Raw genomic sequence first — 124,276 nt, forward strand, 5'->3', positions numbered from 1 at the left:
GAAATATAATAGACAAGAAGAGGAACAGGAAATGAATCTTAAACCCTCATAGACTGTGTGGCAACCTTTTTATGATGCGTTGCAGTATTAGACTCAATGTTTCTAAGAAATCAACAACATCATCAATCCCATCTGACATGGGAGAAGAGGCTGCTAGATTATATGCAATTCCTTGGTTATGGAGAAAATCAGTGGTGACACAGACTGATAATCTAACCCTGCAGACAAAAAATCACTGTGACCAGCTACTTCCCTTATTTGGGGTTGTTGAAATAGCTTCAATTTTGCTAAGAGTCAAAGTTAGCTTTTCTCATTAAAGAAAAAAAAAGCACACAGAGATAGAGAACCAACAGAATGAAGCACAATTGCCACAGCCAGGACTGGCACCCACGCACCAATGCAGTTCAGCTTATCAGACTTTCAAGGATTTCTTAGACTGGCAGTATTGTTCGTAGCACTGTTCTACTTCTACCCTGTTAACTGAATCCTGATTTTGTTCAGATACCAGGAATTTTTCTGGAAAAGGTAGGTCCTTCCCTGGGGCCCATAAAATGAACAACGGTCAGCCTGATTCATTTCCTCTTTGCAGATGATGGATTTAGCCCATGTAGTGGACATTTGACCCAGTTCTCCACAAGGAGACATAACTGGAAGTCTGCTAATGGCTTCTGGAAAGATTTTTCTCTTTAACAAACATAGAGGGCTACTAAGGAGAAAGCTCATTTCCCTTCCTACCTGTCTTTGATTTTTTTTTTCATTTAATGATGTGATACACCAAGCTGCTGTATCAACCATGCCACCATGGTGGGAGGCAATGCTCTCACACTGAAGACTACAAAATGAAGTACAGAAAAAGCCTGGGTTCTTGGTGACCTCACTGCACCACTGAGCAACCTGAAACCACATACCTGCAGAGTTCTTAGTGATGTAAAAACTGCCCTATGGTTTCTGCCACTTTAAGTTTCATCTCCATGATACACTGGATAAAGAGGAATAGCTTAAAGCCAACACATTATGCAAGAGCAAAAGAAAAATGTGTGGCTCAAGATGAGACTGCCAATTCCAGAACTTCTGTCTTTTGGGTGGCACAGCCTTCGAAAGAATTTAGAAACTAAGCAAACAGCACAGATCTGTTGAGCACCTACTATGTACCAGACACAGTGCTGGGTGTTGGGGTTCAAGAGTGGGCAAGACAGGCAAGGTCATTGAGGTCATGGAAATCACATTCTGGAAGATTAATGATAAACAAATAATAAGGGTAGTTGCAAACATTCTGAAGCAACTTTCTAAATATTGATGCAAATCAGCCCCAAGTGTAAACCCGGACACCATCATCATTATCGTCATTGTCACTGTCATAATAATTTGTGCCAGGCTCTATGGGTGTCAAAAGATGAACAAGAGATAAACACTGCATTCAAGAAATCTGGGAGGCAAGAATCCAGATTTGGCCATAGAACAGTCAAAAGTTAGGCAATGAATTAGGCAGGAAACAAAAGAATTCTTCCTGTAACCAGGGTTAGGATAGGCTAGGCCCCCTGTCTCCACTATTCTCCCACACATGTTTTATCACCATTACCCCCTTTTTCAAGAGAGAAAGAAATTTTCTTAATGATTGCTGTTCTTCTTTCACATTCGGCTGCTGTTCCCAAGAGAATCAAGTAGGCTTTTTCTTTCTCCAGTGAAGTGAAGAAGATAGGCTGTGTAAATCTGGATGGCACTTATAGTCTGTGCTACATACCAGCAAATACACACAGATACTCCCATAAATGATCTCACCAAACCCTGTCTCCTTTCCTTCATCCTCTCAAAATCATACCCACCTAATGTGTTTAGCATGCTGCAATTGACTATTAACTGCCATATCTAGCTATAAAAATACAGGTAAACATCGACTAACCAGGTCCCCACACCCACACACATACCCTCACCTTCAGAAACATTTCCACTGATGGTCACACGAACCACTGCACACTCTCTCCCATTTGGAGTGCATCTTCCCACAGGCTTGTTCACACACTGGCTTTTTATTTGAGCTCTCATGGGGAATCTTTCAACTCTTAGATAGGAATTTCATTAACAAAGGAAGGGGAGGGGAAGTCAGGAGGAAAGTACAGATGCAGAAGAAAGAAATCAAAATAGTTTCTGAAGGAGACCTAAAATCGTATCATCCCAGGCTGAACCTCCCCTATAACTGTTCTTTATTTGTGCATTCTGTGCCTGGAGACAAAACACAACAAAACAACTTTTCATCGATTGGGCAATTGTCCAAGCTCTTAGCTTGGCATCCAGCCCACAGAGCTGTGAAATCAACCTCACCAAGTCTATGGTTTAAAATGAGGCAACATCTAACTGGAAGCCCATTCAAAATAAGGAACTTGGTGCAGGGGTTCAGGGTCCTTTGTTGCTTCCTTCCTCTCTCAGCAGCATCTCCCATCTAATCTTGGTTGAAGAGTCTTACTTGGCTAAGAAAGAGATCAGGCACAAGAAGGTGGTGCTGAGAAAGTTCCATGAAAACTCAGAAGTCACCGCCTGCATATCAAACTTGAATAACCAGGAGAGATGTAACTTCGGCATACTTTCAGCTGCCTTCCTCCTGCCCACACCGCAGGTTTTTCAGGTCCTTGCTTGAGCGTGCACTCACAGGCGTAAATAAACGTGCTATCAACAGCCTGCGTCAGCCAACCCAGCTATTTAAGCGGGCTGGCATCAGCAAACTCAGCTTCCAAATCCAGGGCTTGTCTTTGCCACTGCCACGTAAGTAACTTTCAGAGGTTTGCCTTTATTGCAGAGGAATGAGATTGTGTAGAAACTGGACTGAAATGTTATAGCTCCCATAGTCACTATTCTGCTGGGGAAGCATAGAGGTGAAAGGGAGAATAAAAGTTAAGAGTTAGTCCCAAGCAGGGAGCCAGAGAACATTGCTGGGTGTAGTGTATCAGACCCTTGCAAACATGCAAGGGGTTGAGGTGGACTTGGAGCAAGGTAGAGTCCATTTTGGCCTTTTGGCCAGAAGGTAAGATGTTTTTCTTGCTCTCTCCTATCTCTGGAAGCCACTTGGAAACCACTGTTTGTGTGACTGTGCCAGATACATAGGGATTTATCATTTAGAAGCTGATGTTGCTATTATTCATCTCAGTCTAAAATCAGACACAGTATTATTAAAATTTTTTTGTGTGTTTTATATAGTGGGATAAGAGGGGCTATCTCTGGATTAAGTAGAGGTGGCTCAATTGTGAATTTGCAGTGCTATTTCTTGTTAGGTCCGGTTCTTATAATACTAATTTACAACAATGCAAACACTGATCTTGCTTAAGGTAAAAAGGAATCCCATGCTCTGGGTTTTGAGGAAATATAGGTTTGTGATATTTGAGCACAATGGGTATCCAGGTATTCGGGGAATGTGCTAAACAAAGGGGAATAAGAATCATTGACTAAAGAGGCACAACACTCCACATGACTTAGGTGAGAAGGTCTTAAAGAGAAGGGCCAGGCAAAAAGTTCCTGTGGAGCCACACTGCCACTCAACAGGCCTATAGGATCTTTAGCAAAGGAGGGAGAGTATAATCAGAGCAGGCAGAGAACAAAACAAAGGAGAGGGGCTAGGGAGGAGAGGGGACAGACAGTAGAGGAGTTACGATTAGACATCATATTTGTAAAATATATATAGGATTATAATAGAACTAAAGCATGACATAAATTCTATAGTTCCTCCTTTTGGGTCAAGAATCTGGCGGGGCACCTGGGTGGCACAGTCAGTTGGGTGTCCAATTTCAGGTGATCTTGGGATCATGATCTCGGGGTAGTGAGATCGAGCCCCAAGTCAAGCTCCACTCTCTTTCTGCCCCTCCCCACCCCCGTCTCTCTCTCTCTTTCTCTTCTCTCTCTGAAAAAAAAAAAAAAAAAAAAAATCTAGTGATTAAGAATCGGTGAAAGCCAAGGACCTTGCCCAGGTAGTTGCCCCTGCCTCAACACATACCTTGACACACATCACTCATTTTCTGGAGCCCTAGAACGCCACGCACCCCAAATGAATGCATTTAAGCTAATGCATTATTTTTACACTGAGCTGAAGCTGCTGAGTAGGAACCTACAGAGAAGCAGCAGGGGGTTGGACACCAAACTGAAGCTCACTTCTAAGGTCATAAAGGTCTGATTCCCATCAAGCAAATAATGGCTAAAGGGTTTCTTGGGACAAAGATAAGGTGGGGTCCTGGAGGAAGAGAAAAGAAATAAAAGGTGGATCCTGTTCTCAAAAAGCTTGATATCTGAAGTATAAGGACATAATAAGAAGCCAGGCGAGGGGCGCCTGGGTGGCTCTGTTGGTTGAGCGTCCTTCGTCTCAGGTCACGATCTCACAATTTGTGAGTTTGAGCCCGGTGTCAGGCTCTGTGCTGACAGTTCAGAGCCTGGAGCCTGCTTCGGATTCTGTGTCTCCTTCTCTCTCTGCCCCTCACCCACTTGTGCTCAGTCTCTCTCTATCTAAAATATAAAAAAAATATATTTTTAAAAAAGAAGCCAAGCGAAAAATAGTACATATTGTATGATTCCACTGGTATGAAATGATAGAAAATGCAAACTATAGTAACAGAAAGCAGATCAGTGGTTACCTGGGGAAGAGGATGGGAGAGAAAAGGGGTAAGAGGATCACCAAGGGGTATGGAAAACTTTGGGGGTGATGGGTATGTTCACTATTGTGATTGTGGTAACCATTACTTACATGTGAAAATATATCAGATCGTATATTTTAGACACATGCAGTATTATATGCCATTATACCCCAACAAACAATACTTTAATAATATATCATTTCTATATGATTAAATGTATTTCTAAAAATTAGCCCATGTAACATACTGAAAATTAAAAAAAAATATGTCTGGGAAAAAATTAATTCAATAAATACAATGGAGAACAAGACCATCAGGATTGTGGACTTTTATAGACCTGGAAGTTTCCAGAGATCATTTAACTCAGCAATTGCAGACCTGGAAAACTGTTTAAAAATACTCAGGACTGGCCACACCCCAACCAATTAAGTAAGGATTCCTGGGTGCGCAGTCCTGGCATTGTTTTTTAAAGTGATTCTAATATGCAGCCAGGAATGAGAAGTAGTCAAATCCAAACTCCTCCCTGACACAGGAGGACAGAGAAGCCCAGAGAGAGGGTGGGTTTGCCCCTGACCACACAGCCACTGGGTCCCAGAACCCAGGGAGGACAGCAACAGGATCTCAACGCTACTGGGTCCTCAAAACCACATTTTCAGCTCAAGCTAGGATAGGGCATCCCGTGCATTTCAAGCAAATTCTTGGCATCCAGACACGCTCAGGGCCGACAGCAGGAAGAATTACTCAGAACCTCAAAGGTGCATTATTTAAGGACTGTGCTAACACGTGAGAAGGGATGTTTCAAAACGAAAGCTTCCTTTTGTTCCCTCAAAAATATCTGGTATAAGCCAGATAATACTTACTGAAAGAATCTCAGCCGATGGCACCAGGCGCTCTGTGGGGGACAGGGGCAAGTTGTTACTTTAGGAACTGGCACAGTTCTCAGCGTTGGGACGAGTCTATCTGGCACTACAGGGGCTCTTCATTGTGGTTTCCAGGTTGGCCCCAGGCAGAAGCATGAGTGGGTGAAGTTTGTCTTTGTGGCTACTGCTGTTCTGTCTGTCTCTCACCTTGGCTCCTGTGTGGGTGCAGGGGTGCCCATGGGACCACACATCTCACCTGCTCTGCCTGGGCCAGCTAGCCAGGTTTTAGGTGGTTTCTCAGCTCCCTTCTCATCCAAACATGTCTGATTTCCAGGGTCTCATCCCCTCGGGGCTTTGCTTATCCATCTCTGGAAAACTAATTAAAGTTATGATGTTAATACACAATAATTGTTTTAATGAGTTATGTCCTCCCCACCCCCCAGTATATTAACTAGATTCTAGCAAGATAACATATCTGGGAATTCTTTGAAATGTTATATAAATATAATTATCATTTGGGGCAATCAGGAGAATCAAAGTTTTAGGCGAAATATATAATCCCTAAAAATTTCCAAGCAACCTGATGGGGGAAAATATACCAAGATTGGGGGTTTGCCATAGAATTACTCAAATCACATCCCTTAGGGAATTCCCTACAGACTGTGGGGCCTCACAGAATGCTTTTCCTGAATTTGTCTATTCTTTGTTCACTGCATTTTGTGCTCATTGGAGATGGCAGCATTTATCTTTCTGGGAAACAGAGAGCCACCTTAAAGACACTACAGTGGAGATAAAATGTCAAGAAATTCTGCTCACAGGGCTTTATAATTATTACGTAGTTCCTCTTCTGCATGGAAGGCTGGCACTGGCAGAGCAGCTTGCCTAGCCTTAGGGACAAGGGCCTCCTTCCTTGGGGACTCAGTACTGCAGCCTGAGGCAAGAGGCGCCCTCAGTTCCTGTAACTCTGGGTCCTCCATAGCCCTTTCTTCCATTAGGAAAGCTGAAATTAGAAAGCTCTTGCTGGCAAGTGGCAGCTGCATGTGGTAGGTCTTGTCCCTAAAGAGGGGTGTGGCCAGGTATGTAATTAACCTTCCTCTGGGGAAGCAGAGTCTGCAGGCAGCCAGGAGTCCAGAGCCCTCTGGCTTCATCTGTGAGTGAAGCAGCAAGGTGAGGAGGGAGAAGGTAAGCACCATCCTGACTCCTGGGAGACGGGGAGACACGGGGCACTCAAGCTCAGAGGAAAGGATTAGGCTATTGGCATCAGGGTGGCCACCAACACTGGTCCAATGTTGCTGTTTGGAAGCCTGATGTTTCCTCCTCTTGCCATTCAGAGTTTCACCAAAAATAATTTTTTTTTAAAATGAGTGGCATGATTGCACAACTGGTAAAATAGCTTTGTATAACAGTGACAGAATTTTTGGCTTCTTTGGATGGGTTTTCTTTGAACATTTCACCTTTGTTTTCACAAATCCTCTTAGTGTGGAATGGCTTAGTTCACTTGGACATTTTTTTTTAACCCTGTGTCATGACCTAACCCAGATTAATTTTTAGATGCTGTCGATGGCTTCCTCAAACTTTTAAAAAGCCAAGTGAATGGGGATGGCCAACAGAAGTATGCAAACATGAAGTTGTTGGCAGAAGGGTGGCATATGGCCCACAGTGATTTATAAAGTACTATCCTGTCTACTTAAAAACCAGCACCTGAGGATCCCGAGGCAGCCCCTGGACCACACCCATCCCCCATCCTGTCTGCTCGCCTTGGGCAGGCTGGTGGAGACCTGGCTTGAGGCTGCAAAAAGAGGGCTTCTCCTGATGCAGGGGGGGTGGTGCACCTGCTCTCTTCCTGGCCCTGGTTCCCTTGACCACCCTACCTTTCAATGCCCCTGATGTGGATTTGGCATCTCAGTACTGTTGTTTCTGAACATACATGGGGTTCGGGTGTGTGGATACATGACCAAACAGGTACAAGTCAGCCCATCCTTTCTATTTGCTGGGAAACTCCCTTCATCAATCTTCAAGCGATATGCTGAACACTCTTTCACAGAATCCCTGTGTAAACGAGTCCTGCGGAGGACAGCCTGGCCTGGGGAGCAGAAGACGGGTCTCATGTTCAGGAACCTGGGTCCTATTTTCAGCTCTAATTCAGCTGTAATGGAATTTTAAAGCCAGAGGGAGCCGGAAATATCAGTTGTCCCAGTGGATTATTAATAACACCCCTTTCACTTTAAAAAAGACTTGGCCTGAGCAATAAACTATATGGTCACCTGTGAATACAATACATGAAAGATCAAGAGTAAAGTGAGTTGTCCTGCATCTCAGGATTAGTTGGTGGCTGAGCTGGGTCTGGAACCCAGGCCTCCCCACACCTCATTCTGGCCTCTCTGCCAAGTCACTCACTCCCTCTGTGACTCAGGTTCCCTGTGGGAAGCACTGTATCTGTACAGCCCAGATGGAGAGCTGGTAGATTTATACTGGCTTGCCAAAGAGAAGTTCAACATGAATGCTAGGGGTTCAGGGGATTGTTCATCACAAGGTCAAGTTACTCTATTTGCTTCAGGGTCTAATGTTAGCTTATGGCCATGTTTGGATAATGATAGAAGCTCTTTTAAAAATAGAGAAGTTAATTTTTACCCATCCTCATATAACTTATTATAATTTGCTTCTGAAGTTTTGATACAATGTGACCAAACATGAAAACCCAGCCAGATCTTTCAGAACTACTCTGTACTTTGATGTTAAAACAAAACCAGAAACAATCTAAAGCAGACACTGATCTGTTCTAATCTCTTAGTATATACTGGGCACGAAACTAATAGCTGTCATTCTAGCCAGTAGATCTAGAGGATCACGATGGAAGTTTCCTGGAATTCTTAAGGAAATGACAGATCTGCTTAGATAGTCTAGTCTTCACTGATGTACTTTCATTTCCTTCCTGTGTGGTTTCTCCCTAAGAAAACGTATATAAACAATGTCCCTAGCTCTTATATCCCCTCACTTCTTTCCAAATTTCTAGTCTACTGGTTCCCAGGAGTGAAATATATTTTAGAAAAGAACTTTAATTTAATTTTACTTGTGCCTGTAAGTGTCTAACCCTTTATTATGTATTCTTCGTGCCCTTTCTGGGGGGTAGAACAGCATCCTTTGGAGATGGCTGGCACTGGGGTGTATGAAGCAGGACTGGAGAAAGTGGGAGGTCCTCTCCTCTTTCATTAACATTATATCCGGTTCAGGTTCCACAATTTAAAAAGGAGGAGAGTCCTTGGAACTAGCTCAGAAAAACTCCTAGATGACTAAATAATAATAAAACCAAATCCATAAGGAGGGGCAAAAGGGCCTGATGTTATTTAACTTGGACAAGACTAGAAAGCGATTTGATGATGGTGTTGAAAAGCATGGAGGGTGGTCATGGAGGTCAACCATCAGCCATTCACCTGGACAGCTGAGAGTAGACAAACCAAGCCCAGATATTGGTGGGGGCTGCAGCATGAAGGGTATTGAGTGAGTCAGGAAGTAGTCCCTCATTATGCAAAAAAATACCTTAGAAAGAATTATACAGGTAAGGTCTGAAAGATGAGGCAGTCAAATAACCTTTAATTTTTAAAGTCTTTGTTTTGTTTTGAGGCTCATGTTAACATATTCCTTAATTCGTAGTACACGCAAGACCCTTCTTAGGTTCTTAGGTTTTACATCTCATTCTATTTTTTCTCTCATTCACCCTCTTTCTTGCTCTTGACACCATATTCTTAAGATCTACCTATGTTGCCGATTATATTTCTAATATTTCTAATGCATTGTTTCTAACTGCTTTTTATTGGTTTCTTATTTATATGCACTCTTTGCTTATCGAATCCTCTGGACATTTCTGTTGTCTCCAGTTCTCACAAAGCATGCCATAATGAATATACTCATATGTATAGTTGAACACCCTTTAGATCTGGTTGATGGGGAGCAGGGGAAGGGAAAGGGGTAGGCTAGATGACCTATGTTTTCTTTAAGCAATGAGGAATACTGAATTGTCCATAAGATATGGAGACACATGATCTCACGAGGTCTAATCTAGTATTTCAAATATTTAGAAGCTTTTCTGAGTTCCTTAGTAATTTACTAAGACTTTAATAAGAGACTGAAATAATATTCTGGAACTTAAAAGAGTGTGATCTTCAGTGATCTCCCCTTCTCAATGTCATTTTCTTCAACTTGGGCTAGTCAATTCTGGAAGCATTTTATTTCTCTATATTGGTCATTGATTACCTGGACAAAGCAAATGCAATGTTCTAAGAAATCATATTAGTCATAGGTTGAGTAAAGTTTCTAAACTGTTTTGCTATTTTTTAAAGTTTATTTATTTATTTTGAGAGAGAGAGAGAGCCGGCACCATGTGTAAGTAGGGGAGGGGCAGGGTGGGGAAGAGACAGAATCCCACGTAGGCTCCATGCTGACAGCACAGATGTCGGGCTCAAACCCACAAACTTCGAGATCATGACCTGAGCCAAGATCAAGAATTGAATGCTCAACCGACTAAGCCACCCAGGCACCCCTAAAATGGTTTGATATTTTAAATGTTTATTTTTTTTGAGAGAGAGAGAGAAAGAGAGCATGAGCAGGGGAGGAACAGAGAAAGAGGGAGAGAGAGAATCCCGAGTAGACTCCACGCTGTCAGTAAGGAGCCCCTTGCAGGGCTCAATCTTGATATTTTAATGATTGCAAAACCTGATGGCACTCAGTTGCTGGACATTAGATCCAGCAAAACACAGTTGCCAGACATTAGATCCTGAATCACCAGGAAAGGGATTAGAACCTTAATAATGATACATTGTATTTATATAGTATTTATAATTTATAGTGCTATTCATAAACATAATCCATCTCATTGAATCCTACAAAAAAACCTGTGAGATAGGTAGGGGTAGGATTATTATAGCTAGGTAGGGAGAGCTTCAATTGTAGACGAAGAAATGGAGGTTCAAAGCAATCGAGTTATCCAAAGTCACTTGGTGATTTAAGTGACATTGCTGGAAGCAGAGTGTGGGTCTTCTGAAGTTCCATCCAGCCTTTCTGCAGCATCATGTCTAATGCTCAGAGAAACGATCTACTTTAGATTCAGAGTTATCCCCTGAGATGGACTTTCTGGAGTATCTGTTTTTTTCAATTATTTTGTGATGTTAATGAGAAGGCTGTAGCCGCACACCCTCTGTTTGTCCCATTAGTTGAACACCTGTTCATAAAAACAACTGGGTAAAAAAATAAGGGCTATATAATTGAGTTGCATGGCAACAAGCAGCATGAATGGTTGGACTTTGGCATACTTTGGAGCTCCAGAAAGTACCAAGTGCATGTCATTTTATTCATTACCTAATTACAGTCATAAAATAAGAATGGCGGTTGGACCATTAAAAAAATAATTGATTCCAGTAGGTTTGCACAAGGAGGTAATTCCATTCTTCAGAGTCTTTTCTAGACATTTCAAAATGTACAAATAACCTGAGGAAGTTATAGCTGCTTGCATTAGACAGGTTACAGAGGCCTACATGTGCAATACCATGAAACTCCCTAATTATTGTTCCTTGTTATGTAATTAGGGCTCAGGCAAAAATATCGTAGAACCTGGTACACATTTTCAAAAAATTAATCATGGTGAAATGTCCCCATAATTACAAATGGAGAGCCCCTTTTCAGAGTCAGGCACTAGAAATAAGAACCTCTTCAGAAAAAAAAAATCTAAAGTGACTAAATGGCTACAGAGCAATAGGACAATTCTACTTGATTCTCAGTTATCTGTGTGTGGCTTCACGGTATGAACCTTTGTGTGTGTGTGTGTGTGTGTGTGTGTGTGTGTGTGTGTGTGTGTGTTTTAAATAGGCTTAACACTCAGCACAGAGTCAAACACAGAGCTTGAACTCATGACCCTGAGATCAAGACCTGAGCTGAAATCAAGAGTCCAATGCTTAACCAACTGAGCCACCCAGGTGCCCTTCACTGTATTAGATATTTTAAATACCGGACTGATTTCAGGGTACCTACGTGGCTCAGTTGGTTAAGTGTCAGACTCTTGATTTTAGCTCAGGTCATGATCTCCTGGTTTGTGAAATTCTGCTTGGGATTCTCTCTCCCTGTCCCTCCCCCACTTGTACACACGCATGCTCTCTCACTCTCTCTCAAAATAAATAAACAAAATACCAGAATGATTTTTATCATCAGTGTTTAAATTTTTGAGCACCCCTCATCTTCTATGTAACAAACATACATCTCCCTACCCTGAAGCCTATTCATCTAATTAATTTAATTAATGTTCTAAATCAAACAGAATTAGGAAGCCAAATAAGTTACCACAAATGAATAAAATAACTTAACACATAAAAAGCATATTTATTATCTTCCATTTTGACTTACTTGTGCCATTTTTCCTGTCCACAAACTATTTAGAAAGTTAATCTTTTTGTTATTTGCTTCTAACCTTAGTAGTGTAACTTTCTCTTTATGTTTAATAGTTTTCTTTAGAAAACATTGAGATTCCCCCCGCCCACTGCCTTAGCAGAAATCTATTTATCTGATTTCTGGTGCATTAGGGCATCAGACATTTTCAAAGAGATTTGATAATTCAATTTACTTCACAAGTCTCTCCCCTCCTGGATTATCTGGTTTGAAAAGCTCTGAGCACATGGCTGTGCCTGGTGGAAATCTCTAGTGCAAGCCGTATTTGTTCCTTTGTTTATATTTGATCATAGGACCAAACTTTGTTTGAGATGTAATGAACATTCACACTTACTAAGCATTAGCACAACCATAGTAACAATACCCAAAGCAGGCAGAGGCCCCAGCATATTCACCCCATCAGACAAATTTGTATCCTACCCATTCAAACTGGAATAAAAAGGAAATGTCAGGAAATTTGAAACTGTAGTGTATCCTCTTATTTTTAACCACAAAGCTGCAACAATAGGTTTTCTTAAGAGCAAAACGCAGCCTTCTGTTCATTACCATGGTTAGATATGTATGTTTCTGTCTTCTAAGATTCTAACAGAACTGCATCTTGCTTATCTGTAACAGCAGTACAGATACCTAAATTCAACAGGAATGTTTTTACTATCCCTCACCTAAGTGAGAAGTTTAACATTTTACATATAAGGGGACCAGTATCCAGGTTTGCCTGGGACACTTGCGGTATGCTGTTGCCTTGATGTAATTACTCACAGCATTCCTTTTACACATATGTGTTCTAGGTTAGATGGCAAATTATGTGGTCATGTTAATTTAACAGATAGGCTGAATATTAAAAAAGCACCTTGGTTCAAAATGTTTCATGGGCTCTTCAGTTGTCCTTTGAAGTAGAATCCAGGCACAAACTGTTCAGCAAACCAGGGGCATAGCCTGTAATGGGCCACAGCATTCCTCTTTCTTGGGTCAGTGACATTAGTAAACTGTTGATGAGGAATAACATGATAATTTAAACCCAGGCCGTGCTGATCATCAGAATTTCAGAGGAGAAATGATCTCAGAGGTCATCTAGCCCAACATCTTCACTTTCCTGGGTGAATAAATCATTACACTTTTGGAAATATAAATGTCATTTTACAGTCTTCTAAGTTGTTTCTTGAGCAGAATCTCACTGAATCACAATTACAGTAAATAGAAAAGGAAGAAAGTTTTTCACCACATTTTGCAGAGAAGAGAAGTAAGTTTTAAAAAAATGAAACTCAGCCAAGGTGATGTGACTATTAAGTAGAGGAGCTAAAAGTTGAAATGCAGGTCTGACTCTTTGCCCAGTGCTCTTTCCAATATCCTATACCAGTTTAATATTTTCATTCATTAATGAAGATTTAAAATATATCCTTTACATATAACCCATTAAAGATATACAACACTCCCTCTCTAACTAAGGCTATACACTCAAAAGAATCTTATTTCGGCTTCTTTCTCCTCCCACCTGCAAAGAGCTCTGGCCAGCAACTCAACTGTTCTTGTCTGACAGCACCTCTTGGTGGCTGGCCCAGGAAATGCAAGGCACAAAACTTTTCCTATCCCCTTCTTTCTTTTGCCTTGGGTAAAAGGATGAGGAGAGGACCATGCAAAGTAATCTCTGGGTTTTTCTTTATTGATCATTAATTATGTCTCAGGTAACCTACATGTCACATCAGTGCTTCTCAACATTCCCCTTTGTCCTCTTTCCCCTTCTTTATTTCATCTATGACATGAATATAGCTCTAATGACTGTGCCTTTATAAGAGATGGGAAAGTCATAGTTCCTGAAGTGAAAATAAAGTTCAACCAGCATGCACTCAATATGTATTCACTGCACATCCAACAATGTGTCTGGGACTATTCTGGATACTTGAGATACATCAGGGTTGTGCTATAAACCTCTAGCTTCCTCAAAGTTTCCTGAAAACCCCTTCGGTATCTGCACAGAACCTCATTTCTGTAAGCCAAATCTTAATTAAAACTGCTTTTTCTTAAGTATTTGCTTTCAAAGTGAAATGATATCTTATGAAACTTCTTGAAGATATTTCAACAGGATTATTTTCTACTTTTCTTCTGTAACAAATATGTAGCATTTTAGTTACACTCCCTCTTGTGGGTTAGCCTGGAGTTCTACCTACAATTTATCATGTTCTGTCTAGAGAAAATTTCTTCTGAGTTTGTAACAATCATGGTAGAGATTGACTTTTGGAAAAGCAATCTGTTTACAATATGGAGATCTTCTATAAGGAGATTACAGAAATGGGGTTGCCTTCTTTCATTTGCCCATTTCTTTCTTTCTTTCTTTTTAAAGCTTATTTATTTATTAGGGTGGGGGGAGAGAGAGAGAGGACTCCAAGCAAGCTCCATGCTGTCAGCATAGAGCCCGTCACAGGGTTTGATCCCATGAACCATGAGATCATGACCTGAGCCAAAATCAAGAGTCAGATGCTCAACTGACTGAGCCACCCAGGCCCTCTGCCCATCTATTTAGAAGGAGGTAGACCAATATTCTGCTTATTTCATATCACAAAAAAGTCTGAGGTTTTATTATTATCTTGAACTATTTCCCCATGTTTCTACATACAAAGCTTTGACTTAGAGTATGAGTTGGGCTACCAATGAAAAGAAGTCAATGTGTACACAAAGAATTGTATGTGCAGGGTTAATGATTAATTCACTGCTGGAAGTCATTCACAGACATTCCCCACATCCGCCCCCACTACTGCCTCCAATATCTCTTTATAATATCTTGCTATTTTCTGTAAGTAGCTGTAGAAAGTCTAGACAACTGAGGAACTTGTTTCAACAACAACTTCAGGAGATTCCTTAATCAACTCAATGTGACTCTGTAAATCTAGCAATTAAGTAGCAGCAATAGTCACTAAGATCCAGCTGGCCTGGTTGAAGCCAGCCTTTATATTCCATCCTGTCAGATGCCAAAAACTATTCATTTGTACACTATATTATTCACATAATGTCATCTTTCAATTTATGTCTGTACCAATTAAAGAAGAGCATGTGTGGAAAAGAAAGCCAGCCTGGTTGGTGGTGCTGTTGGTATTAACTGAAATCACTAATCCATTTAACTGGGTCAGAGCCATGTTGGTCACCAAGGTTTCGAAACATGTCACAAGCAGGGAGACATTGCTGCCAGTCTGGCTCCACCCCACAGGGAAGCCAGGGTAGACACAGGGCACTGCCTTACTTTTGTCCCAGGAGGTACCACCTGGCTCTACTGCTCCTCTTTCCACAACCACTATCAAAGTTCTTTGGTCTACATGGCTACTTAATGCAGAGAGGAAATACAGTGTAGTGGCTAAGAACACAGATGCAGAAGCTAGACATTCTGGGTTTGAATCCCTGCTCTACCACTCACTACATTTGTATTTGGGGAAAGTTATATACATCTCCTTGGGAAAGGTATAGAAGTTTCCATTTACATCAGTTTCTACATGTATAAAATGGAGACAGTAAGAGTGCCTATCCCATAATGCTGCTTCCTCTGATGATTATATGAGTTAATGCATCTAAGATGTAGGACTATGCCAGGCACATAGTAATTGATCAATAAATATGTTGTTATTGTTGTAGCAGGGATGAGATTTCTGTATGCAATTCAAAGATAGGAATCTACTCCATGCTGTTTCAGGCAGTAAGGACCAAAAGATTAGAAGGCTGGAAAGTTATTTTTTCCAATGTAATGTTTTGGTTTTGAACATGGTCAGTCCTGGTTGTTGAAAATACAAAACAGTGTTTTTCCAACTTATGTCCTAAATCAAGTCATGCCAGATGCCAATTGGTTAAGTTCAGGTCAGCAAATAATGAGCCCTTTTAAGTGCCAGATACTCCTAATGAATGCTGGAGAGATATAAATGTTTAAGAGATGACACATCACCCCCCCACACACATACACACACAGAAGAGCATATAATTTAGTGGGGAAGACAGGCCCAGGAACAAATTATTTTTTTTTAAGTTTATTTATTTATTTCGAGAGAGACAGAGCATGTGCACATGAGGAAAGGGCAGAGAGAGAGAAAATCCCAAGCAGGCTCCATGATGTCAGCACACAGCACGATGCAGGACCAAACTCATGAACCGTGAGATCATGAGGTGAGCAGAAATCAAGAGTCAGACACTTAACTGACTGAGCCACCCAGGTGCCCTCAAATTATTTTAAAATGATTTCAATTTAGTCATTATTCTCTTACGCCAAGACAGCCTAGAAAAATCTACACACCAACTCATAGAGTATTTGTTCCTACTTATATTTAACTCCTCACTACTCATCTTCTGATCTATTAATGCTTCCTCATTAATAGATGAAAGGACAAATTGAGAAGTGGTGGTGAGAAATGAGCAAAAAAAAAAAAAATACCAACAACTAAATTCAAATCAACGCACAATGTAGAAGTGCTAATGAGAAAACATGCTTAAAATATGACATCCTCCACCCTTCTATCCCCACCTCGTTAGTTTTGAAAACTTCCATCCAGAGATACATCTTATGATGGAGCAATATAGACAGGTTTTGCTTTGTGTGTGTGTGTGTGGGTGTGTGTGTGTGTGTGTGTGTGTGTGTGTGTGTTTAAGGTTCTGATTTCAACCCTTGTGCTTTACCATTCCAGAAAAATTTTTAAAAGAAATTGGCTCAATAGGTTAAGTGTTCAACTTTGGCTCAGTTGTGAGTTCTCACAGTTTGTGAGTACTCTCTCTCTCAAAATAAACTTTAAAAAAATAAAAAGAAATGCAACTCAGAAAGAGTGAAACTTATAAACTGTTCTTACCAACTTGCCACCCAAGAGACACTCCACTGAACGCCTAGCTCACAGTTATTTAAAGAACAATATCTTCCATAATCAAGCACTTTATAGTTTAGGAATACTTCCCTACAATAATATCATACGAAATTTACAACAAAGCTGTGAGCTAGGTGAAGGTGTGTGTTACTATATCCCTTCTTTACATGAAAGAAATGGAGGCTCGGCAAAGTGATGTTTTGAATGATCAGTGATGTGGAAATGTTGGGGTTCAGAACCGATGGCCAAGAAAGAATATACGTTCAAGTTGGGAGGGGGATAGGGATAGCATTAGGTCTCTAAGAAATTTTGGAAGCAAGTTTTCCAGGACTTTGAGGGAGTTAGCTGTTGTTAAGAAAAGGTCATTTATTACTGTTTAATAAAACCTTAGTCATGAGGGGCGCCTGGGTGGCTCAGTTGGTTGGGTGTCTGACTTCGGCTCAGGTCATGATCTCACAGTGTGGGTTCGAGCCCTGTGTCGGGATCTGTGCTGATAGCTCAGAGCCTGGACCCTGCTTTGGAGTCTGTGTCTCCCTCTCTCTCTGCTCCTCCCCCACTCATGCTCTGTCTCTCTCAAAAATAAATAAAAATAAAAACCTTAGTCATGAGACCCTTCAGATATATATCAGGGGGCCATATGCTTGGAGGATGATTGCTAACATATATTTGGGGGGTAGAGATAAAGGAAGTTTCCAAAGGAATTTTTATATATTAAAGGAGACTTATAGGATCTTGGAGGTCGGGATAATGTTAAGCTAATATTGCCTTTGGCCCTGAGCAAAGTATTAACATCCAGGCAGCTGAGTTCCTAGAGGAAGGTCACTATGCCTGTTTCAAAGACTTGTCAGTGGGCTGTAAGTAGCAAGGAAATTTAATTTTTTCTTTTGCCTTTGTTTCCCACATCAGTCAGTATTTGGGATTTCTAACTGCTTGTCCTCAGGACTATATTAACTCAAATTTCATTCTGCCTTAATTCTGCTGGGTTTCCTGGAAGAGAGGGGCTTCTAAGGCAAGAAAAAAGCGAATTAAGAGGAACGCCTGGAAAGTTGTAAGCTGAATTAGCAACTACACAAAGCACACATAAAAGGACACATCAGAGACACCTGGGTGGCTCAGTCGGTTGAGCATCCGACTTCAGCTCAGGTAATGGTCTCACAGTTTGTGGGTTCGAGCCCCGCCTCCAGCTCTGTGCTGACAGCTTGAAGCCTGCTTTGGGTTCTGTGTCTCCCTCTCTCTCTGTCCCTCCCCTGCTTGTGCTCTGTCTCTCTCTGTCTCTCAAAAATAAATAAAAATGTTAAAAAAAAATTTTTAAAAAAGCACACATCAGATATGCAGAACTTAAAAGAAGGCAGCCCTTCATATTTTTAAGCCTTGGGTTTCCAGCTCCCAAGAGAGATGCAATCCCAGAGCAGGGCTGAAACATCGAAAACCAAACTGATGACCCCTTTGCCTGACAAACCTTGGTGGGGATAAGAGGTACTTGGGATGGTGTGGCCCCTGGCCACTAGCTGGAATGGCAGGAACTCAAGTACAAGTTGGCATCTCAGTCTTCCTGCCTCATTGAGTCAAGTGCAGCATGTTCTGGGAAAACAGCGTGCTTGTCATTGTGAGCTGGCAGATGGTTCTGCATGTGCCCGAAGCTGTTACCCTGAGTCAAAATTTAAGAGCTCCGACCTTATGGACAAACTTGAACAAATCTCCCCAATTTATCTGCACCTCAAACAATGGAGTCAGAACAAAAGTTGAGGGGGGTGAGTTACCTTGGTGTTAAGTAGACACTAAGGCTTTCCCAGGAGGCATGTGGAGGTCTGCATGAAGGCTGCAGTAGCAGCAAAGGGGATGACGCTGGAGAGACCACAACAGGTCAGCAGTGCCTGTCCCACGCTGGGAAAGACTGGCTGCTGCCAGCTCCAGTTCTTCAGTAAATAACAGACACTGACTCACATTAGAGCTCAATGATGCAAATAGTTGATTCAGTGATATCTTAGAATCTGTGACATCAGTAGAGCATAAGGAGAATATATTTTAAAGGCATAAATCAATCCTGTTACTCACAACCCCACAAACTGCCTTTACTGCTAGAGCCAGAGTTAAAAGTAGAATTCTGAGTCTTCCTCCAATGCTGCAGACAAGTTAGTTAACCTTTCTCAGCAGCAAAAGAGGACTAATTCCATTCTGATTACTAGGAGAGGATTGTGAGAGAAACCAAAAGAACAAATTGCTTTTGAACTGGAGCTCAGCATTCCATGCTCATGGTATGGCAGTCCAAACACTTGAGCACATTATTTGGTTTTACAGGTTTATACCTATTTTAAATCCACCACCTAGTAGTCTTTTTTAACACTTCCTGTCTATCCCTTCATCCTTTCTTCTTCTTCTACTCAGTCATTTAAAATCCATATCTGTTGTTTCCATTCAGAGACTTTGATATTCACTTTGGGTGGTGGTGGGGGAGTGGATCATTGATATGGTTAGCATGTTTTGTTTTGTTTTGGTTTGGTTTGTTTTGTTTCAAAGTTCAGAATCAAGTCCTGACTTCCAGGAGCTCTGTAGAAGGGAAAATAGGAACGTTTCTAGCATAAGACAGACAAAAGATCTACCATAATTGGTTTTCCATACATCTTCTGTATTGTTTTTTATGACCCATGGAAATAACAAACTAGCCTGGAGACAGAGTCTAAACTCTCAAAAAATACTTCAAATCTCCTGCTGGGCTGGAACAGGAAATGCTTTTAAACAGTAAATAGTAAACATATGGAACCTTTTAGCCCCAAGAACTTATGCAAGATGAAAACATAAATAGCTGTGAGAGGTTTAGATATTACTCATGGATAAAAAGAATACATAACAATTTTGGCAAAAAATAAGTTTGACAGCACGCGTATCGATGAGGATGTAGACCAAAGGAAATGCTAGACACTGTTTGTAGGAGTACAATCTTGTTCAACAACTTTGGAAAAGAAGTTGATATCCTGTTGAAAAGTTAAAAGCCACGTATCTTATGACCTGTTTCACTCATGTATACCCTAGAGAAACCTCTTGGATGTGCTTCAGAAGGCATATGAAAAAATGTTCCGAGAGGCAATGTTCATAATATTAAAAAAGTGAAAACAATCCAAATATCCACCAGCAGGAAAGGGCCTAAATATAGTATATTCACAAGATGGAAACACTACTGAATATGAATGAACTTCTCTACATGCAGAAATATGGATGCATCTTGAAAACATGTTGATGAAAAAAGCAATTCACAGAATAATTATGTATAGTATAGGGGTGCCTAGGTGGCTCAGTGGGTTGAGTGTCTGACTCTTGATTTCGGCTCAGGTCACTATCCAGCATCATGGTATTGAGCCCCACATCAGGCTCCATACTGAGCATGGAGCCTGCTTAAGACACACTCTCTCTCTCTCTCTCTCTCTCTCTCTCCCTCCTTCCCTCCTTCTCTCTCTCTCTTTGCCTCTCTCCCCCACTTGCTCTCTCTCTCTAAAAAAATTTAAAAAAATAATATATATAGTTATATAATATAAAATATACTATATTTTATAGTATATGTACTATAAAATATAGTATATTTTATAGTATATATATACTATATTACATACAGTATATAGTATATATATACACTATATACTATATTACATATAGTATATATACACTATATATAAAAATATATGGTATATATAAAATATAGTATATATAAAAATATATATATAGTATAGTTTATACTACTTTTGTACAACTCAAAAATATACAAAGCTAAAACAAATATGTTCTTTTAGGGATCCATACATAAGTGATAGAATCTAATTTAAAAGTCAAAGGAATGATTAATACAAAAATCAGAATTTTGATTTCCTCCAGGGGCAAATAAGCCAGAGGGTGGGATTGGGAAGGCAATGCAAGTAGCTTCCATAGTCTTGGTAATGATTTAATTCTTAAATTGAGCAGGATTCATTAGGGTTAATTTATGCTTCATAACTCACACGTATATTACAAATATCCTTTTGATACCTAATGATCTTTGAGTGGAAAATAAAAGTGTACACTTCCCTAATCTTCTGGGTAGACTTGATGGAAAACAACTTCCATGTTTTCCCCGAAAATGTAATTTGGTACCAATACAGATAAAACTCTGGGCAAGATGGATCATTAGTCTGATCAGGGATGTCTTTTTAAGGAAAAAAAGAGTTTCTAATTTCAACATACTAAATGCTTATTATAGAAAATGGGGAAAACCAGAGAAACATAAAGAAAAAAAGGTATACCATCTGTAGAACCACAATTTAGGCATAATCACTTCTAACGTTTTGTTATATTTTCCTCTAGTTTTTTTAAATATGTAAAACTAGAATTGATATAGCACTTAAAAAATATATTTTCCTATTTCTATTTGGAATCCTGTTTCCCTGAACACAGTAGTGATGCTTTGTGTATACAAATATACATTTGGTGTATTTGTAGTCTAATATTCGGTTTTAAGTTCTAGTACACAATTCATCCATATAAATGATAACTTAATTTTAGCATTTTTCTGATTGGAAACTTTAAGAAATTAGAGAAGGATAATCATTGTCAAGTTTTCCCAGTCCTTTCCACTATGATTTTTAACTTCTAAATCAATTACAGATATTTATATGAAAAGACGGAAGGAATCTTTCTTTCGATGATCTGTTGTCTTAGACTCTGATTTCAATGTAAAAATATGTTTTTCTGAAAGATTTTTAAAAGGGTTTTATATTATTTCTAAAGTTTTGAAAGCAGGGAAAAATTTCTCATTATAATTCACAATTTGAAAGGCATTTTCCCCTTTCCTGACCATACATACAAAAGATTAATAGCATGTTGTCTAAATGTTTTTTTCCCAAGGTATATATTTTTTATTTTTAAAACTTTATTCCTTTAAAACTACCTCAACCTACACTCAAGTGTTGAGATGATTGACAGCATCTGAGGTAGAAGATATTTTAATGCATTTTTACAGCTATAAAGTATAAGAAGTTCTAAACACTTATCATTGATTTTAATGATGAAATTGTGAAATCTTATAGGAGCTGAAATACTCTTTATATCTCTCCCACCCTGGATTCCTAAAATTGTTCTGATTCAGAAGGACTGTGGTGACACTGGACATTTAAAAAAATTTTTTTTTAATATTTATTATTTCTGAGACAGAGAGAGACAGAGCATGATTGGGGGAGGGGCAGGGAGAGAGGGAGACACAGAATCTGAAACAGGCTCCAGGTTCCGAGCTGTCAGCACAGAGCCCAGTGTGGGGCTCAAACTCACAAACCATGAGCTCATAACCTGAGCAGAAGTCAGTTGCTCAACCAACTGTGCCACCCAGGCGCCCCATGACCCTGGACATTTTTACAGGTGACTCTGAGTCCCCACCAGACATGAGCACTACTGCTCCATGCTTAAGGACATTAATCAAACAAAAAACAAAAACAAATACTCAAACTAAAATTCTCTTTTGAAAGCAGCCCTCATGTTAGCCTGGGAGGCAGATCAATATTCCACTCCTATCTGTCAACTTCTGGGAGACACTGACAGCTTGGATGATGTCCCTTGCACCCTGTCCAGAGTAGTTCTGTAACTGATGAATATGGGAGACTCTAACCCCATCCAAAGACCCTCCACTTCTCTTGTGGATAGAGCAGCACATTATTTTTCTCACTTACGAAAATAGTAAATGCTTCAAGAGCCCATTGCTTCCTGAAAGTCCACAGTGAATATAAAGGGGATTTGGGCTAATGAAATTTGGGAGATGGCCCTAAAAAATGATTCAACAGCTTTTTTTCTCTTTTGGCCAGCTCACCATGGGACTGTTTCTGAGGAGTATCTACCACTGATAACCATTTGGTTTGATATTAATGGCTTTACAAAGAGACCAGATGGCTGGGAGAGGGAGAAAATGGTAAATATGAGCCCACAGCAATGTTAGAAGGTTACCAGTTTGTAGCACTCTCTGTGAGCTAGTTCATATAATAAATACCTTTAAAATAAATAACTACAGGCTTAGGGGACAAGAGTAAAACTGTCTAACCAGGTGTTGGAATTCATTTAGGAAAGAGCCAGCAGTTTTCATTTAACCTCTTGAAAAGATTTATGCATGGCCTTTCCAACCACAAAAGAAAACATAACCACAGGACAAATTACTCTTGAATGTTTCAGAAGATAGAACTATAACCACAGCAACAATAGAACTTATGCAGAGATTAAAGTTTAAGAAGCTTTAAAATATTTTTAGTTCTTTTCATCTGCAAGTGTTTAGACTACCTTCAGAGAAGCTTTTCAACGGTTTCCTCACTGGAAAGAGTTGAGAAGTTTTACAAAGCCAAGGTTACTAGGGTGATTTGGTTTTTAAATTTCCTTTAAAAGAGAGGGAGAGAAGAAACCAAGTACCGGCTGCAAACACTTGTCCACCAAAGAGGACTGAGATAACAGAAACTGAGTTTTGTGGAGAAACAGTAGATAGATCTGACTATAGAGGTCAGATCTTTCGTCCCAATTTCTAGAAATCAAGCTTGTTTGTTTGGTGTACCTTGGAGAAATACATACTTTCAAAAGGACTGCCCACGAGTCTCCTTAGCAGCCGAGCAAGTCCAGTGGCCCTCAGCCAAGTAACCCAAGGAGTACTTCAAAGTCAACCGGAAGCTACCCATGAAACCTCATACAAAGTCCTGTAATAGGAAGTCACAAAAATATAAGAGAAAATGCACCTGCTTAAATGTAAGGACAGTAGCAGCCCTTGAGTTATTTAATAGCAAATATGTAACAGAGAGAAGGAAGTACATGCAGAACAGTCCTTGAACCTGAGTCCAGTTTAGAAATCCATACCTTTGGTTAATATTTCTGAAGGACTGAGGATCCTACAAAGAAGCAAAAATTTCACAGGGAAGAGGGAGTATCATTGTGTCAATGGAATTAGCTGGAAACTTTCTGGGGTAAGAAATCAGAGGCTGTCATTTCCCCTCTCCTGTGTTCTTTTAGGCAAAATGGACAGTGGTGAGTGGTTCCAGTGGGCAGCTTTGGCTGGAATTGGTATTCTAGAAGACAGCCAATGCTCATTCAAAAGCCCCTGCCTTTAAATTGTTGCCCTCCTGATTTTTTCTGCCAAACTAAAGATATAATGGGCTGCTGAGAAGGGTCTTGCAGAGCACAGGACTGACACTGAAGCTAAGGCTTTTCCCTCCAGGGTGCTGGTCACTCACTGGGCAACGCTGGGATAGTGAGTCTTCCTGTGCCTCAGCCTCCCTGTGCCAACATCCTGGGCTGTTCCAGGAGAGGACCAGAGAAGTTAGTCTCCAAGGTTCTCTCCAGTTCTGAACTTCTGGGTCAAAGAAAAGGGGAGATAGGTGTCAACGGGAGAGGAGGCATTTCTGACCTGGCTTAAGCCTGTGAGCACTGTGACGGGAGCCATTGGTACAGATTTTTCAATGGGAGGGCACATAACACCCTAAAAACAGGAAGATTTCACTGTAGTAGGACAAGTGCCTTGAGCCCAAGACTCTCTTACAGTAGAATGGCTTCTTGTCCTACCTGAAAGCCTCTTCAAGTGGCCCAGAGGAGAGGTAAAGACACTTATTAGGGAGCACAAGCTGCAGGTCACAGTAGAGAAGGTTGTAACAGCATCAGGTACACTATGCAGGTAGATCAGTGAAGTGTGGCTCCTCTCCAGGCACCAACCACATCAAAACCTACTCAGGATTATGCTGGATGATTTTGCAATTGTTTGTTTAAACAACAAACCAACGTGATTCCCACACTTGTGCATGTCTTTTACTGTCAGCAAAGGCAAGTCCTGACCTGTTTGTACCAAACCCTCAGCCAAGGTCTTCAAGACTGTAACTTCCTACACCTCCCTACATCTTAAATTGTGAGAAGGGGGAGGAGAGGTGCACATCTGCCTTGTTTGTTTGTTTGGTTTGGTTTCGTTTTGCCCCAGCTCAGAGGCTATTTAAGTATGGAAAGGGTGCAGCAGGAAGTCGTGGTACCCAGAATTTGCTAAAGCAATGTTTGGCTCTGAAGTAAGGAAAATACGAGAGACTTTGAAGTTGGTAATGAAGCGGGCTCTCGACCACGTACGCCCTGCTACAATGTCCAGACAGCGCTAGGCAGTGAACCGCGCGTTGAGGGGAGGCTGTGGATTCTCGGCTTTAGTTAGAAAAACGGGGGTGGAGGGGTGGGAGGGATGGCGAAGCAGGCTGCAGACTGCAGAGTGACTCACACAAGCCCTCAGGTGAGCATCTCTCCTGATGCTCTCAGCTACCGGCCTTGAGAACTCCAGGAGGGAACGACGTGAAAGGGGGAGATGAAAAGTGCTGCTCCCGGCGCGCCCCCCCCCCCCCTTCAAGAAGTAACTGCTGTCCGGGTCATTTCTTTGTAGTAGGGGTGGGGTGTACAGCCCTCCTAGGCTAAACCACGTTAGAGACAGAACGACGCGTTCCGGTGAGGTGTGTCCCCACCCCCGCGATCTGTCAGGGCTGTCCCTTTGAAGGCGATTTTCAAAACCGCCGCCGAGCCTCCTCCGCTCGTTCCTGGGAGCCTCCGGGCCAGGAGGGCGCGTCATCGTCCTCCGCCGCCCCGGCCCCGGGCCCCGCGGAAAGTTGCCGTGAGAACCGCCGGGCAGGCCCGGAGGCCGGAGGACGCGCGGCTCTGCGGTGGGACCCTTCGGCGCGCCCGGCCAGGAGCCCGGGGACCCGCGCGACCGTGCGCCCGCGGGAGGGGACAGCCCCGCGCGCAGAGGTGCCGGGCCGGCCGCGCCCGGGATCTCCGTCCCTCCGCACGACCCGTCCGCCCGCGGCCTCGCTCACCGCCGCCGCTCCTTCCCTCCCCGCAGGCGCGCCGAGACCATGTCGGCGGAGACCGCGAGCGGCCCCACCGAGGACCAGGTGGAGATCCTGGAATACAACTTCAACAAGGTCAACAAGCACCCGGACCCAACCACGCTGTGCCTCATCGCGGCCGAGGCCGGCCTTTCCGAGGAGGAGACCCAGGTGAGCCCCGCACGCGCCCCGACCCCTTGCCCGCCGCGGCCGTCTCGCGAATGCGGGGTCCCCCTCGCGCTCGACTCCCACCTCGCCGCCCTCCCCCTATCTTCCGTTGCTTCTGCCGGCACCCCGGGAGTTCAAACGCCGCTGCGCTCCACCGCCGCATCCCAGCTTCCCGGCTCCGGGGGCGCCCCGTCTGCCCCCAGTCCCAGCTCCCCCAGGCACCATTCAGAAACCTCACGATCACCCTTCCTTCTCCGTGCGTTTCCACTCTCCCCACAGCCCGGGAGAAACGCGCTCTTCTCTCTCCAGGTTAGGAGCTGCGTCCCTGGTCCACTCTCACCGTCCCCCCCCCCCCCCCCCGGCACCGCCACTCAACTTCTCCCCTGGGCTGTGGGCGCAACTTTCGGAAGAGGTGCCTGCTTGCGCTCTCTGAGCCCAGCGCCCTCAAAAGTATTCTCGGCCAGAGTCTCAAAGCTGGAAGGGACCTTAAACGATCAGCTGTAAACTCAGTCCTGGCTTTGGCAACCCAGGAAACTAAGGCCAAGAGGGAGAGAACCGCCAGGATGGCAAGGGTCTTTAAGCTTGCTCTTTCTACCCGGTCACATTGCAGCTTCTCCTTAGCTGCAGAGCTAACATTGCATATATTGAGGGAGATTTCACATTTTAAAAAATTCCAGTCTTTTTTCTGGAGTTTTCCAAGAAGGTAAGCATCTGACATCACGACTGAAGGGAGTGGAAGCAGATGTCCCCTTAAGTGCATTAGATTGATGTATCTATTTTTAAAAGCACCTGTGTTATTGGGAAATTTGTTTAGGGTAGATGGTGAATGCAACAATGCCCATGATTATTAACCTTCAGGTGCAATGTTGACCCCTTCAGCTGCCTGTTTTTTAAAACCCTGTCCAGAGTTTATCTGACTTCTATTTTCCCTTTGGTCGTGGAAAGACAATTAGTTATGCATGAAGATACTACTACTTGGAACCACTCTAGCATCTCTCCCACGGGAGCCCAAAGCACTTCCACACTCCTAGTCTCAACTCTAGAGACATTCTCATTCTTCCCATTTTATAGATTAGAGCATCAAGCACTTTGACCTCTCCTCATCTTGAACCATACTTAGGTGAGGCTTTAAAGCTTGTAAAGGGTGCTTCAGTGTATCGTCAAACCAAGACCCTGGACCCCAAGTCTAAAATGACTTTTACTAATTAAGCCAGATGCACTTTGGAGAAATTGCCCATAGAAAATCCTGCCGTTCCTAGGTCAGATAGAAAGTCAAGTGTATCTGTTTTTAGCAAAGGGAATAGCTGTCTGACTAACCAGAACTTAATGGAAGGTGACTTACTGTAACCCAAGTCTAACAGTTCATGTTTCTTGGAACCCCCTGAGGAGGCAGCCTGCTGAAGCTTTATCATTTAAAATCCCACACTATATGTAGAAAAGAAGAGTGATCACAGAGATAAGAACTCATCTATTAAAAAGAAGGCTGTGGATTTATTGTGGGCACTGTACCAACTAGGGGTCTGAGCTCTTCTCAGCCTCTGATTCCACCACAGATCACCCTTACCTGTAAGGCAGAATAATTATGTTGCCCTTTGTGATGACTGATACTTGCCAGGTATTGTTCCAGTCACCCTCCAAGTATTAAATCACTTGTCACAACAGTGCTATACGGTAGGTAGTATTAGCTCAGTTGGACAGATAAGAGAACCAAGGCACAGAAAGGTTAAGAAACTGGCCCAAGGCCACAACTAGGAAGTAACAGAGCTAGAATTTGAACCGTGGCAGTCTGAGTCACAATCCAGACTCCTGACTACCTTGTTGTCTTGACAGAGAGAGAGAGAGAGGAACCAACTTGGAGAGGGAGGGGAGGACTGAAAATTCAATTTACATTGTATTTCTTGCCAGGGGGTGGGGTGGGGTGTGGGAAACCATACATTACACCACAGTCATCCTGGCTATGTTCAATCTTTTCTTGAGAGTCACCTTATATGAAAGAACTGAAATGAAATCAGGTGAGGGGCAAGAAGAAAGAAAGGGCACCTGATTCTTTCTGTGACTGAGGTCAATTCAGACTTGTGATGGAAGGTTCACCTGCCCCCTTGGGCAGCTTTTCTCCATTGCCTCTCTTCTGCCCTCCTCAGATGAGCAAATGGTAGATGCAACCCTGAAATGAATGGGTGTGAGGTGAGTCACCTCAGAGCAGGGCCTCTGGCTTCCTTTTCCTGCCATGGGGCCACCACCTTCTTCCTCCCTGAGGCTGCCACAGCTCTGCTTGCCCCACCCCCCCACCCCCCCACAGCCTTCCTGTGTAGATGCACAAAGCATCTGAGACCCCAGAGCTCAGAGGGAGATAAAATTTAGCAGGTTCAGGGGAAGAGTCTTCCTCGGGGTGTCTGCCCTCTGTCACTCCTTCCTTGGTTGGGTCTCATTTTCCAACTTCCCATCCTTTCCACCCAAACTCTTTTCCAGCTCACCCCACCCCCATGTGCACTGGTTGGTAAGAATGGTTTCTTCTTTAATCTTCTCAAACAACACTTATATTTTGAAAAGTGTCTTCTGGAGATATAATGCCGAATGGTGAACTTCCAGGTGCATGTAAAATTATTTTTATTTCTGGAAGGTTTTGCAGGGACTCTTTAAATAACTCCATGAAGGCCAGGGTCTACTGGGCTTACATATAAGCTGTGTCTGGTATCAGCACATCCCCTATTTCTATTCTTTATCTGTATTGCCCCTTTCCACAGGGAAAGATCACCAAAGCCAAAATAATATTTATTTCTCATGCCTGATCCCTCACCCCTAACACCACCCACCTCCAGAATTGGAATCATATTCTTCAATTTCATAGAACAAGTACTACTTTAGTAGAAGACAAAGAAGCATGAGATGCTTCTGTGAGATAGTTAACTAAAGCTGATTCACATTGCTAATACTTTGGCAGGGGCAAGAGGGACTAGAAGTTTGAACCATTCTCTGGGGGCTCTGATGACTTCTGTATAACTGTCCCATCCTAGAACAATGTTCTCTGCTATGGGGAGATACCTGTAGGAATGGGGAGTGAGGTGAAGGGTGCTCTGATGTTTAACTTTTTAAGTTGCATTTGCTGGGATCCTAGGATCGGTTTTTCTCATGACAGTAAAAAGATATCTCCTACATTTAAATTAGATAAACCTTACAGAATCCCAACCCCTGTGCCTCTATTTTTTTTAAGTCAGTGTGAGAAGGGGCTGGGAAAGCTCTTCTATCAGTCCCGTGGGAGGTCGGGAAGATCTGCCATTTTCTATTATCACTGATTCAAGCTAGTGTAGTTGGCGTTGGTTCTTAGAGAGGTTTCCAGTATTTTTTATCTCCTCTTAATACCCTGGGACTATTCCCAGAACTCAGTGGTTTTAGTTGTTGGCCATTTTATCAGTGGAATAAAAACCTCTAGAGGTCTCCCCGTGAAATGAAGAAAATGTTAGTTACTAGAGAAAAGGACAGGAACAATATTATTTTGCCTCAACCCCTCCCAATCACAGTGTCTAATTATCATCTCTTCACTCAGAGTAAATAAATCTCCATCAATGGGGTGAGGTAATGAGGGCATTCATTTATAAGCCAGTGAGGGATGAATGTCTTTCCCAGGGGATGACTGAAACAAGGAAGAGAAGGATAAAGCCAGGTGGAAAATTAGTATTGATGCGAGTGAGATGTGATAAGGTTCAGCTCTTAAGGGGAAAAGAAGCAAGCAAGGTGTTTAGTGGTTTTTGTTGGAGAGCAGCTGGCTTGCTAAATTATAATAAACATACTTGATTTAAAATATAAAATCTTTAGAAAAGCGTTGAGCTTTTCTTGAACCTCGTCCCATCCCCCAACACTAGGGTTCACTTTGTTAGGCATTTGGATGCCAACTCTACAATTGACGAATGTGGTCCTTGCTGAAGTTATTTTTGGTAACTGTACATTAATATTCATTACTAGTAGAAAGGTATGGGTGGCTCTTCTGAATAAGGCCAGCTCAATCATTTTGTCTTAAATGAATCCTGATAGAAAATGAAACTTTCCTCCTCCAAGTTTTAATTAGTCAGTCTTGAAAACGTGGCCATTTATTCAGCCCTAGTAACTGGAAATCCTATTGAATCAGACCTTGTAGCCTCCAAACCCCCACAGAGCTACCTCATTAGTGAAACTAGAGCCATGCTGCTCCCACATCAGATTCCAGAGTTAACTAAACACATGCAGATTACAGAAGAAAATGCACCTACCATTAGCAATAGAACTTTGGTTAAAGCCACCAAAGTTACATGAGTTCTCTTCTCCCTAAGGTTAGTGATCTCCAGGAACAGAAAATGGCACCTGGAGAGCAACCTTCAAAGAGAAGTCTCCCCTAGAGGTAGTCTGCTGCCCCTGGTTTTAGATTACTTTTCCCTGCTGCCACCCCACAGTACAAAGTATAAGACAACTGGTCTTGACAGCCTTGCAAGGCATTTTAGTGTGTAAACTCTGTTGTACAGTTAGGGCAAGTTATAAGTATGGTCCCATGCTCTTCAGCCAGCTTAGCTTTAGTGCAGAGCCCCAAATGGTTCTGTGGCCCCACTCCCTCTAGCTCTACAGGCCTTGACACCTAGAAGCACTCCTTCCCCAGTGGTTCTCACCCTTTCTTCTGATCTTGGGCTTATGCTGAACTGCCTTTCAGTTCCCTAGATCTCTGCGGGGATGAGACCTTCCCCAGCATGACCCTAGAGCCCACCCTATTTGTCCTGAGGTTGAATCTGCATCTGGGCATACTAAGTCTGAGCCCTCTGGATATTTCTTACCATACCATCTCCATCAGCACATCACAGGTCTGGTGTCCATCCTATAGCTGTGTTCTTTCTGCTTCTTTTCTGTGCCTTCATGTGCTTACCTCTAGAATAGGTGAATTTAAAAAACCCCAGAAGGGACAGTAAAGACCCTCTAAGCTTACCTCTCGAGTTGAACTGACTGGCACTGTTTTTAAGGAGCTTCCTCAAGTTCTCATAGCCAGTTGATCACTATAGAGCTTCCTATTGGTAGGACTCGGGACTACAGAGCCCTCAGTGGTCACCTACCCAAGCAACTTGCCTGTTTATACCAGCGTGACATGAAAATATCATCATTCTCAATGTATGCCATGATGTGTGAAAGGCTGGGAAACAGAAGAACAAAGCCTGGTGGTCTGACTTCCCACAGGGCCCTCTGACTCATCCTCTCCCATGAGGATCAGTACATGCTGCTTGTTTCCTCGCTAGTTCCTCTTCAACATTGTTTTTTCAGAAATCCCAGTTTCATCCTGGACAACCTGATCCATACCCTAGCCTATTCCCAACCCTTATCTCCTCTTATCTCCTTTTCTTCTCTTTGCAGAACCTTCCACCCCTCAGTAGCATAATAAAAGGCAGCCCCCCAACATAAAAAAGTGTTTTAGGGGCACCTGGGTGGTTCAGTCGGTTAAACGTCCCACTTTGCCTTAGGTCATGATCTCACGGTTTGTGAGTTTGAGCCCTGCATCGGGCTCTGTGCTGATAGCTCAGAGCCTGGAGCTTGCTTCAGATTCTGTGTCTCCCTCTCTGTCTGTCTCTCCCCTACTCACACTCTGTCTCTGTCTCTCAAAAAATAAACATTAAAAAAACTTATTTAAGTGTTTTAGCCCTCACAGGGCATCATGTCTAGAAGCATCCCATCTGGGGCCTTCCCTAAATCCATGGTCTCTTGTGTGAGATGAGAATATCTGGGTCACACAGAGCTAGAAGATTCTGAGTAAGCTGGGAGGGCCCACTCTACTCTCACTGCTCAGCAGCCCTGCAGCAGGAAAGTTTGGGCTAATCTATTCCATGGATCCCCAAGGAGTGCCCTGAGGTTGCCTAGTACTCTGCTTTCCATTCATTTTATTTAACAAGTACTTACTAAGCACCTCTAATGACCAGGGTCCTTGATGAGATCACCACAAATGGCTGAGATATAGTGGCTATAGAGATTTATCTGGGGCATCAAGGAGATGCTTCAATTTCTTTCTTTCATTCAAGAAACACTAATTAATCTCTGTTAAGCCCTTGTGCTAAGGGCCTAAGTATGCAATCAATGATGATAAGATGAATACAGTCTCTGCTTTCATGGATCTTCTAGAAGGAAATGTAGACTGCAAACAAGTGAATAAACATAGTAATTCCAGATATTAAAAATTCTGTGAAGGTAACAAAGTATTAAAATAGAGAATAAGGAGATGAGTGGAGAACCCATTTTAGATCAGGTGGTTAGGGAAGCCTTTGTCGAGCAGGTTCTATTTAAATAGAGACCTGAGGATGAGAGGGAGATCATCAGGTAAAGCATGAAGATAGAACATGCTAAGCATAGGAAATAGCATGTGCAAAGGTCCCAAAGCAGGGAAGACAAGTGTCACAATGAGAAAAACCATTCCCATGGACACATTCCTTGCTCCTCCTTTCCAGCTAGACCACAGAGGCTACCTTGTAGAAAGGGAAGGGATGTTTCACTTGTTTAGTAAGTGACAAGTAATTTTATACATTTCCCTCCTCCAGAAATGGTTTAAGCAGCGCCTGGCTCAGTGGCGGCGGTCGGAAGGCCTACCCTCAGAGTGCAGATCCGTGACAGACTAAGGAGATGGTGGGCACCAGCAGCTTCCCTCCATGAAGACCATCCGCTGTTTCTCTCCTCAGCTTAACCAAGCTTTTTTGGTTTTTCAGTGTAGTGCTGTGTGTTCCATTGTTAGCTGTCCTGCTATTTAACACAATGTTGTATTTTTTAAATGTACATAACTAGAAAAGAAAATAACAATAGGAAGCTATATGTAGCTTCTGTGTAAAGAAGTGTCTTGGCTGGAAAGTGGTGGGGCTTGCATTTCCCTTTGGGTGTTGATGATGGATGGTGTGAAAATCATCTGGTTTGCTTCCGACCATCACCTCCCAGTACCAATTTATTTTTGCCATCCATTTCAGAGTAGGCAAGGCCTCTGTTGAAAAGATAACATGACCAAGGAGGGGGAGCATTTCCTTCCAATTCTACTTTCCTAAGTGGTTTTCCTTATGTTGCATTTAATACATTGAAATTAAGTGAGAATACAGAGGGAGATTTGAGTCATTTGGATTTCATAAAGCACTTCCTTGGATTATAGCTGCATTAACTTGGAAAGAACCCAGTTAGGCTGGAAGACAGAAACTCCACCTGGCAGAAGATCAAGTAAGAAAAAAATCCACAAAAGTCTTGAATTTACCTTATTTAAATGCATTTGTTAAATGTATTTTACGAAACAAAATGAACTGCTTTTTGTCTCTGAAATGATATTCTAAATAAAAGCCTTTTTGTTGAAAATGCATTGAGTCCTCTCCAGATTTTTAACCAAATAAGCATATCAAAGAGAAACAGAATAGCTCCAACACAGGAGCAGACTGACAAAAGAGCTGTCATTTTCTAAGTCCTTGCTACTCAAAGTGTGGTCCAGGCCTGGCATCATCAGCATTAGCTGCAAGCTTCTGAGAAATGCAGAATCTCAGACTTCAATCCAGACCTACTGAATTTGGACCCGCATTTTTAACAAGGTCCCCCAAGTGGTGTATATGCACACGTGAGGGTGAGCAGCACATTCTCTCACAGACTCTACAGGCAATTTGTGTCCATTTTCTATTACAGCACATTAAATACCTAAATAGTCTATCAGTTAAGAGTGTATTTGATTACATGGACCAGTAACTCAATTACGATGTATTAACCAAATAGGCTTTTTTATTTAATTGATTACATGATTGTTTTTATATGGGACAGCAGCAGGTAAGTGACTCCCTGATGTTGTCAAGGACCTATGGTCATTCTTTCTTCCTACTTTGTCATCTTTAACATGTAGCTTTTGTGTTCATGGATACCAGGTGGATGGTTGGCCATTGAGTCTGCATTTCAAACAAAAAAAAGAGGGGGAGGGGCAAATGCCAGCTAAGTCTCTGCCCTTTACAAAAGGTTTCTTGGAGGCCCCCACTTAGCAACTTTCACCTACATCTCATTGGCCAGAATTGAGTCACATGGCCATGCCTAACTGCAAGGGAGGCTAGGAAAGTGAACATTTTTAACTGGGCATATTGCTGCCTTGAACAAAACAGGGTTCTGTTGGTTAGAAAGAAGGAGAGGGTAGATATTGGAAAGACCACTAGCAGCGTCGGCCAACCCAACCTGGAGTGACAGTAGTCTATACTTCTGAACTCTTACCCACAATGCAGGCACAATTTTTTTCGATCTTTAAAATAAAGAGCCCAGAATAAGAAACACTAACAGTCATTCAATATACAAGTGTTTACAAGATCCCATTAAACGTCCTTGGCAAGCTTCCTCTCCCTTTACCTTAAGACATTTCTTCTGTAAACAACACACAGCAACCCAGGGTCTGAAAGAATAGCCTCATCTGGCATGCTCCCCTGCAACCTAATTAGTGGTGCCCTCAGCATCTCTCAGCACCAGGGCTGGATGCTGACATCACTTTCTGGAAAGAATAAAAGGAGAAGGTGGAGATGAGGCAAGAATGTGTGCACATAATAAATACCTGCATAGAGAGAACTTTCTTTACTTTCACAGACAGTGGCTAACAGAGAGAAAAAAAATGACTCTGGGCAAAGCAGATGCAGAGCATAGTGATTTACCCATGTCAGGTCCTGAAAGAGACACTAAACCATGTCTAAGACCCACGTCAGAAGTCTTTCTAGCACACCAGAGACATGATTCAAGAACAATGCACCCAAGACAAGAGGTGTTAACCAGTTGGGCAGAGAGTATACCTTGGCACCAAGAAGCACCATTTGTGACAGAAGGATCACTTCCTGTGTTCACCAGGCCCAAGAGTCAAGAGTCCTTGAATGGCACATGCTGGGATAAAATGAAATTCTATGTCCTTTTAACTAATTAACTAGTTTGTTTAAACAAGTGCCAAGTTTTTTATTTACTCATTTCTTGCATTTGAAGTACTCTTTAATGGTATCCTTGGCTTGAAAGTCTTTGCCGTAGTCCTGAGCTACCACACAACTGCAACCAACCGTTTTCTGGTTTTCCCTCTCCAACAGTTTTACAGAGGCCTACCCATTCCCTTAGTTTTGTGTTGTCATCAACCTTAATTAGGTGGATTTGGTGTTCAGCACAAAGGGCCTCCACCAACTTGACATACATTGGCTCATCAGTCGGATGCAAGCACACAAGATGGGCTTGGTGCTTGTCTAAGGCTTCGGCAGCTTGGGAATTCCCTGTGCTAGGCCATCATAGATGAGGCCAGTCTTCAGCATTTCTGGTAAAGCAGTATCAACCTCTATTATACCACCAGCTGCAATGCCTTCCTTGCCCCTGGTGGTGGGGAAGAGGTAGAGGTGAATCTTGAATGTACTAGAGCCTCTGCTTTGGAGGCTCAGCAGTGACAGGGAAAGTCAGTGCCCTTTTAAATACAGATTTGTTAATAATACTAACCTTCCTGAGTTTACTCTTTCAACTGTAATACAAGGATGGAAATACTCTGCTTCAAAAAAAGCATTTTGTAAATAGTAATAATAATTACTATTGCTATAAAGTGCTAACAAGAATGGGGCAAGGATCATTTTGATGCCTGAGAGAAGTCTTAATGAGAACCCAGACCTGTATGAGAACCCAGACCTGTATGTGTCCCCTGTATGGGGACACCCAGGGCCACACACCAAAGTGATAACACCCATCCCAGACTGAGAAAAACTGCACAACCCCTCTTTCTTCACCTGGTGTCCCAGTTCTGCTATTGCATATAGTGTTGGCTGCTTAGACCAGTAATACTCCAAACACCTTTCTCTTTTGCCACCTTTCTCTGGCAAGGCTGTAGAGGCTGGAAAATTGAAATACTCATTTTTCTAACCTCACTTGGAGCTGTGGTGGTCATGTGATACCCTCTGGCCAGTGAGGCTTAGGATGAAGATTTGGGTGGGGTTGGGAAGGTGGGAAGCTTGTGGGAAGAGTTTTGCATTTCTTGGTAAAGAGCACAGGGGCAGCAGGCTCTGTTTTTCCTTGTTTGCCTTGAACCAATTTTATTTGTTAATTGTGGAAGTAGAGATAAGTAAAAAACAGAAACATATAATAAAACCAACAAAATCCATAAAATTTACCCATGATTTCTCTACCCAGAGGTAACCTCTTATTAACTTCAATATTATGGTATATTGAGGGGAGACATGTTTTTAACGTGGTTTTTTAAAAATTGTTTGTTTGTTTTGAGACAGAGAGAGAGAGAGAGAAAAAGAGCACCAGTAGGGGAGGGGCAGAGAGACAGACAGACGGACAGACAGAGATGGAGAGAATCCCAAGCTGGCTCCTCATTCACAGCACAGAGCCTGACATGGGGTTCAGACTCACAAACCATGAGATCATGACCTGAGCCGAAACCAAGAGTTGTCTGTTAACTGACTGAGCCACCTCAGCGCCCTAAGTTTTTGATGTTTTATATCAGAAGTTCCCAGGGTCACCTCCTTGGATGTGATTAATTTCCTAGAATAGTCCACAGAACTCAGGAAAACAGTTTACTCACTAGATGTCCAGTCTGTTGTAAAGAATATATCTCAGGAACAGCCATATGGAGGATATAGAAGGTAGGGGTGCTGAGCTTCCATGACCATTCTGGGCACACTATACTTCCCAGCACCTCCACGTGCTCACCAATCCTGAAGCTTTGTGAATCCTGTACTTTTGGGATTTTATGGAGGCTTCACTATGTAGGCATGATTGATTAAATCATCAACCTTCAAGAAAGCTCCATTACACAAACGACCTTGAAATGGTGATCCTTTAGGGGATGAGGAAGGAGCTGCTTGAGCTGTTTTTGGCACATAGTGGACTGAAGAAACATTTGCTTCTATCTGCTCTCTTCTTCTTGAACCCCTTTACATTTGGGGAACTCCTCCTACTTCATATGGTCCTGGTAGACCAGTTACTCACAGCACCACAGAATCCCCACTCTACTCAGAATCAGACATGTGACCCAGGTTGGCCAATCACAATGCCATATCCCGGTGCACACCGGGGCCCAAACAAGGTATGGGCTCTTGACCTCATGAGGGCCAAAGTCCTTCACCAGAGTTTTCCCAATTGGATCTGGAGGGGTAGTTCTCTATTATGCTCTTGCATGGAGAGTTATGAGGATAGAGGCCTAGGGTTGCAAGCAGTCATCTACCCAACCATATGAGAAGGGCACTCTGTAGTGGAAGAGAATGAAACCAGGCAGAGATGGGAGTTTCAAAGAGAAGGCAAGAGGGAGATCAGGTCCTGAGGCCCTGGTTTCCCACTCTTCCCCTGGGCTACCCAGCCTTCCTGGCTCTGTGAACTAACAAATTCTCTTCTTGCAGTATATCTGTCATTTGCAGCAAAAAGAATCCTGACTAATGCCAGAGTGAAGAAAGGGAGAGAGGAGTGTATAGGAGAAGGAATATCAGCTACTAGAATAATCAAGAGTCCAGGAGAAACAGGAAATCAAAGTAAAAAAACTAACCAGGAATATATAGGCCAATAAACCTTGAAAATAATTGGGCAGAGTACCAGATTCTTCTCAATTGATGGGGACTTGAGAAAAAAAATAGTTTTGCACATTAAAGGACAAGATGACAAGCAGATAATTTATGGACATCAGAACATACCTTTTTGAACTAAGTGCAAATGTATATTAGATAGGAGTTTGTCACCTTCGTGGGGACAATTTGCTACTCTCTCTTAACCCTTGCCATCTCCACATAGAAATTTTGCTCCACATATTCCACTGTCCACTAAACGGTCATTTTAAAACCTGATACCAACTGTTCCAAATGTGTCCCTGTCCAAATTCAATGCCAAAGTAGCTAGTCATAACAATGGCAATAAGAAAAATAATTTGAAACTTCACATTCTTTTCCCATGATGGAAGTACTGAGAGGTAGTGAAGTGGACATAAGTCAGGCAAGGATCTGGGACATCAGCCACTGCTTATGTTGGCAAGGCAGCAGAATAAGATTTGGGGTTTTATGAAGCCTGGTGCTATGTTGTTGTGCTCTTCATAAACAATTATAGGCATGAAGAAGTATTGGTTTCTAGAGACCTTCTCCCTTCTCCTTCACCATCATTTGTATGCTTACAGATATTTAAGTGCTGCCACACTGGGGATGTGCTCCTATGAATATAATTTTCAGTGTGGGGGCACCTGGGTGGCTTAGTTGGTTAAGCATCCAACTCTTGATTTCAGCTCAGGTCATGGTCTCACAGTTCGTGGGTTCAAGCCCCATGTCGGGCTCTGTGCTGACAGCACAGAGCCTGCCTGCATGGGATTCTCTCTCTCTCTCCCTCTCTCTGTCCCCCACTCTCTCTCAAAATAAATAAATAAACTAAAAAAATTTTTTAAAAAGATTTCAGTGTAGCAGGGTACCTGGGTGGCTCAGTCGGTTGAGCATCTGACTTTGGCTCAGGGCTTAGGTCATAATCTCGCAGTTCATGGGTTTGAGCCCCGTGCCAGGCTCTGTGGTGACAGCTCAGAGCCTGGAGCAGCCTGCTTCAGATTCTGTGTCTCCCTCACTCTCTGCCCGTCTCTTGCTCATTCTCTGTCTCTGTCTCTCAACAATATACAAATGTTAAAAAAATTTTTTTAAATTTCACTGTGTCTTTTTATGAGTTTACCACCTAAACTTGGAAAAACATAAGAAACATTAGATTTGAATCTCAATTTATGTAACTCCTCCAACTACTTACATATAATGGCAAAATGACTCATAGTTCATATGACTCATTCTTAGAGTTCCAGATTAGCAATGCAGAAGGACTTTCTTATTCTTTCTTCCAGATGGAAGCTCCCTCTCCCCACTTGTTTCTTAAAAAGCTTTTTACATGGGAATTTGGCCTTGTCTGGGAGTGAAGAAGGCAAATTTCTGGGGCTAGTGACCCTAAGGATAAGAATCCTCTGGAGCATAGGAACTACAATCCAGAAGCCTAGAATTTTTTTAGGATACAGACTGTATATTCATGTATGAGAAGGCAAGTGCACATGTATACTTGTGTGGCTAGAAGAGAGTGTGGAGAATTCTGTGTGTCCCCTTTGCCCTTCTCTCCTTCCAGTTTCATCTGAGGAGATGGCCGCCCAGCTATAGATGAACTTTTCTCACCTCTCTTACTGTTAGGGTTTTTTAGCCATCCTCCAAGATGCCTCTAACAATTTCTGCCTCCTGGTATTCACTCCTTTGCATAGTCCCTTCCCACATTGTACCAGTGTTGGTCTGTGTGATGATGTGTCACTTCCGAGATTAGTTTAAAAGACACTGCAGCTTCTCTCTGTCTCTGTCTGTCTTTGGGATTATTTGCTCTGGGGGAAGCCAGCTGCCATGTGGAGCAGCCCTGTGGAGAGGCCCATATGGCAAGCAATTAAGGCCTCCTGACAACAGCAAGTGAGGACAGAGGTCTGCCAACAACTATGTGAGTGAGCTTGGAAGTGCATCCACCAGCCCCTTTTGAGCCTTCAGATAACACCAGCCCTTAAAATATAACCACCCAGCTAAGCTGCCCCTGAAAACTATTTGTTGTTCTAATATGCTAATATTTTGGATCATTGGTTTTGCAGCAACAGATAACTAAAGCACTAGGTATGCCAAAGGAAGTGATGTGTACTATTTCTGGTTAATGCCTCTAAAAATAATATGTGTGCCCTCTTGTTCTCTTCCCACTTCCCTGAACTAGAATGTCACTATGGTAATGAGCTGTCTCAGATTGTGTAGGTGGCAGCAGCACCTTAGAGTTTGGAAGGCAACAAAACAAAAGGAGCCTGAGTCTCCATATTATTCAAAAATACCTGGTACAGCTGCATTAACAACCAACTTCCAATCTCAGTGGCTTAAAAACAGTGTTTTATTTCTCACTCCCACAAATATGCTACAGCTCTGAGAAGTTTTTCAGGATGGCTGTCCTTCATATTAATAATGCTTCCATGCAAATTTCAGTGACAGGGAAAACATGGGCAAGTAAATGATTCTGGCACATCCCACACTTACATTTCACTGACCAAAGCAAGTTGCATGACACCATCTAACCCCAAGGGGGCAGAGAAGTACAATCCTCCCTTATTTCCAGAGAAAGGAGGCTGGGAATATTTTTTCAACAGAACTAATATCTACCAAAGCCCTCAACACCATCAATCACATCAGCCCTGGACTCCTATCCAGGAAGGAGCCTAATAGAGAAATAAACATTTGTTTGGTTAAGTTGCAGTGTTTGGGGATCTCTTATTGCAGAGCCTAGGCAATATCCTAAACATAAAAGCATATAGCTATTAAAGAATGGATCTAGGACCTGCCTACATATTAACTGGTTCTAAAGTTATTGACAAGGAAAATGAAGGCACACAAATGGGTAGCCCTATTTGCTCTTCCAGATCTACTGTCCATCCTTTTCTACCTTATTCTGTGGCCAAGGAGGGTGACATTCACCGACTGTCTCAGCCAAGCTCCTTTCCCTCTGACTATTGGTTGAGTTTAGTCAATGATAGTCACTAGTAGGAAGATCAGAGTATAAGAGTAGAGTAATGTCAGGGTATTTTTTCCCTATATATCCAGAGTCACAGTTTGACAGTGACTATGTTCTTCTAGCAAAGGCCACAGCTGCTGGCAGGAGGCTCTCTTCAAAGCTATCAATCTCTCCAGTTTCCAATAATGTCTCTCTCCCTTTGACCCATTCTCAGCCTAGAAATAGTGTTATTAGCCTTAATGTTTCACTGCCCCTTGTTGGTTTCTCTTGATACTCTCACATCTTTGTAGAACCCTTTCATTAATCATCTGCAATAACTTCTGCCATCTTTTTCCTGCCAGTACCCCCAACCAATACAATACACTTTTCCCTCAAATTATAGCTATTAGTCAAAACAGCCAATGACAGAAGAAAATGGACAGACATGAAAGTCTCAAAAGGATGATTATCTTTTGGATCAACAACATAATAGTCAAAGCAAAACAGGCATTAGCACCCAAATCTTACAGTGCATGGGAAAGATAGCCCCTTTATTGACATCATCAACATAGTGAAAGCCAAGTGGCATCTTAAATATTTGTGACTATCCCAAATCATTCTAGCAAAATAGCTATGTGACATAACTTATTCTAAAATTAAAGCTTATCCCCAAATATCTCCATTATTCATTTCAAATATCACTGACTTACCAACTTAATTCCTTAGCTGGAGTTCCATTGAGTTCAGCCAGGAAGCTCTGAATTAGAACATGGAATTTGCCAGGTTTCTGTTTCAACAAGATCCAGGGAGCCTCCAAAATCCCACAGGCCACAAAGAACACTGCTTGCAGCCCAACTTATTCCATGGTGAGAGAAGAAAATAAAGACAGAGAGAGAGAGAGAGAGAGAGAGAGAGAGAAAGGGAGGGAGGGAGGGAGGGAGGGAGGGAGGGAGAGAGGAAGAGAAAGAGGGAGGGGGAAAAAGGAAGGAAGGAAGAAAAGGAAGAAAGGAAGGGAAGGAAGGAAGGAAGGAAAGGAAGGAAGGAAGGAAGGAAAGGAAGGAAGGAAGGAAGGGGGAGAGAGAGAGAAAGGAAAGGCACAAAGAGGAAGAGAAGAAGGAAGGAAGAAATCTGCCTATCAATTTCATCATCAGCAAATAAGGAGCTTCCTCTTCCAAATTAAAAAACCAACCCCTCCCCCCAAAAAAAATCCTCTCATGTGCCCCATCTCAAGGACACAAAGGTAGGGACCTAGAAGAAAAAGTGGCTTTGCTTTCAAACACATCTACTTCCAATGGGGCATCTGCAGTGCCAAAGGAGGAGCCAATAAGATTATGGAAGATGGTTTTTATTCAGAAAGAGATCTGGGATAGAAACTCCTCTATGATTGAACAACACAGTTGAGAAGAAAATGAAAAATATCAGATTCTTCATCCATTCATTAAATATTTTCCGGGGCGCCTGGGTGGCTCGGTCGGTTAAGCGACCAACTCTTCTTGATTTCAGCTCAAGTCATGATCTCACAGTTCATGGGATGGAGCCCCATGTTGGGCTCTGTGCTGACAGCAAGGAGCCTACTTGGGATTCTCTTTCCCTCTCTCTCTCTGCCCCTCCCCCATTTGCATGTGCACATGTTCTCTCTCTCTCTAAAAATAAATAAATAAACTTAAAAAAACATTTTCCTATTCTAATCCAAACAATGCCAACAAAATCATGTGTATTTGTTTAAATGCTTCTGGCTATAGGTGACTGAATATCCAGTTGAAAGTGGTTTATTAATTAGAATTATTAATAGCAAATAATAATTAATAGAAATAGGCTTTCTATTGTCTCGTATTAAAAAGGCAGGTGATTCCAGTTTGCTTAATTCAATAGCTGAAGTAGGCTAGAGCTCTAGGTTATCCTCTCTTGGATCTTTTCCTCCATCACCTCATGGTCCCAAGACACTGATCTAGTTCCAGGCATCACGTCCCCACATAATATCATCCAAACGCAAGAAGGAAAAGGCCCTGGTTTTCTCCTTAGACAACTCTCATTTTACTTTATCAGAGAGGAAAGCCTTTTCCCAGAAGCCCCTTTCCCCTCATTATCTAGAATTGGGCCACATGCTCCATGAACCCCATGCCTATAATTGGTGAAAACAGCACTTAGAACAGAATGACACATAGCAGGAGCTTATTAAATATTTGTTGAATGAATGAAAGGTGAACTGGATTACCATGGTTGCCTTAGGACTAATTACAGTCCATCTCCTGGAATCCATTTTTTGCAGCATACATTGTCACTTGATGGCTCAAGAAAAGATGTCATTTTCTTATCAAGAAGAGGGAACGAATGACTCTTGGGCAGTAAGCCAATAGCGAATGCCACATTGGGCCATTTCTTCTTAAAGCAGAGAATAAGAGCAACCCAGGAAAGGGCTTATTATTTTCTAATGGTTTACTTTAAAACAACTGTTTTTGGATTTAAACAAATCATTCATGCAAGGAGGTACCTCATTAGCAGAAAAGTTACCATATTCTAAAGGGAAATTGATTTTCTATTTTTTGCCCCACCTTAGGCCTCAATTCCTTCAGCATATTCTCTCTTGGCCCACCCAAACCCAGGCTAGGTTAGGTGTACTTCCTGTGTATTAGCAAGTACTGCTTACCTCCTCATAGTACAGCACTTACCACACCGATTATACTTCCTGTTTATTTTTCACCCCTGCAGTAGCAGCTATGATGGGTACACCAAACTCTGTTTCCTTTCTTTTGCACCCAGCTACATTTCCCAACCTCCTTTGCAGTTGGGTGTGGTCCCTGACTCAGTCTGGTGCAGGCAATGTGCGTAATGTGGTGTGAGCCACTTGCAGGCTTGGCCATAAAAATTAGCCATCTGATCTCCTAGTTCTTTCCTTCCCACCTGCTGGCCGAAGGGAGAGGGCTCTGTGGGCACAGAGGAATGTGGGACAAGGAAAAGCTGCCTGGAGTGGAATACCTGTCCTCTTTCCAACCTGAATCAGACTGAGATGAAATGCTGAAGAGTATGGTTTATTACTGTGCTAAAGCCACTAAGAATTAGGTGCTCATGAGTGTGTGTGTGCTTTTGTTACAGCACTTACCCCCCACCCCCGACTAATACAATTCCTCATTAGAATGAAAGCTTCTTGAAAATAGAAGCCTTTGCCATCTTGATTTTTTTGTTTGGCTCAAGAGGTGGGATGAAGTGGAGGGGGATGGGGAGAGATGAGGGGAAAGAGGTGGGATGAAGTGGGCTGTGATCCACAGGGAGGAGTTAGTGGCAGCAAGTCAGGCGGCTGAAGAGGGCTGGAGAAGGGCCTCCAGGGGCCTTGGGGGCAGAAGGTCAACGTGAGGTGGGAAGAGGAAGATAGCTTTGTGCAGGTTTCAGCTAGCTGGAGTAGAGGGGTGTTTGTCTCCTACTTTTTGTATGGACTTTGTATGCATTTTATATGGGTATTCCTTGGCCTAGAATAGCGTCTGTCATGTAATTGGCACTTAGTACATTTTTAAATGAAATTAATATAATTCTTTTGACTTGTTATCAAGGGGCCACTATGTGCCAAAATTGCTTTAACTTTGTAATGTTATCTTGGTAATTTTTTGTATCTCCTCCTAGCTCAACATTGAAATTTAATGGTAAATCTCTTTAAAAGGGGATGGAGTTACCTGAGGTGATCGTCCTCCTTGGCAGCAACAGAGGGAGAGAAAAAGCTGCCTGTCAACTTTTGAAACTGCATTACTGGGAAGAAGACACCCCCTATCCCGACCCTGGGATAAAGTGAATGGTGGAAGCTTTTCCTCAATTTTTAAAAAATTTATGTATGTATGTATGTATGTATTTATTTATTTAAAGAGTGTGAGCAGGGGAGAGGCAGAGGAAAAGAGTGACACTCTTAAGCAGGCTCCATGCTCAGCATAGAGCCCAACTTGGGCTCCATCCCATGACTCCGGGATCATGACCTGAGCAGAAATGAAGAGTCAGATGCATAACCTTAACTGACTGAGCTACCCAGGTGCCCCTTATGTGTTGAAAAGGACACTCAAAACATTTAAAGATCAAATGGACAGTGTCGACAAGGTGCCCTAATGTAAAGTCAAGTGAGAAGGGAATATTCCTGCTGTTATTCCAGGCACACATATGTGCTGGCATTGCTGAACCTCTAAACAGTATTTCTTAGTGGCTTTTGAAATACCAATGATATCAACTAGAGTATCTCTTTAAAAGTGTAAATTCTGAAAATAAATAAATAAATAAAAAATAAAAGTGTAAATTCTGTATTTTTAAACCAGCTCTCCTGCTCAGAGAAGCAGGAGAAACATTGCTACCTAACCTGCTTTTTCTTTCTTATATTATTGTTTTTCACTATGTTAATTGGAAAAAAAAATTTAGCATCTCCCATTCCATCAAATCCCTTTAACTAGCTAATGTCCATGCTAGGAAAAGACCCAAAACCAGCTACTGGATTTCCTTCCTACTGGCAGTGGTTGGGGTGGGACAGTTACAGGCACCCTCTCTGGCCTCTGTTTTTATTCGTTTTCTTTCATCCCTCAGCTGCAAAGCATTGCTGGTCCCCTATCTTACAGATCTTCACAAATTTCATGCCGCAAAGAGTTTGGCTCAGGTTAGGTAGTTGCTGACTGCTTTTTCATCTCAAAAATGACCACTGGAATTCTCACTGTTGGTAAGAGTGAAAAATGATACAACCACTTCAGAAAAACCATCTGGCAGTGTCTGCTAAAGTTAAACATATAAGTGACCTATCTCCCAGCAATTCTACTCCTAGACACATCCCAAGAAAAGGGAATGTTTTGTCCACAAAAAGGCATGTATACCAATGTTCGTAGCAGCTTTATATATAATAGCCCCCAAACTAAAACAACTCAAATGTCCATTAACAGGACAATGGATAAACATTATGGCATATTTGTATGATGAACTGCTACACAGCAATATCATAAGAACAAACTACAGATACATATAACAATACACATAGCTCCCCAAAACATTACACTATGCAAAAGAAGCCATACACAAACCAATAAATGCTGTATAATCCCTTTTGTATAAAGTTCAAGAACAGACAAAACTAATCTACAGTAATATAAATAAGAACAGGGCTACTTCTGAGTGAGGGGAGAGGGCTATTGACTGGAAGGGTTATGAGAGAATTTCTCTGAGAAGAGGGAAACATTCTAAATATTGATTTTGCCCGTGGTTTCATAGATTTTTATATATGTAAATCACTCAGCTATTTTTTTTAAGATTTGTGCATTCTACTTTATTTAATTCCAGAAAGATAGATGGTTTCCATGGCTCTCAAGGAGCAGATCCACACATCTGCACTTTCCACTTCCCTACCCATTCTTGTCTACCCTTCCTGCACTCCACAAGCCTCTGCAATTTTTTGTGTTCTTACTTACTGGAAGCTTCCTGAAGTAGTCAGTCCCTGCTTAGTCTCCTTTCTAGAGTTGCCTGTCATTGCTATTGTCATGAATGGTGCCAAGGCTGATGGTCCTGTGTGTTTACTGGCATCACCCGCCCCCCCCCCCCCCCCCACCAAGAGTAGGTTACCAGCTAGAACAGCACAGACTTGGCCTTTATAGCCTAAAGTAGCTGTTGCTGATCTTTTTTTTTCAATAGTTCTTTTAAATCTTCTAATTTTTATTTCTTCAGCAATTTGTATCTTTTTCACAAATTGCCTATAGCTTTTGGGGGTGAATGAAAAAAAAATACTAATGCTTTGGTTGGTGAATTTAATCAGGACCACTGTGATTTGGGACACAAGCCCAGATAGGTTTGCCAAACAGAGTGATTGTGGTGCCAGAGGAACTTGGTGATCCACTAGCAGTGGAGGATTTATAATACCAAAGGCTGGGACTCCGGAAGGCCAAGATTAAAGCCGGTTAAATAAACCTGAGTGTTACAGTCAGAGAATAAACACAAAAAATAGAGCATAGGCCCAGTGTAAAAGGCCTCACATTTCTAGCTCCTTACACCCGAATTTTTTGCTCAGAACTTCACAAACTATAAAATCCAGGTTTTTCAGGGCAAAAGTGCCAACCCATTTGGACAGAATCCAACTTTTGTTCCAAAGTGGAAAAATGATTCTCTGCCCACAGTTGAATCACAGTAACCTAACCCAGAGAGAGAAAAAAATATGTTAAGCCTAAAGTATGCCCTCTTTAAAGTACTGAACATTCCGAGTCACCCACAGAAAGGAAAATAGCAGTGAATTAGAGGAGAGATTAAAGAACCATCTTGATTTGGAAGAAGACCTGTCCTTGAGGGCAGGCAGCTTTCTTTGCCGATTCCCGTTACTGGAAGGAAGATAGAGAGGGCAAACGGTCACTTTTTGAGTGAAGGCAACTTGCTAAGGAGTCATGATCCTCTAGGCTGCTGGTTCTCCACCCTGGCTGCACACTGGAATTATGTGTGGATTTTTGAAAAGCTCTGAGGCCTGGATCCTACCCCAGAGATTCTGGGGTGTGACCTGAACATCTGGATGTTTCAAATCTCCCACCTGGCTTTAATATGCTGCTGAAGTTGAAAACCAATGATATATAGACATATACAAACCAATGAGATATAATTTACCTATAAAATTCACCACTTAAAGGCATACAATTCAGTGGATCTTCGTATATAAAGAGTTGAGCAACCAGCACCACTATATAATTTCAGAACATTCCCATCACCTCAAAAAGAGCCTCAGTATCTATTCAGTGCCTATTCCCCCTTCCTTCAGTGTTTCTCCTGGAAAATATGAATCTATTTTCTGTTTTTATGGATTTACCTATACTAGATGTTTCATCTAAATGGAATCATATAATATGTAGCTTTTTTGTTAGACTTTTTTCACTCATCATAATGTTTTCAAAGTTCATGTTGTAGCACATACTGGGACTTCCCTCCTTTTTATGGCTGAATAATTTTCCATTGTACGGGTAAAATACATTTTGTTTTTGCATTCATCAGGTGAGGGACAGTTGCATTACTTCTACTTTTTGGCTATTATGAATAATATGGCTATGGACATTCACATACAAGTATTTTTGCAAGTGTATAGCTTCATTTTTCTTGGGTATATACCCAGGAGTAGCTTTGCTGTGCCATGTGGTAGTTCTATATTTAACTTTTTTGAGGAACCACCGCAGTGGCTACACCATTTTACACTAGCAGTATATAAGGATTCCAATTTTTCCAGAGCCTTGACAAAACTTGCTATTTTCCATTTTTTGTAAATATATGAATGGAGTGGTATTCATTGCGGTTTTGATTTGCGTTTTCCTAATGATTAATGCTGTCAAGCACCTTTTCATGGACTTATTGGCCAGGTGTACACCTTCTTTACAAATGTCTATTTAAAAAAAAGAAATGACTATTTAAATCCTTTGCGTATTTTTATATGAGGTTATTTGTCTTTCCATTGTTGAGTTGTAAGAACTCTACATATTCTGGATTCTACACCCTATCATATATATGGTTTGTAATTTTTTTCTCCCATTCTGTGAGTTGTCTTTTCACTTTCTTTTAAAAAAAATTTTTTTAAATGTTTATTTATCTTTGAGAGAGAGAGAAAGACAGAGCACGAGTGGGGGAGGGGCAGAGAGAGAGGGAGACACAGAATCTGAAGCAGGCTTCAGGCTCTGAGCTGTCAGCACAGAGCCCAATGCGGGGCTCTAACCCACAAACCATGAGATCATGACCTAAGCCAAAGTCAGACACTCAACCGACTGAGCCACCCAGGTGCCCCGTGTTTTCACTTTCTTAATGCATAAAAGTCTTCAGTTTTGATAAGTCAAATTCACCCACCTTTTCTTTCATTGCTTGTGTATTTTGTGTCATATCTAGGTCACATGAATTTTGATAACACGTAAAATGGTCACTTCTTTTTCTTTAGCTGTTTTAGGCAGCATCTAAGATGGCTCCAATGATCCCTGTCACCAGATGTTCATGCTGCTGTGGAAACCCCTTCCCTTGACTGTGGACAGGACCCTATCACAAAAGTGATGGGATGTCACTTTGAAGATCAGGTTACAAAAAGACTATGATTGTCTTGCTCTCTTTTGCTCACTCTCTTACTCTGAGGGAGGCTGCTGCTATGTTGTGAGCTGCCCTCTGGAGAGGCCCACCTACCAAAGGACTGAGGGAAGTCTCTGGCCAACAGCTAAATCACCAGGAGCTAAATCACCCACCTAAGCTGTACCCCGATTCCAGACTCCCAGAAGCTGAGATGATAAATACTTATTTTAAGCCACTGAGTTTTGGGGTAATTTGTTACATAGCAATAGAAACCTCAAACAATGACTTTTTGCAAAGGCAAAATGGGGGAAATTACTAAGCTAAAGACCTAGCAGCAAAGCACTCTTGCCTGTAGAGTTAAAGTGAATGGAATTCAGCTGATCAGCCAAATAGTATTCACTGAGCCATCACTACACAAGTGGTGTTATTTACTAATGGACTTCCAACCAAAAAGATATATAACATATATTTAATATAATGTATGATATGCATGATAGAATGATATAATAAACTACATGTAACTAATTTTAGTTCAGTAAACACCTACACCTGTATCTCTGAAACACTCATTCAGAACATCTGAACCATTTTCTCTCTTCCCTTCTTCCCCTTATTCACAGCTGTTTTCACTACTTCAAACTGTGAAGTTACTGAATACAAGTAATTATATCTACATAAGCAAGACCAGGTTAGAGAAATAACTTAGTTATCTAAATAATATACACAATAAATAAAGTGACCATATCACTCGCTCCCATGGCAGTCTTGATTTCAAATCTTTCTCATGGTCTGAATGTGTCCTGTTTGGGGTTCAGAAAACAAGGCTACCACATATATACCGTGAGGTCAAACAGTAACTATTTGGAATCTCTTACAGGTTTATATACTTCACTTCTATTTCAACTAAGTCATTTCATTTGCACCAACAATTGGGAGCTGTGAGGGTTACTGAGTGAAAACTTTACCAAGAATTTGAGATGCTGTAATTAATAAATAAATCATAGACCATCTTCAAAGCCCAGAAAGTTCCAAAACAGGAGCAGCAACTTAAGAGGTTCTGTGTATGGATTTAGCTGAGTCTAAATAAGGATAATAAGGAAATTGCCTTACACTGTCTGAGGGAAAAGCCAAAGCAGGGTCACTTCTAACACAAATCCCAGACAGATGGGTTGTTTTCCTTCGAGGAGCTGAGCTGCTGGCTGGAGAGAAGAGAAAACATTTGGCATTCCTGTCCTTGACAACTGTTGTTCCTTTCATCTTCTCTCATAAGGAATCTGCTATGTTGTCCAGTCCTGATGCAAAATACTTATTCCAAAAAAGCACATGAGTGTCTGGTCTGGCAATAAGAAGGGGCCTTTCCTTTCACTTTCTGCTCCTTTGTACCATGCACTCTTTAATGCTTGGTGGAGGTGGGGGTGGGGGGGTGGGGAGTGGAGAGCAATTAGAAACGGAGAGACAGGAATTTGAACCTTGAGTCAATTAAAATTAATCTGTCTTTTCAGAGCCTGAACGTTATTTGGGGATGTTAAAGAGCTTGGTAAGGTAGAACCCGGTTCCATAAATGTGGACTAAATGCAGTTTTGTTTCAGCACAGTAAGCATTGACTGAGTGGCTGTGAGGTGGCAGACACAAGGCTGGAAACTGGGGTGCAGGAATGAATGATCCTGGACCTGCTCTCCCTTGGTAGATTGCCCAGCATCCAGCCCCAGCATTGCAGCTGAACTCCCAAGGGCCATGTACTCAAACCTCATACAGTACAATTGCACCCCCCACCCAAGTCTGCATGCACCTTCAGAACCGAACTCAGCTTCAGGATCAGACAGAAGCTCAGATAGGGTTTCAATAAGGTCTTTGCCTTCCTTGATTTTAAGAGGTGCAAAGTGTACAAGCTCACCCCATTGTGAGACGTCCCGGCAAGATCTTCTTGGCTACTCTGCAGCTCATTTGGGATCAGGGATCACCCCAGAGCTACTTAAATGGGAATTGGAGAGGGGAAGGTGATCATTCCAAGTACCCAGTTCTCCATTTTCAGCACACAACAGAAGGCTGGCTACCAAAATATCTTGTTGTGATCCAACTGTGGCAGTATGGACCCCTCTTTAGAGAGAAAATGCTAGAGGAATAGAAAAGTTTAGAATGAACGGGTAAATGGCCTTGACAAGATTTAGGGCTGCAAGGGGTGATAGAGAACACCTTCAGTCCCTGCTGGTGGAAGCAGGAGAGAACTGGTGGAAGAGTGGACAGCCGAAGCGAAGAGCTTATTCTCCCTTCTTCATCAGCATGGCACCTTCCCATGGTGAGCCAGCCACCAGGGGCCCTGGGACTCCAGCCCAGCCAGCTGTAACACTGGGGAAGATACCCCTACTGGACTGAGTGGAGAATGAAAAAAGCTCTCATTGGACAACTCCCATAAAAGAAAGTTGATATGAGGCACCTGGATGGCTCAGTCAGTTGAGCATCTGACTTCAGCTTAGGTCATGATCTCATGGCTCATGGATTCAAGCCCCACATCTGTCTCTGTGCTGTCAGCACAGAGCCTGCTTTAGATCCTCTGTCCCCCTCTCTCTGTCCCTCCCCTGCTTGTTCTCTCTCTCTCTCTCTCTCTCAATAAATAAATAAACTTAAAAAAAAAACACAACAAAAGAAAGTTGATAGGCTCATACAATACCATTTCCACAGAAATAGGGCCTATGTATCCTGGACAAAATTATGAACTTTTGTACTGGTTTCTGAGGCCCTTTCATACTTTATTTTTTTAACTTTATTTATTTTTAGAGAGAGAGAAAAAGAGCATGCAAGTGGGGGAGGGGCAGAGAAAGAAGGAGAGAGAGAGAATCCCAATCAGTCTCCACACCATCAGCATAAAGCCCGATGTGGGGCTTGATCTCACAAATAACAGGATCATGATGTGAGCCAAACCAAGAGTCGGATGCTTAACCAGCTAAGCCACACAGACACCTCTTATACTTCATTTCTAATTCTAATTTCCCTTGGGAGATTATGATCTTTTCCTTTTCCAATTTTCATTTTTTTCCATCAAAACTTACCTGTCTTGTATCTCATTCCTTCAGGGTTTGCACTCTGCTGAGTAACTACCAAGGTAATCTAAGACATCACCAAATAGCACATTTTCATTTTAAGATAGACTTTGTTGCCTCAGCCTAAAGGGTTTTTGGGTGTGAAAATTTTGAATAAGCACTGTGGCATTTTGGTGTAGCAGCCTCAATGCATTAAGGTTTCTGCCTCTTCTCCACCCCCACCCCCAGCACAGTAGTAGTAGTAATATGATGATTTCTATTTCCGCCCTATTTAATAATTTGGACCAAAACTGTTCCACTTGATGAAAAACAGTTTTAAAATTCCATCCATTCTGATGAACTATGTTCAGATATACCCAATATCTCCAAAGGTGAACCAAAAATGTAATAGTTGGCATCGACTGAGAAGGGAAGTCTTACGATTTAGCAGCAGGGATGTGACCATCATGACCCTACAGGATTGCTCGAGAGCTTTCCTCAAAACTGGCCAAGGCTTAAGGAAGAACAGTAAGAGATTGTCAGAGGACACACCTTCTCACTCCACAGGTATTGTGGAGGACACAAGAGAACATACTATCAGATAGCTTAAAACATACTAGGGGAAGTAAGGCAAATAAAATATATGGCCACATAACATTTTGAAAATGTGGATTTCTTCCTTTTCCTCTGTAGGGCCCCTTTCTCTTCCTTCCATCCCAGGAGGCTCCGATCTCATTGCCTTGGGGAACGGATGTAGCAAGGAAGAAAAGAGATACAGTTTGAAAGTAATTTTGCTCCTTGTTCCGAAATCTTAAGCCCTTAGAAAATCCTCAGGGTGTGGCATTGTGGGGGAGATTAAAGAAAGAGAGCCTGTGTCATCCCCAGACTAGAAAGGTTTGTTTATAGATGGGAGTAAGGGGACAAAAATGAGAGGTCACAGATTCCAGGAGCAGAAAGGATCTGTGCCTGTCTTTGCAAAACAGTCACTTACTAAGGAAAGAAAATCCCAGAGAAAATGGCTGTGTCTAGGCAGGCAGGATCACAGGCAGTCCTGGCAGAGACTCCCATATCCCATTCACAGCAGAAAAGCAGCAGAAAGCTGGAGGACCTGTAGGGAACATATGGAAAAGGGATAACATGTCTTGGCAGTAACTGTGTGGACCAAGCCCAGAGGACCTTCCCTGCCCCACCCCACCCTCAAGCCCCACCATGCAACATCTTGGCACTGGGAGGTTCCTGGAACCCCAGAAAGGTGTGAGGCTGTTTTTCCACCAGCTCTGTGGAACAAAGCTCAAGGTTAGAAAGTAAGCTGAGTTACAGAAAAGAAAAGCATGTTTTACATAGACTGAGTTTATATCCACGATTCAAGGCAGAAAAGGTGGTGAGTGTCATGAGGGAGAAGTCTGTGAGTGGCCCCAGGGCCAGAGGAGATTGGGGTCTGGTTGTGGAGAGCAAGTTTGAATTCTCCTAGATTACCAAACTTCCACCACAGAGACGGAGTTAAGAAGCTTGTTCTTTGCCTGAGCAAAAACTGTGTGTTCTGACGAAGTTAAACGAGTGATTGCTGATCAATGAGATACTAACAATAAAGCACTTTGTTAAACACCTTCATGTATGTTTATTGATGTGGTGAATCCTTTAATGAGAATCACTAAGATACAGCCTTTATTTACCGAATAAACTGAGGGAGATTTGGAATTTCTCCTATAAGGCTGAGATTTACTTCTCTGAGTAAATTGATTGAATGTTCATGATTGTTAACCTAATGAGAAAGCTTATTTTGGCAATGGGTGTGAGACATTCTATTGCTCTCATTTTGTTCTCTTATTCCCTTGCAAAATAAACAATGCCCCTTTATGCAAAGTAAATGAAGAATCAAAAGCATGTTTTAGCCTGATTTGTGTTGGATGATTCATTTCCCCCAGGAATGTATCCACCATGTAGCAATCTCCTCTTCCACCAATTTACTTTTTCTCATTAATTAATAGACTTTAATTTTTGGGAGTTTTAGGTTTTCAGAAAATTTGAGTGGCAAGTAGAGAGTTCCCATATACAGGGATACCTCCTTTTATTGAGCTTCACTTTCTTGAGCTTTGCAGATACTGTATTTTTCACTAGTTGAAGGTTTGTGGCAACCGTAGGTAGAGCAAGTCTACTGGCACCATTTTTCCAACAATATTTTCTCACTTTGTGTCTCTGTGTCACATTTTGGTAATTTTTACAATATTTCAAACTTTTTCATTATTATTATATTTGTTATGGGTGATCTATGATCAGTGATCTCTGATGTCACTATTATAATTGTTTGGGCCACCAGAAACCCTCATAAGATAGTGAACTTAACCAATAAATGTTGGTGCGTTCTGACTGTTCCACCCACCATCCATTCCGCAGTTTCTCTCCCTCTCCTCAGATGTCCTTATTCCCTGAGATACAACAATGAAATTAGGTAGACTAATAGCCTACAATGGCCTCTGAGTGTTTGAGAGAGGAAGAGTCACACATCCCTCACTTTAAATCAAAAGCTAGGAATGATTAAGCTTAGTGAGCAAGGCATGTTGAAAGCCAATAGGCTGAAAGCTAGGTCTCTTGCACCAGTCAAGATGTGAATGCAGAAGAAAAGTTCTTCAAGGAAATTAAAAGTGCTACTCCAGTGAATACACAACTGATAAGCAAAATAGCCTTATTGCAAATATGGAGAAGGTGGATAGAAGATCAAAACAGCCACAGCATTCCCTTAAATCAAAGCCTAATCCAGAGCAAGGCCCTAACTCTCTTCAATTCTGTCAAGGCTAAAAGAGTCAAAAAGCCACAGAAGAAAAGTTTGAAGCTAGCAGAGGTTGGTTCATGAGGTTTAAGAAAGAAAACTGTCTCTGTAAAATAAAGTGCAAGGTGAAACCACAAGTGCTGACGTAGAAGCTGCAGCTAGTTAGTCAAAAAATCTAGCTAAGAGAGTTAATGAAGGTAGCTAGAATAAACAACAAGTTGTTAATGTAGATGAACAGCCTTATATTGGAAGAAGATGCCATCTAGGACTTTGATAGCCAAAGAGGAGAAGTCAATGCCTGGCTTCAAAGCTTCAAAGGACAAGCCTTCATTGGCCTGTCAAGTTTGGCCTTTAAGAATTATGTTAAATCTACTCCACTTATGATCTTTTAATGGAACAGCAAAGCCTGGATGACAGCACACCTGCTTCCAACATGGCTTAATGAATACTTTAAGCCCCCTCTTGAAACCTAATGATCAGAAAAAGAGATTTCTTTGAAACTATTACTGTTCACTGACAATGCACCCAAGAGCTCTAATGGAGATGCACAATGAGATTAACATTGTTTGCATGCCTGCTAACACAACATCCATTCTTCAGCCCATGGATCAAGGAGTCATTTTGAGTATTATTTCAAGTCTTATTATTTAAAAAATACATTTCATATGGCTATAGCTGCCACAGGTAATGATTCCCCTGATGGATCTGGGCAAAGTCAACGGAAAACCTTCTGGAAAGGTTTCACCATTCTAGATGCCATTAAGAACATTTGTGATTCATGAAAAGAGGTCCAAATATCAACATTAACAAAAGTTCAAAAGAAGTTGATTCTGACCTTCATGGATGACTGTGAGGGATTCAAGACTTCATTGGAGGAAGTTATTGCAGATGTGGTGGAAATAACAAGAGAACTAGAATGAGAAGTGGAGCCTGAAGACGTGACAGAATTACTGCAATCTCGTGATAACTGAATAGATGAGGAGTTACTTCGTATGGATGAGCAAAGACAGTGGTTTATTGAGATGAAAGCTACTCCTGGTGAAGATGATGTGAAGATTGTTGAAATGACAACAGATTTAGAATATTACATAAACTTATAAAGCAATGGTAGGGTTTGAGAGGATTGACTCCAATGTTGAGAGAAGTTCTACTGTGGGTAAAATGCTATCAAACAGCATCATGTGCTACAGAGAGATTATTCATGAGAGGAAGAGTTGATCAGTGTGGCAAACTTCATTGTTGTCTTATTTTAAGAAACTGCCACAGCCACCCCAGCCTTCAGCAACTACCATCCTGATCAGTCAGCAGCCATCAACACGGAGTTAAGACCTTCCACCAACAAAAAGATTACAGCTCACTGAAAGTTAAGATGATGTTTAGTATTTTTTAGTAATAAAGTATTTTAATTAAGATATGTACAGTATTTTTTATACATAAATGCTATTGTACAGTTAATATACTGTAGTGTAAACATAACTTTTCTAAGTACTGGGAAACTAAAAAACGTATTTGTCTCACTTTATTGCAATATTCACTTTATTGTGGTGGTGTGGAATGAAACCTGCAAAATCTCTGAGATGTGCTTGGACATCAACACAGCTTACTTTTTATATTAACATGACAGTTACTATTCTACTGCTTTCAATAATAAAGTTTTAAGAAACTCTTGCCCAAAAAGATGAAGTTGCAAATAACTTTTGTTATTGACCTGAAAGTATTCCACTGGTCTCATCAATTCTCAAAGGCTCCTTCAGAAATTCTTGCCTTGCTGTGTCTATCAATCTCTTTCCCAGTCCTAATTGAGCTCCAAACTCATAAATACCTCGCTACTGCTCTTTCCTTATTAGATTCAGTTAACATTCTATGAAGGTAGAGATCTCCCTTACCTTAGTAAGCTATAAACTCATCTTTGCTTTGTTCACAAGCTCTTTGGTAGTACTTTGAGGAGAAGCATTTGACAGTACTATTCTTACTACCATTTTATAAGAGAGGAAGTTGAGGCCCAAAGAGTTTAGTTAATTTATCCAAAGACAGAGAGCTAGTAAGTGGTAGTTCCAGGGTTTAAATCCTGCCATTCTTTTTCTAGAAAATACACTCCCAGCTACAAGTCTGTACTTCCTCTCCATATATTTGAAATCATACAATACAGTCACTTATTCTTTCTCTACCCATGGTCAGCCATGTGGTAATGATCCAAGAGAAGCCAGAATTCAAAATGGCTTCCTGAGCTAGGCTATGTTTTAAGCTTGCTGAAGCCAGGAATGTGGTGCCTTCAAACTATCTAAACCCTGATCCACCTCCACCTGCTTAAATTGTTACAAAAAAGAGGTGTGTTACCTGGGGTCTGTTATTGCTTTCCTTTGATGTCCACCTGCCTGAGCCACAGCCATTCCGGCCCTTTTTACACAGTGGCTGCCTGACCACCACCATCGTGTCCCTGGTATCCTGGGGTGACTTTGTTCCCTGCTTCGCACTGAAAACAAACTGCTTCTTTCTGCGCGCCCCCCGCCCCTTCACACAGCCACCGTTCTCTGTCCCCAGTCTTGTGCCTGCCCTGTCTTGCAATCCAGCCCACGATGCTCAACATCCTAGAAGTTCTAGCAGACCACGCCTTGGCAACAGAGAGCAGGCAGGCAGATGCATGCTGCTTTGGGTGGGGAAGTTTCCCATCTGGCAGCCCCTTCCAGATAGAAAAGAAGAACCAACACAAATTATGAAAGATTATGTGTCTTCAGGCTCTCTCTCTTTATGCTTGCGGTATGTCTCTGCTGCCAAGGGAGGTCATGGGGCAGGACTTCCTCAGATGGGTCCTTAGGAAGCAAAACCCTCTGGAAGGGGGACTGGGGAGTTAGGTAAGGTGGAAGGTTCAGCTTTATCAACAACCAGTATACTCCTTTGCCTCAATTCATGTAGGTTCTTACTGGCCAACTGGTTTAAAGGTCAGGTCTGCTGTGGGATGGCTATGGGTTATCACACAAGTTGAAAAAAGGGGCTTAAAACACCTAATTGAGGGAGAAATGTCTGCCAGATCATTTAGCAGACCAAAACCAAGGACATGCTCACGAACCTATGGAAATCAGTCTGCTGCAGTCAGAACCCCTTGCCCCTCCCCAACCCTTATTGGCATCAATCTGCTGCTCCACCAGCTTATTTATTGCCTGTTTCAGTTAACTATTGCTGAATAACAAACCAACTCAAAACTTACCCCAAATTAACCATTTTTCCCCTGACAATTCTGTAAATTAGCTGGGCACTTCTTCAGCTGGTCTTGCTGCAACTTTAGTGGGTGCACTCAGCAGAGGGTGAGCTGGAGGAGGGGCCCAAAGATGAGGTCTGAGAAGGCTGAACTTCTCCATGAGGTCTCTTAAAGAGGCTGTGTTTCTTCCCATGCAGCATTCCAAGAAGGCAGAGCAGAAGTCACAAGGCTTCTTGAGGCCTGGGCTCAGAAGTCATACAATGTCACTTTTGCCACATTCTCTCAGTCTAAGCAAGTCATGGGCCAGCTCAGACTCAAGGAGTGGGCAAGTAGAACTCCACCTCTGGATAGGGTTGTGTTTCACTGGGACTATAACTGGAATCACCAGAGGGAGTAAACTCCATTATCCAGAAAGACATGAGAAGTTTCTTAATACCCACTAATAATGATTAAGAAAACAAAACCTCCTTACTATGTACTGGATATGTACTTCACAAGAACCCAAGGAGATACATGTTACAGATGAATATTTCGCAGTGCTCCTGCTCCATGTGGAGAGGAAGAATTCCCCAGGAAAGAAATTCCTGCTTTTAGCCTTCAGCCACCCCTATTTCTTTCTACCTATGGGAGCAGTGACTCCTCTCCTATGCATCTGGGAGAAGGAATGCATTTCTTCTTTCTTGAGATCTCAGATCCATAGGCAGAGTGCATTCTATCTGCTCTGGGGATAGGTGTGCCCTGTGGAGTAGTCCTGCCAGGGGCTCAATTCAACTAAGGAGGATGGGTACATTAGCAAATCCATTTGGTTTACCAAAATCACATTCTCCAAACAGCTCTGTCCTTTGTAAATGAGTTATTTTGAACTCCAACTGCCTAGGTCTCTCAATTGTTTCCGAATTCAGGGAAGAAAAGGAGGGGTGTAATTTATCGGAAACTATACAATCCCAACCTTAAACACTATTAGCTCCTTGTCATTGAAAAGGTAATTTGTACAAGGTTGCATAGCTAATATTTGGTAAAACCTCATTCCAGGACGAGCCTCCTTGACCCCCTCTCTCCCTGACTGCAGAAAGCCATTTAACATTTATGTCACCATTTTCCTTCCTTCAACCAAATCCAGGTTAACAAGTCTTCAATATCTTCTTCCCACTTATTCTTCACATCTCCTGTGTCAAGCATTTGCAACCTAGAGGTCAAACGGAGGCATGCTGACCTTTGAAGATTCAAATAGATTTATCTTGAAACCCTCCTGTGCCATAGTGTGATGAAAGTCCTGAGTCTTTCCAATACCCCTGGGTTTGGGGTGAGAGCACCAGTTTATCTTGTAGACCTTAATTCACCATTTTGTACATGCTATTGCTTCACACTCTCCCTGGACATGGAGTACAGACATGTTGCCTTGATTTCCCCCTTAAACAACCCTAATACCAAACACCTGGGAGCAAACCAAACCTGACTGAAAGTACAGCGCTGGGGAAGTTTTGCATTGTCCAGGCTCCAAAAGCCTCTGCTAAGACCTGTAACTGTCCATTCTTGCTCCCATTCCACTTTGCACTTTATTATGTAAAGCTTCAAGCACATCTAATAGAAATGAGAACACTATAATGAACCCTCTGTTCCAATCACTTAGTTTGAACAATCAACTCACACTCTTACCCACTCTTTTGTTGGGATTATTTCAAAGCAAAGTCCAGATATCCCTTCATGCACAAATGTTTCAGCATGCTTCTCTACAGAACTGCTTTTGAAAGCATAACCCCCATATCAGTATCATCCTAAATATAATTAATAGCAATTCCTCAATAGCAGCAAATATCAAGTCAAGGTTCACACCTTCCCAGTTCCTCTTCTCTCACACACAACCTCCCACCTGGGGCTTCAATCACACCTAACAGTGACGACATGCATGTGTTAATCTTCAGCAGACAGATCTACTCACCTCAACACAGACCCATTTAAAGACTGCCTACCTGAACAAGGCTGACTGTCCTACTGGGCACAGTAGGCTCAAGGCTTACAGCTCACGGTATTTTCAGAAGATCACAAAATGTTGTAGTTTTAAGAGAGAAGGAAAAAATAAAGTTAGCAAAAATGTTTTTCAATATATAATGATAATATGTCCATCTTTATATGAACTCAGTCATAAAATGTAATTTTTCTTATTATTTTAAGGAAGAACCCAGAAAGGCAAAAATGTCTAGGATCCATGGAGGTCATAATACGGCCCCTATACCTGGTACCTCCTTTGAGGCATCTCAATGCCATCCTCTAATCTAAGTGTCCAGAACTGAACACATGCTTCTCTACTCTCTTCTTCTGGCCCTCTCGCAGTGAAGGTATACATTATGGAAATAAAGATTACCCAAATGAGGACACACCCAGGCCATTTATTTAGAGCTTGTTATTGGGAGTCAGCCATCATCACTTGCATTTGGCAGAGACTCAAAGGCAGAGGAGTCCTAAAGCTTTGCAGGGGCGGGGGGGAGCAGGGAGAGGTGTGGAGGAGGATTTAAGTATGCTCTGACTCAAGGCTGCTGGCACGTGGAAGTTGGAGATGACCTAACTAGAAACAGGGCACCCTATGTGACTGGCTTAGGGAATATATTTGTCTTTCTCCGGTTGGCCCTATGTTGGAAGTGGGGGCAAAAATAGGCACCAGTAAGGACCATTGACCAGATCCTGATCATTCTGTTCACTACAAAGGTTGTGGTTTAGATTCCTGACCTGGTTGCTACAAAGGTTGTGAGTCAGAGTTCTATTGTCATATTTGGACAGACTATTGTCCATCTGTATATTCAGACTCTTACTTCTATCTTGTTTCATAAGCTAGAAATCCAGGAATTATTGTAAATGATTCCCATTTCCCCTCACCATATACAACCCATCACCAAATCCTCAAATATCTCTGAAGTTTGCCACTTTTTTCCATCTCCACTATGGTACCACCAAACTATTTTCATCTTCCATCTGATCTACAAAATAGCTTCCTAACCTGGTCTACATACCTCTACTGTCTCCTCCCCAATTTATTTGTCAAAGACAGTTTCCTAAAAGGCAACCCTGATTATATTATCCCTACGCATAAATTACTTCAACTCCCATTGGCTTTAGGATAAAGACTAAAAGTCATCATGACCTCCAGGGCCCTTCTTGGTCTAGCTCCCATCCTTCTGCCTCTTCTTTCATCATACAACCCCAGTTTTTCCTCTCTGTTTGAGCCAAATTTTCTTTCAGTCCCCAACACACCTATCCACCTGCCACAGGGGATGTACTAGAAGGCTGTGGGTAGCTCCTGAATCAAAGGAATAGGTGAAGGGCCAGGGTGGCTCCAGGGACACAGGTGGTAGGAGCAAAATGAAGTCTCATCAGGGTACTGCTACTGGGAACTATCAGCTCCAACTATACCCCTGACCCCATGCAGCACTCTGCACAAGATCCAAAGCCCCAGAGGACAGTTCAGTGGGCTTGGCCAGTTTAGGTCACATGCTCATCCCTTGGCCAGGACACCTTAATACAAGTACCAGTAAAGCTTAACAATGAAGACAAAGTAATTTTCCAAAAGAAAATTGGGAGTTCTTACCAGAAGGAGGAGAAATCGATGCAGGATGGCCTCCAAATCAACAAATGCCACTAAACACATGCTCCCACTACCTGGACTGGCTTTCTATCTCCTCCTATTTGGTTAGTTAACCCTACTCAATTTGTAGATTCCAGCCCAATTGTCCCTTCATTAAAGAAGCCTTCTTTTGTCTTCCTAAGGGGAAACAAAGTTCTCTATTCTGTTATTTCATTGCATTATCATCTCTTCATCATAATACCTACTACTGCTGTAATTTTACATTTATTTGTGAATTTTTGAATTCTATCCCTCTCAGTTGGCTAAACAGTCCATGAGAGCAGAGCCCACAACTGTTTGGGTTAGTATGATTACCTCCAATGCCTGGCACAGTGCCTGGCAAAGCAAAGAAACTCAACAAACATTCATTCACTGTATGAATCAAGCCATAACTATGCCATCCCCCCTTACAGGGCAAAAGGAGCTAAATTTTAAATAATATTTTTCCAGTTCATGCTTTATTACATAATTTTCTTATTTAATCTTTATAAAAATGCAGCAGGAACCCATTTTACACAAAGAAACAGATACAGAGAGTTAGGGAATTTGTTCAAAATCACATACCTGGGTGCCTGGGTGGCTCAGTCGGTTAAGCGTCCGACTTCGGCTCAGGTCGTGAACCCAGGCAGTCCGTGGGTTCGAGCCCCGTGTCAGGCTCTGTGCTGACAGCTCAGAACCTGGAACCTGCTTCTGATTCTGTGTCTCCCTCTCTCTCTGACCCTCCCCCCATTCATGCTCTGTCTCTCTCTGTCTCAAAAATAAATAAATGTTAAAATAAAAAACAAAAAAACAAAATCACATACCTGGTAAATGATCCATGGGGGATACTAACCCAGATATGCCTGATTCAAAAACCCAAGTTCAAAACTACTATATGGTATTGCCTCTCCATAACACTAGTTATCTCCTTAACACAAAGCATTGGAGATAGAACTCAGGCATCTATAAAACTGGTTTTCAGATAAATTCATTTTCATGTAAATCTAGATATATATTAAAATTTAATTTCATTTGTAAAATACTTATCCATGGAGAGAATAAAACAATTAAATTTTAAAAACTCTGGGAAGATGAAATTTGACAGAGAATTACAATGCTTACCAAATACCTTGCTTTTTCTGTCATTCATGATAAATGACATAAATGAAGTAACAGAGATTGGTGCAGGTGTGATTATTTAAGGTAACCCATTCCCTAAATTTCATCTACAGATTATAAAAAGCATTTCAAGTTGTCTCAAAAAGCTTCACCATTTCAGTGTTATTTCTTGGGTAAGGAGGGGAGACTGGAAAAGCAACACAAAGAATTATTTCAATTCTCAGGACTTATTAGAGAAGGGACTGAGCAGAGATCAGCTGCTGGGGAACACAGATCTCTCCGGGAAAGGGAAAACAAACCCAGCAAATACAAGGAGGAGTGTTTCTACAGGTCAGTCAGAGCAATGAGACAGCCAAGATGCTTGTGAGGAGATACAGTAAGGATAAGGCAAGCTCTCATTTTCTCTTTTATTGCATGCTCAAGTCCCCAAACCGGCTAAAGACATGATTACAGGTAACAGCAGGAATTACTATCGATGGTCACAGTGGTGTTCTCTGGAGGTCTCACATGGTTTTTGAGGGGATGGGGAATACAAACTGACAGGATCAGAAATGGGAACTAAGTCACCTAATATGTTTTCTAGATACATAACTACAGTGCGACTGACGTGGCTTTCTGTGCTTAACGCATAAGAGGTTCTGCCAACTCGTGGATCCTCGGAGAACACTGTGTTTTCAGAGCAGCTGGCTTGACTTTAAAGACATTTGGATCATAATATATAATATGCACAGGAGACCTGAAATGGGGGAAAAAGAATGCAACCTGAAAAAAGATGAACAGAAAATGGAACTCACATTTCTCAACCATCCACTACGTGTTAGGCTCTATGATATTATGCATTTTTGATTTTCATAAGCACCCCACGAAACAGGTGTCATAACCCTCACTGTACAGGTAAGGACAAGAAGGCTCAGGGAACTTATAAAAATGACCTGTGGTCAAATCCAGATTCATGTATCTATCAGATTCCAAAGCCTTTGCTCTTTCCACAGAAAGTTAATTCTGGAAATTTTTCAGTAACTTGCCAATGTTAAAACCAGCCCAACAGTTCTCTGGTGAACTTGAAGAAATCAAACTTTTGAAGTTTCCACCCTCAGCACCTTACCACCAAATAATAACTTTGCCACTTGGGTAAATCCTGAGGACTTGATCTTACTCTTCCCTTTCCTTTGCCAATGAACAGAAAATGAGCTTCATTTCATTGTTGTTGGAATTTATTTCTTTTAAGGCAAAACACTTGATAAATATTTAAAAATATTTTATTATGTAAGAATTAACATATTTCCTGTTCCCTAAGCTGAAGACTTCTATGACTTTTTCAGTTTCTCCTAGGTTTTCCTGATGATGCTTAAAAAGGGGTGTCAGGTATTATCTCATGAAGGAAACAAAATGAACTGAGGTTCAGGCAAATTAAGAAATCTTCTAGGAAGTAAATAAGAATTAGACGCAATTTCTTCTTTATTAAATGTATTTTCTTATCTATTTCAAATAGGTCGCATGATGCAAAACATGGAAAAATATAAAAGCCTATTTAGTAAAAAATAAATCTTTGTCCTATCCCATTTACCTTGGGACCCCACAAGTAACCATTGTTACTAGCTTCTTGCATACTTTTCTGAGATGTCATAGGCACCTGCAAGCCAATACATGGCATATGTGTATTTTCTTACACAAACTGTAACATATTTCGTGCTCTGTTCTGTAACTTGCTTCACTTAACAATATGTTAGATAAATAATCCCATATCCATACTTACAGAGTTGTTTCCTAGATCTAAATTTCAATACTAGTCCACTAACCCTTTAACTGTTGCCTTAGATTTGTGGTAAAACCACAGATTTGTCACAATTAATGTAACAAGTGAGATGTTTTTGAAAATTTCCTATGTTCTTACAATTCTTTTATTGGTCTTATTAGGTCAATTTTTCCCTCTCCCTAGCACCCCCAGCCTTCCTGCCCGATCTTAGTTTTTTTAAAATGACATACCTTGTATTTGGATTAGCTAGTTCTTGAATTCTGGGAGATATTTTGTAATGGATAGCAGCATAAGATACTGGCCAACGGGCATCACGGACAGGTAGATAATCGTGATGAAGAGGCTTGGCCTCAGCTAGAGCTATTATTCGGGGGCTAGGTTTGGTTAGCAAGGCAGCACGGGATATCTGTAGTAGAAGCAAAAAGATGCAAAAATAGATTTCAATTTTCACATCTCCCTCTCTTTACAGCTATGCCCCGAACTGAGTCACCATCAGATACAGGTTCTCTCCTGGATTATAGCAGCAGACTCCTTCCTGGTCTCCCTGCTTCCATTCTTGCTCTGTATGATCTAGCCTTTTCTACCAATTACTGAGGGAGAGAATGAGCATTTTAATGAGTGCATTTCATGGGCCACACAGTGTTCTAAGTAGGGCACCTATATTATTCCCACTCAATCATCATAACAACCCCATGAGATACATACTTTCTAAAGCCCCACTCAGATTATGTCACTCTCAGGGTTTAACACCTTCCAGTGGTTTCCCATTTTGCTATGAATAACATTTAGACTCCTTACTGTGGCCTCGAAGGCCCTATGTGATCTGGCTGCTATCCCTATTCCTCTGACCTCATCTCCTTCCTCTCCCCACCTTGATCACAGTGACCTTTGTTACATGAGGCCCCTCTGGCCCAGCTCTTTCCACGTTGGGATTTTTGCACCTGCCAGTTCTTCTACTTGAAATCCTCCTTCCTCAATCTTGTCATGGCTGCTTCTTCATCATTCAAGCTTCTAGATTAAAACATCATGTTCTCAAGGACATCTTCCCTCACCATCCAAGATACATGAACCTTTCTAATAACTCTCCTCTACAGTACACTTATTTAATCTTCTTTATAGCACTTACTAACACCTGACTTAGCTCTCTTATCTCTTTGTTGGTATATTCGTTGTCTGTGTCTCCCCATTAGAATATAAGCTTCTTGAATGTTTGCCAAAAGCTAGAATAAGTACACAACTAGTGCTGAATATGTGTTGATTGACAGATGGATCTACTCCTTCTGGTCTTACTTTGAAACTGCATCTGCCAGGTTGCCTTTCTGTTATGTTGCTTAATTGGTAAAACTGGGAGGATGACATATAGCTCCTATTCTCTCTCTTATGTGCTCATTAAAAAGAATTAGGATGGACAACAAACACCACTCAATTGCCCTGAAAGGACTGTGTTGCACTGGTATAGACTTATTTTGGGTTCTAAAAGTATGATATCTGTAGGGGCATCACTTTTTAAAAATATTTTTTATAAACTCCCAAACAATCCTAGCAACTGAAGAAAGTTACCTGTAACTCCCATTTTATATACCAAAAGAACTGAAAGTAAAGTGATTTGCCCAAGGGTCACAAGGAAGTCATGTCAGCAAACTCAAGATGCTTGTCTGAGGGGTTTTGATTTCTAGACTAGATTTCTTTCCTAATAGAATTCCATATCAAATCCTCAGGTTCTTAGAGAATAAAATGTATCCAACCTCCTTGGCAACATGATTTAAATATTTATTGAAAACTCAACTGAAATTGGACACCAAGTTGCCACTACAATGAATGGAGGGGAGTGTCAAGGAGGAGGAGGGAGGGAAGCCACTGAATGTGCCAGCCTCTGTTCCGAGCACCATGCCTTATCTATTATTTCAAGTCACATCACCCTCCAAGTAGGAACTGTTAACTTTATTTAAAAAAATTTTTTTACTAAATTTTTTTCTAAATGTTTATTCATTTTTTGAGAGAGCAAGAGTGAGCAAACAGGGGAGGGACAGAGAGAGAGGGAGACACAGAATCCAAAGCAGGCTCCAGACTTTGAGCTGTCGGCACAGAGCCCCCATGTGGGGCTCGAACCCACGAACTGCGAGATCATAACCTGAGCCGAAGTTGCAGGCTTAACCGACTGAGCCACCCAGGCGCACCAGAACTGTTAACTTTATAATCTCCTTGCCCGCCTGGTTCCACCCAACTTCAAGGTCATCTCAAATTTAAGACTTTGGTATGTGCTCTTCCCTTTACTAGAATATTCTCCTCTCAGACCTTCACTTAGCTGACTCATTCAAGTTTCAGATCAAATATCCCTTCCTTCGAGGAGCTTTCCCTGACTACCATATGCAAAGTAGCGTATTCTCCACTCTCACCCAAAGTCAATCATTTCCTATTTTATTGTCTTCATAGCACTTATCACTACCTGACATTATCTTATCTGTTTATTTTTTGTCTCCCTCCATCTTGTTCACTGGGAATGATGGCTGGCACACAGTAGGCATTCAAATACTTGAATGAATAAATAAGGCTCAGGAACACTGCCACAATATCAAAGAGCTAGTAGTAGTGTTGAGGCTAGAATTTGAACCCAGTTCTTACTGATTCCAAAGCCCATGCTCTTCGTCCTCTTTCCCCAGCCTCTCCACATATCTTGCAGCTAGGTCTTCCTTCATGCCAGAATCTTGAAAGATTCTCTTTCCCAATGACTTTGGCCTATGCTCTGTAGTGGCAAAGTAGTACCCTAGGAACAACCAGAAAGTGAGGTGAAGGATGCCAAGGAAGTGGTGGCTTACAGGACGGATGGGCATTTCACATCTTTCTCTTTCAAAGCACAGACCCTCTATCTTGATCCTTGGATGGGCAAGGTCTATAATTCTTGGAGTTGCAACAGCACTCAGGGCAGAAGCTGCAATCTTGGTTTCAATCTAGGGGAAAAAAATAAAATAGTGTCTGTAAGTATCAAATAATAAACATGGTACAAAGTACATCTGGCCTCTGAACCAGACTTCTCAGCAAATCCAGCAGAAAGGATAAGAGTCTTGTAGTAACTCATGACCACAGATGAAATTATCAATTTCCATTTTTTTCAAAGTAGGTTGTATGAATTCCAACCCAGATTTTCAGGAACTTGCTGTTAAACTAAAGATGGGGAGGGAATGGCAACATTACATGGTAACTAAGAGATAAATGGTAACGCTGATTTGTGGAATGATAAACTCAGCCAAGAGGGAAGGCTCAGGCCTACCATGTAACAATACTGTAAGAGGGAGAGCTGTGCTTTGTTCTTAACTATTTTCTTAAGCTTATTTATTTATTTTTTGAGAGAGACAGAGAGAGCGAGCAGGGGAGGGGCAGAGAGAAAGAGGGAGAGAGAGAATCCCAAGCAGGCTTTGCACTGTCAGCATGGAGCCCAAGGCAGGGCTCAAACTCACAAACCATGAGATCATGACCTGAGCCGAAACCAAGAGTTGGACGCTCAACTGACTAAGCCACCCAGGAGCCCCTGTTCTTAACTTATTTTTGGCCTTTGGAAATTGGGACTCACATTATCACAAATTCCCATACTTAAAGTGAATTCAAGGGGCTCTCTTCTAATTGGAACAGATAAGAAAAAGAAACCAAAGCCAAGAAGAAGAAAGGCAGAACCACATTCTCCATACACAATGCTGAGCTAGTCCCCCAAGTCATTCCTCACTATCTTAATTATGGAAATGTGTTCAAATTATATGGTCTTCTATTTTAATTACTAGTATTCAAACTCAAAACTTACCACAAGACTTTAAGAGGAATATAGTCAATAAAAATAGGGTTTTAACTGTGAGCAGAAAAATAATAAACAAGATATGTTCCAAATCCCTTTTTGTGTTAAGACGTTTATGATACTAATGCTGACAGTGTTTTACATGTACTCACTCATTTTTTATCTCACCTGGTATATAATTTTTATTTGTATTTCACTTATGGGGAAACTAAAGTTCTATATGAAGTTCAGCAATTTATTTGAGCTTATATAGTGAATAAGTTGCAAAGTTGGGAGTGAAACCTAAGGTCCTATCTGTCTGTACAACTCCATGATAAGAGTATTTTTCTTGGGTTTTTCCACTCTTCCTCTGGTATCTCTCAATACCTTATTTATTCTCTTTTATGAGTATCAAATAATCTTAATTATTTACCTATAGGTCTATGGTTTCTTCTAAATTGAAATTTACTTTAAGGAAAGGAACTGTTTTATTATTCTTATTGTGTCTTACATAATATAATTAAGAAATATTTGTTTAATGAATTGGATTAACAAGTGATCATTTTATTTCCTTTTTAATTGTAAGCCTTAACTGAAAGCAGTGGCTGTCATATATTTCTCTGATTTTTCCAGAACCTGATAGGAGGCAAAGTTTTATTCATTGTAAATGATTAATTAGCCCTTCATGGAATTGTACAGACACTGAGCCTGGATTGCTTCAATGGTAAATTCTATCAAATACTTAAGACAAAAAAAATAATATAAGTGATGTACAAACCTACAGAGAATACAGATGCTAAGCCCAGATTGCTTAGACGGTAAATTTCTTTCAAATATTTAAGAAGAAATAATATAAATCTTATATAAACCTACAAAGAATAAGAAATACTACTAACCTATGGTGATAGAAATTTGGAAGTGGTTGACTCTAGGGCAGGGGGTAGAGTGGAATTGACTAGAAATAGTCAGGAGGAAACTTTTTGGGATAATGTTTTATATCTTGATTGAGGTGATTATTGAATGGATATATACATTTGTTAAAATCTTATTAAACTATACACTTAAGATCTATGCATTTTATGTAAATTATAACTCCAAAATTGCAAAATATATAATATATGCTGGAAAAAATAATATATATATATATATATATATATATATATATATATATATATATGTATGTATATATATGTGTGTGTGTGTGTATATATATAGCAATATTATATTATATTATATATATACATATATATAATGAAGAGTATCTATAATATGTAAAGAACTGTTATGAATCAATACAAAATGTGCAGACCACTAGAAAAATAAAAAGCCATGAATAGACAAATTTACAAAAGAAAAATACATAGTTAAATAAATGTTGAGAATTACTGAATTTGTTAATAATCAAAGAAATGAAAGTGTTTATTAATGAGATAGTATTTTTATTATAAAACTAATATTTCGTAAAATAATATCTAATGTTGGCAAGAATGCACTGCAAAAGTCAGCCCAAATAATGCAACTGGCTATGTAAATCAAAATCACTTTTGTTGGAACACATTTTGGAATAATATATAAATCACCTCAAAAATGTTCATACCCTTGATCTGGTAACTTTACTTCTCAAATTTTTGTTCTCAGAAAATAATCAGATTGAGAATAATGGTGGGGAGACATGTTGATAGAATGACTTCATAAATTAGGACAACAAGTCAGACAAAGTCATGTGAGGTATCCAGAGTACATGTGTTTAATACTCAAAGATATCTGCTAAATATAAAATAGGAGTCTTCAAAGCCAAAATCTCTCAAGAGTCAAAGATTTTAAAAATCTAAACAGTTTGATTAGTCTTAAGTAGGAGCTGCAGACATCTGCAAGTAGAGAGAGAATGATGGATATGCACTAAGTGAGCTATGAAACCCACTCTTTTTAAGTTTGTAGTGACAAAGTTACCATAAAAAAGAGACTCAGTAACACATTCATAGAAGGGAAAAAAGATTTTTTACAGTTCATCCATCCAAAGTCTCTGGTGGCAAGTAATCTCAGGTACCTGTGACAGTAACTTGGCTTCCTTTGTGGGCATGTGTATTTTTTTCTTAAGTTTTTTATCTTGAGAGAGTGTGTGTGTGTGTATGAGAACACACATGTGAGCAGGAGAGGGGTAGGGAGGGAGAGAGAGGGAGAGAATCCCAAGCAGAGCCCACACTGTTGGCATGAAGCCTGATATGGGGCTCCAACTCAGGAACCATGAGATCATGAGCTGAGCTGCAGTCTAATGCTTAACCAACTGAGCCACCCAGGTGCCCTATTGGGCATGTGTATTTTTAAACTCTGGGAAGGTTCAGCATTAACTGCAAAAAAGCTAAGAGACACAAAATCATAGAATTAATAATACCTGGTACTAAGAATAAGTATGCGCTAGAATTGTTAACATTTGGACATGGACTATGGAGTGGATACAATATTTATCAATTAAACTTCCTCATTTTGATAACAGTCCAGTGGTTACATAAGATGATGTCCTTGTTCTTGGGAAATACACACTGAAGTATTTAGGAAAATGACTATATGATATCTGTAACTCTCAAAAATGATTCAGGGAAATAACTAAATACACACACACACACACACCCCACATGGAGGAGACAGAATGATTAAGCAAATGGAATAAAATGTTAATTCTTGCAACTTTTCAGTAAATTAAAATTATTATAGAAACAAAAACTATGTGTATATTATTAAAATTAAAAAGCATGTACATGGGGGTTCCTGGCTAGTTCAGTTGGTGGAGCATGTGAGTCTTGATCTTGGGGTCATGAGTTCAAGTCTCACACTGGGCATAGAGCTTACAAAACAAAAAACCAAAAACAAACAAAAAAAAACAAAAAACAAAAAACAAAACCATGTGCATGTTTAAGAGAATTTGGCCTTTGAGAGTGATCACCTTACAACTGCAACTTGAAGCATATATGTGAGTTATAACATTAGATTGAAATCTTAAGTTTATGTCATTCTTACAACATTGAAAACTTTAAGTTCACCATATTTATAAGTTTAATGTAGATTTTTAAATAGTTATTTAATATTTGAGATTTTGTTCGTTAATGTAGATGGCTGAAGTAAAAGGCTTACAAAATAAATCAAATTTAATATATTAATAAATATGATTTAAGTTATTTGGAGGCATTTGATTAAGTTTAGAAACCAAATCAAACATTATTCAGGACTCTTAAAAGTTATTGTTAAACTTCTGGAATTATAAACAGAGTAATAAAACTTATGCATTAAATTTAAAAGCCTGAGAAAGAAAAAAGATTTTTTTACTGTTTATTTATTTTTGAGAGAGCGAGAGACAGAGAGACAGAGTGTGAGTGGGGAAGGGGCAGAGGGAGAGGGAGACACAGAATCCAAAGCAGGCTCCTGCCTCTAAGCTGTCAGCACAGACCCTGATGCAGGGCTTGAACTCAGGAACCATGAGATTATGACCTGAGCTAGAGTCAGATGCTCAACCTACTGAGCCACTCGGTCATCCCAAAAGAAATAGATTTTTAACTTCCAAGTTTTAAAAATTGACTACTAATTATTTAAATCAAGAACATACCTCTGAACAGTCTTTTCTATATACAAAAACCATGCTCAAGGATACCAAAAGACTCACATCACTGGATTTGCAGGTTCTTTTCTTAAGTGGCTATAAATTCTTTGAAATTATTCTTCTCTCACTGAGAGCTGGGGTTTGTGTCCCTGACCCCTTGAATCTGGCCAGACTTGTAACTCCATAAATCAAAAGAATGACTGTAGTGACATTATGTGACTACCAAGGCCAACTCAAAAAAAATCATGCAGTTCTTTTTTTTTTTTTTTTTTAAATTTTTTTAACATTTATTTATTTTTGAGACAGAGAGAGACAGAGCATGAACGGGGGAGGGTCAGAGAGAGAGGGAGACACAGAATCCGAAACAGGCTCCAGGCTCTGAGCTGTCAGCACAGAGCCCGACGCGGGGCCCAAACTCACGGACCGTGAGATCATGACCTGAGCCGAAGTCGGACGCCCAACCGACCGAGCCACCCAGGTGCCCCAAAAAATCATGCAGTTCTACCTGGTTCTTTTGGTATGCTCACCCTTGAAACATTCCATTTTAGAATATTCCTTATCAGAATACAGTTGCTATGCTGAGAGAAGTCTAAGCTATACGGAGAGGCCACAAGAAGGTGCTCCTGTGGATATTACCAACTGAGTCTAGCATTTAAGTCATATCAGCCGAGGTACCACACACAGATGTTGTTATGGACTGACTGTTTATGTCCCTCTCAAATTCATATGTTGAAGTCCTAGTCCCCAATGGGTTAATATTGGGAGGTGGGGCCTTTGGGAGGTAATTATGTTTAGATGAAGTCATGAGGTTAGAACCCTCATAATGGGATTGGTGTCCTTATAAGAAGAGAGATAAGAACTCCTCTTTGCACACAAAAAGAAGTCATGTGAGTACACAGCAAGATGGAGGCTGTCTACAAACCAAGAAGAGGACCTTCAGCAAGAAGAGAATCTGCTACACCTTGATCGTGGAGTTCTCTGTCTCCAGAACTGTGAGAAATAAATGTCTTTTAAGCCATTCAGTCTATGGTATTTTGTTATAGCAGCCCAAGCTGATTAAGACAAGTATAAAGGAACTTTCAGCCCCCTACCATTTCAGACACCCAAGCCACTAGAGATATACTAGCTGAGGGATTTCTAATTCATAAAATGCTTGAGTGTAATAAAATACTTATTGTTTTACACTACTAAGTTTGGGGGTGCTTTGGTATGAAGCAACAAATAACCAAATCCCAACTTTAAGAATTGGTTCTCTGTATTGGTTCTAGATTATTTGGAATTTGTTTTTTGAGTATTTGGATTTAAAGTTATTCATGATTCTGTTGCCAGAAGTTAAAAAAAAAAATCCTGGTAGTCCATAGCATGCAGTGGCAAAACAGAAAGCAAGACTTCGGGTGACCGAGCAGCTGCTACCAGAAAATAAAGAAGTATAGTGGGATTATCTGGTTGTTTCTAAGTACACTGGAGAAAGTGTGTTAAGAAATGACTGGCTCAGGCTTTTAAGCTCCCACCTTAAGGTCTGGGTAAAGGACCAGAAAGTTTCTGTGACTTCCATAAAAGAAATCCTTATAGTCTATGGTCACAGGGCTGAAAATTCTGAAAACCAAACTCGAAATCTAATTCTGGGAGTGGGTGAATTATAGTGCAAATTGAATTACCAAATTTGTCTGGTCTCCTATGTTCAGGTTAAAGCAATGATTGAGAAGGAGTAGGACCTTGAAAATTGGAATGGGAATATATGAGCAGATTCCAATGAAGATGGGGACCCCTAAATACGGCTGAGCCTTTCTTATGAATACAATCAGCCCTTTCTCTCCTGCCTGAGGAGGTCAGATTCCCCCTGCCTGAAGAACTTGTATTGGGTTGCCCTGAAGTAGATACTTTCCAAGTAACTGCTGGCCTACACTTACTATCTCTCATTGCTTCTGGGTGTATTAACAAGACCCAAGTTCCAACTGCCTAAACAGCCTTCCATAGACTTCTCTATCAGCTTCCACAATTGCTTAAATTCTGCATAGCTGTTCTGCTTCTCTGATTAAATCTTGGCTGATAAATTAGGCATAGAGATAGTAAGAAAAGTTCATTTGATGAGAGGGAAACATAAACAGGGGAAAAAGGAAGATACACCCAGAAATAAGAGGACAGCATGCTACAGTTATAAACACGTTACATGTTGCAAAATCAATCAGGAACTGTTTCTTTCACATGGACCCACTTACCTTTTTTGGAGGAACATAGTTAGGATTTGTGGCTTTGGCTATTGACAGTTGTAATAAACGGGGTGAAGGATCAGAGATTTGATGAGAACTTCTTGTTAAGTAATCACTGTAGGGCCTATATACAAGTGGAACATGAAATATTATAATCATTGGAGGAAAAATAACTGCATTTTTTCATTGCTATAATCAACCTCTGATCAATTATATATATTGTTTCTATCTTAAAAACTTCTTTTCCCATAATCATAGTTGGGTTTTTTTTTAATATCAGATTGGTGTTTTCTAAAAATATTTGTACTATGAGCCACAGTAAGAAGTGCATTTTATACTGTGATACAGTATATGTAAATCTGTGTGTGTGTGTGTGTGTGTGTGTGTGTGTGTGTGTGTGTGCGTGTGTGTGGTGTATATCCAAAACAAAATTATCATGAAACAATGCTTTCCCTGAGTAAGGTATTCTGATTTTTTCACTTGAGCAGAACGGACTCTCCAGAGCCAAGCGTAGACAAGAGGCCCATGGAAGAGGGTAGGAAGGGCGGAGAGGCAGTGTGTGCTATATGGACTGGCAGGAGGGAGCCGGGGCGGTGGAGTGCAGCCCGCTGGGCAAGGCAGAGCCCTGGAGTCTGGCTTGCAAAAGCGGAGGGGCCAGACTCTGTGAGTTCTGACAGCCAGCGGGACTTAACATCTGGAATGTTAAAAGTCAACAGCTCTGCTCGGAGAGTGGGAGGGTGAGAGGACACTGGGAGAGAGAGTTGTTGAGCCCTGGAAGACATAGCTCAGCTCAGCCAGAGTCATCTCCCTCTCCCATCCCCCAGCAGAAATCCCAAAGGGAACCAGTTTCTGTCACCAAACTTGCTTGCACTGCACAAACACACAACGCTATGCTTCTGTGGATCCATCCCTCTGACGGGTCTGCCTCCCTCCTGGTGCTGCAGGGCCCCTCCCGCAGGGGACCAATGACAGCAAAGCAAGCTAAGCCTGCCCCTCCCACCCTGTGCACCCTGCGGATCCACCTTAGCTAATACTCCAGATCCCACCAAAGCAGCACCACAAGCCTGGTAGTGTGCAAGTAGCCCAGACAGGGGCCACACCACTCCACAGTGAGTCCTGCCCCTGGGAGAGGGTGAGATAAGGTACACACCAGTCTGACTGTGGCCCCAGCAGTGGGCTGGGGACAGACATCAGGTCTGACTGCAGCCCTGCCCACCAACACAAGTTACTCCAGACAGCACAGGGGAAGTGCCCTGCAGTTCCGCGCCACTCCAGGGACTACCCAAAATGATGAAATGGAAGAAATATCCTCAAAAGAAACTCCAGGAAGTAGTGACAGCTAACGAATTGGTCAAAAACGATTTAAGCCATATAACAGAACAAGAATTTAGAATAACAGTCATAAAATTAATTGCTGGGCTTGAAAAAAAGTATAGAGGACAGCAGAGAATCTATTGCTACAGAGATCAAGGGACTAAGAAACAGTCATGAGGAACTAAAAAATGCTATAAATGAGGTGCAAAATAAAATGGAGGTGACCACAGCTCAGATTAAAGAGGCAGAGGAGAGAATAGGTGAATTAGAAGATAAAATTATGGAAAAAGAGGAAGGTGAGAAAAAGAGAGATAAAAAAATCCAGGAGTATGAGGGGAGAATTAGAGAACTAAGTGATGCAATCAAACGGAACAATATCTGTATAATAGGAATTCCAGAAGAGAAAGAGAGAGAGAAAGGGGCTGAAGGTGTACTTGAACAAATAATAGTTGAGAACTTCCCTGATCTGGGGAAGGAAAAAGGCATTGAAATCCAAGAGGCACAGAGAACTCCCTTCAGGCATAGCTTGAATTTATCTTCTGTATGACACACATCATAGTGAAACTGGCAAAATACAAGGATAAAGGGAAAATCCTGAAAGCAGCTAGGATAAACACACTCTAACTTATAAAGGGAGACCCATAAGACTAGTGGCAGATCTATCTACTGAAACTTGGCAGGCCAGAAAGGAATGGCAGGAAATCTTCAATATGATGAACAGAAAAATATGCAGCTGAGAATTCTTTATCCAGCAAGTCTGCCATTCAGAATAGAAGGAGAGATAAAGGTCTTCCCAAACAAACAAAAACTGAAGGAATTCATCACCACTAAACCAGCCCTACAAGAGATCCTAAGGGGGATTCTGTGAGTGAAATGTTGCAAGGACCACAAAGTACCAGAGACATCACTACAAGCATGAAACCTACAGACATCACAATGACTCTAAACCCATATCTGTCTATAATAACACTGAATGTAAATGGACTAAATGCTCCAACCAAAAGACACAGGGTATCAGAATGAATAAAAACACAAGACCCATCTATTTGCTGTCTACAAGAGACTCATTTTAGACCTGAGGACATCTTCAGATTGAAAGTGAGGGGATGGAGAACTATCTATCATGCTACTGGAAGTCAAAAGAAAGCTGGAGTAGCCATACTTATATCAGACAAACTAGACTTTAAATTAAAAGCTGTAACAAGAGATGAAGAAGGGAGTTATATAATAATTACAGGGTCTATCCATCAGGAAGAGCTAACAATTATAAATGTCTATGCGCCCAAATATATAAAACAATTAATCACAAACATAAGCAACCTTATTGACAAGAATGTGGTAATTGCAGGGGACTTTAATACCAAGGATTAAAGCAATAAATACCCTATGGGCAATGGATAGCTCATCTAAACACAAAATCAATAAAGAAACAAGGGCCCTGAATGATACATTGGATCAGATGGACTTGACAGATATATTTAGAACTCTGTATCCCAAAGCAACAGAATATACTTTCTTCTTGAATGCACATGGAACATTCTCCAAAATAGATCACATACTGGATCACAAAACAACCTTTCATAAGTATAAAAGAATTGAGATCATACCATGAACACTTTCAGATCACAATGCTATGAAACTTGAAATCAACCACAGGAAAAAGTCTGGAAAACCTCTAAAAGCATGGAGGTTAAAGAGCATCCTACTAAAGAATGAATGGGTCAACCAGGCAATTAGAGAAGAAATTTAAAAATATATGGAAACAAGTGAAGATGAAAATACAACAATCCAAATGCTTTGGGATGCAGCGAATGCAGTCCTGAGAGGAAAATAAATTGCAATCCAGGTCTATCTCAAGAAACAAGCAAAATCCCAAATACAAAATCTAACAGCACACCTAAAGGAAATAGAATCAGAACAGCAAAGACACCCCAAACCCAGCAGAAGAAGAGAAATAATAAAGATCAGAGCAGAAATAAATAATATAGAATCTTAAAAAAACTGTAGACCAGATCAATGAAACCAAGAGTTGTTTTTTGAAGAAATAAACAAAATTGATAAACCTCTAGCCAGGCTTCTCAAAAAGAAAAGGGAGATGACCCAAATAGATAAAATCATGAATGAAATTGGATTTATTACAACCATTCCCTCAGAAATACAAGCAATTATCAGGGAATACTATGAAAGATTATATGCCAACAAACTGGACAACCTGGAAGAAATGGACAAATTCCTAAGCACCCACACACTTCCAAAACTGTTTAGGAAGAAATAGAAACCTTGAACAGACCCATAACCAGCAAAGAAATTGAATCAGTTATCAAAAATCTCCCAACGAATAAGAGTCCTGGACCAGATGGCTTCCCTGGGGAATTCTACCAGACATGTAAAGCAGAGATAATACCTATTCTTCTCAAGCTGTTTTAAAAAATAGAAAGGGAAGGAAAACTTCCAGACTCATTCTATGAAGCCAGCATTACTTTGATTCCTAAACCAGACAGAGACCCTGCAAAAAAAAAGAACTACAGGCCAATATCCCTGATGCATATGGATGCAAAAATTCTCAATAAGATACTAGCAAATCAAATTCAACAGCATATAAAAAGAATTATTCACCATGATCAAGTGGGATTCATTCCTGGGCTGCAGGGCTGGTTCAACATTCACAAATCAATCAATGTGATACATCACATTAATAAAAGAAAAGAACCATATGATCCTGTCAATAGACACAGAAAAAGCATTTGGCAAAATACAGCATCCTTTCTTAATAAAAACCCTCGAGAAAGTCAGGATAGAAGGAACATACTTAAACATCATAAAAGCCATTTATGAAAAGCCCACAGCTAATATCATCCTCAATGGAGAAAAACTGAGAGCTTTCCCCCTGAGATTAGGAACACGACAGGTATGTCCACTCTCACCGCTGTTGTTTAACATAGTGTTGGAAGTTCTAGCATCTGCAATCAGACAACAAAAGGAAATCAGAGGCATCAAAATTGGCAAAGATGAAGTCAAGCTTTCACTTTTTGCAGATGACGTGATATTATACATGGAAAATCCGATAGACTCCACCAAAAGTCTGCTAGAACTGATACATGAATTCAGCAAAGTCGCAGGATACAAAATCAATGTACAGAAATCAGTTGCATTCTTATACACTAACAATGAAGCAACAGAAAGACAAATAAAGAAACTGATCCCATTCACAATTGCACCAAGAAGCATAAAATACCTAGGAATAAATCTAACCAAAGATGTAAAAGATCTGTATGTTGAAAACTACAGAAAGCTTATGAAGGAAATTGAAGAAGATATAAAGAAATGGAAAAACATTCTGTGGTCATGGGTTGGAAGAATAAATATGTTTAAAATGTCAATACTACCCAAAGCTATCTACACATTCAATGCAATCCCAATCAAAATTGCACCAGCATTCTTCTCTAAGCTAGAACAAGCAATCCTAAAATTTGTATGGAACCACAAAAGACCCTGAATAGCCAAAGTAATTTTGAAGAAGACCAAAGCGGGAGGCATCACAATCCCAGACTTTGGCCTCTACTACAAAGCTGTCATCATCAAGACAGCATAGTATTGGCACAAAAACAGACACATAGACCAACGGAATAGAATAGAAACCCCAGAATTAGACCCAAAAAGTATGGCCAACTAATCTTTGACAAAGCAGGAAAGAACATCCAGTGGAAAAAGACAGTCTCTTTAACAAATGGTGCTGGGAGAACTGGACAGCAACATGCAGAAGAATGAAACTAGACCACTTTCATACACCATTCACAAAAATAAACTCAAAATGGATAAAAGACCTGAATGTGAGACAGGAAACCATCAAAACACTAGAGGAGAAAGCAGGAAAAGACCTGACCTCAGCCGCAGCAATTTCTTAAACTTGACATATCCCCAGAGGCAAGGGAATTTAAAAGCAAAAATGAACTATTGGGACCTCATGAAGAGAAAAAGCTTCTGTACCACAAAGGAAACAATCAACAAAACTAAAAGGCAACCAACGGAATGGGAAAAGATATTTGCAAATAACATATCGGACAAAGGGCTAGTATCCAAAATCTATTAAGAGCTCACCAAACTCCACACCCGAAAAACAAATAATCCAGTGAAGAAATGGGCAGAAAACATGAATAGACACTTCTCTAAAGAAGACATCCAGATGGTCAACAGGCACATGAAAAGATGCTCAACGTTGCTCCTCATCAGGGAAATACAAATCAAAACCACACTCAGATATCACCTCACGCCAGTCAGAGTGGCCAAAATGAACAAATCAGGAGACTATAGATGCTGGAGAGGATGTGGAGAAACGGGAACCCTCTTGCACTGTTGGTGGGAATGCAAACTGGTGCAGCCACTCTGGAAAACAGTGTGGAGGTTCCTCAAAAAATTAAAAAATAGATCTACCCTATGACCCAGCAATAGCACTGCTAGGAATTTACCTAAGGGATACAGGAGTGCTGATGCATAGGGGCACTTGTACCCCAATGTTTACAGCAGCACTTGCAACAATAGCCAAATTATGGAAAGAGCCTAAATGTCCATCAACTGATGAATGGATAAAGAAATTGTGTTTATATACACAATGAATACTATGTGGCAATGAGAAAGAATGAAATATGGCCCTTTGTAGCAACGTGGATGGAACTGGAGAGTGTGATGCTAAGTGAAATAAGTCATACAGAGAAAGACAGATGCCATATGTTTTCACTCCTATGTGGATCCTGAGAAACTTAACAGAAGACCATGGGGGAGGGGTAGAAAAAAAATGGTTAGAGAGGGAGGGAGCCAAACCATATGAGACTCTTAAAAACTGAGAACAAACTGAGGGTTGATGGGGGGTTAGAGGGGAGGGGGGGTGGGTGATGAGTATTGAGGAGGGCACCTGTTGGAATGAGCACTGGGTGTTGTATGGAAACCAATTTGACAATAAATATCATATTAAAACAAAAAATAGGGGTGCCTGGGTGGCTCAGTCGGTTAAGCGTCCAACTTCAGCTCAGGTCATGATCTCACAGTTTGTGAGTTCAAGTCCTGTGTCGGGCTCTGTGCTGACAGCTCAGAGCCTGGAGCCTGCTTTGGATTCTGTGCCTCCCTCTGTCTCTGCCCCTCCCCTGCTCATGCTCTGTCTCTCTCTGCCTCAAAAATAAATAAAACATTTTAAAAAATAATAATAAAGATAAAGCAATCAATAAATTAATTAATTAATTTAAAAAAATAAAAAACACTTCACTTCCTACCAAAACCTTATATTAAATCCCTGAGATAAAAATTCCAGTCACTATCAGGGGCCCCTCTGTGATGGCCAGTCTCTTCTGCAGTGCAGTTTGAAACTGCTGGGTATAATACCCAGCAACTTGACCAGTTTTCATAGGCTGTTCCCCAAATATTCCTTTCCTAGTACAAAAACTTACCAACCAACAAAACTACAAACCTAATATGAAAACAGTTTTCCACAAATAAATATATGATTACCCTCTAGAGGTAGTCTGTTAGATTTCAAAATTGATATAAAATTAGCATACCATAGAATTTACCTTTTTAAAATGTACAATTTAGTGGTGTCTAGCATATTCACAAAATTGTGTGACTACTGTCACTATCTAAATTCAGAATGTTTTGGGGCGCCTGGGTGGCTCAGTCAGTTAAGTGTCCAACTTTGGCTTAGGTCATGATCTCATGGTCTGTGGGTTCGAGCCCCGTGTCAGGCTCTGTGCTGACAGCTCAGAACCTGGAGCCTGCTTCTGATTCTGTGTCTCCCTCTCTCTCTGACCCTCCCCCCATTCATGCTCTGTCTCTCTCTGTCTCAAAAATAAATAAACGTTAAAAAAAATTTTTTTAATTCAGAATGTTTTCATCACTCCAAAGAGAAACCCCATACTGATTAACAGTTCCTCTCCATTACTTCATTTCCCTCCCCCACCCCCAACCACTAATCTACTTTCTGTCTATGGATTTGCCTATTCTGGACATTTCAAATAAGTGGAATCATACAAATATGCAGCCTTTTGTATCTGGCTTCCTTCACTTGGCCTATTTTCAAGATTCATGTATCAGTATAACATTCCTTTTTATGGCTGAATAATATTCCGTTGTATGGATTTGTCACATTTTGTTTATCCATTCATCCATGGTGAACATTTGAGTTGTTTCCACTTTTTTTGCTTTTATGAAATGCTGCTATGAATATTCATGTACAAGTTTCTGTGTGAACATTTGCTTTCAATTCCCTTGGGGACATGCCTAGGAGTAGAATGCTGATCATATGATAACTTTATTTTTTTTTTACTGATTTTTTTAATGTTTATTTACTTATTCTGAGAGAGAGAGAGCATGCATGAGCAAGGGAGGGGCAGAGAAAGAGAGAGAGAATCCCAAGCAGGCTCCATGCTGTGAATGCAGAGCTCAATGTGTGGGGTTCAATCTCACAAACTCCGAGATCATGACATGAGCTGAAACCAAGAGCTGGGCACTTAAACAACTAAGCCACCCAGATGCCCCTGATAACTCTATTTTTTAACTTTTGAGGAACTAGAAAGTGGCTTTCCACATAAGCTGCACCATTTTACATTACCACCAGCAATGTATAAGGGTTTCGATTTCTCCATATCCTCACCAATACATATTATTTCCTATTAGTTATTATTATTGCCATTCTAGGTGTGAAGTGGTGTCTTTGTGGTTTAATGTGTATTTCCAAGATGATTAATGATATTTAGTATCTTTTCATGTGTTTCCTGTTCACCTGTATGTCTTCTTTAGAGAAATGTCTATTCAAATCCTTTGCTCCTTTTCTAAATTGTGTTGTCTTTTTTGCACTGTTCTAAATATTTTATATATATATGTATATATATTCTGAATACAACTCTTTTATCAGATATATGACTTGCAAATATTTTCTCCCAATTGGTGGGTTTACTTTTTACTTTCTTGATGATATCCTTTGATATACAAAAGCTTTCACTTTTGATGAAATCCAATTTATTATTTTTTGTCACATGTTTTTGTTGTCATAACTGAGAAACAATTGCCTAGGTCACAGATATTTATGTCTATTTTTTCTAAGAGTTTTATAGTTTTATCTCTTAGATTTAGGTCTGTGATCCATTTTAAATTAATTTTTGTGTATGGTGTGAAGTAGGGGTTCAACTTCATATGGATATCCTGTTATCCCAGCATTATTTGTTTAAAAGACTATTCTTCCCCAATTAAATTGTCTTGGCATGCTTGTGAAAAATCAATTGATGAGTGGCACTTGGGTGGTTCAGTTGGTTGAGTGTCCAACTTCAGCTCAGATCATGATCTCACAGTTCATGAGTTCAAGCCCTGCATAGGGCTCTCTTCTGTCAGCACAGAGCCTGCTTCAGATCCTCTGTCCCTCCCTCTCTCTCTGCCCCTCCCCCTCTCTCTGCCCCTCTCCCATTCGTTCTCTCTCACACACAAAATAAATAAATAAATAAACTTTAAAAAATCAATTGACCATAAATATAAGGGTTTATTTCTGGACTTTCAATTCTATTCTGTAGATCTATATGTCTATTGTTATGCCAGTAACACACTGTCTTGATTACTGTAGCTTTTAAATAAGTTTTCAAATAACTGTTATTTTTCAAGGTTTTTTTGTTGTTGTTGTTTTGTTTTGTTTTGCTATTCTGGGTCCTTTGCTTTTCTCTATGAATTTTAGATTGCATTGTCAATTTCTATCAAAAAAGGCAGCTGGAATCTCAATAGGGATTACAATATGTTGATCAATTTGGAAAAATGTACCATCATGACAAAATTAAGACTTCCAATTCATGAACAGGAAATGTCTTTCCATGTATTTAAGTCTAATTTCTTTCAACAATTTGAACTTCTCTTGTTAAGTATTTTGTTATTTTATTATTTTTCACTGTAGTAAAATACATATAACATAAAATTTACCATCTTAACCATTCTTAAGTATATGCTACAGTAATGTTAAATGCATTAACATTGTTGTGCAACCAATCTTCAGAACTCTTTTCATCTTGTATAACTCTATACCAATTAAACAACTAATCCCCCCCGCCCCAGCTTAGTCCCTGCCAACCACCATCCTACTTTCTTTCTTTACAAATTTGACTACAGTTGGTACCACTTATAAGTGGAATCATACAGTGTCCTTTTGTGGATGACTTATTTCATTTAGCATAATGTCTTCAAGGTCCATTCATATTGGAGCATGTATCAGAATTTCCTTCCTTTTTAAGGCTGAGTACTATTGCATTACATGTATTATTTTGTTCTGTTTGGTGCTACTACAAATAGAATTGTTTTCCTACTTTCATTTTCAGATTGGTTAATTGCTAATGGAAATACAATTGTTTTTGTATATTGCTCTTGGACTCTGTGCCTTCCTGAACTCATTTATTAGTTCCCATAGTTTTAATATGGATTCCTTAAGATTTTCTAATCATGTGAACTATGAGTAGAGAAAGTAGTTTTACTTTTTCCTTTCCAACCTGAATGCTTTTTACTGCTTTTTCTTGCCTAATGGCACCCTGACTAGAACCTCCAATATGATGTTCAACAGAAGTAGTGAGAGTTGACATCCTTGTCTTAGTCCTGATCTTAGGGGGAAAGCATTCAGTCTTTTACCATTAATTATTATGTTAGCAGTGGGGTTTTTTTTTTTTACAGATGTTCTTTATCAGCTTGAGGAAGTCCCCTTCTATACCTAGTTTCTTAAGTATTTTTATAGTGTGTTGAATTTTGTCAAATGATTTTTCTGAGTCTATTGAAATGATCATGTGGTTTTGGTTTTCTTATTCTGTTAATTTGATGTATTATATTGATTATAGTAAATTGAATCCAACATATTCTTGCATTCCTGGACAAATTCAACTTGGTCATGAGGGTTTGTTAATTTTATTTCATTTTTTTTTCTTTCTTTTCCTCAGATAATCTCAATTAACCTATCTAAGTTTGCTGGCTCTTTCTTCTGACTGTTCAAGTCTGCTGTTGAGCCCCTCTAGTTAATTGCTAAAATACATGTCCCAAAGTTCAAGCTCATGTAATACATTTATTGGCGAGCCTGGTGTGTCTCCATTAAACACTTGCTTTTTTTCCTCCTCACACAATTCTAACAAGCTTAGTTATCTGTTTCTAATGCATAGAATCAAAAAAAGAGGCTAGTCAAAATTATGCAAGCAGGGGTTCCTGGGTGTCTCAGTAGGTTAAGCATCCAACTCTTGACTTTGGCTCAGGTCAAGATCCCAGGGTCATGGGATCAAGTGCTGCATCAGGCTCTATGCTGAGTGTGGAGTCTACTTAAGATTCTCTCCCTCAGTATTACTCGGCAGTCAAAAAGAATGAAATCTTGCCATTTGCAACTACATGGATGGAACTGGAGGGTATTATGCTAAGTGAAATCAGTCAGTCAGGGAAAGACAAAAATCATATGACTTCACTCATATGAGGACTTTAAGAGATAAAACAGATGAACATAAGGGAAAGGAAACAAAAAAAAATATAAAAACAGGGAGGGGGACAAAACAGAAGAGACTCATAAATATGGAGAACAAACCGGGGGTAACTGAGGGGTTGTGGGGGAGGATGGGCTAAATGGGTAAGGGGCACTAAGGAATCTACTCCTGAATTGTTGCACTATATGCTAACTAATTGGGATGTAAATTTAAGAAAATAAAAAAAAAACTAAAAAAAAAAAAAGATTCTCTCCCTCTCTCTCTCTCCCTCCCCCCTCTGCCCCTCTGCCCCTCTGCCCCTCTCCCCTGCTCATGCACACTCTCTCTCTCAAATTAAAAAAAAAATTATGGAAGCAGCCAAGTGTCCATCAATGGATGTGAGATATCCATGAATGAAGATGTGAGATATATATATATATACACACACACATATATACACACACACAATGGAATATTATTTGGCCATTAAAAAGAATGAAACCTTGTTATTTGCAACAACATGGATCCAGAGAGTATAATGCTAAGTGAAATAAGCCAGAGAAAGACAAATACCATATGATTTCACTCATGTATAGAATTTAAGAGACAAAACAAACAAACAGTAAAGGAAAAAAGAAAGAGAGAGAGAGAGATAAACCAAAAACAAAAAAATACAAAACAAAACAAAAAAACAGGCTTTTAACTATACAGAATAAACAGATGGTTACCAGTAGGGAGGTAGGTGGGTGGGTGAAATAGGTGATGGGGATTAAGAGTACATTTATTATGATGAGCACTGAGTAATGCATAAAACTATTGAATCACTATATTATACACCTGAAAATAATATAACACTGTATGTTAACTACACTGGAATTAAAATTAAATTAAATTTTTAAAAAGAGGCTAGTTAGAGACTATTCCCCTGTTAAAAAAAGAAATGACAGTAAAACTATAAGAAACAAATATCTAATAATCTAAAAGCAAGAAGTCAGACCACTTAGCCTAATAAAAAACTGTACTTCATATTTAAACAGTTTCTGGGAGGTTTTCAGTATTGAAGTACATACTTGATGTTCATAATAAAGATCTCAAGCCAATGAACAAAGGTTATATGTATGTTTAGTAGCAGAGACGTCTGCTTAGGAAAGTAGGGAAACAAACTTTTAAAAATAAAGCCAGTTTTAGCATTCAAGGGGGTTTCACTTATATGAAACATCAAATTCAGGTCTCTCAAAAAGTGGTGAAATATTAAAGTATTCCTCTGGATTATAAATATAGATATAGAAAAAATAAAAGTAAAAATAAATAAGTAAATATAGATATATAACTACAAATTATATATCTATTTTAACTAAATCTGCAGATTTTGTTGCACAAACTGATAAATAAGGAAATGAAATTTTGTAGGAGGAATTGGGCTTCTTTTGCTGGATTCTATGATGGAAAAAGACTCAAGTTACCCAGTTCAATCTCTCCCTGAAATGCAGGAATCTTCTAAAATTCATGTAAAGTCATCATTCCAGCTTATGCTTGAACACTTTCAGGGATTGTGGGAACGATGGCAGTTGACTTTTCCAGGTAAACATTTCCATTACTGGCTAGCTAGTCAGAAAGATTTTCCTACACTTAGCTGACACCTCCTGCTCTGTAAATTCCTTGTTCTACATCTAGTTTTAGGATCAACACAAAGTAATTTTACTTCTACCTCCTTTTCCTCATTCAGATGCTGACCCTTTAAATATTTGAACACAGCTATCACTGCTTCCTTGGTCTCTAAGCTACCCATGTCATTTCTCTTAACTATTTTTTAGGTAACATATTTCCAGAAGCCTCAAAATATCATGCAGCTCCTTCTGCATAGTTTCAAGTTTAATATCATTTTTTTTTAATTTTTAAAAATGTTTTTATTTATTTTTGGGTTTTTTTTGTTTTTTTTTTAATATGAAATTTATTGTCAAATTGGTTTCCATACAACACCCAGTGCTCATACCAACAGGTGCCCTCCTCAATACCCATCACCCACCCACCCCTCCCTCTCACCCCCCATAAACCCTCAGTTTGTTCTCAGTTTTTAGGAGTCTCTTATGTTTTGGCTACCTCCCTCTCTAACCATTTTTTTTCCTTCCCCTCCCCCATGGTCTTCTGTTAAGTTTCTTAGGATCCACACAGGAGTGAAAACATATGGAATCTGTCCTTCTCTGTATGACATTTCACTTAGCATAAGTATCATTTTCTTAAAGAATAACATCCATAAGTGGAAACATCCACCTACTATGTCTTGACTAAAGTAGTATAGGGTAGGACCATCACCTCCCTGTAACTGTACACTGTATATATTCCATTAATGCAACTTAGCATTTTTCCAAGAACCATATCACAATCTTAGCTGCCATATGGAAGTATCACCTAAGCTGTCTTTTACTTAATTTTTTTAAGTTTATTTTATTTATTTTGAGGGGGAGGGGCAGAGAGAGGGAGAGAGAGAGAATCCTAAGCAGGATCCACGCAAAGCCCGATATGCGGGGCTCGATCTCATGAACCGTGAGATCATGACTTGAGCAGAGATCAAGATGCTTAACTGACTGAACCACCCAGGTGCCCAAAAATTGTCTTTTAAAGAGAAGGAGAGGGGCAACTGGGTGGGTCATTTGGTTGAGCATCTGACTTCGGCCCAGGTCATGATCTCGCAGTTTGTGGGTTTGAGCCCCACATTGAGCTCTATGCTGACAGCTCAGAGCCTGGAGCTTGCTTCAGATTCTGTGTCTCCCTCTCTCTCTGCCCCTTCCTTACTTGCGCTCTCTCTCTCTCTCTCTCTCTCTCTCTCTCTGTCTCTCAAAACAAAACAAAAACAAAAACATTAAAATAATTTTTAAAGACAAGCAGAAATTCATCATTCAAAGCAAAAGGAGCAACATTGAAAAGTCACAGAGGCATAAGAGAAACATCAAATTCTACAAAATGCAAAAACTTGTAATTTTTCATTTGCATATTTCCTTTTAACTGACTAATGATGCTAAGTTCAGTGCATAGTTCAACTTCACAATTTGAGTCCAATGTAATTACTGATGATAACCTTCTGATTACCTACAATTGCTGCAAATATTTGATCTATTTACCCTGATTCTTTGAACGTAAGTGGACTTCTAGTTCATAAAACCACATACACTAAAATAGATAAAATATTGTGAGATTTAACCAAATTAGGTTCGAATTTATAGAGATTGTCAAGGTACTTTACCTATTTAATAGATATTCTTTCTTGAATCTGTTGGGCAGTGCCAGCTTCTGGATCCTTTTGGACGGCTGGCTAAACAGTGCAGCAGAAGGGATCTCCCAGATTATAGACTCTCTACCACAGCTGTAGTAATATTGAGCCCTGAAAGTTGTAGAAGAGAAAAGAACTGAGTGAAGTGAATATGAATTAGACTTATCATAGTAATTTTTAACACTAACCTCCAGCTCTAGGCCTAGGAGCAAGTATGATAGTTTACCCCTTTACTGCTGAGCCATTTTCCACATAGGAAGAAATCAGAAATAGTTGCAGCCATCAAGTTTCAGCTGGCTTCTAATATCTTATTCCAAAACAGATTAATTTTCTGTAATAAATAAATTGCATCTTCTAAATTCTTTTTTTTAATGTTTGTTATTTATTTTAGAGAAAGAGATAGAGCATGAGGGGGAGAGGGGCAGACAGAGAGGGAGACACAGAATCCAAAGCAGGCTCCAGGCTCCGAGCTGTCATCACAGAGCCTGATGAGGGGCTTAAACCCACGAACTGTGAGATCATGACCTGAGTGAAAGTTGGACACCCAGGCGTCCCAAATTGCATCTTCTAAATAGACCAAAAATAGACTAGTGAGAGGAGGAAATTTACTACTTTTAAAACCAAATACTTTCTTAGTCTCTTATAGACAACCACTAGAGATTGGACAGATAGTAAGTGAAAGGAAAATAAAAGAATATATGAACAACTTTATGCCAACACATTTTAAAACTGAAAGATACACATTACCAATGCTCATTCAGAAAGATATAATCTTAATAGCCCTTGTCAAGAGTTTAACTAAGCCCCTCCATGGTACTCCTGCCTCAGCATCCATTTTGTTTGGCCAAGCAGCCTCTAGGGACCTTAAAATGATACAGGCCCCTCTCACAAGCACATGCCCTAGATAACAGTCCACAGAGGCATAAGTAAATATACATTCCTGATAGGACTTCAGCAACAGTCCTCGTCACCTGACCCTCAATGCCTTCCTTTTATGCATCCTTCAGATATGACTCCCAAGGAGCCTACCAACACCCTGCTCTTTTGGTTTGAATTGATGAATCTGGCCTTTGCCTGGGAAACCCAAAGCACTCCACCTGCAGGTTCTAATAAGACATGTGCCCCAGGTCCTGCCTCTCTCTGCCCTCTGTCCTAACCTGCCCATGTGACTCCTCGAGGCATGCTGGGTACTTCTTCTAGGATCTGTGAGTAGTAAGCTTCTTTATTTCAAATTCTGTTATGATCTGTTGTTGAACTGTGACCCCATGCTCCACTTAACAAGTGTTAATTTGACAAATTTATAACAGCCCTATAACTATTACGTGAATTGAATTTATAATTAAAAACCATCCTACTCAAAAACTCCAGACCCAGATGATTTCACTGTGGATTCTATGAAATACATAAACAAGAAATGCCAATTTTATATATTTTCCAATTGATTCTATGAAGACAGCATTACCAAAAATGAGTAAAGACATTATAAGAAACAACATTACCACAAAAGACACTGCAAGAAAAATACAGAATAATCCCCCTCATAAACATAGATGCAAAAATTCTGAAGTTTTATTGGAAGACAGACATGTTCAGTTTATATAAAATCTGTGGCTGCTTCCTACTACAGTAGTGGAGTTGGGTAGTTGAAACAGAGACTTTATGGTCAAATTTACTCTCTGCCCCCTTCCAGAAAAAGTTTGCTGACTTTTGACTAAAGTTGTATATCAAAAAGAGAAAAGTGGACACATCAATTATCTTGGAAACCAAACTTCAGGTAAATAATGGTATCTTCAACTTTTTCTTGTTACTTTAACCTCCCTCACTACTTGAGTCCATTCCCTCCCCTGCTCCAGAGTCTTCCCTCAAAGAGCCAACCAACAGAAAGCCTAGTCATTCAACAAATACGCATTAAAAACAAACTGGCAATGGGTATCAAAAGCCTTAACAATATTCTAACCTTCACATGTAGTAATTAATTAATGGTAATCAAGCCCACGGGTGGTATACAAAATCCACGAAAAGTTGCATGTATAAATAGTTCATGTACAACAATGTTATATATGGTACATACCCTGGTGTAATACTACCACTTTATTAAAAACTCAAAATCCTGGTAATCTAAAACATTATACAGTATAATACAAGTTTATAATGGCTAATATTAATCTTGCTCTGGAAAAGTTTTACTGTAGAATCAGATTAGGAAATACATAGAATCCTTAATCCTCAATAATTTTCTACTATAGTTTGGACAATTTATCGCTTTCAGATAAAACGGCTAGATTCTGTGTCATTTTCCCTATGGACTCCTGCTAATGTAACCTGATAGCACACAAACACTAACCTGTTAGGTACATATCGGTGGGAGACTTCCTTGGGATGGGCAAGGTCCTCAAGTCTTTTGGTCAACTGAGCCTTCAAAGCAAACTGGGAAACAGGGCGAATAGGATCTTGATTCCCCCAAAACAGTTTTCTATTAAAAAGCAGAAAATCAAATGGTAAGGAATTCACTACTAATGGATATCTTAGAAATGGCTCTTGGTGGCTTCTATACTGATGTTGCTTCACTTCCAGAACTATCTTGATTACAGAATGTAACAGTTTCCAGGCATCACAAACAGATCAACTATTTATGGTAGTTAAAATAAGATTGTTTTACCTCCTGTCCTAAAACGTGGTGACCAAAAATTAGAAAGAGTTCTGTTTCTGCCATCGTATAATTAACACTGAATTTATAATCAGGTCAACATAAAATGGGCATGCCATCTATCTCCATTGAGCTTCCATTGTGGGTGAAGCCCTGTACCAGGAAGTCAGAAAACAAAATAGTATCAGGGTAATATTAATAGCTTCCATTTCTGAAATACTGTGGGCCAGGCAGTGAGCTAAGTGTTTACTGACATTAGATTTTTTAGTCTGTAAAATAGGCATGATTACTGTGCAGAGGGGGAAAAGAAAAGGAGAATCGGTGTGGAATTCACCTGAAAGGCTTAAGGAAGAAAGTGAAAGGCACAGATTGCCAGAAATGAGGCATGTTCCATGTTGGGGTAACCATGAGAAATGGGAATAATCAAATGTTGATCAAAGCATGTTTAGACAGTATTGGTCAAGACAACGTTTGGACAGAAGCAGAAAGTCATGTTGGGAAATAATTAAGTAGCGTTGCTGCAGTGGGTGGGGCAGGCAGAAGGAGACCCTAAAAGCCCCACCAAGGAGTCAGAAGGTGCCTCAGTAACCTAACTTTGCACATAACTAAAATTGCCAATTAATTGAGCTTATCTATTTAGAAGGCCCTGTGTTTGGGTGGCTCAGTCAGTTAAGCATCCTACTCTTGATTTCAGCTCAGGTCATGATCTCATGGTTCGTGGGTTCGAGCCCTGTATTGGGCTCTGCGTGTCAGCATGATGCCTGCTTGGAATTCTCTTTCCCTCGCTCTCTGCCCCTCCCCCACTCATGCACACGTGCACACATGCACATGCTTGTGCTCTCTTTCTCAAAATAAGTAAAAACTTAAAAAATAAAACATAAGGCTCTGTTTTTAACTTTGTCAATACTTTTGTACACAATATTTATTTCTCTACTTTGTAAGCATTAGCCAGAGTCACCATTAGAAATATTAATCAATGAATTAATATCCCCATCCCCTACATTCTGTGGATTCCATTTCCTAAATATGGCTTAAATGTATCCATTTCTCCTTATCCTCGTGGCTGCTTTCCTTGTCCAGATCCCATCATCCCCACTCCTTTGTCCACACCCCTGCAAGAGTGGTCTTCTAAACTCCAATTTGATCAAGTCACCTCCTTGTTGAAGACTCTAAAGGTCTCCACTGACTTTACAGTGGAGTCCCAGCTCCTTACTGTGGCTTACAAGGTCTTCCATAGTTTTGACAAAGAGTGCCTGCCTCTCCAGCCTGTATATTCATCCAAAGGAGGGAACATACTTAATCTTTTGGAGCTATCCCACTAGGATAGTTTAGTGCTGTATATGACAGGTGTTCCATCATAGTTTGATGAATGAAAGAATGGTGAAAACTGGGGACTCACTTGATGGTAATGTGAAACAGGGTGGAGAGGAGAGAATGACTGCAGGGAGAAGAGGCTACAGCAGAAGTTGGGGCCTCAGGTGATGAGGGCCACAGTGGGAGTGACATTGGGGAAGACAGTAACTATGCTTCCAAAAGAGAATATTTGGTGGATAGAGGTAAGAGCACCATGGAATGGGAGAGGAAGATTGCAAGACAAGTTGCATCAAATATTATAAGAAAGTGTTAAATACAACTTAGACATCAAGAATGGAAACTGAAGAAAAACAAAAACAAAAACAAAAACAAAAACAAAAACAAAAGACAATAGGACTTGGCCAGGAGGGTATCAGTGGTAATAGAAAAAGTGAGGAGCATCTTAGGGGTAAATACCAAAGCTCTGGTGAGAAAGGCTAAGGGAGTCGGGGATTAGGAAGCAAAGGTGACATATATAAGTTGACCCTTGAACAATGAGGGGTTAGGGGCACAACCCCCATGCAGCTGAAAAATCTGCATACAACTTTTGACTTTCCAAACAACTTAACTACTAATAGCCCACCGTTGACCAGAAACCTTACTGATAACATGCATAGTCAATGAACACATACTTTGCATATGTATTATATGTTGCATTCTTACAATAAAGTAAGCTAGAGAGAAGAAAATGTTATTAAGAAAATCATATGGAGGGGCGCTGGGTGGCTCAGTTAAACATCCGACTTCAGCTTGGGTCATGATCTCGCGGTTGGTGAGTTCGAGCCCCACATAGGGCTCTGTGCTGACAGCTCAGAGCCTGGGGCCTACTTTGGATTCTGTGTCTCCCTCTCTCTCTGCCCCTCCCCTGCCTCTCTCAAAAATAAATAAACATTAAAAATTTTTTAAAAAGGAAAATGATAAGGAAGAGAAAATATTTTACAGTAATTTTATAGTATGTATCAAAAAAAATCTGGGTACCAGTTCAAACCTGTGTCGTTCAATGTTAATGTGTGTATATTGGTTTTGTATTCACTGTTTCAAATTCAAAGCAAAAGGTATTTTAGACACAGCAATTAAACCAGGCTCATAATATATGGTCCTCATGATGCCTCCCAGGAATGGAAACCTTATGAGATCATTATCTGCTTGAAACCTTGGCCATTAAAAACTAGAAAACACATAGTATGAACTAAAAGCATTGAGAGTTATGTAAAAGGCAGGAGATCTGGTTCAAAGTAAGCTGGAAGAGAAGGATCAGTGGGAAAAGAAAGAGCAGAGACTGTACAGTGGAGAAAAACGTGGACACAATGTTTATCAGAAGGTAGGGAGAATAACCAAATGTCAAAGTAACATATTATGCAGATGACTCTTCACTCTACTCTGACAGCATTTAAAAATCACTTATGTTTAGCTGTTACATAGCTAATAAAACCAAGGAAATAAGTGTTTAATCTTCTATGGTCTATGATGAGGACTTGACCCCAGAGCATAGAATTCTTATCCATATCATACCTATTTGATGGATCTATGAAATATAACAAAAATCTGGCACAATTACAGAATTCCCTAGAATTCTAGAATAAGGGACCTAGAATGGGTTCTGGAGAATTCTGTGTTCAGTCATCCTTTTCTGAACAGCTAAATCTCTAGTCTTACCTATTTCCAGAGTCAGAAAACACAAAACAGCTTTCATTGGTCTATTTCCAGAGTGTAATTGTTCTGAAATTCTTATAATTTCTCCTATTATAACAAATATTTATTTAGCTTTCATCCGTATAAACTGCTTTATGTACTTGAAGATTTATGAGTTGGTCTCTAATCTTTCTTTGTCAGTCTGGTCAACCACAAATTCTTTAAATGTATCCTCAAAGGTTCCACTTTTCTTTTAATAATTTTCTTCCTTGGCTTTTGAGGCCCTCTCTGTCCTGATTCATTCCCCCTCCCCCTTTCTCTCTCTCTCTCTCTCTCTCTCTCTCTGTCTCCCCCCCCCTCCCTCTCCCTCTCCCAGTTTTATTGGGAAATAATTGGCATACATCAATGTATAAGATTAAGGTATACAGCATGTACTGTGAAATGATTACCACAATAGGTTCAGCTAACATCTGTCTTCTAATTCTCTAGCCTACTCCTTCTCACTTTCCTTAGGCAGTATCTCTTTGGCAATTTAAACAATGGCATGTTGGGGCGCCTGGATGGCTCAGTCGGTTAAGCGTCCGACTTCAGCTCAGGTCATGGTCTCGCAGTTCGTGAGTTCAAGCCCCACGTCGGGCTCTGTGCTGACAGCTCAGAGCCTGGAGCCTGTTTCAGATTCTGTGTCTCCCTCTCTCTGACCCTCCCCCGTTCATGCTCTGTCTCTCTCTGTCTCAAAAATAAATAAATGTTAAAAAAAAATTTTAAAAATAAAAAATAAAAAATAAACAATGGCATGTGCCCCAGGGTTCCCTCTTCCTCAATATTAAAAAAAAAAAATACATCACTAAATACTGATGTTTCCAAAATAGTATCTCCAGGAATTATCAAGTATTCTCCTGAGTGTTAAATCTACACTTCCAAATACTTACTGAATGTCTCAAAAGCATCCCACATGACTAAGTCTACCTTCCTCCCAAACCTGCCCCCGTCTTGTGTTTCCTTTTGCAGTTGTAATAGCATTTTCCACCTTGTTTCTAAAAGCAGAAACCTAAAGGGGCACCTGGGTGGCTCAGTCGATTAAGTGACTGACTCTTGGTTGCAGCTCAGATCACTATCTCAGGATTCCTGAGCTTGAGCCCCATGTCAGGCTATGTGCTGACAGTGTGGAGCCTGCTTGAGATTCTCTCTCTCTCTCTCTCTCTCTCTCTCTCTCTCTCTGCTTCTCCCCAGCTTGCATGCACACACATACTCTCTCTCTCAAAATAAATAAAAATTAAAAATATTAAAAATAAAAACAGAAACCTAGAAATCATATTTGACTCCTCCTCTCTCAGGTTCTTCATTTGTCACTAAGTCCTGCCCATCTTTATCTTGACTTTAACCTTTCTTGTAACCTTAAAAGCCACTCTCTTAGGACAAGCCTTCATTATTTGTCTCCTACATTTTGTAATAGCCTCAAATAAATCTTCCTGGCTCTAATTCTCCATGCCATCAAAGGGACCACATCTTTCTAAAACAGCCATTGTGATATAATGTAAGTAAATGGATTTTGTGGGCTATGAACATAGATTCAAATCCCAGTTTGGGTACCCCCAAGCTGGGTTACTTAGCTTTTCTAAGCTCAATTGTCTAATTAAATCACTCCTTCAAATTTTTTTAATGCAAAAGGAGCAGGTTGGAGAGAAGTGTTCTAAGATTACTAACAGTTCTAGCAATATTCATTAACACATCTCTTATCAGTGCATGCCTCTCATCAATGTATATGAGTATGTACCCGTCCATGAAAAAGAGAGTATTTAAGCATGTTATATTCTTAATGTTTAAAAACAAGCCTTTTAAAAATGAAAATTTTAGATTATAGCAAAGTTGCAGGATACAACATTAATACACAAATTCTACTGATTTCTTATATACACCAACAATGAAAAATTGGAATTTAAAATTTAAAACATAACACTATTTACATTAGCAGCAGAAAAAAAATGAAATACATAGGTATAAATCCAACAATACATGTATAAGATTCATATAAAGAAAACTATAAAACTCTGGTGAAAGAAATCAAAGAAGAACTAAATAAATGGAGAGTCCATGTTCGTGGGTGGAAAGACTCAATATTATCAAGATGTCAGTTCTTTCCAACCTGGTTATCAGATCCAGTGCAATCCCAATCAAAATCCCAATGAGTTACTTTGTAGATATTCACAAACTGATTCCAAAGTTTATGTGGAGAGATAAAAGATCCAGAATAGCCAACACAATATTGAAAAAGAAGAACTAAATCAGAGGACTGCTACTACCTGACTTCAGTAGTAGTAATCAGTAGTAATCAGCCACAGTAATCAGACAATCATATTGGTGAAAGAATAGACAAATAGATCAATGCAAAAAGAGAGATCCCAGAAATAGATCCACACAAATACAGTCAGCTAACCTTTGACAAAGGATTGAAGGTTATACAATAGACAAAAGACAGTCTTTTCAGCAAATGGTGCTAAAAAAATGGACATCCACATACAAAAAAAAAAAATCTAGAAACATACCTTACACCTATCACAAAAATTAACTTGAAATGTATCTTAGATATAAATGTAAATGCAAAACTGTAAAATTCTAGAAGGTAACATAAGAGAAAATCTAGGTCATCTTAGATTTAGCAATGCATTTTAAAATACAAGCAAAACATAATCCATGAGAGAAAAAATTGATAATCTGGACTTCATTAAAATTAAAAACTTTTGCTTTACAAAAGACACTGATAAGAGAATGAAAAGACGAGCCACAGACTAGGAGAAAATATTTGCAAGGCACATATCTGATGTCCTAATCTATTCAGGTTACTACACCAATACCATAGATAGGGTGGCTTATAAACAACAGAAGTCTATTCCTCACAATTCTGGGGGTTTGAAAATCCAAGATCAAAGCATCAGCAGATTTGGTGCCTGGTGAAGACATGCTCTCTGGTTTATAGCCAGGCATGTTGTTGCTGTGTTCCCACATTGCTGAAGGGGTAAGGAGTTCTTTGAAGTCTCTTTTATAAGGACATTAATCCCATTCATGCATATGCCATCCTCATGATTTAATCACCTTCAGAAGGCCTTACCTCCTAATACCATCACATTGGGGATTAGGTTTCAATATATGAATTTTATGAATTCAATATATGAATTATTCATATGAATATATGAATTCAATATATGAATATATAGCATCTGATAAAGGATTGGTATTGAAAATATACAAAGAACTGTTACATTTCAACAATAAGAAAACAAATAACCCAATTAAAAAGTGGGCAAAAGAGCTCAACACACACTTCATCAAAGAAGATACACAGATGGCAAATAAGCATGTGAAATATGCTCAGCATCATGTCATTAGAGAGTTACAAATTAAAACAATGAGAAAGATACCACTACACACATTTAGAATGGCTAAAATACAAAACACCAAATGCCCGGTAAGGATGTGGAACAACAGGAAGTATTATTCATTGATGGTGGGATTGGCAGAAACTTTAGAAGATGTTTGGCAATTTCTTACAAATCTAAACATATTCTTACCATATGATCCAGAAATTGCATTCCTAGGTGTTTACCCAAACGAGTTAAAAACTTTTATCTACATGAAAACCTGCATATCAATGTTTAGAGCATCTTTATTCATAATTGCGAAAAATTGGACAGAAATAACACATCCTTCAATAGATGAATGGATAATCAAATTAGTGCTAAAAAGAAATGAGTTATTAAGCAATGAAAAGACATGGAGGAATCTTAAATGCACATTAAGTGAAAGAAGTCAATCTGGAAAGGTTATGTACCATATCATTTTAACTATGCCATTCTGGAAAAGGCAAAACTATACATACAGTAAAAAAAAAAAATCAGTGGTTTCCAGGATTTTGGAAAGGGGGCACAGAAGGAAAGAGATGAATAGGTAGAATACAGATAATTTTTAGGGCAGTGAAACTATTTTACATAATACTGTAATGGTGAACACATGACATGCATTTGTCAAAGTCCACAGAACTGTATAACACACAAAATTGAACCCTAATGTAAACTATAGGCTTTAGTGTATAATATGTCAATATCTCTTCATCAGTCGTAACAAATGTACCACACTAATACCAGATGCTAATATGGGAAACAAGAGGAGTGGGTAGTAATACAGAAACTCTGTGTACTTTTGGCCAATTTTTCTGTAAACCTAAAACTGCTTTAAAAATAATATGTATTATTTTTCTTTTAAGCAATAAAAGATGAGAAAAAAAGGAAAAAAAGTAAGGCTTTACTCAGGAGCCAAAGAAGAAAAGGGGGAGTCCTGTGGCCAAGGATAGGAGGACAGTGGGTCCAATCGGCTGGAAATTCAGAGAACAGGTGTTCTCTAGGCAAAGGCTTACAAAGTTGAACCCAAAGGATGAACACAAGATTTTCAAAGTGTTTTTCAAATCTGTAAGCTTATTAGAATTATCTGGGAGCTTTTAATGCTCCCGATGCATGGGCTGCACCCTAGACAAAGTAAATTAGGATTTCTGGGGATGGGGCCCAGGCATCAGTGCTTTATATGTCCCCAGGTGATTCTATGTGCAGACAAATTTGAGAACTACTGACTTAGGGTTAGCCTTCCATATGTTGACTTAACTGAGGGGACGATACTGGTTCAGTGGATTGAGCTGAGCAGAGAGGTGACTAAACCTAGGATACAAGGTTAGTGGGCAAGTAAGAATAATACTTACCTATCTAATGTAAGGAACAAACTCATCACAAACAAGACTATGTAATGTTGTCTTACCTATCTGGGGTTCCCCATTGTTTTTTAGGCCTAGAAAGGTCTTGGATTCTCTTCCTAGAAAAAAGACTAACAAATACCAGCTGATTAATTCAGAGAAAATGCTTAACAAACATGGTTATATTAGATGACTCCTACTCAAACAAATCCCATCTTAGGGGGGAAAAACCCAAAGCACTATTTGATGTGATCTGAAGAGTACTGAAAGCTCAAAGTATTCAAAAATATTGTGGACCCAAAAGTCTCTCTCCTAGAATCATGGCAAATATAATACACACTGGAACAAAGACAATAAATCTGCAATAAAACCAAGAGCATATTGTCTCCAGAAAACCCCAGATAAAATGCACACTTAATGGGAAAAACCCTCAGTTCTCATATTAAGTTAATTTGTAAATGGCTTGATGGCACTGGATTCTGAAGAGATCATACAGATAAATTTCAGAGAGAATATTTGGCTTTGGGAAAACTATGAAATAGGCAAAGTATACTTTGAGTACCACTCAACCCTTTTTCTTCCCTACTCTGCTCCTTTGAACCTTCCCTGATTGTTCTGAATCTACCTATAGCAGAGAGACTTTGTGCTCACCAAGTACCCATGTGTTCCTCCATATTTCCAAGCTTCCCTTCAGTTGTTTACAGCCATGTGAATAGTTATGTCTAATTTTAACAGAAGTGTTCAGTATCAATTCCAGGGCCAATGTGCCTGCTCCATTCCCTTCTTCCCTTATTGCAGTGATTCTGTAAGCCACATATTCTAGATAGTATAGCTAAAAGACAGAAGAGGCCAAGCCATCTCACACTGGACTGTGACAGGAGGGAGAAATAAATGTTTATTGCTTTAAGTCATTGAGAGTTTTGTATCTTATTTGTTACTACAGCATTGCCTATCCTGTGCAGACTAATACACCACCTATGTGTGTAGCTCATATTGTAATTATTTATTCACTTTCTTGGAGTTTGAAGGTCCTAACAAATAACAACACTTTTTTGCCCACAATTAAGAACTAACTAAAAACAGACACAGGAGTCAGATAAATAGAATAAAAATACTTTCTCTATTATTGATTAAGTGATACTGAAGACAGTAGTATGTATCCCTGACAATCCTGAATTGAACTTGTCCCCCAAAGCTGCAAGCCTTCCCCCGCAGGGGCTAAGTTTGCTATGTGACAGAGAACAGATCACAAAGATCACTTCCTATTGATAGACAGGTCCCAAAGAAATTGGACCCAGAAGGAACCAGTTCTCTCTTGCTCAATTCCATCAAACAGAAGTTACTTCCATCCCTCTCAGGAGTCTAATTAAGGGATAATAAGGTAAGAGGTCAGGAAAATTACTCAAAGGAAGTACTTCTTGCACAAAAAGTAAAATCATTCTTCCTAAAATTCGCCTGAACTCTTTAACAGACCCTTTTTTTTTTTTTAGTTTCAAGTTTTTATTTAAATTCCAATTAACATACAGTGTAATATTAGTTTCAGGTGTATAATTTAGTGATTCATCACTTACATATAACACCCAGTGCTCATCACAACTGTCCTCCTTAATACCCATCACCCATTTAACCCATCCCCTGGCCCACCTCCCCTCCAGCAATGCTCAGTTTGTTCTCTATAGTTAAGAGTCTGCTTTATGGTTTGCCTCTCTCTCTTTTTCCCCTATATTCATTTGTCTTGTTTCTTAAATTCCACATGAGTGAAATCATATGGTATTTGTCTTTCTCTGACTCACTTATTTCACTTGGCATAATAGTCTCCAGCTCCATCCACATCATTGCAAATGGCAAGATTTCATTCTTTTTGATGGCTGAGAAATATTCCATTGTATAAATATACCACACCTTTTATCCACTCATCAGTCTGTGGACATATGGGCTCTTTCCATAATTTGGCTATTGTTGATAATGCTGCTATAAACATCAGGGTGCATGTATCCCTTCAAATCAGTATTTCTGTAAATACCTAGTAGTGCAATTGCTGGATGGTAGTGTATTTTTAACTTTTTGATAATCCTCCAAACCTTCTTCCAGAGGAGCTGCTCCAGTTTGCATTCCCACCAACAGTGTAAGAGGGTTCTCCTTTCCCTGCCTCCCCAACATCTGTTGTTTCTTGTGTTGTTGATTTTAGCCATTCTGACAGGTGTGAAGTGTTATCTCATTGTACTTTTTGATTTATAGTTCCCTGATGATCAGTGATGTTGAGCATCTTTTAATGTGTCAGCCATTTGGGTATCTTCTTTGAAAAAATGCCTATTCATGTCTTCTGCTCATTTTTTAACTGGGTTATTTGTTTTTTGGGTGTTGAGTTTTATAAGCTTTTTACAGATTTTGGATACTAACCCTTTATCAGATATGTCATTTGCAAATATCTTTTCCCACTCTGAAGGTAGCCGTTTAGTTTTGTTTGTTGTTTCCTTTGATGTGCAGAATCTTTTGATCTTGATAAAGTCCCAGGAATTCATTTTTGCTTTTGTTTCCCTTGCCTCCAGAGACATATCTAGTAAGAAGCTGCTGTGGGCCAATATCAAAGAGGTTACTGCCTGTGTTCTGCTCTGGATTTTTATGGTTTCCTATCTCATATGTAGGTATTTCATGCATTTTTAAATTTATTTTTGTGTATAGTGTAAGAAACTGGTCCAGTTTCATTCTTTTGCATGTTGCTGCCAAGTTTTCCCAACACCATTTGTTGAAGTCGCTGTCTTTTTTCCATTGGATATTCTTTCCTGTTTTGTCAAATATTAGTTGACGATATAGTTGTGGGTCCATTTCTGGGTTTTCTATTTTGTTCCATTGATCTCTGTGTCTGTTTTTGTGCTAGTACCATACTGTCTTAATCACTAAGGTTTGTAACGAACTTGAAGTCTGGAATTGTGATGCCTCCAGCTTTGCTTTTCTTTTTCAAGATTGTTTTGGCTATTCAGAGTCATTTGTGGTTCCATACACAAATTTTAGGATTGTTCTAGCTGTGTAAAAAATGCTGGTAGTATTTCGATAGGGGTTGCATTAAATGTGTAGATTGCTTTGGGTAGTATAGGCATTTTAACAATATTTGTTTTCCCAATCCATTAGCATGGAATGTTTTCCCATTTTTTTGTGTCATCTTCAATTTCTTTCATAAGTGTTCTATAGTTTTCAGAGTACAGATCTTTTACCATTTTGGTTAGGTTTATCCCCAGGTATCTTATGGGTTTTGGTGCAATTGTAAATGGGATCAATTCCTTGATTTCTCTTTCTGCTGCTTCATTATGGGTGTATAGAAATGTAACAGAGCTCTGTACATATATTTTGTATTCTGTGACTTTACTGAATTCATGTATCAGTTCTAACAATTTTTGGTGGGGTCTTTTGGGTGTTCTAGAAAATTGTGAAAGTTTGACTTCTTCCTTGCCAATCTGGATGCCTTTTATTTTTTTGTTGTCTGACTGCTGTGGCTAGGACTTCCAGTACTATGTTAAATAACAATGGTGAGAATGGACATCCCTGTCTTGTTCCTGACCTCAGAGGAAAACCTCTCAGTTTTTTCCAATTGAGGATGATATTAGCTGTGGGTCTTTCATATATGGCCTTTATGATGTTGAGGTATGTTCCCTCTATCCCTACTCTGTTGAGGATGTTTATCAAGAATGGATGCTGTATTTTGTCGAATGCGTTTTCTGCATCTACTGAGAGGGCTGTATGCTTCTTATTTCTTCTTTTATTAATGTGGTGTATCACGTTGACTGACTTGATTGTGGTGAGTGATTCTTTTAATGTACTGTTAGATTCTATTTGCTAGTATTGTGTTGAGAATTTCTGCACCCATGTTCTTCAGAGATATTGGCCTGTAGTTCTTTTTTTCGTGGGGTCTTTGTCTTAAAATAAGCCCTGGCCCTGGTGTCAGGCAGGATTCAGGCCTGACACAGTGTGGGCAAATTCTTATGTGAAACACATGGCCTCCCTCATTAAATGGTGACTGATGCATCATGAAGCTCCTTTCAGGAAAGTGGGGAGAAGCAAGGGGAAAAAACCCTTCAATCAGATTATCTGTTTCCATGTTCCCCTGTCTAATTCATTAGCATTGCTTCAGGCTTTAATTACAACTTATTTGCCCCTTAACACCTTGCCTAGGCTATGCTAGGGAGTAATGTAAGCAGGGATTCAATGCACACAAACCAGGCCACAGTGTTAACAGTGGGACAGTTTCCTTGAGGCCAGTGTGGTCCTGGCAGCAACCAATCTTGGGGACATAGAACACTCAATCCAATAATTCTGCTCATCTAACAAATTATTATTCCAGCATCCATATTGGAGATTCTGGGTTTTTATTATTTTAAAATGAAGTGCTGTGTTCTTACACATGGGCAAGTTATTTAATTCCTTGAGCTTCCAGGAGTGTGCGGTGGGGAGAGGGTTGCAACTTAAAATAGGGTGGTCAAAGAAGGCATTACTGATCAGATTATATTGAAAAATAACTAGCTATACAGATTTTTCAAGGAAAGATTTTCCCATTCCAATAGTTAATTAGCAAAAGCAAATTAGGAAGAGCTTCTTCCCCAGGGAAGAAGCATGCCCCAGAAAAATAATAGGTGACCAGCGTGGTTAGCCTCATCTATAAAGGAAAATAACTATATCCATCTCAAAGGGTTGCATACCTAGCAACTTCCAACCATGAAGTGGGTATTCAATAAACGTTAGTTCCTTTTTCCTTTCCCACCCACAACACCTAGTATGAAACTCTGTATGTAGTCAATGCTCGGCCAACGCTGAGTTGAACTGAATTGGTACTTAATTGTTTAAAATATAAACTTAGTTTAAGTGTCTTATACAGGAAAATCAGTAAACTATCAGTAAGCTTGTATCACTTGAAGAGGTTTCTAGATAAAATACAGACTTGAAGTTGTAAGAATAGTACCCCACATCCACACTCTTTCCTCCCCAATGTCTAATACTCTGGACCCTTCTAATTTACCCCTTTGCTATTGCAAGCAACCTATCTGCATTTTGTCCCTCAAGTTTCTGCTGCTTAATTCAAGAGTTCCCAGCCTGAAGTTCTCAAATACTTAAGGGATCTACAAATACAATAATGGGAGTCCACAACCTTTAGAATATTTCAAAAGGTCAAATGGCATCCTACACTATCCACAGTCAGTATAGGCTACCTCAAATACCCAATTTGTTTCTGAATTATATCATCTCCATGTTACCTCATACTGATAGGAGACTCTAATTAATACTTACATCTGTCCTTAATTAAAAAAAATTAACAGGGGCGCCTGGGTGGCTTGGTCGGTTAAGCGTCCGACTTCGGCTCAGGTCATGATCTCACGGTCCGTGAGTTCGAGCCCCGCGTCGGGCTCTGTGCTGACAGCTCAGAGCCTGGAGCCTGCTTCCGATTCTGTGTCTCCCTCTCTCTCTGACCCTCCCCCATTCATGCTCTGTCTCTCTCTGTCTCAAAAATAAATAAACGTTAAAAAAAATTAAAAAAAAAATTAACAAATGTAGTTTGTTTTGTGAGCAATAACAAAAAAAATCTTTCAAAACATGAGATTATGGTCATGGATAAAGATAACTAAAAGGTACTTTGGTGGTAAAATTTTGGGGATCAGCTATATAATTGATAAGATGCAACCCCCAAGTCATGCCTTTTAATATCTAGAAACAATGAAGATACTGTCCATTGCCAGGAAAAAAAAAAAATCTACATCCATATTCAACAGAAGAAGGGCTTCATCATGTAAGCACTGCATAAGCCCTGCCGAGAGAGCCTGAGCCAGCTTTCCAGAAAGGGTGGCTAGGTGGAGGAAAAAGAAAGCCAGAGTTGCAGACAAAACATTTTATATACATTAATCTTTTAAAACAAGTTAGCTTCTGGCTTCCATCATCACTTCCAAGCCAAGTTTTCCCTCGCTACCTTTTTCTTCACTAGCTAAATAATGTTTTTTTAATGTGTCACTTTATAGACTAATAACAGTTTCCTAGTTTATTCCTATAGACACTTTAATTGGGTTGTTACTTCAATTGGAAATAATCTCATTAACATTTGCTTCTTCTGTGTGGAGGTCTGACTAACATCCGTCCTCTTCATTCACTTCTTGTGTATTATGTCACTACAGCTACATCTCTAACCTATCTCTTCATCTTAACACAGGCTTCCCCCATCTTACATGTCTTACATTACCTCACAATGTCTAGTCATTGTCCTGTGCAGAAACAAAAGAAAGTGGTTGAAGGATTTTCACGTTTGAAGGCAGATTTTTTTTAAATGAGGATTACATTGCTGTCCCATGTCTTCATTGATTATTAGTCTCCTATGGCTTGCCAATAACTCAGAAAGTTTTTGAAATCCTTACCTTGGGTGCAGAACAATAAATATACCTTAATCTAACAATAATTATGGAAATGATTACAGGTCTGAAGTGATTAATACAAACAATTTTCTCAGTCAAAATGCTCTTCTACATTTAACTATGTTGTTTATATTCAGAGAATATTTTCTTTCGTAACAATCAGGCACATCATATTTGTTTAACAATAATCTTTTTAGACAATGGAGATATGATTAAGTAATAAAGATAGCACAATTTCCTTATAGGATCAAGCCAAATTAACCAGCCAAACAAAAGCAAGAAGTGGTATAACAACACGAACAAAAATATGTGTTTTAAGTATAAAAACTTATCGGGTATAAACTATTTCACTGTGTGTGTTTAGCCCCAGGAGAGTTTGCTTACCCAGCATACATTTATTTGAAGTAATGTGGTATGTTAAGTGGGCACTTGGTAATACTCAGTAAATGTTAGTTTTTCTACCAGCTCTTCTGAATTTCATTTTCTATCAGTAAAATCTACTTGATTATATTTGTCCTATCAACTTCTCAGGAGTCTTGTGAGAAAAGAAATTTTTTTAAATACAAAGCATTACATAAAGATAAGGTGGTGGTATTTACTGCCTGGACGAGTTGAAGGGGAAATAAACCCCTAGAAAACACAGCAAATAAGAAATCCAAGAGTTGGGATACCTGGATGGCTCAGTCAGTTAAACATCCAACTCTTGGTTTCAGCTCAGGTCATGATCTCACTGTTTCATGGGTTTGAGCCCCATATTGGGCTCTGTGCTGTCAGCACAAAGCCTGGTTGGGATTCTCTCTCTCTCTCCCTCTCTCTCTGCCCCTCCCCTACTTGTGCTGTCTCTGTCTCTCTCAAAATAAATTAAAAAAAAAACTTTAAAAACCCAAAAGTCTAAATAATAACAATAAATGTAAATGTTAAGCAATAACAATAAATATGAATGATTTAACCCACTTATTAAAAGAATGGATACAAATAAAATTATTATTATTGACTTCTCATCTACATGAGCCACTGACATGAATCCTTGATATTTCTCTTTAATGATTCTACTCTGTTACTTCTTCTAGCTCCATCTTAGCCAAACAGAGTAAGCATTGATTGTTCAGGAGGTATCTACTTTCTGCACTCTATGTACACTTTCTTTTTTCTATTGATAAATTTCATTAGCTACTGTACTTGAAATAGAGGTGAGGGGATATTGGGATACATTGACCTGGAGCTTCACAAAATCTGTCACGAGATTGTCAATGCAGCATCCCAAGTCCCTTAAAGGTTCAGGCCTAACATGTAACATACACCTAGTATTTAGCAAACAAGTAAAACGCTGAGTGAATCTAAGGAGAGTTCTACATCTTCATCTTCTTCCCCCATCTCACTTCTTAACCACTTTAACCCTCTTGTTTCCTTTTTCTGTGGGAATTAGAAAAGGGCCTTATGACCAAGAAAAAGCACAGGAACCCCCAAGATAGGCTTTCCCTTCAGATGCCCCAGATTGAGTCTGCACCATCAGCTAGTTAGAGTCTGGGAGAATAGTAGTACACCTACAATCTTACCATTTCCTTGCAATGCCAAAGGGACCAGTATCTATAAGAAGAAAAGTAAAAGCAAACATTATATTCAATAAGAATCAAAGACATGATAAAGACAGCATCACAAATCAATACAAAAAGAGACTGTGAAAAATAACTATCTAGGGGAATGGCCAAATTAAATATGTCACAGCATGTACCAAAATAAACCACAAGTAAATCGAAGAGTTAAATACTTTTTTAAAAAGTTGAATTAGAGGACGCCTAGGTGGCTCAGTCGTTTAAGCGTCTGACTCTTGATTTTGGCTCAGGTCATGATCTCAGGTTTGTGGGATTGAGCCTTGTGCACTGTCAGTGCAAAGCCTGCTTGGGATTCTCTCTCTCCCTCTCTCTGCCCTTTCCCTTGCTCTCAAAAATAAACACTTTTTTTTTTAAAGTTGAATTAGGGCAAAAGTAAGAGAATATCTACTTAATCACTGGATTTTAATCTCAGTTAAAGGCAACAAAAGATATAGAGGGAAAAGATAAATAGATTAAAATATTTAAAACTTAAAACTTCTGGGTGCCAAAAATTAAAACTTAAAGAGGAAATGAAAATATTTGGCAATAAGATGACAAAGGGTTATTAAAGTCTTAATACCTGAAGATTATAAAAGTGTAGATGAATATGAAAACACCAAGGTATGTGTCAAAAGTTGAATGGACAAAGGATAGAAACTGAATTAATATAGGAAGACATAAAAACATATATGAAGACATAAAGACATATATAGATGTATTTGGTAAGACATAAATAAAAGAAAAAGTTCATGTTTACTTGTAATCAAAACAATGTAAGTAAAGGATGAGATTTTTTTTTTAACTATAAAATTAGCAAAAGAATTTTGCAAAGGATAATGAAATTAGAAGAGTAAGACAAAGGGTGCCTGGATGGCTAGGTCAGTTAAGTGTCTGACTCTCAATTTCAGGTCAGGTCATGATATTGCAGTTTTTGAGTTTGAGCCCCAGGTCAGGTTCTGCACTCCGTGCTGACAGTGTGGAGCCTGCTTGGAATCCTCTCTCTCCCCTTCTCTCTCCGCCCCTTCCCTGCTTATGTTTTTTTTTTCTCTCTCTCTCAAAATAAATATATTTATAAAAAAAAGAAGAGTAAAATGAGATGAGTATTTTTGTGTACTGCTGGTAGAAATCTAAACTAGTACACTTTACGAAAAATAATTTGGCAGTATAAGTCAGCAATGTTTATGTCCTTAATCTAATTCTACTTGTAGAAATGTACCCTAAAGAAATCATTCCAAGTGCAGGCAAAAATGGATGCACAAACGTGTTCATTGCATTATCAGTGGAAAATTGGGTCCACCTGAAATGTTCAAAACAGAAGAAATGGTAAAGCAAATTAAAAATCATGTTTAGTTTTTTTCTAAATGTGGGAAAATGTAGGCGATCACACATGCCAAGCTATGTAAAGGCCTATTATAATAGGCCACAGAAGGGCAGATTGTTCCAGTTTCTTCTTGGAGTTTTTAATCATATCTGAGAATTCTGAAATATCATTTCCTACCCTCTGAAGTGTTTTGGGTAATGAAAAGTGAGTGTTCTCTGGCATCAAACATGACTCAAACCCCAGTTCTGTGACTCAGCTATACAACCTTGGATAAGTTACTTACCTTCTCTGAGACTCAGTATCCCTTCTCAGATAGGAGGGTAATAGGTATGTGTGTATAAAGAGTACTGACATATATGTAAAGTACTCTGCAAATAGTAGATGCATGGTAGTCCGAATTATTAGTTACTACTTTAATGTATCAAGGTAGGAGCAATACAGGAAACACAGCAACCAAGTATTGATTGGGCTCCCACTATGTGTAGCAGTGCTCAGAGAACAAAAATGAGCAGGACATGTTCACCTCTCAAGGAGTTTACAGCAGAGTAGGAGATAGGCTACAAACTTAAAAAAAGAAAAAAAAGTAAATGGAATTTTTGAATTGGGATTTTTTCTATTACTCTACTTTTTTTAATGTTTACTTATCTTGAGGGGGGAGGGAGGGGCAGAGAGATAGGGGGAGAGAATCCAAGCAGGCTCCACACTCAGTGCAGAGATGCACGTGGGGCTCGATCCCACAAACCGTGAGATCATGACCTGAGTTGAAATCAAGAGTCTGATGCTTAACCTACTAAGCCACCCAGAAGCCCCCTATTACTCTGCTTTTTAAGGCTAAACTGATTCAGACCTAAGGAAAAGGGAAGAGTAGCCCTACAAATACACCCCTTGTGCCCAGTCATGCTGTCCCTCATGACAGATGCAACGCTCGTCCCATGGACTTTTCACGTATCACCAAGCTTGGTTTTCAGCTTTATATACACAGGTCAGAAAGTCAGTATAACACTGAATAAATCTTAAAAAAAATTCTACAAATATTGATAATATGAATGAAAACACTTTTCCTATTGCCCTATCATGGTAGTTTCTCCCACAGATAGAGACTGCACTCTAATTTTGGAAATACTTTTGATGTTATCTTACCAATTGGTGGAATAGAATAGCTCTCAGGTGGCTATTGTTAGCTAATGTCCCAAGCAAGGCAGTGTTACAACGGTTTCCAAACTAGAATCACCCTGGGATGTTTAAAAATTGTAGGGCCCAGGGGCACCTGAGTGGCCCAGTTGGTTAAGCATCGGACTTTGGATCAGGTCATGATCTCATGGTTCATAGGTTTGAGCCCTGCATTGGGCTCTGTGCTGATAGCTCGGAGCCTAGAGGCTGCTCTGGATTTTGGGTCTCCCTCTCTCTCTGCCCCTCTCCTGCTCACTTTGTCTCTCAAAAATAAATAAATGTTAAAAAAAAAAAGTTGTAGGGCCCAGACCACACCCTAGACCAATTAAATCCACAATCTTTGGAGGTGGAACACAAGCACTGGTATTTTTCAAAGCAGACAAGTTTGGGCTCTACCACAATATTGTTTAATGAGTAAGGCTACTGGCTCTGGAATCAGACAGCCCAGAACCAAATCCTGACTCTCACCAGGAGAGAGAGGGAAAGCATTTCAGACAGGAGAAATGACAAGCGTAAAGGCTGAGGTGGAATCAAGCAAAAGGCACAGTAGGACAGTTGGTCAGGGTGGCTAGAGAGAAGCGAGCAAGGGAGAGGACAGCACAATTTGTGGTTGGGCCAGATCCAATGAGCCCTGCCAGAGTTTGGAGCAAAATGATGAATAGCATCTCCCTCTAAGAGATAATCAGAACATTATGGCTGTTACACGCCTTAAATGTCTGTATTTTATTCTGTAACACACAAACCACATCACACACATTGCCACCTCCAGCTACAAATGGGATGGTCCAAGCCATTTAAAAGAGAAGGCTGCCATCTGCTGGGAGAGAGCATGACTAAATCTGTTCCCTGACGGCAGTGACGAGGCATTGTTCACTGTGAGTCCCACTGCAAGCACAAGTAAAGTATTCTGTAACATGACAAGGATGAAATATTAAAGTATAGCTGTTCTCCACTTTGTCCTCTACCCTGACTCCTAAGGAGCCCATGTTTGAGATGCTCAGCCTCTAGTCCTGAGTTGTACCAAATGGTGTACAAATGACCTACAAAGTAAAGGCAGGAAGCACATCTCAGAATAGATCCAGGGGGCACAGGAAGATAGGGTAAGAGAGAGTCAAGGTGGAGTTTGAGAGAAATAGGAAAGGTATTTTTGGAGATTAGCTGTCATGATGATTGGGACCTGGGAAGAGAAATGCTTCAAGAGCATTTTAGCAGGTTTTGCTCTTATGTATCCCTTCAAGATACTTCAGTAAGAGACCTACTTTATTTTTCAAGTCTTTTTGAAGTAAAATTTGTGCTTGTTTTGTGTACACTATTGTTTTGAAGATTGGTCTTGAAGCAGTCCATTTCTATTTTGGGTGTGACTATGTAAACAGTGGGATATTCTTTGATATGACATAATAAGCTATGTGATCCATTACTACTGTTCATTCTTCTTGATCCTCTCCTAGGCACGGCTCCCTAGCACTGTGCTCCCCACTGCCTTAGCTCTGGGTCATTGGGCAAGAGATAGGAGAGCGTGGGAAAGGGTTTTGGTTGAAGGTGGGAAGATAGAGGCAGGAAAAAGGGCAAGTCCTTCCATTTGGTTAAACTATGACAATGACGACAACAGAAACCAGGGACTTCTGTGCAAACTAGAGATCAAAACTAGCACTTTTGTGACACATTTTCTCAAATTTCAAATCTATTTTTCATGTTCATTTTTACCCAACTTCATCTATGTGAAGACAGCACTGGCAACTGGTAGCTGCTAAGAAAGCTGGATTTATAACCCACACAAGGGGCACCTGGGTGGCTTTGTCAGTTAAGCGTCAGACTCTTGATTTCAACTCAGGTCATGATCTTGGGGTCATGAGCTTATGGTCGTGAGATCAAGCCCCACATTGGACTTTGTGCTGAGCGTGGAGCCTGCTTAAGATTTTTCTATCTCCCTCTGCCCCCTCCCTGGCCCATGCTCTCTCTAAATAAAAATAAATAAATAAATATAGATTAATTAATTAATTTTTTAAAAACTTTAAAAACACTTTATAACTCATACCAAACACCACAATAAATTCCAAATGGATCAAAAGATTTAAATGTTTTTTTTAAAGATTATAAAAGAAGACACATGGGTAATTCCTTCATAACCTGCAAGGGGAAGAAGGACTTTCTAAATATGATTCCATACAGAAGCTAAAAAAGAAATGACTGATAAATGTTATTATAAAAATATTTTATGGCAAAATAAAACAAAATAAAAATAAGCAAAGACAAAGAGACCATTAATAAACAGAAAAAATAGGTCATACATATCCCAGACGAAGGGCTAATCCTTCAAGTAAGAAAAATACCTAGCAACTCAAAAGGAAAATAGAATAGGCAAAGGACATGAAAAAAAATATATATATATAAAGATGCTTAATGTCATTCAGATGGTAAGATAAATGCAAATTAAAGCTTAATTGACATGCTAGTTTTTCATCAATTGGATTTTCAAAAAGCCAGCAGTTCAAACACACACTACAATGGTGAAGCTATACAGAAAGAGACAATTCCATTGCTCATGGGCATCAACTCCCATGGAGGGTGATTTTGTTAAATCAAAGTTCCAGATGTGTTTGCCCTTCAGTGATCTCACTTCTGGAAATTTATTCTACAGATATAACTGCATGACATGTACTAAATGACATCACGTACAGGTTTATCTATTATAGCATTGCTTATAATAGCAACATCCTGGAAACAAACAAGGTGTTAAACTAGTAGTGGCAAACTACGTAACAAAACATGGGGCATCTGCTTTTCTTTTTCTTTTTTTTAATGAAAAAACTCTATATTTAGTTATATGGGAAGATACGTTGTCAAGTAAAGAGTGAAGAACAGTATGGCTTACGCTACCCTTTGATAAGAAAGGGGGAACACACACATAAGCTTGTACAGTATTTTCTTGAATTTATATAAAGATGCATAGAAATGAATAAAAGTGGTTACTTATAAAAGGGGAGAGGGGCGCCTGGGTGGCTCAGTCAGTTAAATGTCCAACTTCAACTCAGGTCATGATCTCGCAGTTTGTGAGTTCGAGCCCCGCATTGGGTTCTGTGCTGACAGCTCAGAGCCTGGAGCCTGCTTGGGATTCTGTGTCTCCTCCTCTCTCTGTCTCTCCTTCCCATGCTCATGCTCTCTCTCTGTCTTTCAATAATAAATAAACATTTAAAAAAATGATTAAAAAACTAAATAAACATTTTTAAAAAGGGAGAGAGGGAACAGAGTGGGAGGTAGACATTTCCTCGTAGTCTTCTATTGTTTTGGTTTTTTAATCATGTAAATATCTTACAAATTTCAAAATAGCTTTAAATTAAAAAAAAATTTACTCAATATGATTTCCCTCCATACCCCCTCACTTGCCTGAGATTCTTGCTTTTATTACTTCTCTAATCCCTTATAAATCCAAGTTAAGTACTCTGAGTTCTGTATGCTTGAGATTAAGTATTTAATCTCTATTTCAGCCTATTTTAGGTAAGTAGCTTAAATGAATACTTTGTTCCTATTTTTTTCTGAGCCTTTCTTCTCCATTAAAAATAGAAGTTGTATTGCCATTAAACTCAGAAAAATGAAGTATCCCATAGGACACTCCAATCACTTTACTTTGTATGCTATACGGATGTGTTATTGTTATCAACATGTTCAGCCTTCCCAATCACACTGACAGTCCTTCAGGGACAGGATCCTTGTCTTACTCATCTACAACTCAGTGTCTACACCCTGAATATATTAAGTGCTCAATAAATTTTAACAGTGACACCCATGATTAGGTGATGATATATTAGTAAGATGATCGGCCCTATACTATAAATTTTTAAAATATGCACACAACCAAACTGCCATGTCTCAGTCATCTTTACACCCCCACAGGACACAAAGAGTGCTTTAGTAGATGCTCAGCAAATGTTTGTTTTTAAAGTTTATTTATTTGAGAAAAAGAGAGCAGGGAGGGGCAGAGAGACAGAGAGAGAGAGAGAGAGAGAGAGAGAATCCCAAGAAGGGTCTGCACTGTCAGCACAGGGCCCAACGCAGGGCTCAAACTCACAAACGGTGAGATCATTACCTGAGCCAAAACCAAGAATCAGATGCTTAACCGAATTGAGTCACTCATGTACCCCAAATGTTTGTTGGAGGAAGAAATCTTATTGAGTGAACAGAAGCATGGTGACATGTTGGCTAAATATTGCCTAATATTTACGCTATTTTATGTAAATATTATGCAAATATGCTGGATGCTTATTTAGCTTTACTAAGGGAATTGATGTAAAGACTTAGAATTTTTAACAAGGAAAATCTAGAAAGCAATTGAGAAGATTGGGAGTTTTAAAACAGTATTTATTTTCTAAAGCAGAGTCTGAGAACTTTTGAGAGTCTCATCATCACACTATTTCAGAGGGGGCTACTTTAGGCATCATGGACAGGGAAAGCCCTCTAAGAGCTAGGCTTTCTCACCTTTTAAATGTGGACTGGCAGAGAAAGACAAATACCATATGATTTCACTCATATGTGGAATTTAAGAAACATAAACAAACAAACATGAGGAAAAACCAAGAACCAGACTCTTAACTATAGAGAACAAACTGATGGTGACCAGAGGGGAGGTGGGTGGGAGGATGGGTTAAATAGGTAATGGGGATTAAGGAGTGCCCTTGTGATAAGCACCAGGTGATGTAAGTGTTGAATCACTAAATTCTACACCTGAAACTAATATTTCACTTTGTTAACTAACTGGAATTTTTTTTTAAGATTTTTAAGGAAAACCTTTTAAGTAATCTCTACATCCAGTGTGGGGTTTGAATTCACAACCTGGAGATCAAGAGTTGCACGCTCCACTGACTGAGCCAGCTAGGTGCCCCATAACAAACTGGAATTTAAATATAAACTCGGCTGAAAAAAATTTTTAAGAAAAAGAAAAAACCCAACCAAAACAAAATAAAATAAAAATGTGGACTGGGATCTGAATAGGAATTAATCATGAGACAAAATTCTGAAACACAGTATCTTGGGAGACAAAACCACAAATATAGATTCTGAGGCCAGAGCAGGTATGGGATTGGCCTTTTAGAGAACAGAAAAGAAGCCGGTATGACTGGGGCAGAGTAAGCAGGAGGAAGAACAGAAGAAGGTGAGGTTAGGGGACCCATGGAAGTCTAGAGACCCTTGCAAAGGTTTGGTTTATGCTAAGAGCAACAGGAAGCCACAGGCAGGATTATATAGCAAGGGTGGCATACTTATTTTATAAAATAGCATCCAGTTTGAGCCAAAAAAAAAAATTACTATTTCTCCAACCCTTCTTCCTTCACCTTCAAATCCAGTGCCTCCAATGCAAGTTCAGAGGAAAAAGCCAAATGAAATGACCATGAGATGGGAGCAAGGAGGCCCACGTGGCTTGAGACTAGAGATGGTGTGGAGAGTGGTGGGACATTTGGTTGCGGAGGCAGGCAGGGTCCAGATCATGTGGGACCTTGCAGGCCTGCTAAGGACTTTAGATTACAAACTAAGTGAGATGAGAACCCCCCCTCTGGAGAGGTGAAAGCAGAAGACCTGCATATAATTTATGTTCTAAAGATCTGTGATTACTATATGAACAATAAACTGGGGGGGGGGGGGGGTGGCAGGGGCGGGGGGCAGGCAGGATAGGACCAGAGTGGAAGCAAGAGTAAGCTGAAAGCTACTGTGGTAGACCAAGCAAGAGATGACAGTGGCTTACAAAGGCGGAAGCTTTAGATGTTAATAAATGGTCAGTTATGATATATCTTAAAATTGGGGTTTGCAAATGGGTTTGGAGGCTGAGTGTAAGAGAAAAACAGGTGTCAAGAATGACTCCAAGGTTTTTTATCCTAGCACCTGGATGAATGAGTGATGGTACCATTTGCTGAAAAGGGGAACGATAAAGAAAGAACAAGCTTGAGTGTGCAAGTAAGAGCTCAGTCATGGACATGTTCAATTTTACATGCCTACTAGATATTCAGGTACAGATATTAAATAGACAATGGTTATAAAACTTGGGAGCTCAAGGGAGAAATTTGAGAAGTTACCAGCATACAATTAAAGCCATGGAACTGATGACATAACCCAGGGAACCTAGAGGCTGGAAAGAGAAGGAGGATCTAGGAAAGAAAACGGAGTCAGGAACAATTGATGAGGTAGGATGACAATGAAGACAAATAAAGACTTCCAAGAAAGAGGGAGTGAATGTGTCAAATTAATAAGATGAGGATAAAGAATTAACCATTGATTCTGGCAAGGCAGAGGTCATTATGACCTCAACAAAAGCAACTTCAGCCAAATAGAGGAGATGAACATTTAAGTGGGTTCTCAAGAGAATGAGAAGAGAGTATATGGAGATAATGACTTATAGACAACTACTGTTTTTGAGGAATTTTTCCTCAACATGGGGTTAAGGGAGTTTGTGTTTTTTTTTTTTTTTAGACAGGAGTTATTGATGCATGTTCATGTGCTGCATGACCCAGTAGAGAGAATAAAATGATGCAGGAGAGAAGAGGGGCTAATTTTAGGAGCAAAGAGCTTAAAGTTAGATAAGATGCAATCCAACATACAGGTTGAGAGAATGGCCTTTAATAGGAATAAGGACAGTTTATCCATTTTTAACAGGAGAAAAGGTAGAGTATATATATGTACAGATGCTGGGAGTTTGGTAGATTCCATGCTGGAAAATAGATTGACAGGGGAAATGTAGTACGTTTGTGCTGAGAGCCCATTTGAATTTCAAGGTTAATTTAAAATCAGTGAGGATAGTTGTTTTTCTCTTGTCATTGGTTTTCAAGTGCAGGCAAGAACTGGACTGAACTGGGCAAGAACGACAGAAGGAGAAGCAAGGGAGGTAAGGATATGTGCAAAGGAGTGATTCCACTGGTGGACCATGGACTATCAAGTTAAGTAAAGGGAGACAGAGGACAAAAGGTAGTGATATATATACAAAAGGTAGTGAATGGTTAATAGCATCAATAGGTTAGAGGACCTTTTGAAGTTGAAGAATTGATGGGGGGTACAAGGAGGAAGAGTGACACAGCACAGCAATTGACATTACAAAGACTAGAGGAGTGGGTGCCTAAGATGGGATGAAGGACACCATCATTCGAAGTGAGGAGGTCAGGGGCGCCTGGGTGGCTCAGTCGGTTGGGCATCCAACTTCGGCTCAGGTCATGATCTCGCAGTTCGTGAGTTTGAGCCCCGCGTCCGGCTCTGTGCTGACAGCTCAGGGCCTGGAGCCTGCTTCGGATTCTGTGTCTCCCTCTCTCTGACCCTCCCCCGTTCATGCTCTGTCTCTCTCTGTCTCAAAAATAAATAAGTGTTAAAAAAAATTAAAAAAAAAAAAAAACAAAGCGAGGTCAAAGAACTGAGAAGCCAAGTGAATAATCCATGTGAATACTGAAATTTCATGCATGATAAGGTTGGCAGTGGAGAGAAAGCCAGTAAATTAGAGCAGTTTCAGTGGAGTGGAGGGAAAAGAAGCCTAACTAGGTGGGTTGAGGAGAGAATAATGGGTGGAGAAATGGAGTCAGTGAGTATAGACAACTTTTTGGACAAGTTTTGCAGTGAAGAACAGAAAAATGATGGCAATGGGGGGAAAAGGAGGGGTCTGAAGAGGACATGGGGTCAAGGGTTTTTTTTTTTAAGATGAAAGGTTCTAGAGTGTATGTTTATAGAGTATATGTGAGCATTCGTGGGACTGTTTCATTAGAAATGGAGAAATTAATTCTGTAGGAGACAGGGGTGATTGTGGCAAGAACAAAGTTCTTCAGGAGACAAGAGTGGAATCCAAACCACAAATGGAAGACTTTGTTTTCATAGAAAAAGGCACATTTCTTCTCTGAAATATGGAAAAAGAATCTATAAGTATAAATTTGGGCAAGGCAATAGATTAGTGGTAAAAAAAAAAAAAGAAATAAGAGAGCTCATGACTGATTGCTTCTATTTGCTCAATTAAGTGTAAGGCAGTCTTCACCTGTTTGGAGGCCAAAAGTATAACATTTGGAGGAAGGTAAAGAGGACAGTTAGTCACCTTCTCAGAGACTAGGAGAACTAACTTACTAGTGAATAAAGTGGGATTGCTAGAAGTATCAAATGATTGACTAAGATTTGTGGTCATGTTGAAATAAAAGCAATTATATGATTGTGTGATTTTGTACAGCAAGAGTCAGCTGCTCAGGTGTACGCAGAGGGTGGATGGTTAAGTTTAACCTGGGTTGGGGTTTTGCCAGGAGAAGTATGGTAGATAGCCAAAGAGTAAATGGAGTGGGGAAATAGGTGAGCCCCTGATAGACCATAGAATGGAAGCTGATAAAGAGGAGTCTAGGAGAACATGAGAGTAAAAGTGGTCAGCTGAGGGACTGGAAGCCCAGTTTGGACAAAGAATTGTTTTGGGTGGGGTCATCAAGGAGAGGTCATAAGTGAATCAATGGGGTTAGAGCAAGGGATGTTTATACCCAAGATCCGTCAGCTCTGCCACTTTGTGAACTTGGTGAGGACTATAAGCATTTAGTAAATGTACATTTTAAATTCCTCTGGAGTATTTTGTTACTACAACTTTAACCATGTAATAGCTAGCATTTATTGAGTACCACCATGTGCCAAACACTGACAAAAATATCCTCCCTTCAAGGATGCCATCCTCCCTTCAAGGATGCCATCCTTTAATTGGGGAGAAAGATAACGATGTAGTACAAAATCTTAAGTGCTATAATAGAAGTAATGTTTGAAGTGGCAACCCAGAGAAAATGCAGTGACTAACTGTAGTGGAGAATTAAGGGCTTCGAAGAGAAGTTACAATGAATAACCAAGGCTAGGAAGTCATCAGGTGAAGAGAGGAAGAGAGTGAAGAGATTCAGTTTCTCTTTACCAGAGTCTCAATTACTCATCAGATGACTGCAAAGCAGCAGGTAAACGACACAAAAATTACCTTCCTTTAAAACAGGTGAGCTCTTGCATGCAAACATCCACATTAGAACCCCGAGTTCTACATAGGGCGGGGTTGCTCAGTGTCTCTGGAAGGGCCCCAGCACCTACCGCTCAGGCAAGATAGCGGAATCCGTGGCGGGAATCTGGTCACCAGAGAAGGGGCGGTCACTACGGCGGCGCTGGGAAGCAACTCGGCTTTGTGGGGCTTGTGGGTCTCTCGGGAAGCAAAGGGCCCCCGGGGCTTACGGGATCCCAGGCGTTTACTGTGATTGCGCAGTGCATGGGGCTCGTAGGCTTCGTGGGGCTCTTGGGGCTCATAGAGTTCGTGGGGCTCGTAGGGTTCGTGGGGCTCTTGGGGCTCATAGAGTTCGGGGGGCTCGTAGGGTTCAGATGTCTCCTCGGACCCATAAAATTCAATGACCCGGTCTCGCGTGGTCTGCCCGTTGGCCTCCCCCGGTTCCTCCTGCTCCTCGGGTTTCTCCTGCTCCTCGGGTTTCTCCGGCTCCTCGGGTTCCTCGGGTTCTTCGGGTTCTTCGGGTTCCTCCGGCTCCTCAAGCTTGTGCACGTCGAGGAGCCTGACTACAAAGGGCTTCGGATGGGCTTCGCGGGGAACGGCTACTTCTGTCGTGTCATGCCCATCCGAAAACGCTGATGAGCCTGAATGTTCTTGGTTCTCCATTGGCGCCCACCCTCTCGACCGGACACAGGCGCGCTGTTTGTCTTCTGCGCGACCCGAGGGACCTGGGGTGGGCGGTGCCCAAGCCCCGCCCCAGCCCGCCCAGCGCCCGGCCAGCCCCGCCCTGGGGCCCTCCCGGCAAGTTCTCCGGTTGCCAAGGGGACGCGCCTGCTCCAGGAGCCCACCTGCGCGCGCTAGCCGGCCGAGAGAAACCCGCGAGGTCCTGAGCCGCAGTTCCCGGTGTTACCGGCGAGGACTCCCGAGCGCTCTCGGTAGCTCTGTGTTACTTGCCGAGGTCTTGAGGCCGAACATACCAGCTTTCAGTGTAGTTACAGCAACGCTCAGGCAGCAGAGCCGGGTCCCTTTTCGGTTCAGAGGTTCTCTGGCGCCGGTTCTCCTTAGGCCTTTGTTCCCTAATCACGCTGGGAGGAGTAATAGTCTAAGGCCCTCGATCTCTAAGATTGATTTCCATCAGTGTCTAGTAAATGCACAACAATCATAATGTGGGTGTGGGAGATGGGTGAGACCAATATGTCATTTGGTCCAAACTTAATATTCAGGAGAAATCTCAAATTTAGATTTTTAAATTTGCCTTCACGTGAAGTTCTACACGTGTACAAGTCACAAACACAGGATTAAAAGAGATTATATTCATCTACATCTTGTGTCTCGTTATAGGGCACACTGTCTACTGAAGTGTACTATAAATCGTTTTTTATAAATCCTGTATTAGCTTGAGAACAGCACAAGTTTAAGTGTGGTATGCGTGTGCGTGTTAACATTAATTTGTTAAATGTGGTATCTTTTAAACACAATATACCAAAATTTTTATAACCCTGTTTTTGGCAACCCCCTTTCTCTTTTTTACCATTTTTAAGCTAAGAGATTTTTAGAGGTAAGTGATCTTTGGACATCTCTCAATCCCAAGTATACTTTTTGTACACTACTTGGTATTCCTTGGATATACTTTGCCTCACAGGTCAAAAAGTTAAAAGAGAAACATTTTGGATTGTGGATGTCATCTAGATTGGAACAAGAAGAGAGTGGCATACCTCAATCAGGAAATCTCTCTCCCTTAGACATGATATAGACATGTGCAGTACTGTATGGAAATTCAAGAAGTATATCTCAAAAAATTGGGGAAAGGAGAAATAAAGCTATCAGAGAGTTTTAACTCAATACATGAACAATCAGGCAAGAGTTATGTAAATTTGCCTTAAAGAGGCACCCCAAAACAGTACTAGTCTACCACTAAATGGAATGTCTTCAAATATCCTATCTTAGTGGTTATGCCTATTCAAAAATTGCAGAGGGGAGAGGTTCCAACTCCAAAGACTGCAAATATTACATACAGCTAGTTCTTCAGGCCCTCTCAAGATGGATCTCTGACATGACATCACTCTGTATCAATAGATCATGCCTCACCAGGCAACTTTCTGACAGGACCGGCTTTCCAGGGGTTTTGCTCACTGGTAGGGATTAGGATCACACAGAATGGATTCTGGTCCACATCGCAATTATATATTGGCATTCTAATTTTATAAACCAATCTCATGAAAATGACTTCTGTCTTTCTAGGGAGAAATTTAGGAATTGATCTGGATTCTCTCTTTCCCTCATCTCCCTCTCTACCCACAGGGCATCAGCAACTCCAGTTCATTCTTCAAATGTGTTTTTAATTCATCCTTTTCTTTTTATCTCCTTTGCCAGTACATCTCACCAATGCCAGTCCAGGCCACCATCAGCCCTCAAACTGGTGTGATGACAATTACGACACTCCAAACTATTTAGAATAAACCTCAAGTGAGGATCTGGAGAAAGGGGAACCTTCTTACACTCTTGGTGGGACTACAAAATTGTGCAGCCACTCTGGAAAACCTATGGAGTTTCCTCAAAAAGTGAAAAATAGAACTATCCTCCAATCCAGCAATTGCACTACTATTTACCCAAGGGATACAAAAATACTAATTCGAAGAGATACATGCACCTCAATGTTTAGAATAAATCTGAAGCTTTGCATCATAAGATGCCCCAGAATTTTTGTCCTTGCCTCTCTCTCTAGTCTATGGGCTCCTCCGCCCTTGCTGTCTACATTCCAGCCTCCCTATTCTTCTCTAACATGTCAAACTCTCCCATTTCAGCATGTTTCTACACCTGTCCCTACTGCCTGGAGCCCACTTCTCCCTCACTTCACATGCTGGCTCTTTTCCATTCTTTAGGTCTTGGCTTAAATATCACCCACTCAGGTCTTTCCAGCCCACAGTAATTTTATTTTCTGCCATTATTTTCTATCTCAGATCCTTGCTTCAACACAATTTATAATTATTTCAACTGCTTTTTAAATTTGTGTGTGTGGCTCCCCAGCTAGAATATAAGCTCCTTAATGACAGGGACATTATCTATCCTGGTGGCTGGTGTATGCCCTGTGCTAAGCACAGTGAATGGCTATGAATACCTATCATTACTTTTGTTTTCCTGCCTAGCAACCCTTCCCTCTTCTAAAAGTAGAACTTGTCCTTTCTGTGGGGAACTCATTCCATATGGTTTGAGGGGGCTAGTCCTGCTCCCCCCACCAGGTCTGGGCAATTTGGCCACAGAGATTGGTTCAGAGATCAATATGTGAGCCCAGCAGAGCCAATCCTGTCCCTCCATGAGATTTGCTGAATGGTTGCTTGGAAAGAGAGAATTCATGGGGCCCCTGGGTGGGTCAGTTGGCTAAGTGTCTGACTTTGGCTCAGATCATGAACTCAAGGTTTGAGTTTGAGCCCCAGATTGGGCTCCATGCTGACAACTTGGAGCCTGCTTGGGATTCTCTCTCTCCCCCTTTCTACCCCTCCCCCACTCAAGCTGGCTTTCTCTCAAAAGAAAGAAGGAATAAAATAGAGGATTACTTTTACTCTGGGATCATAAGCTACATGAATGTTGAAGGCTTGGTGTTGAGAGCAGTTCCTTGCAGAGGGAATCTGAGTGAAGCCAAATACAATAAAACCTTGGTTTGAGAGCATAATTTGTTCCGAAAGCATGCTTGTAATCCATAGCACTTGTATATCACAGCGAATTTGAAGAACCATTAGTTCAGTTGTGATCATGTGACATTCAGCGTCACGTATTACTTGTATTGCAAGGCATTGCTCATTTATCAAGTTAACATTTTTTAGAAATGCTTTTGCTTGTCTTGTCGAACACTCGCAGAACAAGTTACTCACAATCCAAGGTTTTACTGCAGAGGTTAGCAGGACCAAGAGATGGAGAGACAGCCTTGTTATCTTTGAGCCCTTGAATCTGCCCATGCCCAGATAATAGTGCCCTTTTTTGACATACAAATTTAAGTTGAATTTCCATCATTTTTAACTGCAAGAGTTCTGGCACATAGCTGGTGCTCAATAAATGTTGACTAAATGAATAAATGAAAAGACAGATTCTACTCTTATTGTGCTAACTACACTTAACAGTTTCTGGGCCTGGAAGGCTGGCAACAGACATTACTCCAAGGTAATCCATGCCACCTGTGAGGCCTGTTGGGAAGACTGACAGCCAGGCAGCATCTTTGACAACACACAAACCCATCTTGGCTGAATGCCAATTCATTAGAAACCCATGTGACATGTACCTCCTTCATTAGCCTGAGAGCATCCCAAGTCCCTGCTTTAATCATACTCAAGCAGCCACCACCATGCTGGCACTCAATAGCTTTTCCCTGAGGGAAAAACTCCAGTCACATCACTTACTGCCAAAATGCAGAAACTAGTGGTGCCTGGCTGGCTCAATCAGAGGATTATGCAACTCTTGATCTTGTGTTCATGAGTTCAAGCCCCACGTTGGGTGTAGAGATTACTTTAAAAAAATACAGAAACTAAAATTAGAATGTGAGGAAAACAAGGCTGAACAGAGAAGAACAGAGTTATCATTCCATATGGTGGTTGGCATCACCTTTGAAATAGGTATCCAGGAACTATCTGCCCTCAGCTACCTTAGAAAACATAAGGAAGAGATGGAATCAGAGTTTAGGGCTGGAAGAAGTCTGCATTTGATTTGATCCTTTTCCAGAGTGAAGACCAAGTAAGACACAATATCATTAAGGAATCTGTCCAAAGACCAGTACATGGCAGTCTTTAGGGCAGACGCTGAAAATCCAGGGTTTCTGACAATCTTGAATCATTGAGTGATGAACCTTCATAGGCCAGACAAAAGATCTGACTGACATTAGATACCCAAGTGGCTGTTGTGATATGATACTGTTCAACATTATTCTGTAGCTCTGAAGCTGAGAAAACCAGAGACCTTAAAGTATCACACTCTAATGTCTCATCTCTCAGAGGGCAATTAACATTTTGCACATGTATGCCTAAGTTCAAGTGCATTCCATTTCAACCCCAAACCTAGATATATGCTAACATTCAAAGAGGCTAATCATCTTCACCAAATTTGTTTTTTTTATTTTGCCACAGATTCCAAATTTTAAAAGGAAGGATTTGCATAACAAATCCTTTTTTCAAATCTTCTTTTTTAAATTCAGAGTATGGGGGTGCCTGGGTGGCTCAGTCGGTTAAGTGTCTGACTCTGGCTCAGGTTATGATCTTGTGGTTTGAGTTCAAGCCCCACATCGGGCTCTGTGCTGACAGCTCAGAGCCTGGAGCCTGCTTCGGATTCTGTGTCTCCCTCTCTCTCTGCCCCTCCCCTGCTCATGCTCTGTCTCTCTGTATCTCTCAAAAATAAATAAACATTAAAAAATTTTAAATAAATAGATTCAGAGTACATATTCTTGGTTTTTTTTAATATAGCCTATTATTTTTGACTACTAAAAGTTTTTATTGCTACTTGTATGTATTTACAACTTTAATGCAATATTTTAACACATAAATAGTTAACTTAAGTTTAACATATAAATATTTACAAAATACTATGCAGGGAAAAGTAGGTTGATGAAAATTCAGTTTAAGTGAAAGGTTAGTCTCTTAATCACTGCTAATGGGAGGAAACCCAAATCCAAATCATTGCTAATGTGATGAGAAAGAAAGTCCCATACTTCCTGGTATGTTCTAGTAATTCCAATATTCTTTAGATTGGAGAAATCAATAGGCAGAAGCTGACCGCTGTGTCCAGCATGTGAAGGTGTAGAAAATCCAGCGAAGGAGGGGAATCCCCTGGCTCCAATCCACTGACCACACTGACCCTCTGATGGATCAGGTGGGTGAACACAGCCTGGTGTGTGGGAGGTCTCTGTTTGGGGAAGGAGCAGCCTTGCTTTAGGACCCAGGCACACTCCTGGGAAAGGGTCCATCAGGTCTTGGCTTTGGGTCACCTGGAAATGTGAAAGCTCCTTGTGATATGCTGATTCTGTTTTGGTTTTAGGCGCTTGAGCAATTTTAGCATCTCTCCCTTCTCCCTTGTTGTTTTGACTACTGGGAGCTCTCTCCCTTCAGTTCCCGAAGCGAGGAAGTAAATTCCTCCACCAGTATCATGTTGGTCCTCTTCATCTTTCTGTAAGAGTGATATATACTATTTTTAAAGCAGTTTTAGGTTCACAGAAAAGTTGAGCAGAACATAGAGAGAATCCCTGTATATCCCCCATTCACTCATAACCTCCCTCATTATCAATATCTCCCACCAGAGTGGGACATTTTGTTTCCATTGACAAACCTACATTGACACATCGTTATCACCCAAAGTCCATAGTTTATATTAGACTTGATTCTTGCTGTTGTGTATTCCATGAGTTTGGACAGGTGTATAATACATGTATTCATCATTATAGTATCACACACAGTTTCACTGTCCTAAAAGTCCTCTGTGCTCTCCACCCTTTCATTCTTCCCCCACCCATCTAGCCCCTGGCAACCACTGATCTTACTATCTCCACAGTTTTGCTTTTTCCAGAATGTCATTTGGTTGGAATCATACAGTATGTAGTCCTTTCAGATTATCATCTTTCACTTAGTAATATGCATTTAAGTTTCCTCAGTGTCTTTTCATAACTAGATAGCTCATTTCCTTTTAGCACTGATTAATATTCCATTGTCTGGATGTATCATAGTTTATTCATCCATTCATCTACTGAAGGACATTTTGGTTGCTTCCAAGTTTTGGTAATTGTGAAAAAAGCTGGTATAAACATCCATACAAAAGTATTTGTGGGAACATAAATTCTCACCTCCTTTGGGTAGATGCCAAGGAGTGCAATCATGTGGTAAGAATATATTTAACACTCTCAAACTGTCTTCCAAAATGGCTGTACCATTTTGTATTCCCACCAACAATAAGTGAGATTTCCTGTTACTCCACATCCCCACCAGCATTTAGTGGTGGCACTGGTCTGGATTTTGGCCATTCTGACAGGTGTTTTAACTTGCATTTCCCTTATGACATATGACGTGGAGCATCTTTTCATATGCTAATTTGCCATCTGTAAATCTTTTTTGGCAAAGTGTCTGTTTAGGTCTTTGGCCCATTTTTCAGTTGGGTCTTTGACCCATTTTTCAGTTGGGTTGTTTGTGTTGTTATTGTTCAGTCTTAAGAGTTCTTTATATATTTTGGATAAGAGTCCTTTATCAGATATTTATTTTGCAAATATTTTC

At 40.3% G+C, this 124,276-nt stretch overlaps 2 protein-coding genes and 1 pseudogene across 10 annotated transcripts; 1 reads left to right on the forward strand and 2 right to left on the reverse strand.

Annotated features, from left to right (window-relative positions):
* The first annotated feature begins 2,449 nt into the window (after positions 1–2,449).
* On the forward strand, positions 2,450–33,057 carry HOPX (HOP homeobox). Of its 6 annotated transcripts, none has more exons than XM_019469084.2 (3): positions 2,450–2,757; positions 25,574–25,730; positions 32,264–33,057. In XM_019469084.2, the coding sequence occupies exons 2-3, from the start codon at positions 25,587–25,589 to the stop codon at positions 32,339–32,341; spliced, it is 222 nt and encodes a 73-aa protein (XP_019324629.1). In that variant the 5' UTR covers positions 2,450–2,757; positions 25,574–25,586; the 3' UTR covers positions 32,342–33,057. The 6 variants fall into 6 exon arrangements, with proteins under 6 accessions (XP_019324629.1, XP_019324628.1, XP_053757522.1 ...); XM_019469083.2 differs by lacking the exon at positions 2,450–2,757 and adding an exon at positions 2,874–3,016; XM_053901547.1 differs by lacking the exon at positions 2,450–2,757 and adding an exon at positions 6,537–6,652.
* Positions 33,058–34,606: 1,549 nt separating this feature from the next.
* LOC109275509 (40S ribosomal protein S12-like) lies at positions 34,607–35,128 on the reverse strand (annotated as a pseudogene).
* A 27,159-nt stretch (positions 35,129–62,287) lies between these two features.
* On the reverse strand, positions 62,288–117,766 carry THEGL (theg spermatid protein like). Of its 4 annotated transcripts, none has more exons than XM_019469145.2 (9): positions 117,134–117,766; positions 105,556–105,586; positions 97,679–97,744; positions 89,591–89,719; positions 87,220–87,357; positions 73,225–73,339; positions 66,467–66,598; positions 63,881–64,056; positions 62,288–62,630 (listed from the first exon to the last, which is right to left on the reverse strand). In XM_019469145.2, the coding sequence occupies exons 1-9, from the start codon at positions 117,702–117,704 to the stop codon at positions 62,516–62,518; spliced, it is 1,473 nt and encodes a 490-aa protein (XP_019324690.2). In that variant the 5' UTR covers positions 117,705–117,766; the 3' UTR covers positions 62,288–62,515. The 4 variants fall into 4 exon arrangements, with proteins under 4 accessions (XP_019324690.2, XP_019324696.2, XP_019324706.2 ...); XM_019469151.2 differs by having other exon boundaries at positions 62,288–62,656; XM_019469161.2 differs by lacking the exon at positions 89,591–89,719.
* Positions 117,767–124,276: the final 6,510 nt, after the last annotated feature.

This window comes from Panthera pardus, unplaced genomic scaffold (assembly GCF_024362965.1).
Source record: "Panthera pardus isolate Hobbes unplaced genomic scaffold, ASM2436296v1 HiC_scaffold_13, whole genome shotgun sequence".
Classification (NCBI taxonomy): domain Eukaryota; kingdom Metazoa; phylum Chordata; class Mammalia; order Carnivora; family Felidae; genus Panthera; species Panthera pardus.

Coding starts and splice junctions, on each gene's coding strand:
- HOPX (XM_019469083.2), top strand. CDS start 2,955: ATGCAAGGGGTTGAGGTGGACTTGGAGCAAGGTAGAGTCCATTTTGGC. Junction 3,017..25,573: donor TTTGGCCTTTTGGCCAGAAG/GTAAGATGTTTT, acceptor CCCTCCCCGCAG/GCGCGCCGAGACCATGTCGG. Junction 25,731..32,263: donor TTTCCGAGGAGGAGACCCAG/GTGAGCCCCGCA, acceptor TCCCTCCTCCAG/AAATGGTTTAAGCAGCGCCT.
- THEGL (XM_019469145.2), bottom strand. CDS start 117,704: ATGGAGAACCAAGAACATTCAGGCTCATCAGCGTTTTCGGATGGGCAT. Junction 105,587..117,133: donor TCCGCTATCTTGCCTGAGCG/GTAGGTGCTGGG, acceptor TTCTTCTTATAG/ATACTGGTCCCTTTGGCATT. Junction 62,631..63,880: donor CTAGCTAATCCAAATACAAG/GTATGTCATTTT, acceptor CCCCCATTTCAG/GTCTCCTGTGCATATTATAT.